The 110,148-nt window shown below is 49.5% G+C and overlaps 1 protein-coding gene across 1 annotated transcript; it reads right to left on the bottom strand.

The window, feature by feature from the left end:
• Window positions 12,505–64,526, bottom strand: KY (kyphoscoliosis peptidase). The gene is made up of 11 exons (XM_018050935.1): window positions 64,276–64,526; window positions 60,957–61,019; window positions 57,191–57,253; window positions 45,870–45,944; window positions 43,850–43,912; window positions 40,412–40,494; window positions 36,545–36,653; window positions 33,472–33,589; window positions 22,556–22,744; window positions 20,794–20,984; window positions 12,505–16,869 (listed from the first exon to the last, which is right to left on the bottom strand). Exons 1-11 carry the CDS (start codon window positions 64,409–64,411, stop codon window positions 15,974–15,976), a joined length of 1,986 nt encoding a protein of 661 aa, XP_017906424.1. The 5' UTR covers window positions 64,412–64,526; the 3' UTR covers window positions 12,505–15,973.

The following is a 110,148-nucleotide window of genomic DNA, read 5'->3' as shown; positions in this document are numbered from 1 at the left end:
AAGGTTAGAAAAAGAAACGTGTTGACTTGTTCTAGAAACAGATTGAAATAGTGTACAAAAATGCATCTAAAAGGAACAAATGGGGCCTGGGCCAGAGGACAAGTGAGGGCCGTAAATGCTGGTCACAGAGGAACAGCTAGTCCAGCCTGGTTGGTAGAGGCAGGCAGCAGCACTACCTCTGAGCTTCTTAAAGGCCAAAGCAGAAGAGAAAACATTATTATTTATTACTTAAGTACATAATTAAATTATTATTTATTAATTATTACAAAATTGAAACACACCATGGGTTCAAGAGAAGTACTCTATGTGTGTCTGAGCAGTGGGAGTGGGCCACAGCATTTTTGTAACTGAATAATAAGAGGATCAGTACAGCTTCCTTACAGGAGGCTTCAGTGCAGGCTGTTGGCATAATGCTGGAGTGCAACTGAGGAACCAGTTTTCAGAAGTCACCAACATGACAGCATGAAGCTCTTGTAGCCTGGCTTGATGAAAAGGGAAAATTTAGAGGCCTGATGGACTGCAATCATCTATAAAAGTAATCTCCTATAAAAAGCTATTTCTCCACTGTGCAGTTTTAATCATTTGAACAACAGTTCACTCTTTCTTTCTGTGGGAACCTAGAATTTGGGAAACTAACATTGCCCATTAAGGTCAAGTTCAAATGATTTGAAAACCCAATCAGAAGTAGGTTTATACTCTTCTTATGAAAAGAAACTAGTTAAGGCAAAGCTTGAATAGTGGAAGGTCCAGGAACTCCCTGATATTAAATGCAGGGAGAAGATCCATAATTCCTCCCAGACTCTCAGAGATATCTGTGAGCCAAAAAGAGATTAAGAACCACAATTTTAGGGGCTGGAATTCTCCCAGAATGGCGTTCTGTTTCCTGGGGAGAGATACAAAATTGGAGACGTCTAACCAATTCCTATTGGGGCTGAGTTTTAAAGTGCAGTTGAATAGTCATGAAAAATTCAAGCTTTTCAATAACAAAAAGACAACCCAATTTAAAAGTGGGCAAAGGATCTGAAGGACACTTCTCTAAAGACAATATACAAATGGCTAATAAGCACATGAAAGATGCTCTACATCATTAGTTGTCGGGGAAATGCAACTCAAAACACTTCACACACGCTTGTAATAAAAAGATAAAAAATAAGTGTTGATGAGGATATGGAGAAATTGGAACACTCATACATTGCTGATGGGAATGTGAAATGGTTCAGTTACTTTGGAAAACAATTTGGCAGTTCCTTAAAAAGTTACCCAGCAATATCAAGCCTAGGTATACACCCAAGCTCAGTGAAGACATGTCCACATAAAGAACTGTACATGAATGTTCATGGGATTATTCATAAGAGGCCTCCAAATGGAAAAAAACTAAAGGTCCTCTAAGTGATAGATGGATAAACAAAACATGGTATATCTATACAATGAAGTACTATTTGGGAATAAAAAGGAATGAAGTATGATTCTAAAATATGGATGAAACCTGAAAGTATTAAACAAAAGAAGCCAGTCACAAAAGACCACATATGTGTGGCTTCATTCATTTATATGAAAAATCTATGATAGGCAATCTATAGAGACAGTAGTTGGTGATTGCTGAGGGCTGGGGGGTGTGGAGGGGCCGGGGGTGAAGACAAAAGGGTACAAATTTCTTGGGAGCTAAGAAAATGTTCCAAAATTGATTGTGATGGCTGCACAATTCTGAATATAGCACAACTGAAAAGCACTGAATTGTACACTTTAAATGGGTAACTTAAATGGCACGTGAATTATATTTTAGTAAAGCTCTTACGGAAAAAAAACCCTCTGATGCACAGCAACACCTAAAAAAAGTCAAGTTTATATTCAGAAAACATCACAGCACATATAACACATGCTATTCTAAAATTTCATATTCTCCACTTTCACACTCGGGAGTAACAGTGGTGCCCCTCTTTAGGGGGTGGACATCCAGCTCTGCCTGAACAGTCGCTTATGGGGGGTGGGGCCGCAAGGTGGAGCCTCACTGAAGCTCCATGGGTACGGGCTTTGCCAGGAGCCAGGGCACCCAGGGCACCTCTCCTGGCAGTGGAGTGCGGGCTCATGCTGTCCACCATGGGGCTGGTTTCCAGGAGAGCTGAGGGCCCTGACCACAACGTCTGTGGTTCCTGACCACTGATGGGAAGTGTGGGAGTACGGGACTGTGCCCCAAGCAGGCCAGTCCCAGGGGCCTCTACAAGCGTGGTGGCCAGAGTAAGAAAAGCCAGCCACACAGCATACAGCCGCCCATATCTTCAGCTGTGGGAAGCAGATCAGGCAACACACAAGACTTTGCTCTTAGGGACTGGCCACGCTCTGGGAGGCAGCCGGTGTGGACGAGCTGGCCGCCAGCCCCCAGAGCTGTCCTTGTTGAGGAAGCCACGAGGGCTGCTCGCTGGACCATCTCTTTGATCTGTCTTGACCCTGATGTATAATATAAACAGCTCACCAGTCTGAATCTTTCTGTAGTCTAGGGCCTGCATTTCAGATCCTCAGCCTAAAAGTAAAAGCCATAAACACGGCAGCAAGTGTTTTCTACCAGTTAATCCCTTCAGCCATGGTTGAGCGCAGCCCTCACGCCCAGCAGGAGCGTGTGCTCAGCTGTGTAGGTCCCTGTGTGTCCTGACAGCAGTGGCTGGGGCAGGAGCCCTGTGGCTTCCCCGGTGATGCCCCTCTGGGGTGACAGGCCCCTCAACCCAGCGTGGAGACACGGCAGCAGCCCGTTCATATTAGGAAGTGTTGGACCGACAGCAAAGGGTGGAGAAAGTTCTAGATGGGTGATGTATTCAACTGCTGCCTCCTGCATGAGCTACCACTTGTGAACGAAGAAGGCATCACGGAGCTCTTTATTCCCAAAAGGTGTAACTCCAACACATGGTTTAACACCACCACTCAATTCCCGTGTGTTCCCACGTTAACTCATTCCTTAAATCCACATTTCTCCAGCTGTTTTCTAGAGATCTGAAAGTCCTCAAAGTGTTGATAAGTGTTCCTTAGACATGTACCAAAGCAGAACGGGAAAGGCTGCATAGCATCCGCTCAGTGCCGGGCTGGAGTGAGGGAGCGGCCTCTCTTCCTCCTGCTGGCTCTCCCATCCCTTGATGGCCCCCCTCTACTTCCCAGGCCACTGGGCCTTAGACACTTAAGGTCCTTAGCCTTTGTGTGCCAGGGACTTCTCTGGCAGAGTGATGAAGCCTATGGATCCCTCAAAATAGTGACCAAGTCCACAAAATAAAATATATAGTGTTAAAAAGAAAACCAATTACATTGACATTCAGTTCTCAAAATCTAATAAGAAATAAATTTGTGATAAGGTATGACATGCACCTCTTTATTAACTCATTAAATGACGAGACTGAGGTCAGGTCCATTGCCCACTAGGTTTCGAAGCAATGATGCATGAACACACTGTTCTGAGAGTCTGCAACAATTGCTGTAAGACGTGGACGTATCTTAATTTCTCTTGGAATAAAGCTGCAGGTACTGCTTACACTGCTGTAGTTTATTGCTAAGGTTCCTAATAGAATGGAAACTAAATTTCAATTAGAGCTTCCGTTGAGCATAAGGACGTCAAGTTTTCCCATCCAAGTTTATAGAAATTTAAATTCTCTCCTTGGATCCCTTGACAGGGAGTCCATGGACTCTGGGTTTAAGAATTTAGAGGCTTAGAGTTCACTCATGCTTCCCCTTGTCCCTGGTCAGTCTGGTTACCTGTGAACATTCACTTGTGTGGTGGTGGCAATATTTGTGCTTAGTGTCACCTGCGATTCTAAGAACTCAGTGCTTAAATGAATGAGATCACAAACTGACTTGTGCAAGGGGAGCCCTTTTTGGGAATCTTGGAGAGCTAGTGTCATCACTCAACAGGTCAGATCATTCCACCCGAGTTGTGGGGGACCCTGGACCCTTGGCTGCCCTCAGAATTTAGGACAGCCAGGTCAAGCCTGGGAGGGTCAGAGCTCCTGACCTGGGGCTACTTGGGGGAAAACTAGGCTTGGTCAAGCAGCCCGTGGTCCCTATAGGTGACAAGCCCAGTGGGAGATTGGGGAGAAGCTGGACCACTCAGATGTCTCCTCCAACAGAGCTGCAGAGGATGGACGAGGAGCCTAGACACACAGGGGAGCTGGGGCTCTGTGCATGCAAGGAGAATTGTGTGGCCCAAGTGCAGCCACCTGGGGACTGCGGGGCAGGGGACAAGGGGAGGGTAGTTGGTGCAGGTGAGACAGGCTGAGTGAGACACCTGGGACTCCTTGCTGCAGGGCTTGCACCTGGACAAGTCTCCTCAAACACCAAAATACAAGGAAACTGTAAAGGACTAAAAATAAGAGTGTGCAAGCTCAACTGGGGCAAATTACTAACAACAAAATACAAAAAGACCAAAACCCCACACAGCACCACCAAGGGGCAGGCAGACCACCTAAACCACCCATCTGGCCCTACCCTCACCCAGTATAAGGATGTAAGATCCAGCTGGCCCTAACCCCCACCCCTGGCACCCCTGCCCGCCCCAACAAGCAAGCGGACTTCTCGCTCCTCCCTCCTGCAGCAGGGGCCACAGTAAAGCCTTTCCTGAATGTCTCCTCTGGCCTCTGATCAATTTCTACTGATTAAGGAGGCCAAGAGCTCTGGTGGGTAACAGAAAAGCCAGTTGATGTTCCTGTGGATACCACTCTAGATGGCAGGCCTGAATCTGTCTTCACAAAATAATCCAGTTGTCTCTGAATCTCAAGACATTCATTTTGGACCCTTGGCCTAAAATTAAATCCTATAGACAAAGCAAACGTTTTAGCCAGCAATGGTCAGGTACTTGTACCTCTCTGTTGTGTCTGCTGCCTGTCATCCCAAGCCAGCAGCAAGATGACTGCTCCAACAAGAAACAGAAGTTCCCGAAATTAGTGTTTCTCATAATTTAACAGTTGCTCTAAAAACGTTTGATTGGATTCAAAATCTCTCCATAATATTACTAGAAACTTCAACAATAAATCTGTCAGTTAAAGAAGAGGAACTGCAGTTAGTTTTTAAATACATTTTGTAGTGTTGTAATCTTCAAATTAATGTTGTAAAGAAAATTATCACTACTTTATAGTGAAAATAAAAAGTTTCTCGTAAGTTTCTCATCAAAGTAGACTAGAAAGAGTTTAAAGACACTGTTAGCTAAAAACATCTTAGGAATTGTTTTTAACAAATTCCAGCATAAATCCTGATATAAAAAGTTAAGGTCATTAATCAACCAAAGCTTTTGCACAGCAAAGGAAACCATCAACCAACTGAAAAGTCGACCTACAAAAAGGGAGAAAATACTTTTAAATGATGTGTCCAACAAGGAGTTAACTTCCAAAATATACAAATAGCTCATACAGTTCAATATCAAAAAAACAAACAACTCAATCAAAACGTGGGCAAAGATCAAAAGAAACGTTTCTCTTAAGACATACAGATGGCCAGCAGGCATGTGAAAAGATGCTCAACATCGCCAATCATTAGAGAAATGAAAATCAAAACCACAACATCCCATTTTGGTCAGATGGCTATGATCGAAAAGAATACAAATAATAAATACTGAAGAGGGCGTGGAGAAAAGGGATTCCCTCATATACTGCTGGCGGGAATGCAAGCTGAGTTGACCACTGTGGAGAATGTCTGAAGGTTCCTTAAAAACTAAAATTAGAAGTACCGTATGTTCCAGCAGTCCTACTCTTGGGCACACACCTGGAAGAAACAAAAACTCTAGCTCCAAAAGACCAATGCACCCCAATGCTCATCGCAGCACTATTTACAATTGCCAGGACATGGAGGCAACCTAAGTGTCCATCGACAGAGGAATGGGTAAAGAAGAGGCAGTACGTACACGCAGTGGAGTGCTACTCAGCCGTTAAAAATGAAACATTGCCATTTGCAGTAACATGGATGGACCTGAGATTATCATACTAAGTGAAGCAAGTCAGACCGAGGGAGGCAAATATCATACAATATCACTTATATGTGGGATCTAAACAATGAATTTATCTACAAAACAGAAACAGACTCAAAGAGATAGAAAGCAAACTTATAGGAGGGATAAATTAAGAGTATAGAATTAACAGATACAAACTATTACCTGTAAAATAGATAAGAAACAAGAACTTACTGTGTAATACAGGGACCAGTATGCAATATTTTATATTAACATAATGAAACATAATCTGTAAAATTTATAACTGAATTACTTTGCTTACGCCTGTAACTATTACAATATTGTAAATCAACTATATTTCAATAAAAATGTTAAGATCATGAAAGAAAGCTCAGGGCTTTCATTAAAATTTTTGAAATGATCATATTAAAAGTTTTATATAAGTTCAATGTCTTTCCTAATACTTGCATTATATTTTTATCATCTTAATTACATATTGGAGAGAAAATCTAATGAGTTTTGTCTCAAACAGACACTCTTAAATCCTTTCCAGTTTACCCCAGAGGGTTGTGTACATATTATTGTCTATGCTTTTCCTGGAAAGTCCTCCCTTAAATGAGCAGAAAGGACCTCGGTGGTGAGGGAGGGTCTGGAGCTGGTTAGGCAACCCTCCCTTCCCTTCCTTTATGCCTGAGCTAAAATATTTCTGCAGCTAAAATGTGTTTTGATTAATGGCTAAATGTATGTGGGCTACTCAGATGACAGTTCATCCATTTATTAATTCATTCATCAAATATTTAATCAAGCAAACTTCTCATCTTTGCAGCGTGAGCTCCTGCAATTCCCTGAGGATGCTGGCGACACAGACCCCAGCTCCCTTCTTGCTCCCAGAACCTCTGACAAGTGTGCTCAGAGGGTCTAGTAACACACCTGCGCCCTTAGCAATTTGCATCATCAATGCGTAAAGACGGCCCCAGTGCCCAGGGCAATGGGCTGAGTGAAATGAGTCTGGGCGCGGAGAGGGAAGCCTCAAAGCCAGCTCTCCACTTAGCAGCTGTACACCCTTGGGCAGTTTCTTCATATGCAGAATGTAGACTCTGATACTCACTCAGCGAGGCTGTCGTGAGGCCAGGTGAGATGCTGAATAGGGAAGAGAATCAAAAAGCTGTAGATGGGACCTCACAGGTAATACCCACCACTGTAGAGGGCAGCTGTAGGAAAGCATCCATTCAGGGGTGGGTGGCCTTAGGGTCTGGGAGACAGTCAGAGGGAGAGGTGTGGGGCCATCTGGGCAGCTGGCCTGTCCAAAAGGGGATACTGCAGCTCTCTTCCTTGTGGAGGTTTTCACAGGCTTCTCGGGAAAGGTTGTCAATCAGATTTTGATAGAATTTTCACTTTTATTTATTTATTTAAAAATACTATCTTATTTGTAAATATTTATTTATTTGGCTGTGCTGAGTCTTAGCAGTGGGGGTCAGGATCTTTGCTGCAGCATGCAGGGTCTCTAGTTGCAGCATGTGGGATCTAGTTCCCTGACCAGGAATCAAACCTGGGTCCCTGCATTGGGAGCTCTGGACCACCAGAGAAGTCCTTTAAATGCTATTTTATTTTTTAAAATTTTAAAAGATTTTTTTTGCTGTGGACCATTTTAAAGTCTTTACTGACTTTTGTAACAATATTGCTTCTGTTTTATGTTTTGATTTTTTGGTCATGAGGCATGTGGGATCCTAGCTCCTTGACCAGGGATGGGTCTGGCACCCCCTGCAATGGAAAGTGAAGTCTTAACCACTGGACCCCCCCCAGGGAAGTCCATTGATTTTTAAATGTTCACATCAACTAACACTGTACAGGCTGATCAGTAAGATTTGCAAACTCTGCCCACACCAGTATGGGGGCGACAAGGCTGACCTGGGGCCAGGGTCCCTCACCACAGCCAAGGCCCCCAGGACAGGGGGTGGGTAGGACCACAGGAGGACTAGCCATCTTCCTTTGTCTGCAGGGCTCCAAGGGACACTGACGCTGCGGCAGCTGGCTGGCTGCCACATGCTCCTTCCATCCCCCTGAGAGAACAGAGATCATAGAACAGAGTGACTTCCATTAAGAGATGAAACCTCTAGAAGAAAACAGGAGAAAATCTTCATGATCTCAGTTTGGCAATGATTCTTTTTCTTAGATGGTGATATGGATGGTTCATTTCCCCCTGTATTTAACAAATGCCAGTATTTCATCATATATGCTTTAAAACTTACTTAGCATAACAGATTGCTGAAAACTTCTGTGGCCCTTCTAATTTCATGATGGTGTAATTTCACAACCGTATCTTTGTATTTGTACGCATCCACAAAGAACACACTGCATGATTTCAGGTGTTTCTATGCACTAGGGAAAAAAAGCAGAAAATGAACTTAAAAATTGATACCATTTACTGCATCATGAAAAATACATCCATGCATATCTAGAAATACATCTGATAAAAGATACTCAAGAGTCTACAAAAGTTGACTAAATGTTACTGAGAGGAAGTAAGAATTCCCACCCTTTTGTCTGAAGCAGGAGGTGGGGAAGGGCTAGTGGGGCTGGGTGCCTCAGATGGGTCTTGCGCTGGGGGCTCAGGGCTGCTGCCACACGGTGGCCCTGGAGTGTAACAGATATGTTCCCCAGCCAGTGTGCAGACTGGCTGACTGTTCTCAATTAAGGCTCCTTTCAAAGAGGTGCCAATAATGCAACAGTTGCCTAGCTGAACTCGTGGTCTCTGGAAGATTCTAGGAGAGGCAGGGTGGCCAACAGTTGGAGACAGGATTTCTTCTAATTAGGTCAGGGGCTGGTATGATTTTATGAGGGGCCTACGACCTTGAGATTATTCAGGGAACAACACGCACCGCGTCAATATCTTCGCACGGGCTGGGACAGACTGATGCGGTGGTGACTGCTGAGCCTCACTCAGCGCCCCCTAGTGCTTGGACTTTGTTTACTGCGCCCTTGTTCACTCATTCAAACCCCGTAAGAAGCTTCCATGGTGGGTGCTATGATTACCCCCATTTTACTGCTGAGGACACTGAGACGGGAGGCTCGCTAACTTGCCAACAGCAGCGGTAGGGGGCCGAGCAGGGATGGGAGCCCGGTGGCTGACTGCAGAGTTGGTGCCTTTAACTCTTGTACCATCCAGATGTCATCCAGGAGTTTGGGCTGCAGGCCTCCCCCAGCCTTGGGAGCTCTGCTGGAAGAGGTGTCTGGGGAGCCCCCAGTCAAGCCAGGGTTTACAGAGAGAAACAAAGATTTCAATCCTACATTTGTGGCTCTTGACCCCACATGACAGCTTTCAGTCATCAGCAACCGGCGGCTAAGAGGTCACCTTTCCAGGAAGAAGCCCATTGGCTTCTTTTTAAAATGGACTTTGAACACTATTGCTGAGCTCGACTGAGCGACTTCCCTTTCACTTTTCACTTTCATGCATTAGAGAAGGAAATGGCAACCCACTCCAGCGTTCTTGCCTGGAGAATCCCAGGGACGGGGGAGCCTGGTGGGCTGCCGTCTATGGGGTCACACAGAGTCAGATATGACTGAAGGGACTTAGCAGCAGCAGCTGAGGTCTAAAAACGTCAAGTGAAGCTTTAACAGAGGCGATTTCCTCATGGGATCAGGTTCTCTCTGTTGTTTCTCCTGGGAGGTGGGGAAGGGGTCTGGTGCGGATGCAACGGACATGAAAAGTTCACGGTATCCACATTCACCCCAGTCCTGAGGGTGGGATGACCACACAGGATGGAGTCGGACCTCCAAACACCTGCGGTATCTTGGCTACATTTAATTTTTTGTAATATGATGAAACGATCAATGTTAACTTTCAGATTCTGCTTGGTGTTCACATACACACTAATACATATATTAATACATGTTGGCAGAGTGTTCACTGGACGATTTGTCATCCTGCAGTCATTTCTTCCATATACAGTTTCTTCCTCCATCACCACTCTGTCCATATGGGAGCTGCCAGGGGCCCCTCACTGCTGACATCTGTTCTCCATTAATCACGTGCACCAGTTCCTCTTGGCCATTCACGGTGTGGCTGCCCCTCTGCCCTCATGGCACAAACCTCCCCACCATCCTCCCCACCAGTCTGCAATGGGATGTCCCTACCTGGTCCCCGCACAGCCAGGGTGAAATGATGGCTGATTCCTTGTGTCATGGAGGCAGTCAGCCATCCCCCTGATGGAAACAAAGCAATCCCAGTGCAAGCTGAGGGCGGCAGGCCCCCCAGGAAGCAGGGCACTCCTCAGATCAATCAGTTCCCTGATTGCTTCCTGGAGGTGAACACCAGGAGGGCACACAGCCAGGTGGCAATCTTTGTCTTCCTGTAAACCCACATTTCCCACAGAGGCAAAGGCGCTCACTGCGTATACTTTTTAGTTAGTTGGGAAAAAAATCTCTTGGGTCAACAATGCTGTAAATAAAGCCAATGGTCTAGAATTTTGTTTTTGAAAGAACAACTGATGTTCAGTTTGAATACATAGTGATTGTTTAGTCTAAATGTAAGGTACCATTTCATCATGAGATGAAAAAGTGCACAAGTTCAGGGTGCCTCATTCTTCCTGGAGTGCTATGCATTGGGTGCTCCATGCGGTGGGTTGGGTGGGCTCCTCTTGGAGCCCAGAGGCTGTCAGGATACCTCCAGAGCATCCTTGCGCCTATCGTGGGAGTTGACTGGTTGTCTGTCAGTGGGTGAGTTTGCTGGGAAGCCAGCACTCACCCACTGGTCTGAATAATCTCCTGTGTCATTTGATCTTAGCTTGGGTTTGCCTTCCTTTTAGTCAGACTCAGCAAATCCATGGCACACCTCACTCTTCGATCCAGTGTCTAAGGATCACCTGCTAATCACAGTCCTCTTTCCCACTGAGTCCACTGTGAGCTCAGAATCCTTAACCCGGTGCGCAGGTAGCAATGACCAAGCATCGGGAGAGCTGTTTTAAGCCCAGGTTTCCTTCTCATCCATTCTCAAAACCTCATGTCTCAGTTTTGCCACTGGATACACAAGGACCTTGAGGGCATTTTGTCTTTTTTATGTCTCATCCTGCAAGCACTTCTCTTGAGAGGATTAGCCTTGGGGACAATGATGCTTAAAGAACCAGGAGCTCTGATGTTCACTGGACCATTGTTTTCTGAGACATCAACCCTCCTGAAGGCAGCCCTGAAAATATTCAGACTTTTCCAGTAAAAGTGTTAATGCTTTTTGACATTACAGGAAGCAATCACATGTATCCCTGGGAGGTGAGGAGGGCCTGAACGATGACAAAGGCTTTGGAGAGAAGTGGACACGGAGTTGGAGGAGCAGGTCAAGAATGGAACACGGCGGCATGGAGCAGATTTCTCACTGAAAGGGATGCAGGAGTCAGTAGTGGCCCCCACAAGTCTGACTTTGGGCATGGGGATACATTTACTGTGTTGGCAGTCCAGGAGGAGGCAGAGGTAATCTGGGGGAGAGAAGTGACCTGGGTTCAGAGTCTTTTGACTCAGGGAGGCTGGCAGGACATCCAAGAGGGGGCATCCCAGTTGCTGCCTGACTTTTGGTTTTCTTTAGTTCTGTTCGCAAAATCAGAGAGAAGCAACATCCTGTCAGAGGCTGCGGCTTCCCCTTTGGTCCCTCTGCTGGGTTTTCTCCAGCCCCTTGCCCTCGGGCAAGAAAAGAGCCAGCAGCGCAGTCTGGTGGGGGCTGCAGGGCAGGCTCTTAACACAGCAGGGCCCTTCAGATGCTCCGCCACTGACAATCTCAGGCCTACCGCCTGCCAGCATCTGTTCACGGAGACACAGCATCACAAACTCTCCGGACTGGAAGGGACTTTAGAGGTCATCCACGGCAGCCTCAGGGCTGGCACTTTCAAACTGTTCTAACAATTTGAGAGTTCTTCCTTCTATTATTCAAAGACTGTTTCTTCGGACGTTCCTTTAACATGCTGTTAAAGATATGGGTCACTCGTGGAAGCCTTGGTAAGGAGAAGCATGCGCGGGCTCGTGTTTGTGGGTCTAGCAGTGAGGAGCGCAACAAGGCCAAATTTGGGAACACGAATTCTTTTTGTCCTTCACATGACAGCTACAAGAATGGTTTCCATGGTTACAGCAGCTTCTCAGAGGTGTCTAGATTTTCATTTGCTGTATTTCCCTAAATGTCTAATTTATGAATAATCTGTTTAGGTAACCTGCTGGAAAGTTTCTACAAGTATATGAATATCAAGGAATATATATTTATATATATTCACAACAACAGAAAGTAGGCTGATGGGCATTTTTGGAACTTTTTTTTTTCTCCCATTAAAAACAGAAATTAGGATCAACTTAAAAAATTTCAAGTTAAACAAGATTCACTGCCTTCATGTTCTTCAAAGGCATGTGAGCTGGAGAAGGGCTGGAGCTAACCTAATTATGTTTCCTTTAATGTGAAATAGCTATTTGCCTGACATTCTATTTGCATCTCACCATCACATCCAAATAGCTGGGACATTGATTTTTTTCCTAACGTTCCCTTTGAACATGAAAGTGTTTTTTTTTCCTCCTGCTTGTGAGAACAGTGATAAGAACGGATCGATAATTACATTGTTGGGTAAAAATGAATATAAATTTTATTGAAAAACAACACCAGCAACAATGAGGGGAAAGCATACCTAACAGCCAGTGGGCCCACACAACTCAATGCACACGTTATGAAAAGTAATCACCTCTTCAAAGCTCCAACTATGCTTCCAAATGAAAAGAAATGATCGACCTCAGATAAACTGACGGGGGACGCAGATGCTCACCACCTCTCACCTCTGAAAGCTTTGCCAACAGCAAATACCACGCTATTCGGTCCCCCGTTTGCTGTGGGTAATCCAGTGAATTTCAAGAATTAAACTGGTTTGGAAAGAACTGGTTAGCATGGCAGCAAAGACCCAAGACCACTGAGAAATTTTTTCTACTTTTCCAGTCCTTTGAGAAGAGGATTTCACAAACTTTCTTGGCAGCTTGTCCCTCCTGCTTAACAACAGGAAATACTTCCTTATGTCTAGCCCCAATCCTTCATGCTTCAGTTAATCTATTTATTTCCTCTTAATCTCAGCAGGCTGTCAGGGGTTTGTCCTGGTGGGACAATGTAACATATGGGGAACACACAATGATCACAATCAGATTGGAGGCAGAGTCCAGCTGCGCTGGTGGCGCTTCCAAAACAGGTTGAACAGAAGTTAATTGCAGTTGTGGTTTTCGCCCGTTTGCCTCGTCCCAATCTCCCACCCTACCCGACCCTCTATGCCCTTCTGTAGCTTCAGGGCTGCCATCCTAGGCCTTGCAGCAAAAGCTTTCTGAGTTCGGTCAGTTCCAGTTTTTCACTGACTTACTAATGAATGTGGTCAAACTGTCCCATCCACTTCTACCCGATTTCCGGGTAAAATATTCCCAAACCATTATCACGTTCTCGTCTTCGCACCATGCCAGGAAGTTCCTTGCCTCGCCTCACAGCTTGTGTGGGAAGGACGTGCTCCACGTATACGTGAGAAAACTCTGAGAAGCCACGAGAAGGCACTCAGTGAATTTAATATAAACATCCCGGCCGTATTTTTTCAAATGCTGCATAAAACCCCCAGCCTCACGGGAGTTTGCAGCACCTGCAGCTCTGCATATCGGACAGCAGGGGACGCCCGTGCCATTCCACTGGCCGCTAGAACGCCTCGATCGGGAAACAAAGATGGGGATTTGAATAAAAGACTTCAAAATACAACCCCGAATTCTACCCTGAGCAGCATGCGTGTAAAAATTCATGAAGATTGGATTTCATTTCATGTATTTTTACTTCAGTGGAAAGAAATGCAGGTGTTGTCTGTGCCTACAGCTGTCTTTACAAGGAGCGGGGGGCGGCTGGTTAAATGAGCAGGGAGGGGTTGCTGCTGCTCCCAGGCTCTTGGAGAGGCTGGGCCACCGTCTCCTGCTTGGGACAGCTCCTATTTTGCTGGGTGGCATCCTTTGTGTGCTCCAGAATGTATAGACTAATTATATTGTTTTGTAGAGGATGCAAGTTGTTCCCAGCAGGACTAGCAGCCAGCTCTGGGTCCAGTGAGTGACATGAGTCACAGAAGGCACTTATTATTTTGATGAAACACAGCGCATTTCTTTCAGCCCATAAAATCAAAGGGGTGAGAAAAGGCTGTTTCCAGGGTGTAAAAACTCCTCTTGTTTCCCTGTTGTGGTGCACAGCAGTTCCGCCTCTGCAGCCTTTGTGCATTTTCCAGGCGTGAGTGACACAGTGCTGAATGCCTGGGTGGCAGAGCCTGCCAGAGGACGCTGGACACAGGCCAGGGCAGCTCAGCCCACCGTGGTGTACTGCCCTCGTGTTCCAGGACTCTCGGCCTGGTGGAGGATGGGCCCCCTGAGACATTCCTCTGGACCGGGTTCATGCTGGGGGTGGTGGGGATCTTTGTGGGGTGGGACCTTAGGGAGAAGATGGACTGGAGTGTTGGGAGCCTGGAATTTGAAACTGGCTTGGGCAAGGGCAGCAGCTGCCACCCTTGCTCTGGGATGGCTGGGGCAGGGCTGCAGCCCCAGAACGAAGGATCACCTGATACAGTACCTGGTTAAGTGCTCCACGAACATTTGTTGAATACACAAATGTGAGGATGAAGGCAAGGATGCCGTGAGGATCCCCAGCAGCTTTGGCTGTAGCCAGCCCAGGGCATCCGGAGTGGCAGTGCAGGGAGGGGAGTACTGGGCAGAGCTGGCCCTTCCAGGCCCAGGCCCTGGCAGGCAGGGCTGCAGAGCCGAAGGAGTCAGGAGGGCAGGTGACCACCTCCAACCTCTCCATGTGCTGGGATGGTGCTGCAGCGGCCATGCAGGGCCTCGCAGGGCCTCTCCATCCTTCCCTCCTGCTGCCCTCACTGGAGCCAGTCTTTCTGCTGTTGCCATGGCAACACTGGCCTGAGGTGCTGCTAAGGGCCGGCTGGGCAGGCGAGACTTCTCAGGCCTGAGCAAACAAGGAGCTCTGGACGGTCCCTACAGAAGGTCGACCCTGGGGGTCTCTCTTGAGAGGAAGGAAGGGACATGGGATAGACTGCTCCCAGGGCAGGTCGAGGTCCCCCAGGTGTGACCTTGGTGGTAGAGATCTTGGGGCTGGTGGGACCCTGCTATTGTGGGGGCCCCCAGCACTGCAGTGTCCTTACTGCTTTACCTGAAGTCTTTATTGAGGGTTATTGCCAGGGGTCTCTAAGGGCCCAGAAGCCTCATGGGGTTCCCAGTGGGGGTTTCAGGTTGGGGCCTGAGGCACAGGCTCTGAGAGGGCTTGCAGGAGCTGAGTGAACTGCTAATAGACCAAGTAGATGGAATTAATGTCTCTGAGAGCAGAGTCAGGAGTCTTACATCCTGAGACTAGGGTGGCTGGACTGCCATACGTCCCTGCCTCTCTGGCCCCCACCCAGAAAAAGAGCAGGCACTGGCTGCTCTCGGCCCTGAAGTCTCCCATGACCTTTCTGGTGCCACATTTCAGACACATACAGGGATTGCGGAGGCCCTCAGGCCCTGGGCTAGTTGGGGGGCAGTTAGCTTCCTCTCTACACCTTCCTTCTCAGGACCTGGAAGAATAAGAAGCAGCATCGGGAATGCAGGAGATGGTCAGGTCTGGAAAGAAGATGACAGTCTGACCTCCCCTGGGGTCCGAGAGTTGGTGAGAAGCTCTGTACAGCTCCTGGGAAGGGGCTTGAGAATTCAGGATGACTCAGCCTCATGGATCATGCCCGCTTCTCTCTCCCCATCACGGGAAATGTGTTTGGCCCCGGGCAGCAGTCCTGCTTCCCCACACCAGCCTGAGAACAAGGACAGCGTTAGCATGAGAAGGTGGGTGTCTGGGCAGTGAATACAGTTACAATACCTTGGATTTACATAGCACCTTTGTCGTCTAAAGGGCCTTTGCCTCTGTCCCCTTGGCCACTGACATCGCAGCCTCTGGCAGAGCAGGAACACGAGGCAGAGGTCCAGAAGGGATTCCATGCAGACTCAGTGGTGTCCGGGCTCTGTGCGTGGCCCGGCAGGGGTGGGGGTGGCAGGTGACCCTCACTGGGCGTTGACCTGGTACTTGAGGATGTAGGAGTAGAAGCTGTGGTTGGCATTCTCCAGCACCATGACGTACACCTCCTGGCAGCCTGCGGTGCTGCAGCTGCCCTCCCAGTAGCCCTCGGGGCTCAGGGTCAGCGGCCACGTGTCCTGCCCCTTCACCAGGGCTTTGGCGACGCCGTGCAGCTTCAGTTTGAACGGGACATTGCGGTTGGCAGGCAGCACGCCCGACAGTGGCTCCAGCAGCTCATTGTCCACCCCCCAGTTGCCAAAGCTCTCGGGGAACACGGGCCAGTTCACCTTGGTGTTGGTACAGCAGATGAGGTAATTGAAGACAAAGAGGTAGTTGCCTGGTTCCTGCCTCTTCTTGACGAAGATCTTGAGTGCAAACTTGCCGGCGTGGGGCAGCTGCACCTTCAGCTCCGTCCGCTTCTCCCGGTGCAGCTGGAAGATGTAGCGTCGCTGGGTCTCCTCGGTGACGGGGCCATCGTCTCCGTGCAGCGAAGCCAGGACGCTGATGCCCTCCTCCACACCGAAGCTGACGGAGCAGCGCCCATCGCTGGTGTAAATGACGGGCTCGGGGTGGGACGGCTTGGTGATACCCATCTGCTCCGAGAACCAGCTGGGGCCCACGGGCTGGTGCAGCTCAGCCGGCAGCCGGACGTCCACGTCTGCACAGTGGCACTTGAGCGTGTACTCCAGCACGGAGCTGTAGATCTCCGAGTTGCCCTTGGCAAAGATCTGCAGCTTGTGGGTGCCCGCGGTCGGGGGGTACACATCCAGCTTCATCCCGTTCTTCCGGAGGCTCAGCAGCCCGTGCTCCTGCTTGCCATTGAGCATGAACATGAACAGCGTTGGAGCACAGCTCTCGATGGTGACCGTGGCCTTTCCATTCACTGTGGGGAGAGCCAGGATCAGGTGAGAGGAGCCTGACCTGTGCTGACATGCTGGTAACCGTGTAACAATAGGATCTCTGGGTGGGGAACCCTGACTTACAGCGTCTGCCCATTTCCCTGGTGGGAATACCTTCACCCAATAATTTTAAGCCACCAGCATGACCTCACTGAACATCATATAAGCCGGTGGCAGCACGCCTCTGGAGGGGTTCTCACCCCTCTGGGCGGTTCTCTTCGAGAACTGCAAGCTGGGGGTGGGGGTCTCAAGAAAAATCTGCCCCCAGTCATATGTGTTGCCTTGCTCATTTGATTCACATCAGGTGAATGTTGCCAGGGGGCTTAACCTGATTCCAGGGCAGGGGAGAGGGCTGAGGGGCACGGAGGGCCAAGACCCTGGTTGGAGAGCCATCTCTGACTCTGCCTCCAGTCTCAAGGCCTGCTTCACGCTGCTCCCTTCACAGCTGGCATGTCAACAATCACCTTAACAACTCGTTGGATGCTTCCCTCCTGGAGACTGGGCTCCAGGGACAGAACCGCTTCCTTGCGGGTCCTCCCCGCACCCCCACCTCCACCCTCCACTCCAGGCCGTGCTTCCTGAATGGAGTCGAGTGCACAAGAGGATCGTGTATCCCACACGCGCCTCGCCCCTTGCCCTCCGGTGCTGTCTTCCTCTGTCCTGGTCATTGCTGTGGGGTATGGTGGGGGTTAGTTCTCTGTCTTTACAGCCCACGGGCACTCCCCTCCCTGGTCCCTGCTGCTATGCAGGACCACAGGAAGGGGCAGGGCTTCTCTGAGAGCCTTGCCTTCCCCTCCCTCAGAAGCTGATCACCTGCCCCTCCTCCCAGCCACCTCCGACTAGTCTCATTCACACTCTCTAGTAGCCTCTCCCCCATCGGTGTCCAGAATTCCTGCTCTGGAGGCAGAAAGCCACGCTCAAGGATGCTGTAGGATAAGTATCTGTGAGACTTCCCATCTAATCAGCCACGAGGCCCAGCTCCAGGCTGCTCAGTTGCTGCATTCAATGCTACCTCCTACCTTGGGAGTGAGAATCCCCACACGGGGAAGGGGGCTCCACTGGCCTCCCCCACCTCCCCACCACCTTCTTTGTGGCTCCTCCAACCAGAAGACGTTCCCTGCCTTCTCAGGCGCTGCCAGCGCCTCACCTGCCTCTCCTCCCACGCCCCTCCCTCCTGCAGCTCCCTCCCACTCACTCAGCTCTCTGAAATCTGGCTTCGGCCCCATCCTCCAGGTCTTCAGTGACTTCCTTGGAGGATCTGGGCCGCGGATCATACATCCACCTTGCTGCTCGTCTTGCATCTGCCCCCCTCCCCAGCCCAGCCTCCCCACTGCCTCTGACTCCTTTCCTTTCTGTTACGCGAACGGTGGTATTCTTTGTGCTTTTGTGCTGTTTTCTTTGTGTATGCTCCTTCTCCATGGCTGTCAGCCACCATGAGACACAGTGACCTCCAGAGGAAAGCGACCAAGAACAGCAGATCACTGTCAACTTCTCCCAGTTGAATCCCTCTTCAGGGGCAGAAGCTGCCTCAACACTCATGGACCCTGTCCTGCTCCATGTCATGCCCCAGCTAGTGGTGAGGTCCCCGTGCAATTCAGCTTTGATGGATGGAGGGCTCCTGGCATCTCCATGTGGCAGCTCGAGGGCTCCTGAAAATATCTACCCAGTCACCCTGGGGCTCCCTTCCGTGTGTCACCATCAAATTGGAGGCCAGTGGAGAGGTCTGTCCCCTCCTGCCTTGCCCGAATCAGGCCCATCCTCAGGCCCACATGGTATTCCTGTACCTCCTCCACGGGGACACCCCTTCATATTCCAGGGCCCTCACATATGCTCAGTGTCCCCCAAACCTGGCTAAGACCTCAAGGCAGTGTTCTGACCACAGAGAAGGCTTTTCTGATGCCCTGAGGTAGGGCAGGCGGCTGAATGACCTGGAAGCTCCTCCCCGGCCCTCCCTCTCCTCTAGGGAACTTAGCAGCATAGTAATGTATCAGTGATGGGTAATGCAGATCCTCCCTGCTGGGTGTGGGCACCACAGGGAAGGGCCCACCTATCTCCTTTCTTGCCATGTCCTGGGCCTGGCTGGGGTGCCCACCTCAGGGGGTTCCTGGTGAAGGTGAGTTGAATGGCTGGGAAGGCTGGAAATAAAGGATCGGAGACCGCTGGGACTCTGTTAGAGCCTGTGACCTCCTCCTCCCCTCACCCCTCCGTCACCCTCTCACTATCCCCTCCTTGCTTTTAGCCTACGTGTTTCCCTCTCTGCTTTCTTTTCATCTCCACTCTTAACAAAACTAGCTCCGGCAAAGAACTATTCTTTAAATATGCTTCATGAATATGCAATCAAATTTTAGGTTTACTGTATATTCAGAAACCCAGTGTTTACATTTCTCTGTCTCTTAAAGAGGCGAGCTCCTTGGTGGCACTGTTTTGGCATCTGTGTGGCCTGGCGCACTCTTCCCTGTGGCCCCTGCTGGCTGGAGCAGCCCCTGTCTGACAAGCGTGCCGGGGGCACGGGCGCGCTCTCTGAGACAGCAGCCTCATGCTGTTATTTTAGCAGCAGGAGGCATTCATCGTTTTAAAAATTATCCCAGAGCTCGGCAGCCTGGTTATGGAGACCGTCGTGAGGTTGAAGGGAAGAATTGGCTGGGACTAACATGGGTGCCCCGTCACCTGAGTGTGGGCATGCGTTGGCCAAGCTGGGCCGGGTTCTGCATGCCAGTGGCCTAAGGAGCTAGTGGGGGAGCAGTGGGGGTCTCCCAGGAGAGAGTTCCGGGGGTTTTATAAGGAAGGTGGCTGCTGAGCAGCAGTGTTGGGAACTGGAGGAGAGCAGGCATTCACGGGAGACAGGGACGGACATGTTTCAGAAAGGACCCAGCAGGCCTCCCACATCTGAGCTCAGGTGCCCCAGATGAAGGCTGGGCTCCAGGGACGCAGCTCGGCCTCTGCGGGCTCCCCTCACCACCTGGATGACTGTTCATCTGCCTCCTTCCTGCCTGCAGGCAGAGCCAGCCTTTTCCAGGCAACTTCCCCTGGGCTGGGTGTACAGGACCCCTAGCTGTCCCCAAGGCTGGCCTGGACTGGCATTCGCTCCCCATCTCTCCACAGGGGCCACAGGCAGCTGGATGTGGACTGGGAGGCTTTGGGAGCCAGGTCCCAAGGCGGGGCAGCACCACAGTTAGGGCTCAGCCAAGCGGGGTTAGTGCACCCCCACACTCCCACCAAGGGCTGCCTGTGTGCTCCAGGAGAGAAGGCCCGAGCTCACCTGGGTCTGTTGGGAGGCCTTTGGAGCCTGTTGGGAGGAGTTTGGGGCCTCCTAAATGGCATTAGTAGTAAAGAACCCGCCTGCAATGGAGGAGACACGGGTTCCATCCCTGGGTCAGGAAGATCCCCTGGAGGAGGGCACAGTAACCACACCAATATTCTTGCCTGGAGAGCCCCATGGACAGAGAAGCCTGGAGGGCTACAGTCCACGGGGTCTCAGAGTCAGAAATGACTGAAACAACTTGGCATGCACACACCAGGAGTTGAGGAGCTTCTGTCGCGCACCTGAGCTGGCAGGCGGCGGAAGCCAGGCTGAAGCAGTCCTTTCCCTGCTGTGTGAGCTGAGAGAGGGTCTCCACTAGCCCTGGCTCCCCAGCATGCCTGGCCCAAAGCTCAGATCTCCAGAGCTGCACGCCCTTGTCTCCCCAGCATGCCTGGCCCAAAGCTCAGATCTCCAGAGCTGCACGCCCTGTCTTGGTTTATGCTGGTGGGAGGGGCTTCTGTCCTTGCAAATGTGACCTGCGGCTGCGTCTTGCCCTGATGGCCCAATGGCCTAGGCGGCCTCAGTCGCCCCTGCACAGCCCCCACATACCGCTCCCACTGAGCTGGGCACTGGCAGGGCAGCCCATGAACCCACCAGCGCCGGTTACCTGTTTTGATGATGGAAGTCTGCGGCTGGGCGCTCAGCATCCCCTTGTTGTAGAACTCACTCTTGTGATACATGTTGTTCTCAAACTGCCTCAGGGATTGAGGGGGTTTGAGCAGTTGCCAGTTCTTGTTGTCTGGGAAATGGTCCTCGATGAACAGTGCAGGGTGGGTGAGGAAGTAGAATTCGTTGTAGCTGGAGAGGGGACGGCTGGTCAGAAGCCATGCTGGAGGCACAGGCCCTAGCCGTGCAGAGGGGCAGGCGGGGCTCACAGAGGGTCTTTGGGGCCTTCTTGAAGGTAACACATGGCGGGGTCCTACCCACAACCCAAAGGGAAGAGGCAATCTCCAACCCTGACATGGGCTTGGCAGATGCCCCCTCAGTAACTGCTTCCAGAAATAGAAGACAAAGCAGGATCTGAGGGCCCCTTTTAAGAGAAGGCCACCGCCCTGGCAGTGTGTGTCCAGGCAGAGAATGGGTTCCCCCTGCTCTCAAAAACAAAGGGATCTGAAGGGAGCCAAAGCCAGGACCCAGGGACCAGGTGCCAGTGGCGTGGACGGAGGGCAGGCAGGGAGACTGAGGAGCCAGCTCCATGCACTCTGTGACCTGCTGTGGGCAGCTGTGCAGCGGGGAGGCCCTGATGTGGTCCCCGGGGCTGGCTAGACGCAGCTCTCTAGAGGTCAGTGATGGGAATCAGGAGAAGAAGGGGGGACCCCTCCGAGATGGGAGAGCCTTCACTCAGCCCAAGGCGGGCAGCACTCACAGCTGATGGAGCAAAGGCGGGTGTGACTGACACCTCCTCCCAGTACGGGCTGTGTACCCACCGCATCTGCCCTGCACGCAGAGCTGTCAGGATTTAAGCTGCACAAGCGGGGCGGCACTCTCATTTTTCTGGACGAAAAGGCATTTGAGCTGCTGATGGACATCAAGCTTTGCGCGAATGTCATGGCCTAGGCTAAGGCCAGCGCCTTGGAGGACAGATGTGCTCCAGACCTGCCTCCCAGCCACCCTGCCCCGCAGTACCCACAGGAATACTGAGCACCCTGACACCCCTTCCCACAAGCCAGACCCCCTCCCTCAGAGGTGGGATATGGCTGCATTTACACCAGAGAGGAGGAGGAGAAGCCCTGGTATCTGGGGAGAAGCAGCAGGAGAGAATTCTAGCATCTCAAATAATAACATAGTCAATGGCCAAAGGCCCGACTATGAGTCTCTGGTGGCTCAGAAGGTAAAGAATCTGCCTGCAATGGAGGAGACCCTGGTTTGATCCCTGGGTCGGGAAGATCCCCTGGAGAAGGAAATGGCAACCTACTCCGGTATTCTTGCCTGGAGAATTCTGCGGACAGAGGAGCCTGGCGGGCTACAGTCCGTGGGGTGGCAAAAAGTCGGATGCGACTGAGCGACTAGGCCTTTTTAAAAGCCTGATGGGAACCTCCAGACACTTAAAGGAGCTTCTCAGCCCTGCCTTTCTTGGCACTTGGCCTGTGGGCAGACACTGCGCTTTTAGCCCTTGTGTGGAAGAGGAGTGCTGGGGAGCCAGAGGGGGGACTGAGACAGTGAAGGGTGAGGTGACAGAAAGGTCTGGGCTCTTGTCACCAGCCTGGAGCTAGCTCACCCCTGAAGCCAGAGGAAGGGGGTGAGGGCCCGCAGCACACAGAGGCCCCCAGCTCTCCTTCCCCTTCCACCGGCCTTCTCCACTGCCGCCTCCTTCAGGCTCCTGCCTCCCGTCTCCACTGACCAGACCCCCGTAGAGCTGAAGTACTCACAGGAAGGTGAATTTGGACGTGGAGGAGTCCACCAGGCCACTGCCCCAGGTGCTGTCCACCAGGTGCCATCTCCCATCCAGGAACACGGCATTCCAGGCGTGGTCAAACTCCCCCGAGAAGCTCTGCCCCAGCTGGTAGCCAAAGCCCTTGGAGTAGCCAGGCACGGTCACGCACTGCACTCCAGCGATCCTGGGGCGGGACACGGCTCTGAGAGGCGGCTCCTGCCGGGGGTCCCTCTGCCCCGCGTGTGTGTCTGTCTGTGGCCCTGCCTCAGGCCTGTCTGCTGTCAGCCCCTCCATACCTCTCCTATTCCCTGCCTTTCACACAGTCACACACATACAGCCTGAGGGCTTTTATCTGCAGAGGTGGGGGCAGGAGGCGACATGGGCTGGCTGGTCCCTGCCACCTCCGGCACAGACAGACTGGCTGCAGGCTCCTCCAGCCTGCACACAGCCCTTGGGGCTGTCCCCTGAGTCGACCTGGGGGCTCTGCTGGCAGCTGCAGGACGCTGGTGCAACAGAGAGTTCTGCCCGGTGAACATGGAAACCAGGGGCAGGACAATGTGCTGGAAAAACCAGAGTGACTCTAGACACAGGGCTGGGGAGCTGGGCCTAGGTGACACCTAGGTGTCAGGGAGGGGTGCTGGATATGAGGGTGCAGGAGGAAGCTGAGCCCACCTCCCCTCCACGTCCAGCCCACAGACAGCTGTGGGAGGACCCCTGGGGCAGGCTAAGTGGGGTCCCTGCCCAGACCTGGAGAGGACTGGCTCACTGCCAGGACCACCATGGTGCATTAAGGCTATTTTCTGACTAAATGGCCTGGCCATGATTTCAGAGTTCCTGATGGCTGTCATTCCAGGAGTGGAAATGATGACCAGTCAGCCAAGCTTTTATCAAGACCCCTTTGACAATGCATTCCCCCAGTGCTCGCAACAAGCTGGCCTGGACAGTGGCGGGTGGGCGCTGGTCACCTCTGGAGACAACATGGGCAAATTATACATGCACTGGGTGCGTGTAGCTGAGACCCTGAGGCTCAGACCCGAGCTGGGGCATTGCCCCACGGCTATAGCAAGCTCCCTGAGAGTCCTGCCATGGGCAGCTGGCCCTGCCCGTCAGCAGCCCTGCCCCCGTCATGGCAGTCGAGGGGTGGGCTGCTCTTCTGACCCAGGGGACCCTCTGTGCTAGCCTTTCTGGGGCCTTTGTATGAGTTAGAACAAGGGACTCCTTTTTCAAGACCCCTTTCCTTTCACTGTGGAACCTTGGTGTAATCAACACCCAAATGGGTGATACCCAGGATGCTTGCACCAGCCCATCAGATGGGGCTCAGCACGAGCTGTCTGCCGACTCCGCCCTCCCCTCGCATGAATTGGGGCTGCGCTCCTAGTGTGGCTGGGCCTCTATCCGGGAAGTGCTTGGTGGGGGTCCCTCCAGGAGCAGGTCTACAGCCTCAGTTGCTCTAAACAAGAGGTCACGGAGCCTCAGGGTAATGGGGTGAAATGGCCATAGGATAGGCATGGGGACAGAAATTGGACATTATTCATATAAAAATGAATGTTTAACGAACAGTTAGCAGAATATTGGATTAACTATGACTTATTTGCATTTACATATCACTTGTTGAGAGTGGGGCAAGATGTGGAGCTTGCAAATCACCAGATTCCACCCTGCCAAGGGTGCCACTCATGTCCCCACATGGCCTGAGCTCCCGTCTTCTGCCCAGTGGCAGGCCTGCCCTGCCGAGGCTCCTTATGGGCTGGGAAGTTTCACAGCCACCCCATGCCCCCCACCTCCCCGTCCCTTCTGCCTGCCGCTTCACAAAAGGAGGTTCAGGTTCCCCAGACTGTCAAAGAAATCCCATGAGAACAGACCAGCTGGGCCCGTGGGAAGGATTTCGGAAGCACTTGGGAGTGCGAGCAGAGAGCAACAGACAGTAGATCCCATGTCAGGATTCTGCTGGCGCAAGCCAACACTGACTCCAGGAGCAGAAGGGCCCCCCAGAGGCAGGAGGCCCAGCAGGCGTAGGTCCAGAAGCCCGGAGCGGGGGCAGGGGGAAGAAGCAGGCATACCGGGACAGCCCCCTCCTCATAGCTACAACGGGACGTGAGGCCCAGGGGGTTTGTTCTCAGGAGGTGTGATCTGAATGAGTTTGCAGTCTTAGAGAAAAAAAGGCCTCTAATACTTAGAGGTCTTTTAGACCCTCCCCTTAGAGAGGGGAGAAAGCGAAAGAAAGTGAAAGTGCAGTGAAAGTGCAGTTGCTCAGCCACGTCCGACTCTTTGCGATCCTATGGACTGTAGCCAGCCATGTCCGACTCTTTGCGATGCTATGGACCATAGCCTCCTCCGTCCGTGGGATTTTCTAGGCAAGGATACTGGAGTGGGTTGCCATTTCTTTCTCCAGGGGATCTTCCAGACTCAGGGATTGAACTCCAGCCTCCAGCATTGCAGAGCCACCAGGGAATCCCTGAGAAGGGAGGGGTGCATGCAAGGCCAGAGGGGTGCAATGAAGATACTGGGATAGGCGGGGTGGAGGGAGGGTTCCACATACTCAGAGAGTGGATAAGAAGGAATGTGGTGAAAAATATTTAGCGAGATAAGAGATGCTCCTGACACATTTACTGTTAATTGACAACCTTCTACAAAACCCCATCATCAGCACAATCCCTGAGTGTGTGTGTGTGTGTGTGTGTGTGTGTGTGCGGGCACGTGCGTGTGCATGCGTGCGTGTGTGTGCATGGAGAACCAGAAACTGAGGGGAGGGCAGAGTGAGAGAGACAGCACAAAAGTCATCCGGTCTCTTAGTGATGGGATTTGGGATGATTTTAATTTTCTTCTTTAAACTTCTATTTTTAAAATGTTCAATGATGATTATGTGTTGCTTTTCGAATTGGAAGAAAAAATCATAAGTGCTACTTGAAAATGACACTTTTAGTGAGTTATTTTCCTTTCTTGGCCAGAATGTTGGTGCCCATGAATTTCTAGGACTGGAGGAGGGAGAAATGAGTGGCCGGCACGTGGAGGACGGGAAGGGGTCGCTTCGCAGGGAAGGGAAGGGAGCTATGGTCCTCAGGAGCACACTTGTCCTCCACTCAGAGCCACCCAACATCAGGGGAGGCAGGAGAGGCACTGAGTTCCCACGTGGCCTCCGGGTGCTATGATAAAGATGGGCTGGTGTTGGTGCGGGTAGAGGGCTGGCTTGAGCTAAGTGTCCTCCTGGGAGAAGCCGTGGTCCTGGGCAGAGGTATCCTCCCACCCAGGGCCAAACTGGAGGTCAGATTTGAGCACCAAGTCGGGGAATAAGCGTGAACACCCCACCCTGTGCCTGGGAAGGGCTGCAAGAGGGAGAAGGGAGTGTCTGGATGTCCTCCTGAGGGCTCGGGGCTGGAGGGGGTGAGACTGGCCTGGAGAACCCGTTCACTCCATTGTGACCTTGCCAGGCTCATCACGGGCAAAACGAAAGGTTGGTGTTAAATGATCTCTAGGGGTTGATTCTCCACTGACAGGCTGAGGAGAAGCTGGGAGGGCTGTGGGGAATGCCTGGGGCAGAATAAAGATGAAAAAATCCCCTCAGCAGTAAGCTTCTGCCATGCTTGACTATGATATGAGGATATTTTATTACCAGGCAGCAGTGTGCAAGATGAGTTGGACAAAGCAGTCATAATGTAGAGTATTATTGTTAATAATCCATAACTCTCATGCAAAATGTGGAACTAGTCATTCTAGCTGCTAGTTGCTGGTCAGGTGACCCACAAGCACCTCAGGCCTCCAAAGACTGCTGACTGCACACACTCTGCAAAGCACTGTACAGGGGATCATATCCCCTGTATGATATAATATCCTATATCATATCATTTAGAAATATAATAAATACTCTAACATAATAAATTATGATGCTCTAAAAATAAAGCTCACTGGCTACCCTGGATGTTCTCATAATAGGAAGAGAATGCATATGTGAACCATGACAAAAATGCTAGCGATAAGCATAGCTCTTGGGCTTCCCTGGTGGCTCAGACGGTAAAGAACCTGCCTGCAATGCGGGAGACCTGGGTTTGATCCCTGGGTTGGCAAGATCCCTTGGAGTAGGGCATGGCTACCCACTCCAGTATTCTTGCCTGGAGAATCCCCATGTACAGAGGAACCTGGCGGGCTACGTCCATGGGGTCGCAAAGAGCTGGACACAACTGAGCAACTAAGCATAGCTCTTTCAGGAAACCCAAAGGGGGAGGAATTTGCTGGAAAGATCTGAGAGAGCACTAAAGAACGAGCAGAGGATGAGAAACACTTCCATCTCTTAGAGAACCCTGACCAGCCATCCTAGAGCCCAAAATATCAGCCAAGGAGATGTGTCTAATAACCTCAGGCTGCAGAGTCTTGGTTTTTACTTTTGACAGCTTGGAAAACCTCAGCGCCAGGGGAAATACTGAGGAGACAATGGATCCAGACTGTGACTGTCACTTTAAACAGCAGGGTGCTCAGGGCTGGTGCACTGGGATGACCCTGAGGGATGGGATGGGAAGGTGGGGTGGGGGGGTTCAGGATGGGGAACACATGTACACCCATGGCTGATTCATGTGAATGTACGGCAAAAACCACTACAATATTGTAAAGTAATTAGCCTCCAATTAAAAACAAAACAAAAACCAGCGATGATCCGGGCCCCAGCAGCAGGATGGCTGAGTGGCCTGGGGTGGACGGTGCACCCCGCACACATCAGCCTCTGCCCACAGTGGGCTTCCTTAGCTCTGACCACTTCTCCCTGGATGTCGGGGCCACATGGGAAAGAAGGAGGGTGGAAAGGAGCTGTAGGAGAGGTAGCGAAGCATGCTGTTTTCCTGTCTTGAGGAAAACACTGCAATTTCTAATAGTAAAATTAGGAAACATGGTTTCAATACCTTTAAGCCCAATGTCCAGTTTAACCGGGAAAACACGTGCATTAGAATTTTTAGGGACTGTAGTTCCCAAAACGGTCCTCAAGAAGGTCACAGAAAACAAATTTATGGTTCCCAAAGGGGAGGCGGGGTAGGAGATCAAGTAGGACTTTGGGATTAAACATACACACTACTATATGTAAAATAGATAACCAACAAGGTCCTACCATATAGCACAGGGAATTATATTCGATATCTTAAAAAAATCTATAATGGAAGAGAATGTCAAAATAAATATATATATATATGTATAACTGAATCATTTTGCTGTACACCTGAAACTAACACCACATTGCAAACCAACTATATTTCAATAAAAACCAAGTATGTAGATAATTCCAAAACGAAAGTGAAAGCAAAAGTTGCTCAGTCGTGTCCGACTCTTTGCAACCCCATGGATTGTAGAGTCCATGGAATTCTCCAGGCCAGAATACTGGAGTGGGTAGCCTTTCCTTCTCCAGGGGATCATCCCAACCCAGGGACTGAATCTGGGTCTCCCGCATTGCAGGCGGCTTCTTTACCAACTGAGCCGCCAGGGAGCCCAGTTTGTGGTTTCTACATTGCAGCACGACATGCATAACCATGACTTATGTTTCACAGTTTATGTAGCTGATTTGTGATAAAGTTGGCAGTGTTTATATTTCTGTATATGGTCCTCTTCTCCTTTCCTTATGCCACTCCCCCGCTTACAGTGAGGTCAGTAACTGTAATCATGATAATAATTCTCACTCCACAGGCCTGTTAGAGCCTTTGGAGGTTGACTTCAGGGTCTCCTCTGTGATGAGTGAAGAGTCAGCAGTTCAGAGAGGGAAGCTGACTTGCCTGGGGACACACAGAGGGCTTGGGGGCAAGGCAGTGCCAGGACTCATGGGTCCCGATGCCCAGTTCAGGAGGATCTGCATTGCACCAGCCTTTTTGTACAGCAAGATTTGTTTCAATCCAAGGAAATGGCAACCCACTCCAGAGTTCTTGCCTGGAGAATCCCAGGGACGGGGGAGCCTGATAGGCTGCCATCTATGGGGTCACACAAAGTCAGACACGACTGAAGCGACTTAGCAGCAGCAGCAGCAGCAGCAGCATAAAGTTCCAGGTGGTATACAAAGCAAAAGTAAAGACTGGTTTGCTATAGTGATGCAATTCATCTTCATGAGCACTGTCCTTCGATGTATCTAAAAGGGTGGTGGGGTTTAGATGTTCCTTTCAGAGGCCATATAGGATGGAGATAATTTAAGGTTATCCTGTATATTCAGCCTTCGGGGCCTCTGGAACCAAGTGATGTTCTGGGATCGTCTGGGACATGATGCGGAGCGGCAGCACACCGCTGTGACAGCTGGAAGATGCATGGGAAACAGACTGACATCTGATTGGTGACAGCCAGTCTCCTCCGCATCAAAGCCTGAAACTGGTAATAAGCTCTTGGCTTTCTCAAAAGTCCCTGGAAAATCTGCTAGCTGGTGGTGTTAGCGCCGTGGTAACAGGGGAAGAAATTGCACTGGAGGCTGACTTGCTGGCAGAATTCCGGGGAATCAAGCATGACCCTTGCAAAGAAATGAAGCGGAATTCGTGAAGGCTGTCGGGGAACTGAGGCAAAAGGAGAGACGTGAATGCTGGACGAGAGAAAGTCAGAAAGAAACTGGACCAGCAGTTACAAGCAGCAGCGCTAACAAGAAAGGCACACTGGTTACTTGAGAAAGACGATGAGGAAATGAATGATGTTGCAAAAATATCTGAATTCCCCACCAAATTACTTTATTAAATCAGTCTTTAATGAGGCCATTGCAAGGAGGCAGACTGGACTGGTAGAAGTAATGCCAGCTATATGGACACAACTCTTGCTAAGAGGCCACTCTGACAACTAAGCAGGGATAAATCAGCAAGTGTGGATTACACGTCCTTGGTTATTAAGGGATCTGCTAATGAATTTACCAAACCTTCAGCAGTTATTTTAAAGAGAAGAGGATGTAGGAAAGACGCATGGCTGAGGTTACTGATCTTTAAAGCCAAAGTTAAAGGAATTCAGAGAACTGTGAGCTATTGTTAAATATCCCAGGCTATGTGGAGAGTATTTCACAGGGTAACTGCCAGGTGGGAACATAACTTTAAATGATGCAAAACGTTGGTCTTTTAATGATCAGCTTCAAGCCAGAAAACGGCCATTGTTAAGCCTCTGGACCAGGCCAAAGAGTTGCAGTTCCACTCAAGGCCAATGTCAATTTTCTGAGCCTATGTGAGTCTATGTGGTCTGTAGGAAAGTTCTACACAGCAAAGACACTGCAATACTGAGAGGACAGGGAGGGTTAAAAATAACAGCCCCCAAGTTCTCCTTTAGTCCTGCCAGTAGGCAATGGAGCCCTCAGTGTACAGATGAGAAAACCGAAGCTCCCAGAAGCTTCAGTTCAGTTCAGTTCAGTTCAGTCACTCAGTCGTGTCCGACTCTTTGGGACCCCATGAACTGCAGCACGCCAGGCCTCCCTGTCCATCACCAACTCCCAGAGTTCACTCAGACTCACGTCCATTGAGTCGGTGATGCCATCCAGCCATCTCCTCCTCTATTGTCCCCTTCTCCTCCTGCCCCCAATCCCTCCCAGCACCCAGAAGCTTAGTGCCTTCCAAAGGGAGCAAAACTAATGAGTGGGACGTTAAGGATTGGAAATCAAGGACTGGTAAACTAACTGAGGCCTGGAAGAGTCTTTCTGGCTGTGAATCTGGGACTCCTTCCATACCATGCTAGGAAGACTTCTACTGGATAAAAAAATATACTCTGTGACTGAAAACCCCAAGTGTTTTCAAATTTGCAAATTAAGATGAAAATAATTACGCTCTGAAAGATGCTAGGTTCAAATAGAGCTGAGCATAGATGGTTATTCCCTTATTTTAAAAGAGAAGGTCCAACTCATACAAGTCTGCGAGGAATATCTTGTCATTTCCTGTCACTGAGGGCCTACCTGTGTATAGGATTCTGAGATGGATATTCAAAGGGAAGGTGGGGGGAGACATGAAGACATGTAAAACCTATAAGAAGAAATGAGCACAGGCAAAGGCTATATGAGAGAACAAATTCCAGAAAGCAAAAGTGCTGGGAGCCAGTGTGAGGAATCCCGCCCGTGACAAGGTCATGAGGAAGGAAGCTGACATACGCAAGGCGTGCTCAGACTTCAGGGACCCCTCTGGAAATTCCTAAGCATGTACCCCAACAAAAATCTGCCGGCTTTTGTGCTCTGCTTTTCCACTCTTCTGACATTTTCTGGAAAAAGTCAATTCAGGGCTTTAGTCTTCTGCATTTGAAAGAGTGTTTCAATCCAAAAACCCCACCAATGGCTTTCTAGCCTGCCTGCAGGACTCTGCGCGTGTGATTGTTTGAGGCCTCCTGACCGCAGGAGGCACAGGAAGCTTAAAACATCCTAGGAATGTAGGAGCTTCCGAAGAGTCAAAATCTTTAGAATAGGACTGATTAAAGGTTTCATTTGTTGAGTCAATGCTTGCTGCCAAATTTTCATATCCTTTATTTTTAGATATAGTTGGTATATAGAAAAACAAGTAGTAGACCTGGTATTAGCAACATTAGATCTTTGAGTTAAGTACCTTCTTTGTTATATCCCACTGCACCTTTGTTCTATAGAGTTGTAACTTTAAATGCTTTAAGGAGATGCAGATTAAAGAAAAACACTTCAGGGGAAACAAAATTAACATTCATTAAGGAAGAGAGCCAAAAAGTGTTAACAAGCCTCTTGGCCAGAAGATAATATAAATCACCTGAGACCTTTTGTATACAAAATGATATATGGAAAGAATCTGGGTTGCGAATGCTACATAATTTTGTATTACCCATTGATCTCCGTGTTTTATCAAAAGTATAAAAGGCCTTCTGAACAATAAAGGATGGGGGCCAGGGGCCGGGGGCCAGTTTCTCGGGCCAGCTTCTCGAACTAGTCTCTCGGCCTGGTTTCTTGGGACTCTGGCTCCCCCCGTGTCTCTCTCTCTCCTCTTCTCTCCCCTTCCCTCTCTCTGCTCTTTACTTTAACTTCAGGCTGAATCTCCATCTGGGGCGCGGAGGCTCGCCAGGTCTACTTACTTGCCCCGGCTGTTAAGACCCGCACGAAAGGGAGCTTAAGGCGAGGCACCCTTAGATATTCAAGTGGGTGCCGGTGGCCCAACGTAGATGGTGCAAATTCCTTGTCTGGAATTTTATTGGCCTTCCGCGTAAACCAAGCTATTCAGCCCTCTTCCTCCACTTAACCTTCTTACTACATTAATCTTACATTAATCTAATCTTACATTAATAAACAAACAAGTCTTTCCACGCCAACGCCGTCCACCCTTCGAGTTCCCTGGATCCACCGGGGCTGGACCCCGGCACAAAAGGACACAATGTTAAGTGTTCTCTAACTGGTAGGATTCAGGGTAGCTTAATTTTCTTCTGTTTCTTCTATGCACTTTATAAATCACCTATAGTTAAGCTTTATTTTTAATTTAGAAAAGGGATTAAATAAAAGCCTAAGCAAGACCTGAGCTGGTGTGTAGGTATGTTGATGGCATCTGGAGAGGGAGAGGTGGGGCCTGAAGAGCACTGAGAGGCAAAGCAAGCAGATGGAGCAGGATTAGCCAAAGTGTGAAGTGCAGGCAGTGGCAGAGGGGGCAGGGCTGGAAGGGAGGCGAGGCTGCAGTTCGGAGGACGTCATGGGGGACAGTGTGAGCTTTTAGTCTTGTTAGGAACCTAGGGCCCGGGAGCCAGGGCAGGGGGCTGCTGAGGACCTGGGTTCCTGGAAGCCCTGAATGTATGAGGGGTGCCTGGGTCTGGGGTAGCGTGGGAATGTGTGTGTGGGGGGGGTGGGTGAGTTGCAGAGGGCTTGGCATCCTCTGCCCGCTGACCCTCGGGTCCCCTCTGGGGCTGTGGTCTCAGGGGTGGGCTTGGAGGTAGGGGATGGAAGAGCAGAGACAGAACGGAAGGGATGGAGCAGCGTGTCTGTGCTGGGTAGTGGTGATGCGGATGGCAGCCTGGAGGGCTGGGGGTCAGGCCCGGAGTGGGTGGCGTGTCCCCCTGGGAGCAGGACATCGTATGGCCGTGGTACAACACTGTCACTCCATTGCCTCCCGTGGACACTTTAGTTATCATCGTCTCTGCTCTTGGTTTGATAAATTGCCCCCTGCAGTTCTGGTCGGCTGACGTTTGGGAGCCTGAGAAGACTCGTTCCCAGAGGTCCACGCAGGCAGTGGGTGCAGTCTGTCTACCCCCCCGGGGAGGGGCTTTGCAGTGGCCCCCAGGGCTGGCTGATTGTTGCTGGGGGAACACAGCAGAACTTAGACAGTGGGCAGAGGAAACTGTGGGGTCAGCAGGGTTCCCCCAGCCTGGAGTCCGTCTCCAGGTCACACAGAACCGGCAGCGAGGTCTCCAAAGAGCAACACCTTCCCTACCAGCCTCGCGCCTGCTCTCACCACCTCTGCGTTGCCCCTCCTCCTCCCCCCACCCAGCCTCAGGCATCCTGGCCAGGTGCTCACTCCCAGAGCAACGGAAACAGACCCCAAAGGCTCCAAGAGAGGAGCTGCTGCCTAGTGATTCAGCTTTTCCAATGGACAAATTTTTTCCAGGTCGGGGGCTTTTGTTCCCCCAAGAGGCCCCTGCGCCAGCCCGGAGGACAGCCTTTCATAGTCCGCCTGGCGCCTGCAGCCATGGTCCTGGCATTCCCACATCTGCCGTTCTTCTAACCTTCAGCTGCACAGAGATGGGAGAAGGTGGAAAAAGGGCCTTTTATAACCAAATTATCTCTGTGCATTCATCTGCCATTATGTTAATGTATCGCGAAGCCCGGCAGATGGTACAAAGTCAATTATGCTGGTGTTAAAAAGGGAGAAATTGACCTTTTCAAGACTCACTTGGATTCAGAGTAGAGTTTGCAAACTCCCATTTCGGCCCAGAGCGTGGGTGAAGGCACAGGGCAGGTGGCAGGGGGAAGCGCTGGGTCAGGGTGGTCAGCCTGGGAGCCCTTTGTACCTGCACATTCTCTCAAAGAGCCCAGCATAGCCGTCACAGTTGGTCTTCTGGGTCTGCAGGATGGCGGTGGGTTTGAAGGCCTGGCGGTCCTTCTCCTGGGCAGCCTCAATGTCGTATTCTGGAGAGCAGAGGAGGAGGCTGTGAGGAACCAGGTCCTTGGAGATGAGCAGGCTGGTACAGAGGAGAGAGGGGTCCACCCCACTGCCCTCGCCCTCTGCTCTGCTTCCAGCATCACTTGGGGTGGCCTCCCTTGGGTCCAGGAGAGGCTGCTGTGGACTGAAGGGAACAGGGCCCCAGGCTGGGCGATATCTGGGAAATGTACCCTTGGGTGGTGGGAGAAAGAGCAAGGCATTGGCAGAAGGGGCCACCTGGCTCTTTAGGTCTCTGAGGAGGGGCTGGGAGGGGAGGGACCAACACATCACTCGGGCAGTTGGGAGCTCTGCCCACATGTCCCCACGAGCACGCAGCTCTGTAAGCAGAGCCAGTGAGGCTGCCCCCTGCTGCAGCCCCAAGGCCAAGGTCTCACACTACCCACATGGAGCATGCTGAGTTACTGTTAACACTAGTCCCCGAAAGTGAAGACAGGCCACTTTACTTGGCTAACGAGAGAGCCTAAGACCTGTGTGAGGCCTTGAGGCAGGTACTGTGGCCTGTGAGGGCACAAAGGGTGTATGTGTGCCCACGTGTGCCCACGGGGTGTGTGTGTGTGTGGGTGTGTGTGTGTGAAGGTATGTGTGAGGGTGTGTGTGTGTGTGTGAGGGTGTGAGGGTGTGTATGTGTGAGGGTGTGTGTGAGAGAGGGTGTGTGTGAGGGTGTGTGGAGGGTGTGTGTGTGTGAGGGTGTGTGTGTGAGGGTGTGTGTGTGTGTTTGGGTGTGAGGGTGTGTGTGAGGGTGCAAGGGTGTGTGTGTGTGAGGGTATGTGTGTGTGTGAGAGAGGGTGTGTGTGTGTGATGGTGTGTGGAGGGTATGTGTGAGGGTGTATGTGTGTGTGTGAGGGTGTGAGGGTGTTTGTGTGTGTGTGTGAGGATGTGAGTGTGTTTGTGTGTGTGAGGGTGAGCGTGTGTGTTTGTGAGAGTGAGTGTGTGTGTGTGTGTGAGGGTGTGAGGGTTTTTGTGTGTGTGTTTGTGTGTATGTGTGAGGGTGTGTGTGTAAGGGTGTGTGTGAGGGTGTGCATGTGTGAGGGTGTGTATGAGGGTGTGTGTGTGTGTGAGGGTGTGTGTGTGTGAGGGTGTGTGTGAGGGTGAGCGTGTGTGTTTGTGAGAGTGAGTGTGTGTGTGTGTGAGGGTGTGTGTGAGGGTGTGAGGGTTTTTGTGTGTGTTTGGGTGTGTGTGTGTGTGAGGGTGTGTGTCAGGGTGTGTGTGAGGGTGTGCATGTGTGAGGGTGTGTATGAGGGTGTGTGTGTGTGAGGGTGTGTATGAGGGTGTGTGTGTGTGTGAGGGTATGTGTGTAAGAGTGTGTGTGTGAGGATGTGTGTGTGAGGGTGTGTGTGTAAGGGTGTATGTGTGTAAGGGTGTGTGTGTGTAAGGGTGTGTGTGAGGGTGTGCATGTGTGAGGGTGTGTATGAGGGTGTGTGTGTGTGTGAGGGTGTGTGTGTGTGAGGGTGTGTGTGAGGGTGTGTGTGAGGGTGAGCGTGTGTGTTTGTGAGAGAGTGTGTGTGTGTGAGGGTGTGTGTGTGAGGGTGTGTGTGAGGGTGTGAGGGTTTTTGTGTGTGTGTTTGGGTGTGTGTGTGTGTGTGAGGGTGTGTGTCAGGGTGTGTGTGAGGGTGTGCATGTGTGAGGGTGTGTATGAGTGTGTGTGTGAGGGTGTGTGTGTGAGGGTGTGTATGAGGGTGTGTGTGTGTGAGGGTGTGTGTGTAAGGGTGTATGTGTGTAAGGGTGTGTGTGTGTAAGGGTGTGTGTCAAGGTGTGTGTGAGGGTGTGCATGTGTGAGGGTGTGTATGAGGGTGTGTGTGTGTGAGGGTGTGTGTGTAAGGGTGTGTGTGTGTGAGGATGTGTGTGTGAGGGTGTGTGTGAGGGTATATGTGTGTGTGTTTGTGTGTGTGTGTGTGTGTGAGGGTGTGTGTATAAGGGTGTGTGTGAGGATGTGTGTGTGTGAGGGTGTGTGTGTGTGAGGGTATGTGTGTGTTTGGGTGTGTGAGGGTGTGTGTGTATGTGTGTGTGAGGGTGGGGGCCACACACAATGTCATATCAGATGTTCCGATTCCCATCCTGCCCCCTTATTAGGCCCAGGCTGAACAGCTGAGGTTGACGTGGCAGAAGCTGGCCCTTCAGGTCCTGTGGCCAGATGGCCTACCTGAGTCAGGTGAGTTCATCCTCTAAGCTGCATCCCTAACTGCCGCTCTGGGAGGACAAAAGGAAAGCCCAGTGACAGCAGGTAGGGGATCTCCGCTGGTCACTATGTCGCAGGGAAGTCACTAGAAGTCCATCCTGCCACTTGGCTTCTCCATGGACTGTAGGAGGCAGCAGCCAGCTTCCCCTTAGCAACCTCCCGGGGCTTGGCCTGAGCTGGTCAGACAGCTGAGGGGGTCCTGTGCAGAGCTGGGGGCAGCTGCATGGCCCCTGGCTCTCAGAACTTGGAGACCAGGCTGAGTGGCAGCGAGGTCACTGGTGTGGGAGTAAGGAACAAGCAGAGGGGTGCCCACCCTTCCTGGCATGGATGCTTTGAGAAACCTCTGGTGCTGCAGTAACTTTTCAAACAACTTTGACTCGTCCCCAGCCACCTCCTTCCTGGTAACAACCTTCTGCTCTGGGTTCTCATCTCTGTGGAGCAGGTCGACCAGGAAGGCAGGACTGAGGGAAGGTTGTGGCTGGGTGAGGGGCCTCAGCTCTGGCTGTGGGCAAAGGGCCAGGTGGGATCCCTACCCCTGGTGCTTCACGGAGCGCACAGACTTGGGGGAGTAAACATGGGCAGCTGGTGCATATGAGTTAACCTTCCTTAGTCTGGTTACTGAACCCTGGGAGTCCTTCTCCTTCACCTTCCATCTTACTGCACACACACTGGTAATGGAATTAAGCCCAGAGATACTTCTCTGGGAACAGTGTCCCAGAGCCAGCGGCTCCGCAGGCAGGCCTACCTATGTGGTGGCAGATCCAGATCCAGATGGCACGGACAATCTCCAGGTCACTGTGGGCCTCCTGGAGCAGGTCGCTCACCAGCTCCTCGAGGCCACTCTTGACTGTTACCTGGGGAGTGGGAGGGGTGCGCTACATCAGGGCTTGAACAACTGGATATTCATATGCAAAAGAATGAAGCTGGACCCCTTACATCATACCATATAAAAAATTAACTCAAAAATAATCAGTGACCTAAATATAAGAACTTAAACCATAAAACTCCTAGAAGAAAACACAGGGGTAAATCACCATGACTTTGGGTTTGGCAATGGATTCTTAGATATGATGCTAAAATCATGGGATACAAAAGAAAAAATGGATTAATTGAGCTACATAAGAATAAAAACCTCTGTGCATCAAAGGACAATATTAAGACAGTGAAAAGATAACTTACAGATGGAAGAAAAAATTTGCAAATAATGTATCTGATAAAGGTTTAATATCCAGAATATACAAAGAACTCCTGTTATTCAACAACAAAAGCAAACCCAATTTTAAAATGGGCCAAGGATGTGAACGTACAGTTCTCCAAAAATTTAGATGGCCAATAAAAATATAAAAAGATGTTTATCATTAGACGCTTTAACCTCTGAGCCACCGGGGAAGTCTATCATTAGTCACTAGAGAAGTGCAAATCAAAACTACAGTGAGATACTACCTCACACCCACTAGGATGACTGTAGTTTAAAAAAAGGTAGGCAATCACACGCATACACACAAAGGCAAAAATGTGAAGAAATTAGAATCCCTGTAAATGTAAAGCGATGCAGCTGCTGTGGGAAAGTTTGGTAGTTCCTCAAAAATTTCAACATGGAATTACCATGTGACTCAGCAATTCTACTCCTAGGTATATACACCCCCAAAACAAGGACAGATCCTCAGATACTTGCTCACCAATCCTCCTAGGGGCAATATTCACAATAGCCAGAAGGCAGAAACAATGTAAGTGGCCATCAGAGATGAATGGATAACCAAGTATGGTTTAACCATGCAATGAAATATTACTCATCCATGGGAGTTGGTGATGGACAGGGAGGCCTGGCGTGCTGTGGTTCATGGGGTCGCAAAGAGTCGGACACGACTGAGCAACTGAACTGAACTGAACTGATGAAAAGGAATGAAGTTCTCTTACATGTTGCAACTTGGATGAACCTTGAAAACATGATGCTAAGTGAAACAAGTCAGACACAAAAAGACACAGTGTATGATTCCACTTACATGAAATACTAGATAAATTCATGGAGATAGTAGATAGGTTATCCATTCATTTCTGATGGCCACTTACATTGTTTCTACCTTATGGCTACTGTGAATATTGCCCCTACGAGGATTGGTGAACAAGTATCTGAGGATCAGTCTTTGTTTTGGGGGCCTATATTCCTAGGAACGGAATTAGAGGTTGCCAGGGGCTGGGAGGAGAGAGAATGGGGAGTCATTGGTTAATGGGTACAAAGTTCCTCTTTAGGCTGAATTTGGAAGAAGGCGATAGTGACGATCGTACAACACTGGCACTGTAACTAATGCACTGGATTGTACACTTAAAAATGACTCAAATGGCAGATTTTATGTCACATATATTTTACTATAATTTAGAAAAAAAGAACAAGTTAGGTTTTCCAGCAGGGGCCCTCAGGGTTGGCATTGCTGAAAGGCAGCCCTGATCACTCTTTCTAGAGAAGCAGGGGCACCTGGGGGCTTACTTCTGCAGTGGTTGTCCATACCTCGGTCAGCCCCCACTGAGATCCTCCTGACCTGTTCTCTCCTGGCATGTTTCCGAGGCTCTCCAGTATCCACCCTCTGACCACAGGGAGACCTCCAAGCCCCTCCCGTGTGCCCCCTTGGTCAGCTGCTCCAACCGCATGGTACTTGTTTTTGTCCCCTTCCTGGGTCTAGAACCACACCCAACACATCGTAGGCCCACATGATAGTCTGGCTGACTCTTGACTTAACCCATGGCTTCAGTTCTGCGGATTCTGGTCCTTTGGTCCCCATTCATGCACTGCTCTCTGGGCCTGTCCAGCAGTCTGTCTATCCCTTCTGGAGGCTGTGACAACTTACCCCACCCTGCTGACTTTGGATGGCCTCCCTTTCCTTCCCTAATTCGCAGAAGACCTGGCCTCAGACTCCGTAAGGCCCAGGCACGGCTTCCTTACCAATAAGACCTCCCTCCTGCTCAGCCAGCCTCTCTGTAGGCCTCTGGTCTGGGTCTCTGCCTCAGCAGAGCCTGCTCTTCCTTCCTCAAGCGGTGCCCTTGCTTGGCTGTGTTCTGACTTCTTCCTTCCTATCCTGGGCGTCCCATCCTCTCCTGTCTGCCGTGTCTCTTCAAAACACCTCCCAGTCTCTCTCACTGGACTGCCCACGTCTAGCCTTCCTTCCTTGCCAGGCTCCTGTGGGGTCTTCTCTCCACTCCCTCCTCCTTCACCCCCTCATTTGCCCCTCAGCCTGCTGGAGCCTAGCTGAGACTTCCAGCCTTCCTCTGAGCTGCCCCCTACCAAGAAGTAAGAAGGACTTCAATGTAGAAGAATGGAAAGGCCCCTGTGCTAGCCTTGCCTGGCCAGAGTGAACAGCCCATGCTGTTGACCATGCCTGTGCTTTCCAGAACACTGATCCTTCCAGATCTTGCCTGGCCTCAGGCAGATCCAGGCCCTTTGGATCCCCAGCCTGCCTTCCCCAAGATGATGCCCTCTCTAGGGCTTCAGCTCTTAACTGAATCTGACGGCTCCCAAGGCAGGGTTTCTGGCCCAAGGGTTTCTCTCCAGCCAGGATACGGGTCCAGGCTTGGCTATGCAGCTGCCCAGTGGTCATTTCCGCAGGCACCAGAGCTCACTGCATCCCAACAAACTCATCATCCCCTGACACACGCTCCTGCTTCTTCGCTCCCTGTGCCGAGCACCTGCCCTCCAGTCGTCCACTACCCGGCCCAGAGACGGGCAAGCCCCTCTCCCCATTTTCCCTTCACTGCACACACACTGGGGAGGGGCCCCCTCTCTGCCTCCAGCTCCTCTCTGTTCTCAATGTCCCCGCCTCATCCAGGGATGCCTCATCCTGCCTGGACAGCTGGATGTCCTCCTACTGACGTCCCTGCCTCGAATCGGACTCTCTTGATCCAAGCGCCTATCATCACTCATCAGTTCAACAAGCAAGGTTCCTGAGTACCCATCGTGGGCTCACCCCAGGGCGGTTTTTCTAGGGCAACAATGAGTTCCTGGCTTACTAGCCCAGGCGGCTCACTGTGACCTTAGCAATGGTCCAGCTCCTTGGCTCCTCCAATCAGACTCTCTGTGGCGAGGCTCCTGCCTGACTCCCAGGAGCCCGATGTGTCCTTGGTGCTTCAGCGCTTGTAGCTGCCCCACCCCCACCCCAGATGCACCCAGGCCCAGAGGTGTGGAAGTTCAGCTGCCCACGTGCTCCAGGGGTGAGGATGGCTGGAGTCACGTGGGTGCTGGCATTCGTGGTCCTCCCCTATCCTTTCGCTCCCTCCGTGCATGGGCTGGGGCTGACAGGGCTGGCAACAGCAATGCCCAAATGGGTAGGTGAGGACAGACAGGGCTAATCAGAGGAGTCTATCAAGGGGATGGGACAAGGTGTATGGCCCAGGATGAGAGCATCAGGACTGTAAGTGGGGTGGGGGGAATGAGGTGAGGTGGCCTGTGTCCTGGCCTTCTGTCCCCCATCCACACGCTGTGGAAAGGCACTCAGGACCACCCACCCGAGGGACTCAGGATACACTTATGAGGGTCGGGCAGAGACTTTGTCACCCTGGGTTAGGACACTCCAAGCTGTCTTGAGGTTGGGGGGCACACAGGCAGAGGGGCTGGCTCTCCTACCTGTGAGGCATAGGTGTCCAGCTTCTCAAACTGCCGCAGGTCCAGGGGCATGGACTTCAGGCTGGAGCGATCCCAGGGGTAGGCTGGAAACACAGAGGGGCTGGTCAGTGGCTGAGACTGGCCAGCAGGACTGCCTGGATCAGGCCTCCCTGTCTTTGTGAGGAGCCATGACTGCCTGACCTTCAGCATGACTCCTAGACTGAAACACTGCTCTCAAGAGCTAGATCTCCTAGAACAGTTCCTCTTTGGGAACTATCGCAACTCCTCTAGTCCTCTGGGAGATTCACAGGGACCCTAAGGAGACCCGGGAAGTCAGCAGTATAGAGACTGCACCTCAGTGAACTCAGCAGCCCCAGGCAGACTGCGATAGAATCCTTTCTCCCACCAGGTAGGTTTCTGCAGATTCTCTGCTAGCTTTTCCAGAAACAGTGCTCTGTGGGAAGGATCCAGGCAATGCTGCTGGCCCCTGATGCCCTGGCTATGGTGCCCCGGGTGGATGTGCTGCAGGGCACTCTGGGTGTTGGAGGAGGGCATGGTGGTTCTTGGCCACTTGGGCCTCCATGGGGTGAGGTGCATCTGGCACCCAGTCAGGCTTCTTCCCTTGCCTGTGATCAGCTGGAGACTGTATGCACCATGAGAAAGTTAAGAGTTCTGGCAACAGGTGCCTAAGGTAAGGTGGGGGGCCCCCAGGGGAGGCTGGGTCTCAGAATCCCTCACCTATGCCCAGACACAGGACAGACTCAGGTAGCTACTGCAGAACCAACTGATCAATGGTTAGAGCAACCCAAGGATGGACAGGCAGCAAACCCCTGCCCCAGCCCAGAGAAGAGCCTGGGCTTTGGCTGGGTCTTTCTTATTCAAGGCCCAGGCTGACCAAAGTCAGGCAACCTGGGTGGGAGGTCAGGAAGGGAGTGAGAGGAGGATGGAGCCAAAGGGGCACTGATCCCCCAACTCCACGGGGTCAACTCTCATTCTCCATGTCATGATGGAGGAGGGGTGAGTGAGGGGTGCTTTGGGGGCCACAGGACACGACAGCAAGTCTGGGAGGAGCAGAGGGATGGGGAAAGTGCCTGGTGGGACTACACACGGCCTGGAATGGCTGGCTGACGTCCCCCTCACTGGGAGTTGCTGAATCCAGTAGCCTGGCCTCAAGCATGTATCTGCGGGGTACCTTGGGGAGTGAATGAGATAGTGGATCACGTGGTAAGGTTAGAGGTGCTCTGCTCCCTGGAAGGGTGCAAAGAGGGGGTCCTTTGCAGGCAAGCACAGAACAGGGATATAAAACCTCTGCGCCCAGTGCGGAGCTGTTCCTGTGTGTAACCCACACATCCTCTGAGGACAGCCCCCTCTATTTTTAGTTTAAGCAGAAGAATAATTTATTAAATGTTTTTAAGTAAGTACACAAGCTACAGGAGGAGCAGAGCAGCAAGCACGGAGGCTGCACAGTCAGAACCAGGGCTGTAAGTCAGAGTGTAAAAGAGTTGGAGACAGTATTTTGGAGGCAGAGCTGCTGTTCCCACCGAGATGGATGCAGTGGCTTCCTTGATGGGGACAAGGTGTCACCACTAGCTCTGGCTTAAGCTGCTCTGCAACCCTCCCAGGGCTGGCACTGCATGTGAGGCACCGCCAGCTGGTTAGGGAGCTGGCCATTGTCCAGCCACAGAGGAGATCCCAGGCTCCAGTCAAGTTCAGCATCAGGAGCAGGCCACATGGACCCTTCTGCATGTCCCCACTAATGCAGGCCCCTTCCTGATAGGACCAAAGCCTTTTACTTCCTTCTCAAGCTCAGACTGGCTTTGGCCACCTCTGTCTGCTCCTTCAGTCCCTGCTGACCTGCTGCAGTAGTCCTCACATGGGGCAAGGTGGGGAGCCTCTGACACGCCAGGATCTGAGGCTATTCCTGTCCTAAGAGAAGGCAGGGTGTGCGATGGGTGGGCAAGCAGCGCACACTCTACTTGAGGCTGCAGCCTTGCTCAGCAACCCAGCTTCTTCTTCCTTCCTTTTCTGCTCCTCTACAAGGACCAAGGCCTTCCCTGGCTCCCCTCCTCCGATTGCCTCCAGCCTTCTGTCCTGCACAGTCTTACCCAGAGGCTCCCAGTGCCATCACGGCTCACTGGTCTCATGCCAGAGCTGGGATTTCTCCCCTCTGATCACTCAGATCACCTCAGAGCCATCCTGGGTGGTCCACCATGGGGCCCTCACCCAGCTGGGCTCTCAGAAGGGATGGGGATGCAGCGGCAGGCCCTGCTGAGCTCCCCCCTTCTCAGTGTCCTCTCCCCCCGTGGACTCTGGCTCCTGCACCTCTGACGAGGGCCATCACGGTGACCTGAGTGGATATGAAGTGACTTACACGTTTAACAAGCTTCAGCTCTGCAAATGAGGTCTCCCCTGCCCCCATTTCGAAGAAGGATGGCATTTCTAAAATGGGACTGAAAACCCTATTATTAGTTTTGCCCTTTCTTGGTTTCATTTTACAATATCTGAACATTAAAAATACCCATAATGATTTATGCCTCATTAAATTTACTTTTTGAGCAGATTATGTAAGATTTGAATATGATTTTGCATAAATACATTTAAAATACCAGTGGCATTAACTAAATTATTCTAATTTTAAAGCAAAACAATGGGAAGAAGTAACAAACTGTACTAAGCCTTAGATGCCATCTTGTCTACTGAGGGGGAAACTGAGGCCCAGGGAAGGTGTTGCTGCTATTGCTCTTGTGTCTGACTCTTTGTGACCCCATGGACTGAAGCGCACAAGGCTCCTCTGCCCTCCACCATCTCCCAAAGCTTGCTCAAATTCAAATGTCCACTGAGTCAGTAATGCCATCCAACTATCTCATCCTTGTTCACTTCCTTCTCCTCCTGCCCTCAATCTTTCCTTGCATCAGAGTCTTTTCCAGTATTGGAGCTTCAGCTTTAGTATCAGTCCTTCCAATAAACAATGACTGGTTTGATCTCTTCGTTGTCCAAGGGACTCTCAAGATGGTGCTCAGCCTTCTTTATGGGAAGGTGAGTGAGGAACAAAATTAAGATTCTAACACAGGCTGTCCATCACCCCTTCAGGATTTCTTCCCCTGTCTCACTCTGCTGATTCACATGCCTCCTACCTTACAGACACTTGCTTTAAAACTTAATTCAATTCCGAATTCTGTTCTAATGTTTCCCATAATGGGCTGCCTTGTTATTGGTGGGGTTTGTGCTTCAGCTTTGGGATCACATCTGGTGTGTAAGCTTTTCACTTCTCCACCTGTGTCCATAGCAGACATTGTCAGTCAATCATGATACTCTTGTCTCCTGAGCCCCGAGATGGCCCCAGACACCCAGCTCTAAGGAGCTGGACTGCTCCAGGGAGCCATTTCCAACTGACTGCAGATTGGCTCATGAGGCTAATCCAATCTCAGAAAACAACCCCAAGAAGGCTTTGCAACTTACCATGGGTATCTTTCCCTCCAGGCTGCCGGGGTCTTGTGTTTCCATTTTTATCAACTTGTAAACCTACAATATCCCAAAGGTCAGGAGTAGAGACACTTCAGAAGAAACAGAAAGGCAAGCACGGATGACTCTCTGTGTGGTGGTTCTGACCCCTCATCTTCACTCTCCATCTCACAGTATTCTTGCTGTCATCCCCACCCACCACCAAACTACTGCTAGGAATGTCCTGGGCTTTCTGGTGAGATATGGAGGACTGAGAGCCAATGGGGGATGACAAGAAAGAGTTCAGTCTGTGAGCAGAGAAAGAATTTTCTAGAACATCAAGGCTTGGGATTACTCAGCAGGCTGGCCTGGAGTCCCTGTTCCTGCCTCCACACTGGATGTTCCTGCCATCTTGGACCACAGCTGGAGATCCTGAGGGTGTCAGTCAATTCACACTGCCAGATGATCTCAGGAGAAGAGCTGCCCACGAGCAGACATGAAAGGGGAAAGAGGGGAAATATTCCTCAGGAAGGTTCAAGGGCAATCAAATCTATAAATGCAGGACGATTAAGGCAGTGTGTGCGTGTGTGTGTGCGTGTGTGTGTTAGTCGCTTAGTCATGTCCGACTCCTTGCGACCCCACAGACTGTAGCCCACCAGGCTCCTCTGTCCATGGAATTCTCCAGGCAAGAATACTGGAGTAGGTAGTGATACATTCCCTCCTCCAGGGGATCTTCATGACCCAGGGATTGAACCTGGGTCCCCTGCATTACAGGCAGATTCTTTACCATCTGAGCCACCAGGGAAGCCCAGTAAGGCAGAATGGTCACTAATTGTCGTTAGACTCCATAAACAACAGGAGATAATTTCTTGCTGATTTGAAACCAGGTCAGAAAGATGGGGGTCCCTGATGGAACCAGGAGGAGCTGGGGATAGGGGTGCCAAGGGAAGTTATTCTTTGCCCTTGAAGGTCATTGTTGGCTGTAAATAAAAAAATAGAAGGTTGCAAATGTACATAGGTCATTCTGAGAAACAGTGGGCCTTGTCTTTCTTACGTTCATATTTTGTTTCCATCCACATTCTTCGGTAGAGTGACAGGGGTTCAGAATAGTAGCCAGATTTTTTGTGTACTTACTATTGCCTGGCTTGTGCTTTATTGACTGTCTCACGTAACCTCACAGCAATCCTTTGAGGGACTTTGAATCATTTTCCTCCTTTTGTACATGAGGAAATTGAGTACAAAAGAGAGGTTAAGCTACTTGCCTGAGGTCTCACAGCTGAGATCTGAACCCGGCTGGCCGACTCCCAGGGCCTGCCCTCCCCATCTCCTGGCTGCTGAGGCTTGTAGGACCAGGCAGCTGTAGGGGACCTGCCCTGCAGCTCCCCACCCCCCAAGTGGACGTGCAGTGCCCCTCGGCCTGGGCTGTTCTGCAGCCTCTGTTCCTTGGCTGGAGTTTCCCCAGGCGCCTGTGTAGCCCCAAGATGGACAGATATAGGGTAAGGACCATGAAGGGAGCAGTGGAGACGTCGCAGGCCTGGGTCTGGGTCTGTGCGCAGAGCACGGAAGGCAGCCAAGCATGGTGGCTAAGGGCATGGGCTTCATTTGGACCAGGGTTCTGACCTGCTTCCTAACTGGGAGACAGGCAGTTATCTCACATTTCTGAGCCTTTGCTGATCTAAAAAGTAGGGCTAATATTGGTGTATAACAAAGAGTTAAAAACCAATTGAGTGTACAGTGCTTATGGACAGCGCATGCCACTTTTTAGGCAGGCAATACACGGCGTCTAAGAACAACAAAATTCTTGTGATGAAATTCGTGTTTAGCTAAATGCCTTGTGTGACCCAAGAACAGGGGTTATTGAGTGTGGAGAAGAGAGTGTCCCAGGGTGAAGCTGCCATGGCTCTGCTGGTTCCCTGTGTGTAGGCCCAGGTCACTCTTCCTTCTCCCAGAAGTTTCCCCGGGTTGGGCTCTGGCCCTTCCAGCTGCCCCAGCCCTCCGTGCCGCTCCTCCAAACACAACCAGCCCTGTATGCACGTACGTTTAGCTAAGGAGAACTTCTTGAACAGCTGGGGCATGGCATCCCGAGGGTGGACCTCCACAGTCAGCTGTGTTCCTGCAGAGGAATAGGAAGTGATATTCTCAGCCAGACGCTGCCAGAGAAGGGTGCAATGTCTCATGACATGTTTGAACAACAGCACACAATTGGTTGTAGACCTTTCTTTTGAATATGCAGATAATTTTGTTTACAAAACCCCAAAGCAAGAAATAAGCAGACAGTTTTCAAGTCTGGGCAAGATGGAGTAAACAACTTCCACCGTGTCTCTCCCACTCAGTGCACTGGAAAGAATGAATAGACCGACTATTTGAGGACACTTCAAAGCAAATGATAGAAGGCAAACTGGGGAAGAAGATTAGAATTTAAAGCATCATCAAATTGGCAGAGTTGACCATTCCCTTCCCCTGTGGCATTACCTAGACTGGACTCAAAGGCAGACCCAAATGCACAAGGGCACAGTGGTTGCAGAGAAAAAGTGCTCCAAGAGAAGCTCGCTCTTTTGGCTTGTGGAGTGAGAAAGGAGGACTCTGAGAGTCACAGTGGAGGAAACCCTCTTGTTTTTCCCCTTTTTTCTTTCATCTCCTGACTCAGCCCCAGGGAAATTCTGCTGGTATCAGTGCAGCCATGAGTTTGGTGGCCCAACAGACACCTAAGTCTTTGTAAGGGAGGTGGTTACCAGTGAAGCTATGATTCCCAAGAGTGTAGGGGAAAATACTCATTGATTTCTTTCCCTCTCTCTGTTCTCCACTGGTTGTTTCCAGATGCAGACACAGAGATGCACCCAGAAGAGTAGGAAAGCTAAAGTCCCAAGATTTGGGGCTGGAGGACTGGCAAGTGGGGTGTAAAGAGGAGGGAATCAAGAGAGCAATTCCATAAAGTTACGGATGAACTCCTGAGGTCACCTCTACGTGAATGGATCGCATTCACACTGTGCACGCGCTCATCCTAAACATTAGACCACAGTCTTTGCGAGCTGAACTACGGTATAAAGCAATGCCTCGATTGGCCGCTGCGCGGTGCGTGTGCGGGGCAGATCTGGCAAAGGCTAAAATCCTGTTACTCAGTATAGAGGGACCCTGGAAAATATCAACTTAAAAAGGAACAGAAAATAAACAGATGCTAACCCGATGGTGACACAGATTTTGGAATTATCAGCCAGAGATTTTAAAACAGCCATGGTAACCATGCTCTAAAAAGTGAGGTAAATTGTCTTGAAATAAATGAAAAGATGCAAAGTACTAGCAAAACTTGGAAGATAAAATGAAGAAACAAAAATTTGAGAACCGAAAAATACAATTATTTAAAAAATACCTGCATATACTCAGTAGCAAAATAGAGATGACCAAAAAAAAAAAAAAAAAAAGAGTCAGTGAACTTGAAGAGAGAGCAATAGAATTACTCAACAAGAACAACAGAAAGAAACAGTGAACAGAACCTGTGGGATGGTACCTGAAGATTTAACACTCAAGTTACTGAGACTCCAGAAATAGAGAAGAAATAGTGTGATGCAGAAAAATATTTGAAGAAATAATGACAGAATAATCAACACAACCAAGAGCTGGTTCATTGAAAAAAATCAGTAAAATTGATAAACCTCTAACTAGAGTGGCCAAATAAAAAGAGACAAGACACAAATCAGGAATCAAGACACCAATACAGGTGAGATGAGGGTTATCACTATAGATCCCATGTATACTAAAAGAATAATAAGGAATAGTATAAATAACTCTATACAGGTAATTTCTGCAACTGAAATGGACCATTTCCTTGAAAGCTATAAACTACCAAAACTCACTGAAGGAGTTATAACCTGAAATTTCCCATATGTATTTTTAAAACTAAGCTTGTAGTTCAAAATTTTTCAAAAACAAACAAACAAAAACCAAACCAAAACCAGGTCCAGAAGGTTTCACTGGCAAATTCTAACAAAACTGTCAGTAGTTTTAAAATTCAATTCTGCACAAGATCCTTCAGAAAATAGAAAAGCAGCAAATACTTCATATGTATTTTATGAGGTCATCATCAATCTGATTCCCAAACCAGACAAAAACAGTATAAGAAAAGAATACTATAGATCATATCCCTTGTAAACATAAACATAAAAATTCTCAAAAAATATTAGAAAATTAAATCCAGCAGTATAGTGAAAGAATAATATACCACTTTGGGAATGCAAGGTTAGTTCAATATTTAAAAAATCAGTGATTGTAATTCACCATATTAGCAGGCTAAAGAAGACCCACATGATCATATCAATTGATACAGAAAAAGCATTTGACAAAATTTAACATCCACTCAACAAACCTCTCAAGAAACTAGGAATAGAAGGAAGCTTCTTAATCTGGAAAAGGGCACCTTCCAAAAACCTAGAGCTAACTGAATATTTAATGGTGAAAAGTGGAAATCTTTCCCCCCAGGGATTTGGAACAAGGCATGGGTGGCCACTCTCACTGTTCCTAATGAACACTGTACTGAAGTTCTGCCCGGTGAAATAATAGAAATAAAAGAGAAAGAAAGAAAAGTCATATAGATTACAAATAAAGAAGTGAAACTCCTATTCACAGACATGTCTGTCTACATGGAAAAATCCCAAGTAATCTATACAAGAATTTCCTAGAACTAAAAAGTAAGTTTAAGAATGGTCACAGGATACAAGGTCAGCACCTCAAAATCAATTATATTTATGTTGACAATAAATATTAGAAATTGAATTTTAAAATTACTATCTCCCAAGGCTCCAAAAAATGATAGTTAAGTGTAAATCTTAATTAAAAAAAAGCAGGAATTTTATGCTGAAAACTAAAAATTATGATCAAACCAATTAAAGCGGACTTAAATTCATTGGAAAAGACCTTGGTGCTGGGAAAGATTGAAGGTAGGAGGAGAAGGGGATGTCAGAGGATGAGATGGTTGGATGGCATCACCGATCTGATGGACATGAGTTTGAGCAAGCTCCAGGAGTCGGTGATGGACAGGGAAGCCTGGCATGCTGCAGTCCATGGGGTTGCAAAGAGTCAGACCTTACTGAGGGACTGAACCGACTGACTAAATGCACAGGAAAATATGTTATGTTCATGAACTGGAAGACTCAATATTGTCAAGTTGGCTGCTGCTGCTACTGCTAAGTCACGTCAGTCGTGTCCGACTCTGTGTGACCCCATAGACGGCAGCCCACCAGGCTCCGCCGTCCCTGGGATTCTCCAGGCAAGAACACTGGAGTGAGTTGCCATTTCCTTCAAGTTGGCAAATCTCCCTAAATTCATCTATAGATTTCATGCGATTTCAATTAAACTCCTTGGAGGAATTTTGTAGATTGTAAATAGAGGCCAGATGATTCTCAAATTTAGGTAGAAAGATATTGCAACAAGAAAAATCAAGTTAATTTTGAGAAAAAGGAGAACACCAATGGATTTTAAGATGTTCTATAAAGCTACAGTAATCACACAGTGTGATATTGACAAAGTGATAGATATATAGCTCAATGGAACATAATAGAATTAAGAAATAGACCCACACAAATACGGCAAATTGATTTTTTACAAAAGTGCGAAGACAATCCAATTAGAAAATGGGTAAAATAATGGATATCTCACCAAATAAGAAATTAAGGATGTTCAACATGATTAACCATTAGGAAAATGCAAACTGAAAGCAGAATGAGATACTACATCTATTAGAAGAGCAATAATAAAAAATAATGATAATGCTATATACTGATGAGGTTGCAGAGAAACTAGATCCCTCCCAGATGCTGGTGAGACTGTAAAATGATGCAGCCATTCTGGAAAATAGTTTAGCAGTTTCTTAAAAAACAAACCAGGTACTTAACATATGACTCAACAAGTATACTTTTGTGCTTTTATCCCAGAGAAATGAAACTCTTTACATTCACACAAAAACATGTACACAAATGCTTATAGAAGCTCTATTCATAATTATCCCAAACTGGAAACATCTAAATGTCCTTCAGTGGGTGAATGGATAAACACCTTTCAGTACAGCCATATCAAGCGATACTTCTCAACAACACTCTTAGGAGTGATGGGAGGATGTGAATCTATACAGAGTCTGTACCAGGGAATTTTGGGGGTGACAGAACTGCTTTGTATTCTGATTGTGGTTGGTGATGTCATGAATCTGAGCATAAGTTAAAACACATAGAACTGCACATCAGGAAATCCAATACTTTATGCTAATTTAAATTAAAATAAAAATTTAAAAACACCAATCAAATGCAAAAGTAAAAGTAGAATTAAAACAGAACTTATGTGATACAGAACGATGTAAAATAGGTGACAAGGCAAAGCAGGATAATAATAAACATGTTTTTGTATCCTGTTTCTTCACTCGTCTTTACATGTTACTGAATATAGTCACAAGTCATTTGAAATGGCTGCATAGTACTCTAGTCTACAGATGGTTTATAATCATAAGAAGAAATTTCTTTTTGTTGGATATTTAAGATTTCCCAAATGGTCTGCTATTTAAACAATGATGTGATGAACATTCTGATGTTGTCTAGTTGCTAAGTTGTGTCTGATTCTTCTGTGACTCCACAGACTGCAGCCCACCAGGCTCCTCTGTCCAGGGGATTATCTCAGCAAGAATACTGGAGTGGGTTGCCATTTCCTCCTCCAGGGGATCTTCCTAACCCAGGAAATGAACCTGCATCTCCTGTGTTGGCAGGCAGATTCTTTACCATGGAGCCACCAGGGAAACCCAAACATTCTGACACACTGCTTTACACACTCTCCAAATCGGTTTCTTCAAATAAACTCTTAAACATGTATTGAAGGGTATGGAGATTTTTAAGGCTTTTGTTAGATATTGGCAAAATCTCCTGAATGATTTTATGATTCTCTCAACAGTATAAGAGAGTGTCTACTTTGCTCATTCTTTCTGTGTTTAGTGGCAAAATTGGTTATAATACTTTGTATTTCCTTCCAAAAAGAGGTCATTTATTCCTTCCCACATTTGGGCTGGCCTGATGATGTGGTCTGGCCAGTTAGCATGAAATGATGCTGTGCAGGCTTGGAACCTATGCCAAGCGACTCTGCTGCTTCCACTTCCATTCTTGGGATTCCAGCCACAGCTGCTGTGTAACTGCACCTAACCTAGCCTGCGGAGGGCAAGAGACCACAGGGAGCAGAACAGAGCCATCTCAGGTGAGGCCACCCCGGACCAGCTGATCTTCAGCCAGCCCTCCCACTGACCACACACAGTGGTGAGGCTAGCCAAGACCTGCAAGCAGCCAGGTGTGGCTTAGACAAGAACACCCAGACAACCCGTAAACTTGAGAGCTGTTAAATGTTTTAAGGAACTGAATTTTGGGGTGGTTTGTATTGCAAAAATTTGACACTTGATTGTCATTAATCCCTTAAGTTTTTTAAAAAAATGAATAGTGACATCTCACTGTTTTTGTGTATTTATTAAATTTTCAGTATAGTATTTTTCATATATTTGCCATTTTAAACTTACTTTGTGAATCGCTTATTTTCCTACTGATGTGGTATTTTTTTCCTTATTGATTTCATAAGAGCTCCATTTAGAATCCTTTGCCTGCTAAATGTGTTTTCACAGAATAACAATACTGACTTTCTTGTGTAGCTCATAACCTTGCTCTGCATGTTAAGGATAGTAACTCTTAAACAAGTTTAAAAGATACAAAGTGGCCTCCAAGGGATTACTTTGAAGGGGTTAACATTCATTTTGACTGTAGTTTCTAGCACATTCACTGGCAGAGAAAATCAACCTGTGACTTGACAATTAGGATGTTAAGTGTTTCAGAGTTCAAAGCGTCATTCAGCTGTGGTCAGAGGATATGCTACCATCGCCACGGCAGCAAATTACAGCTGTGCGTCTTCCCACAATGCCCCAGGGCATGGGTCTACTCACCGCTGCCTTTCCACTTTCTCCCCCTGAACACTCAGAGTTGGTCTTCAAAGTGGGTGCCAAGCTATACTTGCCCACTAGATGTTTTGTAACAAAAAGGATTTGAGAAAAATGTCCACTTCCTCCCCTTTTGTAGGTCGCATCACACAATGATCTGAGAAGTTCTGCAGAAGTCTACTTGACCCAGCATTATTTCATCAAACAAAATTTGGAAAATGCTGGGCTGCAACAGTCTCTGGAAGTACAGAGAAGCTGCAAAGCTGACCTGACTATTGGTTTGAAAGTGAAAACACTCAGTTGTGTTTGACTCTTTGCGACCCCATGGACTATACAGTCCATGGAATTCTCCAGGCCAGAATCCTGGAGTGAGTAGCTGTTCCCTTCTCCAGGGAATCTTCCAAACCCAGGGATCGAACTCAAGTCTCCTGCATTGCAGGAGGATTCTTTACCAGCTGAGCCACCAGGGAAGCCCAAGAATACTGGAATGGGTAGCCTATCCTTTCTCCAGGGGATCTTCCCGACCCAGGAATATGAACTGGGATCTCCTGCATTGTAGGTGGATTCTTTACCAGCTGAACTACCAGGGCTCAACAACAAACCTCTTTCCCAAACTTCTCCTAACGTCCAGGTACTTCCAACCACTCCTATCCAGCCATGTCGCTCTGTCAGAGAATGAGTGAGCTGAAAATCGAAACTCTATAAGCCCTTTCCGAGGTGGGTGCTGAGGTGGTCTCCCACTGGGCACTCGCCTGGCTGGAAGCTCCCCAGTCAGTCACCCCTTCACTCATCCGTCACCCTTTCTCACCTCTCCCTTCCTGCACTGCCTCACCTCTCCCTGGCACCCCTTCCTGGGATCTGACATTTTCCTGAGGCCCCCTCCTGGCTCTGCCCCAAGTGGTGCTGTTAATCGTCACTCCCTTGAAGAGAATAGCAAAGCTCCCGGCCTCCCTGATGGGTGTTATTCTCGCTCTCATTCATAGGTGTGCAAGGGCACTTCTGGGAGGCTTCTCTGCTCCAAATGGTCCTGGACCTGGGCACACTATCCCCAGTGAGCAGGGTTGCAGTACCACCCCGTGCTTCCTAAAGGTGTGAAGTGCTAAGAGTTTGCCAACTACAACATTCCTTACCAAATAAAACTCTTAATTTAAAGAAACATTAATTTGCCAATGATAAAAAGTGAAATATCATTTGGACAAACTTTAAAGTGAGATCCAGGCCCTAGGTACAGTCAGATACCATGACACTAATCTTAGTCACAAGTATACCCAAAGGAGGCCTTCCTGGGATTTCGGATCAGCTGCCCCAGACTTTCTCATGTTACCGCTTCCCAGTTCCACCAGCTATCACCCAAACAGCATTTTGTGAAGCTGAAACTTTGGCTGTCTTAGTAAAAGCATATTAGTGGTTATTTTCTGCTACACCTGAGAAGTGGTTGCCAGACCCTGTTCCCACCCCCAGAGAAGTGGCGACGCAGCAGGCAGGCCTAAGCATGTCCACGACCTGCGGCCCTGGGCCTGCCTTCTACCCCATCAGGAGAGTCCTCCCACCTGACAGCTTCTCTCCAGGTCTCTGTGGGTTTGAATCAGGCTTTGTCTGAAGACCTAATTTGCTCTGAACACCTAATACAGAGATGGCAAACAGATTTTGTGTTGTTCATTAACTCTGACTGATTGGAAGTGGCTGCCTGGAGCGCTTATCAATTAGCAAAGACTGTCAGGTGTGTGCATGTGTATATGAATGTGAGTGTGTGTATGCATACATGCGTGGGTGTATTCTTGTGTGTGTGCTGGAGGGGGGTGGTATGGCATTCATGTCAGATATTTGTCATCATTGACTTAAGATGCTCCTAACTCTCTTCATAACCGGCTGTCACCTTTACAACCTGGATTCTGTGCCTTCAAATTTTTCCTGCAGTAGATGAGTCAGAAAATCACAGCTAAAGTATTTCTAAAAAAGCCCAACTCTTAAACAGCCCTGGGCTGGATGTTGAGAGGTTTCTGCCCAGAGTGTGGTAGTCAGCATTAGTGCAGGAAGTGGAAGCTCTGACACCCTGGGAACAACAAGCTGGCTGATGATGGGGACAGTCCAGCTCTGCAGATCCTGCACCAGGTACAGTCTGACACAGGGTGGAAGCCCTGAGCAGTAGCTCTAGTTGTGGGGTGACTGTGAGTGTGCCAGAGCTCAGGGCCGAGGCCAGCGGGCACCAGCCAGAAGGTGTGATCAAGGCTGTCTCCTGCAGCCTGACTGACCCTGGCTTCCATGGGGCTCTTGAAAACCCAGGGCCACTCATGATTCTTTCTGCAGAATGGCGCTCAACAGGGATGTCCCAGGTCTGGAAACACGGCAGTTGGAGCCTAGTGCAGGTCTGATCAAAGAAGGCACAGACAGTCTGCCTGGAGATGAGGGTAGGTGACCTGGAAGGAGGCCTCAACAGAAATCTGATTTGTCAAGAATAACTTTTGGGGCCTGAGGTCACTGGGGCTCCTATAATCACTCCCCTCTCATTCAACGCACAGGCCTGTCACAGATGAATCTTGCAAAGACCTCTTCCGCGTGAAGATCCAAGATTCCCGTGATCATTCTGTCACCTGTTGCATAAAGTTACCACCCCCTCTGCTGGGAGCTCTTCCCCAGGGGCCGCGTGACCTGCTCCTTCATCACCTCCCTTACTCAAATGTCACCTCAGGGATGCCTTTCTCAACCACTCTATTTTAAATTGTTCCCTGTGGTAGCTGCATGATGGCCCTTAAAGATATCCATGTCCTAATTCGGGAACCTGTGAATGTTACCTTCTACGGCAAAGGGGACTCTGCAGATGCGGTTCAGTTCAGGATCTCGTGATAGAAAGGTGATCCTGATCATCTGGGTGGGCCCAATGCCATCATCAGGATTATTATAAAACAGAGCAGGATAGAACTACTTTACAGAGAGAATGCAATGTGATGATGGAAGCAGAGACTGGCGTGATGCAGCCACAAGTCCACAAGTGCCAGCAGCGTCAAGGAAAAGATTATCACCCAGAACCTCCAAAAGGAACCTGATGCTGACCAAGAGATTGATTGGCCCAGTGAGACTGGTATGGGATTTGTAGTCTCAGAACTGTTGAAGAGAATATTGTAGTTGCTAAGTCATGCCCGACTCTTTGTGACTCCCATGGACTGTAGCCTGCCAGGCTCCTCTGTCCGTGGGATTTCCCAGGCAAGAATACTGGAATGGATTGCCATTTCCTTCTCCAGGGGATCTTCCAGAACCAGGAATTGAACCCAGGTCTCCTGCATTACATGTGGATTCTTTACCACTGAGCCACCTGAGAAGCCCACTGAAGACAATAAGTACATTTGTGTTAAACCACTGAGTTTGAGATTATGTGTCACAGCAGCCACCAGAAATGAATACTCAGCTGCGTGACTTCCCCCTCCATGCCCCTTCCTGCTTTATTTTCTCCTCCAGCCTTATCTGACACCTTGCATTTTTCTAGTCAGGTTCATCAGTTTCCTTCACCAGGTGTCAGCTTAACAGGGAGGGAACCTTGTCTGTTGTGTTCTCTGATGGATCCCAAGTGCTATCATCCAGAGCTGCTTTTTGTGAAATGAATGAATCAGCATGAGTGGGCACTCTGCCTCAGCCCCAGAGCAGGGCAGCCTCTCCCTCACTGTGGTCCAGGCTTCCATAAGACCTGGAGGGTTCATTCCATCCCGATCTTCAGTGGACCTTATCCAAGGCCACCTCTGGAAGCCTTAGGTCCTGGGAGGAGGCATGTGAGTGGCCCACAAGAGCCAGGGTATGATGTACAGGTAAGGTCCTGGTAACTGGAAGGCCCCATTTCACTAGTCCTATCCTACAGGTCTGGCAGGAGCACCCTGGCTGGGGACCACAGCATCCTCAGCCTCAGCTTCCTCCTCTGTAGACAGGGATAATATCACGACCCCACCAGGGGGTATGGCCAGAACCAAGCAAGATAAATAGTTGCTAATTCACACTCAGTGCTGCAGTCCATCAGGTGGCAAAGAGTAGGACATGACTGAACTGAATCCACACTCACTTTAGTGAGGTGTCACTCACTCTCATTTGGGGTGAGCTGCTTGCTGCCAGTCCATTTCAGAGAAGTGGGGGGCCCAGGCTTGTCTTTGTAGTGCTCAGAGGGGTAATAGGTTGAGGTGGGTCCCCTGAGTGACCTTGGGTTTGCCCTGGGGCCATCGTCCCAGGAATCCTGCCCTAAATGGATACTGACCTAGACTGCAAGAAGAACTAGCCACTTCCTGCTGGGGACTCAAGCTGACAGGCCTTTCTTCACTATCTGCCAGCATCTTTCCTTGGGGATGTTGAGTTAGCTGGTGTTACAGAGCAATTCCCCGAGAACCTCTGAGTCCTCCAGGGCTTCCTCCTCACTGCCTTCTGGACATAACCTTACAAGTTAGGACATGAGCGCTGAGGGCACCAGCGGTGACATCTTAGGCCCAAGTCTATGAGAGCTCTAGGCACCAGGCCCTTCAATCCAGAGCAGAAAGCCACAGCTGCAGGGAGGGGAGGTGAGTGAGTGGGGGAGTGGACATTGGGTGGGGCTCTAACCTGGCCTCTCCTCCAGCTGTAGCTGTGAGCCACCCTGCCTCCACCCTGAAGTGCTCTCAGATCTAGTCCCTTGCAGAGTCAGCAGCAGACGCCCTCGCCTGCCCTCCCTTCTGGGAGGATCTGTCCAGCAAAGTGAGCATTCCTAAGGAAGGGCCCTCTCAATCCCCACTGCTGAGTTAAACTTGTCCCAGGGTGGAGGGCCCTGTCCGGGCAGGCTCCGTCTCTGGGGGAGAGGCCAGGGAACTGCCGTGACTCGGAAGGAGGGAGGGCCAGGCGGGGGGAGCCGGGTCCCAGGGTGGCTGTAGAAGCTGTGCTGTGAGAGGAGAGACAGCTGAGGTCTTGACGGTGGTTGGGGTGGTGTGGGGGCGGGGATGGTGCTGGGAACAGACTACTCCAGCTCTGACTCTTACTGGCCATGCAATCTTGGACAGAAGACCACCTTTCTAAGCCTTGGTTTACTCATCTGTAAAATGAGGACGATAAGAGTACCGATCAAATATGACTGTTGTGAGGCATAACTCACGTGAGAATGACCGTGTACGTGGTCTGGCAGGGTGCCTGGCGTGAGGTTAGCACTCAGAGAAAGTGATGACAACCAGGGTGATGATGATGACAGCAGCAGCTTCTGTGGCCCAAGGACTTTATTGCTCTATCCCAGGCACAGCCAGCCTCTCACTGTTTCCCATGGGATGTGGGGGAGGGAAGGGTGCTCCAGCATCTCCGGGGCAGAGAGGGCCCTGCTCTCCACAGTCTGAGCTCTGACCCCACTCTCTCTGGCCAGGACAGCAGATCTGGGCACACAGGAGCTGGGAGAGAGGGGACAGGTAGTGGCAGAACCTTACCTTGGTTGTCGTAGGAAGTGATGACCTGGGTCTGCTGGGCATGCTGCTTCTCCACCAGGTTTCCTGTTGAAGGAAGACAAGAGGGGCCTGCAGTGACCATGGGGCCCAGGGTAGGATGGAATTTTCCCTGGGCAGAGCAGAGAGTTGCCAGGCTGGGTATCAACACGAGTGAATCAGTAGAATCTTACATCTGAACACAGAGGCAAGTGCCTAGGAGCCCGCGTACACACAGCCTCTCACTCTCAGTGGGGGCTAGCAGAGGTTAGTTTCTCTTCCAAAAGCTGGGCCTGCCTCCCATGGGCCAAGTGACCACCGCTCCTGACTTTGGTGCAGGCAGGCCAGTTTCCATAGCACAGCGTGAGGCCTCCTTGATCTCCACACCTTTCTACGGAGCAGCCTGGAAGGCTCTTATCTCAATCATGGGCCCATGGCTTTGACTGGTTAACTTTTTGCCAAAGACCCCATGGCCAGGTGAGACCCCGGGCTTGAACCCAAGTCTCCTAAGTCTGAACTCAGCCTCCTACCTCTCTCTGAGAGGAATGGAGAGTACCCTGCTCCTCCTCTAGCCTCGGAGTTGGGGTGCTTGCAGTTTGGTTCAGGTTCACCAACATTTGCAGGGCACCTGCCATGCACTGGCGATATTCGTGTCCCTGGGACACAGAGCCATGCTCAGAGCCTAGTGGAGTCAGGCTGCTATGGAGACATGCCCAGCTCCTGCCATAGACCATGGCAGGGTGCCCCCTGCCCCTCCCGTGAGATGCACCACCTCCCCTCCATCTCTGCTGCACATGTATGGCTGCTGTGGTGGTCTGGTCTTGCCCTTGAACCTCTGCTTCAAAGGGGCAGGGATGAGACTAAGGAAGGGCCACTACCACCCCAACCTGCCATCTTCTCCCCTGGCCTCCTGCTGAGCTGCAAACAGGCTGTTGGGCCTGTCCCTGGAAGTGACCACTGGCACAGGTGCAAGCATGCCTCTGGAGCACTGGCCCGATTTGGCTCTGTTCATATGTCATCGCTTGTATACCTAACCAGAGCTGCCACTCAGCATTTCCATGCTGTGGGCCAGGCAGAAGCCGGTCATGGTGGGTGGGTGACTCACTGAGCTGGACTGGATTGCTATTCTCCTTGCGGGGGTGGGGTCTTGCCCGGGGAAGCCCACCCACTCTAGGCTTCTCTGTAGCAGGCCCAACCAGGTCAGTTAGCCCCATGAAGGCTGAGGTTGGTCAGTTGGGCAAGGGTCAGGACCACTGCGTGTGCCAACTCAGGGTGAAGCAGTATGTGCTAGGCTGGAGCTCCAGGCCAGACCCAGGCGAAGACAAAGAGGCCACCTCCTGTGGGCACAGCTGGCTGTAATCTCCGCTCGGCTGGAGGGTGGAAGAAACAGGATCTGGGAAGGGAATCCTCAAGAAGGATGATTGGCTGGCATTAGCTGCTGTAAGGGTATTTATAGTCATGGCTGCGCAACTGGTTTCCCTGTGGCTGTGGGGCATTAGTCCCTGTGCTGCTAGGCAGACTTCAGCCAGGATCAAGGAAAGCAGCCAATCACAGCAGGGGAAGCCCGTTGCTGGGCAAGCTGAAGGCTCAGCCCAAACACCTGCTGCTCGGAAAAGTTTGGAGCACTTGGGCTCCCCCCACCCTGCCAGCACCTCAGCCAGAGGAGTGCATGGGTAGCAAGAGGGGGGACCAACAGCATGTTCATCCACACTTGTGCACCCTCTACCAAGTACAAGCCAGCAGCTGCTTCCTTCTCAGGTGAAAGCTGTCCAGTTTCCAAGGCTGAGCACCATGCTGGTCACCAGGGCTGGGTGACCTGGGCACCAGCAAGGCAAGTATGTACCCAGGACCTCACCATCAGAAAACGCAGAAAGAAGCTGTAGTTTTAACTTCTGCTTGCATTCAAGCATGTCACTTGAAAAAATAAATAAAATTTTACTTGAAGTTAATTTTAAATTACATATGTTGGCGGAGTGGTGGAATCCTCTTTCCCAAGTTCAAGGCCTCTATGCAGTCTCTCTCCAGCCCTGCATTTACCTAAAACTCTTAGGTGATTTTGCAAGAACTACTTAAAGCATTCTCTTTCTTAGCTAGCACCTAGTACCCACTTCACATCTTTAAGAAGAGTCTTGTAATAGCTAACATATCTTTTTGTGTTTTGTTATGTTTTTCCACTAATCTTCCCCCAAACCGGGAACCCTGAAAGATGGTAAAAAGGGGATGAATTCAGTATACTTCAATCCTCTCCTAATGTAAGAACATGCCCAAGAAGCCATAAGATGAATTTCCAGCAACTCAGGTGAAGCAGGAGCTGTAGCAAACAAAGACGTGGTGTCCTTTTCCTCCTACACGACCCGCTTGCCCTCCACGCACCCGCACACTGGCGGGGCACGCCTGCTTGCATGGGCTGCTATGTGCTTCTGAGGCTGTCAGGTCTCTTGGAGGTCTGATTCTTTTTGTAATTCTCATGAACCCACAGCACAGTTTTGCTAACTTAGCTGTCGGTTTAGGTAGAGCCAGAACTGGTGTGTCTCCCATCTATCTGATGGTCCCACCCCATGGATAAGGAAGACATCGCATGCATGCATGCCCATCAGCCAGGACTCTGAGGATGGTCCCTGGTTGGGGGAGGGTGTCTTGAGGATGAGTTATCTGCATGCATAGCCCAGGGGACACAGGCAAGCTCTCCACCTCTAGGGTGCTGAGACTTGGCTGGGGTGAATGGCATTATGATGCAGTCATTCTAACGTGGCCCCAGGAGGGCAGGCGTTCCTGACTATTCCATTCACGGGTTCATCTCCAACAACTGGAACACTTCCCAGAACCAAGCAATCACTGTACACCTTTACTGAGGGAATGAATGAATGAATTCACTTTTAGAAGTTCGTCCTCTCCTTCTGTTACTGTCAGAAGGATGGCAGAACGTAGGTGCTCAGTCTTGTTCATTTGGGGTCTTGTTTCTCCATTTGTAGAAGGTCATGGGGGATGGGTCCTTCCCACTGGCATTTGATGAGTCAGTCATCTGATCCTGGGGCTCAGATAGCCGGGGTCTGACTAAGTCCCCTACTGGGGCTCTGGGAGTGGAGGTCTTATTCTTGCTAGAATTCTCACATGCCCCCAGTGCAGTTCCATAGTATTTGTCCATGGAGGCTGGGCTTACGAATCCAGAAGGGCCAGAATAAGGCCCAGTGGAATGGTCCATGCATGGCACTGCCAGAGAAATCCTGGGCTTGCAGGGTGACTGACGCCTGGCACCATACAGAAGTGGCTTTGGAAGCTGGGATTTCTCTCAGATCTTATTGTATTCTGGGTTCCAGGCCAGGAGCCAAAGAACCCTGGACTGGCATCTTTCCAGGCCTTGAGTAACACCACCCAAGGCAGGCCACTGTCTTCCCTGTTTAGAAATATTTTTAAAAGATGGATGCCCTGCATAACCTGGGAAGCCCCTCCCCTGGGGACACACCCAAATCCACTATCCCAAACGATGCCAAGGTTTTCTTTATAGCTCAGCCAGTGAACAAGTGGGTGCTCAAGTTGATAGCACTGCCCCCTCAACAGCCTCCAGGAAACTGGGGGACCTGATGCCAAGGGGAATCTTCCAGGGTCATGGTGGCCCCAGAGGCCTGGCTGAGTCACACAAGCAGCCACTGTCTGAGTGGTTAGACATCTAGGCCAGTCATCAAACAAGTGAAACCCAACATTCATAGACATTTTTCAATGTGTTGAATTCAAGAGATTGGAAAGAAAATATAATGAAGATGAGAGAATTTACCACATAGATCATTTCCTTCTAGTTTCTGCCATCTCCGGATTCCGTTCCCGACGCCTTGAAGTCCTGTGAAGTGACAAAGACCAGCATGAGGCCCTCTGTGGAAGGAAACTCAGACCAAGTGTACCAATTGGGAATGGATCTGAGCTAAAGGTGGAATGTAGCTCTTTAGGGATCTGAGAGAGGCTGCCCACAAATGAGAAGAGCTCAGAGGAATGAATGAAACCCTCTACATTTAAAACATTAAAGAAAACATTACCATGGTAGTTTTCAGGGCTGGTGGTTGGTTATCAGGATCATTCAGGGAGAATTTTCACAATGGAGATGCCTCTTTGTCACGCCCATGTTTCCACTGCATAAGTATGGAAGCATTATTGTGAAGACACCTGCTAGATTCTTCATCTGCTAGAAGACATTCATTTTGCCTGCCTATTTCTGTGTGTGGTGAACCTTCTTCCACTTTGAGAGTCCTAAGGTAGGGTGGGGAGTAGGCAAAGATGGAAAGTGATAGATCTTTATGGGAACTGAGAGTGACGGTTGCCTGCTCTCCCAGCCACTTGCAGCTAGAGCAAGGACCCTGAGTGGCCGAGGCATCCGCTGAGATGTATCTGTGTCTCACTCTGTCTCGGGACCTGGTGAGGCAACAGGGAAGGGAATGGAAGTGGTTCTCTCTCTCTCTTTCTGGCGGCGGCTGGAAGTGGTGGCCACAAGGTCAAGTTCCTGGCACAGAACTGTCATATATTCTGGCAGTGCAAGCAGCTGCAATAAAATCAAGTTGCTGGCTTGGAAGGAGCATCGAGGGCTCCTTGGTGGCAGCAGAGGCCTCCTCACCAGGCCAGTCCTGCTCTGCAGCCTATGGCCACGTTCCTGGAAGCTCAGCCTCCAATATGAATCTCCAGCCCTTTCCACCACTCTGAGTGTCCCCAATCCTTTCTTGATACCCTTCTCTTCTGCAGAGCCCTCCATAGTCAGCATCTGGGACCTACCACTCAGAACCCTCACTGACACCCAGGGAGTGGAAAGCACATGTCCCATTGACTCTGGGGAGAAATCCTGAGGTACTGAAGCTTTTTCAGACCTGGTGCAGGCAGCTTTAGGCTACCTCCTCTATGGAGAATATGCAACAGGAGTTGAGGGCTTTCAGGAGTGTTTCAGAGAAGCATGGCTCTAAGGAAATGGCTCGGAAAATGCTAGGGCCCTGCAGAAAAGGAAAAGGCATCTCTGCTACCTTGCAGCCCAATATCTGGTGCACACACTCCATGCCTCCTTGTCCCTCTTAATCTTTTCTGCCACAAGGACACTGCAGAAAGCCACCTGCTCACACCCTCAGTCGGTCCTCTGCCCATGAAAGTAACCAAGCTTCGCTCTCCTGACAGAGAGCACAGACCCTCCTTTGTAGAGCCGGGAGGATTCCCTGCCTGGCAGGCCCTGGAGCGGAGCAGACCAGAGGACATGACACACTTGGAAGAGGGGGAGGGGTGTGTTTTGGATTTTTGTGCACCAGCAGGAGGCCTTGGAACAAGCTGGTCTTGTTCAGCATTTCTCCTCCTTGGCTTGTCCCGAGGAGCGGGCCCATGTGCTGGCTTAGCTAGGGGTCTCCTTACATCACTACTGTCCAGCGGGCCTTGGAGACCATGTGCTCTCCCTCTGCTCCAGCTCATAACTGTCTGATTGTCAATAAATGACACGGTCTCTCTGCTTCTATAATGTTTGGAAGAAACTTCCATCAGGAAAATATTTGGAGCAACATATCAGCAGAGAAGGCTCAGGAAACAGGGGTTTTCTTTCTCTGAGTTGTGATCATGAGTGTGAAGTGCGTTGGTCTGGCGTCACGTAGGGTTTGTGCCCAGTGTTGGACGCTTCACTGAGCAGTCCGCATCACTGGTGTCTCAGGGCCTTCTCTATGTTCTCCACCCTCTTTCTAGTGTCAGAACCTTTTGGAGAAATGTGATCAGAGCAGGAGAGGGAGGTGGGGACTCATGGGCTGACCTGGAGCTATGCCTTGTGGGGGGCCTCTGGCCCTCTGGACCACAGTGCATGCAGTAGTGGGCAGCCACATTTCTGTCAAGGAAGGCCCGGTGGCCTCTGTCAATTTCCTCAGTACAAACACCCTAGGCAGGCCGTGTCCCCTTCTCCCAGGGGCAGCTCTGAGAACACCAGAACCAACGAACCAAACAACTGCTAGGCCTCAAATCCCTCTGGAGACTGGGTGCCTGTCGACATTCTCGGCTCTCCACCATCTCTTTTCTCTCCCCTGCCTGCCTCCCCTGGACATCACCAGGAGCTAAGGGGCAGCTGCAGCCTGCGTGGCCTGGGGTGGGAGTGGGGGGCAGAGCCATCCATGGCCCCGCTGCTACCGCAGGGTGGGTGGAAAGCACGTATTCAATGTGCACAGGGGCTGTGGGGACAGAAGAGTTGGGGACAGACTTCGAGGAACACTGGAGCTGGAAGGGAGACGGGAGGCAGAAGTTTTACCTTGAGGGCTGTGAAACTTCACTTCCAAAGAGCCAGGGCACAGTCCGTCTAGGGCACCGCACTCCAGGCTCCTCAAGAGCTCCTGAGGGCTTCCTCAGAGACAGGGACTGGGGGCTCCCAGATGTCTGAGGGGCCGATTTAACCTCTAATAATATCCTTTTCCACTCTTCTCACATTGTTTCCTGTTCTCTGGAGAGCACAGGGGCCAGGGTCCTGCTTTCCACAACCACTCTGGGAACAGTCGCTTTATTTCACCAGTATCTCCTTCCGCGGAAAGTCTACAGGACAATTAGAATCATAGCTAAGCCAAAGTGGGGAGAGCAGCCACCCCAGCCTGTGTGCCTTTCACACCTTGCACGCCTTCTACTGTTGGAAGCTGGGAGAGGGCTCAAGAAGTGAGGCCATGATTTGCGCAAGGACACCAAGGAGGGCCCCATCTCAGTTTCTGGCTCAGTACACGAATTCCCCGGGGTCCCCTGCGCCCTGCAATGTGGCCCGTGGGGAGCAGGCCTCGGGCACGCAGGATTCAGGCCTGAGGCTCTGGTCCTTTTCCTCCAGGGCATCTTCCAACCTGATCTGCACCCTTCAAAGAGTGACCAAGAGGAAACTGGCTCCCGGGGTGACGGAAGCACCGCAGGCATGCACGGGGAAGTCAACCCGGGGCAATCACGGGGCTACGCGTTGCCACAGGACGCCAGAGCCGCAGCGCGGAGGCGCAGCCAGCTTTGGGGAGCAGTTCGGCCTCGCTGACCTCGTCCCGGGGGCGCCTGGGGCGCCCCCCGGCGGGCAGGCCCTGGGGCGAGGAGGTCGAGGGACCGGGGGCCGGGGCGGCCCGAGCGCGGTTTACCTCCTCTGCGCTGCGGCGGCGCGCCCGGGTCCGCCGGCCGGTCAGAGTGCGCGCCCTGAGCGGCGCGCCGCTTCTCCGAGTGCACGATCAGCAGCATGTCGATGGACACAGCGTTGCTGTCCTTCTTCAGCTCCATGGTGCCCCCCGCTCCGGCCGGTGCGCGGCGGCCGCTCGCGAGCCTGCCTGCGCTGCAAATGGCCCGTGCGCGCCGCTGCCCTGCGCGGGAGACCGCGAGGGCGCGGGAGAGGGCGCTCCCCGCCGCCCGGCCGCGGCGCTGCGTTTCGCTGACTCTGCCAAACTCGCCATTAGGGCCCGCCCGGGAGGGCGCTACCCTTATGAAGCAGCTCTAAGTCACCTTTGAAAGGAAATCCCTGGCCGTCCGCGCTCCGGAGCCTCCCTCCCCGTGCCCCTTGCCTCCCGGCCACTGCCTCATCCCGCAGTCCCCGGGGCCTCCCCGAGATAGTCCGCAGAAGACCTCAGAAAGCCGCAGCAAACACAGAAACCGCACAGTGCTGTCAACGGGGAGAATGAGTGCAGTAAAAGAGAAACGGCAAGGGGGCTTCAGATTCCATTGCAAGATGCGGCGAAATTGGCCGAGTTTTGCCCTTGGCGCCACTCTTTCTCCGAGTGGGCTTGGAGGTCGACAGCTCCCTCCGTTAGAGGGAGATGTGTAGGATGTTGAGGTCAGGACCCCTGCCCCGTTATGGCCCCACAAGAACTTGGAACTTGCCCACTGGACATCAGCCTAACCGTCCTCTCTGGCCTGAAGTGAAAGTCTTAACATCTCTGTACCTTCTAGAAGCCTGGCTCTAGCCCTGTTGGCAGAGGGGAGGGGGAGAGGAGGAGGCTGGGTACAGGGAGCAGCCTGCTTGGGCCGCGGTCAGGGAGCTGGACCTGAAGGCCCGTCTATTTTTAGCGAGGCCGGGCCTGCCCAGCCAGTAGCACCGCAGGGCTTTGGCTCTGGGACTCAGGAGTGTTTACAGCGCATCTACTTGGTAGCCTTTGGCACTGTGGGCCTACCCGCCTGGGGCCAGACCCTAACTTGACTTTCCACCAGTAAGAAATACCATGCAGCTGGAGGCCTTTGCTCTGGGACCCTCTTTGCTGTGGAGTTGAGTGACCCCACCTTGCACCATGGCCCCTGGAAGCTCCCCCACCTCTTGGAGGCAGACTCGACAGCACAGGCCTGGGTTCTACACTTGCTGCCCCTGTTCCCTTGGAAAAGCCACTTCCCCTGCATTTGGTCACCTGTGCCATGGGCGTAATTCAGACCCTCACCAGGCTGCTGTGACAGTGATATGCAGGTGAAGTGCCCGATGCATCGTAAGTGGTCTTCAAGTGGTAGCTGTCATTCTTCCCTCATTCTAAGGATGAGGAAAGGGACAGGTGAAGCGGCAAGTCAGTAATAGAGCTGGGCTCACACAGCTGAACCTCAGACTCAGAAACTCTTTCCCTGTTGACTGTGGCTCACAATGCCGGCACCTCGTTGCATCACTGCCGCCCCCTTGCCCACTGGGCAGCCAATGAAAGGAGCAGTCTCTGGCTTCCAGCAGTACTGATTGGAGGCTTGAGAGGGCTCAGCATGGAACCAGTAAAGGTGGCGATTCCCAAGGCAGTTTCCTTATACAGGGAACCCTGTCCTTCCCTGTCCTGTCTGTATGTGTTCACGTTCACAGACACACACACACACACACACACACACACACACACACACACACACACACAGAGACACGGCTGGGAGGCTGGCTGAGTCAGACGACCAGGGAAGTAAGAACTATGGTTTATTCAGCGTCACTCCATCCTTGGGGCTAAGTCCTTTGAGGGTGCAGATCCCAGCAGAAGCTGACTGGCTGGGGAGGGCAGGGAGCTGAAGCCCCCTCACCAGACATTGCATTCTCATTCCCACACTCACTTGCCTGCTGGGAGTGTCACCTTTAGGAGCTCACTCACAGTGACTTGCCTTCCACCATAACTTGCCTTTATAGAAGGGGGTGATGACCTGGAGGTGAGTGGGGGAGTGGCCAGTCTGAGCTCCACGAAGACGGTGTGGGGCCCCCTGCTTCTCTACGTTACCTGAGAATAGATTCTTTGGGATAGGGCTTCTCCCCCTTGGTTCGATGCACATTTGGGGCAAGAGAACTCTTTGCTGTAGGGGGATGTCCTGTGCATTGTAGGGTATTTGGCAGCATCCCTGAGATTTACCTACTAGATGCCAGGAGCACCCACATCCCACTTGAGACACCCAGAACGTTTCTAGACATTGACGTATGTTTCTTAGGAAACAAAAATGCAGTGAAAACACTGGCACAAACCCGTAAAAATAGAGGCCACGTTGCCTTGACTGCTTTGGGAGATGCTGCTGCTCCTGGATCTTGATGCTGCCCAAACCCTGGACCTACTCTGCAGAGGCTCCCACACACAGCCCCCAGTCCAGCAGCTGGCTTTCTGAGGCCCACAGAACTACTTCCTTCCAGGAGCTGGAGCAGAAAGAAGAGGTGAGGTGGGGTGCCTTCCTCACCCCACCCTTCCCCTATCCCTGGTCTCTGGTGACCCATGCCTCTATCTAGAGCCTCATTAGTTTTGGGCCGAGAGGGAGACATCAAAGGGAAGATGGTGTGGATGAAGGCATTTGGATGTATCTTGAAAGGGGAAGGGAAAGCAGGAGTGAAGACTGAGGTCATGAGTTATCAGTCAGAGGGTCTATCTCTATGCTTAAAATCCCCCTCCAGTTGGTCCCACAACCAGAGGAACAAAGAACAGACACAGCCTGTGATTGATACCCTGGTCCAACCTCCTTCTGCAGACCCGTGCCTTCCTCCTCTCCTGCCAACCCATACATGCTGCAGCCACGACCATGTCACTGCTCCCCAAGCACATCTGGCTTGTCTGCTTCCTGGCTTTGCTCCACATTCTAGCCCCTCCATCCTGCCACCATCTTGAACAACATGGGATTCAAGGACCTCTGTATTTTGATCCAACTAATTAGTCTATACCCTTGTCTTAGGATCTGACAAGCCAGGGGATATCTCCATTCTAGGTCAGAACTTTAATTATTTGAATCACAATGAGTTGGAAATTTCAGGATTCCGAAAGTCAAAGAGCAGTCAAATGACTGCATTTTGCCTTTATCCTTGTCATGTTTAATACCCAGACACGTCCAGTTGTCACCTACACTGCTCTCACCCCTTTCTTGAAGGGAGACTTCATTAGCTGAATGGTTCTGAGCCTTGAGCTGATTTTGCAAGATGGTGGGGGATGGTGGATGGGAGGAGGCTTGCTCTTGCCAGAAGAGAATGTGCTCCAACTCATAATATTGTTTTTCCTCAGAAATAATAGTTCCCCAGGGACCACCTAACTCTTACCTCTCTAGGTATTCCAAGAGGCAAGTTTTCCCCTTTTCTATAGAGACCTAATAGGCAAGCCAACCCTTGAAAGGCTCTTAGCAGGCAATCTGTAGACACAACATGCCTTTCTCCATTGGTACAGTGGAGAAGGGGCACACAGAGTGGGATGACTCAGTGAAGAGCGGAGACCAGGTCCCCACCTCTTAACACTCTCTCTTCCCTGGAGATGGGCAAACCATTACATGGGGGATAAGGCGTCTTTCCCAGAAACTTTTTCTACAGCAGGTGTGAGTTTCTCCAGGAGTCTTGACCAGCCTGGCTTGGTTTGTTTTCATTTCTAGGTGTTTATTTTTGCTTTCACTTCTTCCTGAAAGACCTCTTTGGACCTCCCTGTCAAGTACAGTCTCGCCATCCTTCAAGGCCTGACACCAGCCTTCACCTCCACCAGGAAGCCTTCCTGGTCACTCTAGCTCCTGGAGCTCCTAAAGAATGGCAGCTCTCTGATGCTTCTCTTTGTGTCCATTCCAATGGTTAACGTAACTTGGAAGATTTCCCCAGCTCTGGTCCCATGCTCATCAAATTTAGAAAAGCTGTCAATTCCCACTGGAGCAGTTATGTCAGGAAAATGTATGTTTCCATACTACCTCCTAGCAAGGTGACCTTGGGCAACATACTTAACCTCTCTGATCTTCAGTTTTCCTCATCTGTCAAATGCATGAGGGTGTTGCTGGGATTAAATGAAATAAAATGCTTAGCAATAGCTTAATTAAACCTACAGCAGCTGCCTGCATTCTGGACAGACTCCAGTCTGGTTCCTGGTCTGAGGAGGTTCTTGTGGATGTGTTTCCACAGTTGGGAAGGGGAGGAGCAGAAGAAATTGGAGGCATCTTTGACCCTCTCAAGGAGCAGAAAGTTGCCTTCCCTCCTGTGTCACTGTTCTCGGTTGCTATTCTGCCATTGCAGAGAAACTCAGTGAGCCACAGAATCCATTTTTTGCAGAACTGACATCAGATCTGTGCAGCAGAGTGTGGTTCGACTCAACTCTCCTTCCTTCCCACCCCCTGTACTCTGTGAACACTCTGTGAATCCACTGGGAAGTGCCTCTGTATCATATCCATTTTATGGATGAGAAAACTGAGGCTTAGAGACCAAAGGAGCCCTATACAGGGTCCCACAATGTCTCATACATAACAATGATGCCCTAACCCTTGACACCCTACCCTGTATGACTCCAAAGCTCATGTGCTGAAACAACCCCCACCCCTGTGACCATCACATGTCTATGAGTTAAGACTGCCTACCATCCTAGAGAGGGGAAGCGCAGGGTCATCAGCCTGCAGGGGAGATGCTTTCAACTGTCTTGACGAAAACACCTTGAGCCAGGGGCCCAAGACATCTGTTGAGGCTCTTGGAAAAATTCTCTGAGCTCAAGCCCCTAGTTGGGCCTTTGGCTCTGTGGCATCTTAGGGGAGAACTGGTGGCGCTGGCAGTAGACAAAAGTTGGTGGTTGGGAGCATTCTGCAGCCTCCAGGAGCAGTGAAGGATGGAGAGGGAGGCAGAGGCAGGCCATCTGCAGAGTTGTTGAGGTATGCTGTGGCGAGGATAGTTAAACTGTAAAGAAGACTTTACATTTCTGCTGGGTTTGCCATGGGGATGCTGCCCAGCGCAGGCAGCATCTTGTTCTTGAGACCTACTATGTGAAATGCCATTATGATTAAGTGAAACAGTAAGCATATAGGGAGGGAGTACCAGTCCTCCTAGAGAAGAGGGTCCAGGAATGCTATGAGGTGAAGCTGACCTCAGAACATGGTTCTTGGGGGTGAATGAGTAGGCAGAGCCCCAGAAGAAGGACGAGGACTTTCCAGGCTGAGGAGCAGCCTGGGGGGGATGGGTCGAGGATGAGGGAAGGGCTGGAGGCGAAAGAAATGACACCTTTCTGGAAGTGAAACTTGGACGGTCTGGTTGAGGCTGTGGTACAGGGAAGAGGGGTCAGAGGGGAGCCCAAGAGCAGAAGGGATCAGAAAGGGGAGACCTGTGCTAGGTGAGGCTCCTGCTGCCCAGCTGAGCCATGAGGACCAATGTCAGCAGGGACAAGTGAACAAGGAGGGGGTGGGCTGATGGGTAGTGGGTGTCTGGAGAGGGTGCTAGGTAAGGGGATGACACTATGAGAAGATCACTGAGTCCCGCCCTTGGGCTGTGGGAGGAAAGCAGTATCTGGGAGTGTGATGCTGAGTGCCCAGGTAAGGTGCGCCTGGGCTCAGAGTGGGAGCACTAGCAGGGGCCAGACGCTGGTGGCTGAACCAGGGGCCTCCACTCCAGCTCACTCCCCACACACATGTGACTACTGCAGGTGAGCAGGGCCTCCTCTCCTGCAGAGCCCCATGGGGGTGTCAGTGAAACAAGCCATCTTTCTAAACTCTTCAGTTCAGTTCAGTTCAGTTTCTCAGTTGTGTCTGACTCTGTGACCCCATGGACTGCAGCACACCAGGCCTCCCTGTCCATCACCAGCTCCTGGAGTTTACCTAAACTCATATCCATTGAGTCAGTGATGCCAACCACACATCTAATCCTCTGTTGTCCCCTTCTCCTCCTGCCTTCAATCTTTCCCAACATCAAAGTCTTTTCAAATGAGTCACTTCTTTTGCATTAGGTGGCCAAAGTATTGGAGTTTCAGCTTCAGCATCAGTCCTTCCAATGAATATTCAGGACTGATTTCCTTTAGGATGGACTGGTTGGATCTCCTTGCAGTCCAAGGGGCTCTCTAAACTCTTGCTCATTATTAAAAATTTAGGAAATGCCAGCACTATATATAGAAGAAAATAAAACCACCCAATTCTATCATCTAGGGATAATTACTTTTAAACATTTTGTTATTTAGCATTTCTTTAGACTACAACATTTAATTATTATAACATATACAACAAACGCATGTGTATACCCATATATACACATACACATATAATGTGTGCGTGTGCATGTGTGTGTTGCTAAATTGCTTCAGTCGTGCCTGACTCTTTGCAACCCCACAGACTGTAGCCCGCCAGGCTCCTCTGTTCATGAGATTCTCCAGGCAAGAATACTAGAGTGGATTGCCATGCCCTCCTCCAGAATGTGTGTGTATACTTATTTGAAAAATAAAACTGGGATCACATCACATAAAGTTTGGTCTCATGATTTTTTTGGTCTCAACACCAAAAAATACATATTATTCACACGTAATATATAATTTACTAAAAAGTATTCAAAAACCCAATTTAAAAGGCTGCTTCATTACCCACTATACCTATGTGCCATAATCTACTTTTCTATTTTCTTGTTGTTCAACTTCTAGTTTGCTTTGCATCTTCGACTTTTATAAATAATATGTTGATAAATATCTTTGTGCTTATACCTTACACCTTTGACGACATTTCTGATTATTTCTTTAGAGTAGATTCTAGGTAGTGGAATTACTGAGTCAAAGGTTATGACTATTTTAAGGCTTGAGATAGATATATTGTCCAATCACTTTCCAGAGCAATCGTGCCTGTTTACAATGTCACTGGCTGTGTGTGTTCACCTTGCTGTAGACTGCGACAAGAGGTGAATACTGTCACTGAGTGAACCTTTGCCATGATATAATCTATGCGTGGTAACTAATTTTCATCTTTAAATTACCACTGGGATAGAACAATATTTTTTATATAAATGTATGTGTGTGTATGGGTGTTAAATCATTAAACCTCATGTGGTTTGTATTCTTAGTTTCTTTTTTCCTACTGAAATGGCACAAGCATTTAAATATTAGTTTGAGAAAAAAGAATAGTCTTCCAAACTACCAAAGTCTGGTGAAGTCATGGCCTCTGAGGGCCGGGTCATAGTCTTCCTCATTCCTGAGTCCCTCCTATGTGTCTTGCACACAGAAGGTGCTCAATAAATGTTTGTATCAGATGGGGCAGAGTGACTGCTCCCAGCCGGCAAGCCTTCTCCCTTTAGCCTGGAGGGTACCAGCCGTCCCAAGACGGTAGTTTGATCTTCTGTGCTTTCCTCAGACCTTCAGGGGATGGAGGAGGAGGTTAAACGAGGACAAGCAACACTAACGGCCCCTCCCCCGCTGCTGACCGAACCATCTGGAGCGCGGATCTGGGGAGAGCTGGGTTCCCACAGCGCTGTGCAGTCCCACGCAGCCGCCCCCACCCCACCCCACTCGGGAGCCAGAACTGTGACATTTCTGTTTCCATCCTCAAGCCTTCCCGTCTGTCTCTCCCCAGTGGCCCGTCAGCCATTCCCCGGGTCAGTATTTCTGTCCACGGCAGCCTCATCGCCTGTCCCTATTTTTCTGTGTGTGGCTCATTCCAACCCCCTCTTCTTGCGTATAATGATGTGCGCCTGTGGGAAGAACCACATCCAAGTTCTAGGTAGTTTAGATTTTGTAGTCTTCATACTCGCTGGCGTTCTTGGCCTTTTCCTGTGGATGGATATGATGAAAATCAATTTGTCTCTCACCACCACTTCCAAAATATCTCAGGCCATGCCAAGAGAGGTATCCAGTGGCACATGAAAGCCCATGGAGAGATTACCTCTTCAGCTTCACCAAGTGTTTATTGCCGAGCTATTGAAATGCCCCCTGCGTGTTCCTCGAGCCGCTTCTCTCTCTGATGGAAGGGAGGTGACCTCACACCTACTTCCAGCTTCAAAGTTCGTCCACCCGCGTCGCCTTCTTCCGTGCAGAATTCTGCATTTTAATTCTATGAACTCATGTCATCCTCGCTCTAGCCCAAGGCTGGGCTGACTCCTTTTTGCCGTTTTACTGACAAAGAAACAGAGAAGAAAGAAATCTGTTCATATGATTTCCCCAGTGCACCACTGCTGGCTTCTAGACGAGCCAGGGCTCACACCAAGCCTCCCACACTTCTCATTCTGTGCCTTTTAGCAGAAAAGGCACAGGTGTCTTTCCCAGCAGCAGGTTGGAACTTGGCCCCCCCACCCCCTCTATTGGGGCCCAGACTCTGTTCCCAGTGATACATGTCCCTGGGGAAGAGCCGGCATAGCTGGTGGTGGGAGGCTGTCTGATGGGGTGGCAGGGAGGTACCCAGAAAACGGCTTTGGAGTATCTGAACAAAAAGACATGGAAAGTCAGAACAGCCCTTTGATTATTACTGGAGACCCCTGGGCACTGTCGGGAGGAGGCTGTTGGCCATCTGCCCCAAGCAGGACAGGCCCAGTGGCCTGGATCCCAGGGGGCACAAGGGAGCCAGTTTTCAGTCTCAGCGTGGACTCCAGCCTTGCCTTTCCCTGGGGGCAGAGCCTCTAATAGGAGCCGTGGGTATTTTTAGTCTCACATGTGTGGGCCCAGAACAAGGGGAGCTGGAGGAGAAGAGCTAATAAGCCATGGTCCTTATTAAGTTGGGAAGGATGAAGTAAGGGGAGGGCCGGGAGCCTGGTGGAACTTTTGCACATGCCTCATTTTCAGAGTGCTCTCTTTCCATAATTCATGGAGAAAGATTGAGGTCAGGTTGATTATGCACACCTCTGGTTACAGAGGCCTGAAAGTGGGGCAGGCTCACCTCCTGCAGCCTGCTGGTCCCCTCCCCACTGGCCCGCTCTGCCCTCTGGGGAGCAGGTGGGATGGTTGTTCAACTTTGGGTCTTGGCTATTGAGGCTGTCATGGTGAGGGGTTTTCTAAAGGACCAGCTTAAAAGCTGATTCCCAGTATGATCGTCGCAACCTCAGGAAATAGTTGAATGGTTTCAGCTATTATCCTGATTTCTCAGGATTTGGAAATGAGGTTCAGAGAAGTACAGGCACTTGGGCAAGGCCACACGGTTGGGAAGTGGCAGAGCAGGGATTCAAACTCAGTGTCCTAGATCAAGGTTTATTGTAATTTTCTGATATTCCACTTTTCCCCAAAGGACAGTCAGTCGTGTAAGATTCATGATCCATCTGATTTAACCACAAGCCTTTTTTTTTTTTTTTTCCCTATGCCAACTCTGTGTCAGGAATTCACCTGCTCTTGAGAACTGTGGACTTGGTAAGGATAACATAACATGACTCTCATCTGGGTCTCAGGGAACCAGTATGCAAGCCTGCTCTGGAGAGGGGCAGCCTGGGAACTGAGGTCAGCAAGTTTCCAGACTCTGGTGTCCAGCACGAGGACAGTCAAAGCTCTGCTGATACAGTCAGTCCTTTCTCTAAAGCATCTTCTGAGGGTGAGACTGGGGACAACAGCTAGGGAGAGGAAAGTGTCTCCAGTCTTGGGTTGCTTGGAGTCTAGGACTTACAAAATGAGCACTTGGCATAACTGGAATGAAGGCCTACCTGTCCCCTGCTCCTGTCAGCCAGGCCCTTCCTCCCATTCCCCACATCTGTATGGTTTAAGAGCAGAAGGAGATGGTGAAAACATGGATTTGGGATGAGAGCTTTGCAAACACCTCCCTGCCTCAATCCAAAGGCAGCCGTGGCACAGGCCACTGTCCATCTGTTTACTCAGCCACCAATCTTTCCTTTTACATACTTTTTTGTGTCTAGCCATCACTCCATCTACCCACCCATCTGCTCGCACGCTCACCCATCCATCTCACGTAGCCATTTGTTCCCCTATCTTTCCATCTCTACCCAGACATCACTTCTCAATCCATCTGCTAACCCCATCCCTCCATCCATACTATGTAATGTGTACCACCCACCTCCTCATTCACCTACCCTTCCATCCCCATCCCATCACCGATTCCTTCATTCCGTTTGGAACCAGACGCTGTATTCCAGGCCGTGAGTCTGGTGTGGTGGGGACACAGAGATCAACGAGTCTCTCTCTGATAGTTGACGACCTAGTGTGCAGAACCACTTATGAAAGAAACAGTGGAATTTAAGAGGATTCTGCGAAAAGCAACCAAAAGAATACAGCTGCAGAATAAGAAGAGAAAGGTCTGGAGGAGGATCAACTAAGGTTTTTAGATTCTGCGCTAGGGGGAAGAAAAAAAGAAAAATGAAGGAAGGAAGGAAGAAAAAAGGGAGGATGAAAGAGGAGGGAATGTGTATTGACTATCCACTGCATTTGAGACCCTGTGTTAAGTGTTCCGTCAGTCTTAATTATTCCAACAACCTATGGAGTAGTTATGTGTGCTTTGGAGATGACAACTGGGGCTCAGACAGGGCATCTGTTCAACATGAATAAAACCCGAAGAGCAGGACTGGCTTGAATATGCTTGCTAACGCAGAGCATGAGAGTGAGAGCTCAGTCCAGGACAATTTGACAGCTCGCTTTGGGACTGTCTTGCCTCAAGTTGTGCACGTGGACAAGAACCACAGTCAGTTGGCTCCTGTGGTGCTCAGAAGGGGGTCACGGGGGCATGCACAGCTATTGGAGTTTGATTCCAGGTGGTACCACTCTGTTTGACGTGGAGTTGGAGTCTCCCTTGGTGGCTGCACCAGATTTAGGGTCCTCCTGGGAGATTCTTGGCTCTGGACTCTCTCTGCCAGGATATAGGCTCTGGCCAGACCTGCAGGCCTTTGTGCACCTCGGCTGGTTCGGTGTTCAGCTTTGCCTTACTTTTCTGGTCTAAGACTTTCTCCTGGGGGTGAAGACCCAGTAGAGGCCCAGGGAGGAGCCTTACCACATATTAGGGTTTCAGCCAGCTCCAGCCCCAGGCCCCTCTGTCACTCAGCATGTGCAGTTTTCTGCTGACACATCTCTACTGGCACTTTCTGGATCCGCAGCCAGTCCTCACTGTTTGATGTCACCCATGATTTCCTGACTGTTGTGATGAATCTCTAAGGACCACTGGTGGGCAATCTCTGTTCCCAGGCTGGAGTGTTCCCAAATAGTTCGTTCGGTAGGTGGTCCTAGCAACCGAGGGCTCTAGTGGCAAGTCAGGGTGAGGGGGCCCTGAGGTTTCCCAGGCAGATGCCTTCCAACAGCTGCAGAGCTGGAGGGTAGGGAACATCTCAGAGGCTGGGTGGGGATGGCAGTGCTAATTAGAGATTCTAAAATTACAGAGGTCTCATTTGGCTGAGCCCTGCTGCTTCCTGAAACCAGTAGGTCTTCTCCCTGGAGTCTATCTGTCTGTTGAGAAACTACTTGTTGGGCCTTTACCTACTTGCCCTGGAGAGCAGGTCTGTGTACAGGATGCAAGTGCCCGGGTATCAGTCCCGGGCCCAGTGGCTCGGGCCCAGCATGCAGGGCTGGGAAGGGGCGTGTGTAGGCAGAGTGGCTACTCAGAGCCCTTCCCCCACTAGCTCTCCCCTCTGCACCTGCCAGCTCAGCTGTCCTTGCTCACCACGAATCCGAGCCAGGAAGAGGGGGAAACATGAGCCGGGCCTGCTCCTACTGCATCCTGCCATCCTGTCCTCCCCCTACCCCCGGCCAAAAGGGACAGGAGGGGTGCTGGGGGCAGGAAGGGCAGGGTGCAGGCTCAGCTGCTTCTGGGCTGCAGCAGCGGGGGCTCCTGAATGCAGAAGAACCACAAAACCAAGGGCTTCCCTCTAGAGCCACCCACGGCAGGGCCTGCACTGGTCTCTGGTTCCTGGACATCTGCGGGGCCCATTCAGTGTAGAAGTCTCTCCTGCCTCCCCTTCATCTCCCTGGGTCTGGGGTGGGGGCCCCTGCCTGGTGCTTTCATGTTCATCCTAAAAAGTCCACTTGGGAGCTCAAGTCCCAGCATGGCCAGGCAAGTGGGAGCCTCTGTCTCCCCATCTGTACCTGGGCAGTGGTCACGTCTGCTGCCCCAGATGGAAGACAAGGTGACATGGTGCCGGCTGGGGCCCATCACATGCTGCCACGAGGGGTGTCTGTGCATAAGCCGTGCAGCCTGGCCCTGAACCTGGCCGTGACCACTTCCCGTGACCACTTCAGGGGCATCTCTGCAACCGGCACAGGGGAGCTCCTGCTGTGGGGGCCTCTGGATAGCAGGGTGGAGGCAGGTGCACTGCATTCGTGGAGGGCTCTGCTGTGGGGACGGGCCTTTGGTTCGTGTTTTCCAAGAGCAGCTGCTTCCTGCACAGAGTAGGGACCCCTTTTAGGCAGTTCTGAGCGTGTGCACATGTGTAACGAGGCCGTTTGGGTCCCCGCGGGTGCTGTGGGACCTTATAGGGGTCCTGCCCCTTCTCTGGGCTTGCGTTTCCTTGTCTGGACAATGGGGGTGCGGATTTCTGCCTGACTGTGCAGGAGTCGTGGCACCCCACCTCCCCTGCCAACATGGCACACTGGGTGAGGGGGCTGTGACACCCCTCCCCCCCATCCAGTGCACAGGTCTTCCTCAGTTGTCTTGAGGTCTGCTCCAGGGAAGAAGAGGGGACTGGAGAGGAGACACTGAATGGGCAACGGGGGTGTGGGGGCCCTGGCCTCTCACCAGACTCTGACGCTCTCTGGGGTCAGCAGCATAGGGTTGCTTCTGGCCCCCCTGCAGGTCTGGGAGAGATGGGGTAGGGGGCTATAGAGTGCACCACCCAGTCTGGCTTCTCCTTGTCTCCTGCTAAGGGAGGAGCCGGGGTGGAGGCCTTGACTACACCTCTCAGTGAGAGGTCAGCTGGCTGGCATCCATGGAGGACCCCAATCTCCCCGTGCTGCCCCTGGGAAGAGCTGGGAAAAGCCTCCTAGGTGCAAGCCCCTGCCCCTGCCCCCCTCCTTGAGGCTGGGCCTCTGGCCCCAGAGTGGCTGTTGCGCAAGCAGAGGCGGGAACTTGGCCTCGTGCAGGGTTAACCAAGGCAGGCTGAGCCTGGGCTGGGCCAGGCCTTGGATCTCAGTGGTGACAGAGACCTGTTTGTGGCAGGACACTTTGCACTCCCCAGGTGGTTGCTGAAAAGCTGCCATGGAGGGAGGAGCCTGCGTGATGACACGGGCCTCAGGCCAAAGCCTGACAGCCATCTGCTCCACCACCAGGCTGCAGGCCTCCAGGGAGGGACAGGGCAGGGGACAGGGAGGGACAGAGACCAGACATGGAGAGACAAAGAGGCAGACAGAGACACAGAGTCAGGGGAGATAAGAGACTCTTAGAGAAGGAGGGACAGAGAGAGGAAGAAAGAGCCACAGGACAGAGAGATACTTAGAGGAAAGGTATTCAGAGCGAGAGACACTCAGAGAGTCAGAGAAACAGGACAGAGACAGAGATGAGGGGAGAGAACTAGGACAGACAGAGGGACGGACAGACACAGACAGGGAACAAAACGGAGGAGCCAAGAGGGCAATCGAGAGAGAGGAGGGAGAGAAGACAGAGGCGGAGACATGGAGGAACGAGAGAGGCACAGGGAATCAGAGAGAGGAAGGAAGACGGGCACGAAGAGAGACAGAGAGAAAGGCCTGGACACGGATCAGGAGAGGGAGTGGGCTGGGGCAGCAGGGCCGAAGTCGGGGGACAGACAGATGCCTCTGGTCAGGCTCTGGTAGAAGGAGCGCCTTCAGGGGGAAGAAGTCACACTTGGCCAGCGGTCCCCAGGTCCAGGGGCCTGACGATGGTTCTCAGATGTCAGTAGGCTGCAGAATCACTGGGAGTGCATTCAAGTTCAGGTGCTGGGCCCATCCCCTGTCTGATTCACTGGCCATGGGGGACCTGGAATCTACCTCTTCAGCAGGCTTTCCAGGAGAGTCTGTTGTGGGGTCACACCAAGCAGTCAGAAGAAGCCAGGGGTGGGCACATCTCCCCCTCCTCCCCCCTCCCTCCTCCCTTGTCTCCTCACACCGAGGGGGTGGCCTGGGTGGGCTGAGCCAGGGCTGGGAGGACTCTGAGGGAACTGTCTGCTCAGAGCTGGGGGCTTCCTACATTTTTGTTTCAACAACCAGTGATCCCAGGAAGGGCTAGGAGCCTGTCTAGTCTTGGACGGCAGACTGGGAGGTACCTTAGAGGTCTTGAATCAGCCCCGGCCAGTCTGCTGTTGAGGAAGTTTCATGGCTAGGCCAAGGCAATGGAGATAAGAGGGACTGTTAATTTATCAAGCTCCTGCCCAGGCTGTATGCTGAACATTATTTTATTTCATCTTCTTAAACAGAGTAGGGTTCATCACTGACTTCACCTTAGAGGTAAAGAAATGAGGCCCAGAGATGACAAGCAACATGCCCAAGGTCACACAGCTAGTAAACAGCAGAGCTGGATGAGAACCCTTGTCTGTCTTACCCTAAAGCACATGCTCACTCCCGACTATTCTCCTGTTTCCAGTAATGGCTCTATTGCCTCTCAGGCTGAGATCCCAAACTCAGCTACCTTGGTTCCTTCCACCTTGTTCCCACCCATCCAGTGTCCAAGGCCTGCTGACGCCAGCCCCAAAATAGTCCTCTCATCATCACTGTCTTTTCCCACTAGAATGTCTCTTCCACATTCAGCCTTCGTTTCTCTTGCGTATCTACCTGGGCAGTATACTTCCAACTCAATTTCCCCCCTGAACTTGTGACCTATACCCCTGGAAGGGAGGGAGACGTTTTTAGGCAGCTGTCTTTCTAGGTACCCTGGGAAACAGAGCTGGAGGCAGATTCCTCTGCTGACACTTCTGAGAGGAGAAGGGTTGCGATCCCAGGCAGCCTGGTGAGGGGGAAGGGCCCGAGGCAATGAGCAGGGCAGGGTGATCAGGAGGGCGTGTGAGCGAGCAGCTCGAGGCCGGCCTCGGGAAGGAGAGCGTGTTTCCTCAGGCAAAGGGGTTCTTTCCAGAGAAGATTCATGGAACATTTTCCCTTCAAAGAGTGTGTGTGTGTGTGTGTGTGTGTGTGTGTGTGGTTGAAAGGGCAGAGAATTCACCTATCTGCTCCTTCTTGCCTTTTACTCCTCACTGGTGAGAGCTCACCTCAGAAGGCACTAATTAACTTCCCTGAACTTCCAGGCTGTTACCTGGCTCCTCCTGGGCAACTTGGGACACCCTGACTGAGCTTTGGAACCAGGTGTTGCAGCCCTCATGACGGAGCTGTGACAGACTGTGCCTAGCTCGGCCCTCCCCTTGCCCCCTGCCTCCAGGAAGGTGCCAGTGTTAGGAGACGGCATGAAGGCACCAGGGCCTGGGCTCTCCTCTGAACAGCTGTGGAGTAAGTTAAACAACAAAACATACACGGGTATGGTTAAGGTCACATTTTATTTAGAAATAGGTAGATGATGGGGAGGGAGGTGGGAGCGGGGTTCAGGATGGCGAACAGATGCACCCGCATGGCTGAGTCATGTCAATGTATGGCAAAAACCACTATAATATTGTAAAGTAATGATCCTCCAATTAAAATAAATAAATTAAAAAAAAGAACTAGGTAGATGTGTGTCTAGAAGCAGCTCACTGCGTCTTTTTTTTTTTTTTTTTTTTAGCTCACTGCGTCTTATTCCTCTCACACTACACCATATTCACAACACTCAAACCAACACCAGACGTGTGGGTTTTTTCACACTGAGCGGTCCTGACACTAACAGCCCGGAGCTAGTGTGGATAACGTGGATTAAGGGCTCAGGCCCATGAAACTGCCCCCTCTCCCACAAGACTACCTCCCACTCCAGACACCAATCAAAAGTCCAGGTCCCCAGGTTATCCACACTTCTGTCTGACTTGGCTGCAAATTGGAGGTTCCCATGATCCCTCCGCAGGTTTAATACTTTGCTAGAGGGGCTCACAGAACCCAGGAAAGCAGTTTACTTGCTACTGTAAGTTTATTACAGAGGGTAATATGTACAGACAAACAGCCAGATCAAGAGAACCACAGGACAAGGTCTGGAAGTGTCCCCAGCACAGCAGCTTGTATCCCCGTGGAGCTGGCGTGCATCACCCTCCTGGCTTTCTGAATCCCGTGCTTTTGGGATGTTTATGGAGGACTCATCACATAACCATGATAAATTGTTAACTCATTTTCCAGCCCTTCTCCTCTCTCTGGAGGATAAAAGGTGGGCCTGAAAGTTCCAAGCTTCTAATCGTGGCTTGGTCTTCCTGGTGGCCAGCCTCCATCCTGGAGCCCACCCAGAGTCACCTCACTGGCACCCCTATCTTCCTGTCACCCAGAATGTCACAATGGTTTAAGGAGTCTGTGTCAGGAACCAGCCTCAGAGATGAAATATTAGCGGGCACTGGGGGCAGAGACTAATATATACATAAATTATTTCACAACTTGACCATATGATAAACCCAGCGGAACACCCATCATCTGCTTCACAGATATATGTGCCTTGTGACACTTCCTGGAAAGGGACTCCCTGGATCAAATGTAGAGGTCAGCAAACTTCAAGCTCCAGTCACTGGGCAGGGGCTTATAGAGGGCCACCAACTGCACACCCCACTCCTGCCAGACCACAGCCTTTGTCTGACCCTCCTGATGGAAGGGCCAGGGACTGGAAGTGAGCTCCAGAGGTCCTGGGGCTGCACCATGAGGCTGCCCTGCAAGGAGGAGAATGGTGCCTGTTAAAACATGTACATCCAAGTTTGCACTTTGTGAAACGGGTGCTCTGACCCATCGCTTCTCATGCGCCAGTCACGGGAGCGAGGAAGCCATGAAGCCCATGACCGTGGCCTCCCTGTCTGCCCAGCAATCCACCTCAGTATCAGGAGGAAGCTGAGGACTGAGGAAGGCAGTCTAGGTATGAGCCAGCCAGGACGGGAGGTGCCAGGCAACACGTGGCCCCTGGAAGCTGGGCTGGCCCAAAGCTGGGAGCAGAAGTAAGAGGTGGCATTATGAGCTCACCATCCTTGACCTTCAAAGGCAAGCCAAGAACAGGTCCCGGAGCTGCCATTTTTAGCACACGGTCACTCAGGGTCTTCTGAATGGCTGTCTGATCTGAGTGGTGTCAGTTAACGCTCATGAGAAAATCACTTCTGTTTCTTCTCTTACCTGGAATCAATAGTTTTTCAGGTAGATGGTCACTTACATCACGTAGATCTCCTCACAAGTGGATGCACTGTCTGCTTTTCCCTTGGACTGGTTGCTCCTAAACAGTCAAGTGGAATGTTAGTCGCTCAGTCATGTCTGACTCTTTGCGACCTCATGGACTGTAGCTTACCTGGCTCCTCTGTCCATGGAATTCTCCAGACAAAAATACTGGAGTAGGTTGCCATTCACTTGTCCAGGGGTATCTTCCTGACCCAGGGATTGAACCCAGGTCTCCTGCATTGCAGGCAGATTCTTTATCATCTACTTCTAAATAAGGCACAACTTATTGCCACATTTCTATCAAGAGTCCACTGCCTGCACCTCCATTTTCTCCTCCACTTCCATCATCATCTCCACCCATACCACCCTCCACTATCTCCACCACCTCCATCACCTTCACTCTCACCTTCACCACCAAGACAGTTTGTCCTACACCTCAGAGACCCTCAATTTTTAAATTAGCAGACTTCCATCAGAGGTGCATACACCATAGGATCAGAACACCTGTCCTTTGTGAACTTTTCTTGGGGTCCCAGTTAGACATTGCACTGGGGTAATGTCCTGGCTTCCCCACTCATCTATCCCTGATGCTTGTGGCTCACATAATGCGTGTGTCTGGCAGTGCCATAATGACTGAAACTCTGTGGCCCTGCTTGCTCTTTAGCTGGTTTTCACCGTCTGGCTGTACCAGGCTGTTGACAGCTGCTATCTAATAGACTGATCATTTCCTATGTAGTATGAATCATTAAGTGTTTTTGCATAACACCAGTGCTGCCCAGGCTAACAGTGACTCAGTTCTTGTTACTTATTGATGAGGCTGAAGGTTATTTCAGTCATGATAAAGATCTTAAGTTTTTATTCCATAGTTTCTGAGGGACTAAAATGCCTAATTGGATCAAAGATCTTAGGTAGTAATAGGGTCTGTAAATGTTAAAAAGATGGAATCTGTGGGGCTGGCAAATAATTTCTGAGCACAAGTAAGGGTTTTCAACTGTCTCCAATCAGATAATCCAAGTAAATATGAATTTTGAGGCTCTCTGAGCTATGTTAGATAGCAGTTATGCAAGTGTTTTGCCTCCAATGTGAACATACTCCTTCCAATCCACACACAGCCCATCTGAACCTAAAATTTAAATTTGGGTAAAAAATCAGTTCTAATGTGGGGATATCTGATTTGATAGAAGCACTTGGGAAATGCTCTGGAGGATCTTAGATGGCCATAATGTAAGTTGAAGGTAACAGTGAGGACCAATGGGGAAAGTGAGGCAGTGGTTCATCATTGTAAAATAGTTCCTTAAACAGTCATCCATGGAAAAGGGATGGTGTTGCTGAGAACAGCAGTTAATTCCCTCTTTCACATTAGAGAACAGCGTGGTAGGCAACACCATGGTTTGTTCTAGGTAAATTCACTGCTCATAGCTGATTGGTGGGAATCTAAACTGTTATAAAACATTTACAGAGCAATTTGGTAATACCTAATAATGTTGAAATACATATGCACCATGACTCAGCTCAGATCATGTGGAAGTTGTTTATTATAGTAGTGTTTGCATAACTTATGAACTGGAAAGTATCCGTCGTAAGGATGGTTGTATAAATCATGATATCCTCCTGCATTGGAAGTCTACATGACAATTACCATGGATGAATTAGATCTTCATGGAACTGTATGTGTAAATATCTATAATACAAAATTGACTGAATGAACTAAAGTTGGAATATTATAGTGTAATATAGCTTAGATATAGTTTTAAAACAGTCAAAACAATATGTATTGTCCACAGATATATACTTCTGTGGTAAAGTTTAAAAAATGAGTAGAATGTGCTGTTTTTTGTGGATAATGATTCCTCTGTGGAGAGAGAGAATTGGAGAGGATGTCATATATACCATTACTATAATAGTTTATCTTCTTAAAAAAATAATCTGAAGCAAATATAGAAAAATGTTAACCTTTATTCACTCCCAGTGGTGAGCACATGGGTAGCTGTTATGATATGGGTATCAACAGTGCTTTTCTGTTTTCAAAATATTTTATAATGAAAATAATAGAAAAATGAAAAGGAAAACCAGGAGTCCAGTGTTTGTGGAAGCATTTAAACAGAGGTTGTACAAGTGTTTGCTGTGTACGGTAAACAAATGCTTCCTGCAGGAGGGTGCTGGGGGCTGCAGGAATGCTTTAACATCAGAAAAGGGTTTGAACATGACTTGTGGGATGTCACAAGTGGTGGGATCACCCATATCTCTGAGCCAGGTTCTTCATCTAAGAAATGGGTGCTGTGAGCTGTGGGAGACTGTGGTGGATGCAGGTGGGGAGCATGGAGTCACGCACAGTGTTATGACTTGGGCTGGCCAGAGGTCTCCCTTGGGAACCTTCAGTGACAGCTTAAACAATGTGTAGCATGGAACTTTTAAACAGATTTTGAAAGTGGTATTCCTGTCTCTTCAAGAACCACATAACCCGTGCTGTATTGAAAAGAGGCGCACAAACTCTGTTACTAAAAATCCAGAAATAAATCCATACACCTATGATCAATTGATTTTTGACATGGATCTTGGGACAGTTTGATGGGGAAAGAATAATACTCAACAAACCATCCTGGGACAAGTGGATGTCTATATGCAAAAGAATGAAGTTGGATACCTGCCTCACATCGTAAATGAAAGTTACCTTAAGAGGTATCATAGATTTAAATGTAGGAGCTAAAACTATAAAATTCTTAGAAGAAAGCAGGTGTATATCTTTATGACTTTGGGTTTAATTTCTTAGATATGACACCAAAGCCCTGACCAATCAAAGAAAAAAATAGAGATGAATTGGACTTCCTGAAAATCAAGAATGCTTGTGTTGTCAAAGACACTATCAAGAAAGCTTTTTACAACCCACAAAATAGGAGAAAATATTTTCAAATCATATGTCTCATAAGGGACGTATATCTTGAATATATAAAGAATTCTTATAACTCACTCTGGTAATAACAAGGACAACCCAATTAAATAACAGGAAAATAATTTGAATATATACTTTTCCAAAAAAGATATATGATGATCCATAAGCATCTGAAAAGATGCTCAACATTATTTGTCATTAGGGAAATGGAAACTAAAATTACAATGAGAATGTTAGGATGGCAATTAACAAAGATAGATACTAAGTATTGGCGAGTATGTGGAGAAGTTGGAATACGTTGCCAGTAGAATTTAAAATGGTGCAGCTGAAAGCAATTAGTTCCCTAAAAAGTTAAACACAGAGTTATTATGAAAGTGAAAGTCACTCAGTTGTGTCTGACTCTTTGCAACCCATGAACTGTATAATCCATAGAATTCTCTAGGCCAGGATACTGGAGTGGGTAGCCTTTCCTTTCTCCAGGGTATCTTCCCAACCCAGGGATCACACCAGGTCTTCTGCATTGCAGGTGGATTCTTTATCAGCTGAGCCATGAGGGAAGCCCAAGAATACTGGAGTAGGTAGCCTATCCCCTCTGCAAGGGATCTTCCCGACCCAGGAATTGAACCAGGTTCTCCTGCATTGCAGGGGGATTCTTTACCGGCTGTTTGCTACCCCATGGACTATACAGTCCTTGGAATTCTGTAGGCCAGAACAAGTGGGTAGCCTTTCCCTTCTCCAGGGGATCTTCCCAATCCAGGGAGAGTTATCATATCATGCAGAAATTTTACTCATAGGTACACAACACAAGAGATTCAAAACTATTGTTCATAAGTTTCAGGAAGGGAGATTAGCCAATATAGTGGAATAGAAAGATCCTTAGAAAGTTCACCTCTTCTCATGGGCACACCAAAATTGCAATTATTGGCAGGTTAACCATTGGTGAAAAATACATAAAGAAGAAACCACAATGAGATGGGCAAGAGGAATCGAGATATAGTCAAGTCCCACATCCCCAGATAGGCGACCCACAAACAGGAGAATACTTAGAATTGCAGAGGTTCTCCCAAGGGAGTGAGAGGTCTGAGGTCCACATCAGTACTCTTGTTCAGTCCAACGGTCCCTGTACCAGGAAGGTGAGCTTCCTCTGAGGCATTGAAGGCTAGATGATCAAAGAACTTAGGAGAAGAATAGACATACAGAGGTAGAAGTTAAAAGATTTAAACAAAGAGTTAGAAAATGTAAAGAACAACCAAACAGACGCTGGTAAGGCTCACTTTTGGAAATCCCACAGGGATAAGGGAAATAGAGACTCTGCCCTAAAAGGGCATGCACAAAATCTCACATGCTTTATGACCCAAGGCAGAAACAGTAATTTGGAAGGGTCAGACCTACCTGCTGACCTTGGACAACCTCCCAGAGAGGCAGAAACTTCAGCTCATCATGGGGACATAGACGCTGGTGACTGCCATTAGGGGAGCTCATTCTGTCATATGGACACTGATGCTGGAAAGCACTGTTTTGGAATCCTCCCTTCAGCTTATTAGCCCCAGGACCCAGCCCTGCTCTGGCCAACAGTCTATAGCCACCAGCTCTGGGATGCCTCAGGCTGAGCAATTAATTGGGCATAGACATGGTCCCACTCACCAGCAATCAGGCTGCCTGAAGATCCTATGAGCCTATAGTTGCCCCTGGACATAGCCCTGCTCACCAGAGGGCCCAGGACCCAGCCACATACACTAATATCAAAGCACTACACCCAGGACCCCCAGGGCCCTGCAGCCTGAGACCCTGGGACCCTGTTCCCCCCATTAGTGGGAAGGTGAGTGTGTGTTAAGTCTCTCTAGATGTACCTGATCCTTTGAGACCCTTTGAGACCCTGTGAACTATAGTCCACCAGGCTCTTCTGTCCATGGGGTTCTCCAGGCAATAATACCGGAGTGGGTTGCCATGCCCTCCTCTAGGGGATCTTGCAAACCCAGGGATTGAAACTGCATCTCTTATTTGTCCTTCATTGGCAGGTGGGTTCTTGACCACTAATGTCACCTAGAAAGCTCAAGCGAGAAAGTATCAGCCCCCCAAACCTCTGGGCCCCAGTCCCACTCTATCCTTAGAATCAGCTTTACCCACCAGTGGATGGACACCAGCCTCAAGACAACAGCAGCGCTGTATCTGGCAAACCTGGTCCACCCATCAATAGGCCGGATCCTGTCCTGAGGCTGGCTGTGCCCTGGACCTGCCCACCAGCACGCCAAAACAAGATTTAGGACACCCTGGACCCCGCAGCCAACTGTGTCAGGAACTGCTATCTGACACCAACTCTGAGACCCCTGGGCCCTGCAATCAGACCCCAGGACCTGGCTCTGCCTGCCTGTAGGCTGTCACTAGCCTCAGGATCTGGTTTTACCCACAAGTAGATGGGCAACAGCCCTGGGGTCTCTTAGACCCTGAATCTACCCACCACTGAACCAGCGCTAGCTCTGGGGCCCACTGGTGTTTTGCAGGCAGCCACCTCATGATCTGGACCCACCAACCAATGGTAGGCAGGCTCCACACAAGGCAGGACTTGTTAACCAACTGGACTGGGGACCAATAAAGCCTACCAGACAGCCCACAGTAATCACCTCATCATAACAGAAGTACTCACACAGCCCAACACAGGTCACCCCTAGAGCATATAGCTCTGCTGACAAGAAGAGAGTGTGCTGCTGGGATACATTGGATGTCTCCTACAAAAGGTCACCTTCTCCAAGGCTGAGAAATGTAACAAACCTACCAGACACATAAAAATAAAAACAGCAACTTAGGTAAAATGAGGTGACAGAGGAATGTGTTTCAAATGAAGGAACAACATAAAACCTCCTATAGAATAACTAAGTGAGATGGAGATAGGCAAATTTATCCAGGAAATAGTCCAAAGTATTGTTGTAAACATGATCAAAGAGCTTAGAAGAATAGATGTACAGAGCTAGAAGTCAGAAGTTTTTAACAAAGAGTTAGACAATATAAAGGACAATTAAACAGAGATGAGGAATACAATAACTGAGATGAGAGAACATGCTAGAAAGACTCTAAATAACAGACTAAATGATTTAGGGCAATGCATGAGTGAGTTGGGAGACATAGTGAAAATCACTGATGCTGAGCAGAAAAAAGGAAAAAGAAATGAGGGCAGTTTAAGAGAACTCTGAGATAACATCAAGCATATTAATACCTGAAGAAGGAAAAAGGAACAAAAAAGACTTATAAAAACAACCCCCAAACAATGAACAAAATGATAAGAACATACATATTAATAATTACTTTAAATGTAAATGGGCTAAATGCTAAAACAATACTTGTATATATGCCCTTATAAGAGACTCACTTCAGATCTAAAGACACACACAGACTGAAATTGAGGTGACGGAAAAAGGTATTCCATGCAAATGGAAATCAAAAGAAAGCCAAGGTAACCACACCTATAACAGACAAGATAGAGTTTTAAACAAAGACTGTTTTAAGAGATGAAGAAGGACATTACATAATGATCAAGAGATCAATCCGAGGAGATACAACAATTATAAACATATATGCACCCAACATAGGAACACCTAAATACATAAAGCAAATATTAATAGACATAAAGGGAGAAGTTGACAGTAACACAATAATAGTAGGGGCCTTAATACTCTGCTTACATCAATGGACAGGTCATCCAGACAGAAAGTCAGAGGAACACTGGCCTTAAAATAATACATTATACCAATGTACATTATACTAATCTATTAGTATACTAATATACTAATATATATATAGAACATTTTATCCCAAAGCAGCAAAATACATTCTTTTCAAGTGCACATGGAACATTCTCCAGGACAGATTACATACTAGGCCACAAAATACTTGGTGGAAATGTAAATTGGTGCAGCCACTGCGGAAAACAGTATGGAGATTTTCCCCCAAACTAAAAACAAACTAGCATACTATCCAACAATTCCACTCCTGGGTATATATCTGAAAAAAAATACAAAGACTAATTCAAAAAAGTATCAGTTCAGTTCAGTTCAGTCACTCAGTCGTGTCTGACTCTTTGCAACCCCATGAATTGTAGCATGCCAGGCCTCCCTGTCCATCACCAACTCCTGGAGTTCACTCAGACTCATGTCTATTGAGTCAGTGATGCCATCCAGCCATCTCATCCTCTGTCGTCCCCTTCTCCTCCTGCCCCCAATCCCTCCCAGCATCAGAGTTTTTTCCAATGAGTAAACTCTTTGCATGAGGTGGCCAAAATATTGGAGTTTCAGCTTTAGCATCAGTCCTTCCAATGAACACCCAGGATTGATCTCCTTTAGGATGGACTGGTTGGATCTCCTTGCAGTCCCAGGGACTCGCAAGAATCTTCTCCAACACCACAGTTCAAAAGCATCAATTCTTCGGTGCTCAGCTTTCTTCACAGTCCAACTTTCACATCCGTACATGACCAATTGAAAAACCATAACCTTGACTAGACAGACCTTTGTTGGCAAAGTAATGTCTCTGCTTTTGAATATGCTGTCTAGGTTGGTCATAACTTTCCTTCCAAGGAGTAAGCATCTTTTAATTTCATGACTGCAATCACCATCTGCAGTGATTTTGGAGCCTCCCATAATAAAGTCTGACACTGTTTCCACTGTTTCCCCATCTATTTGCCATGAAGTGATGGACCAGATGCCATGATCTTCGTTTTCTGAATGTTGAGCTTTAAACCAACTTTTTCACTCTCCTCTTTCACTTTCATCAGGAGGCTTTTTAGTTCCTCTTCACTTTCTGCCATAAGGGTGGTGTCATCTGCATATCTGAGGTTATTGATATTTCTCCCAGCAATCTTGATTCCAACTTGTGCTTCATCCAGCCCAGAGTTTCTCATGATGTACCCTGCATAGAAGTTCAATAAGCAAGATGATAATATACAAACTTGACATACTCCTTTTCCTATTTGGAACCAGTCTGTTGTTCCATGTCCAGTTCTAACTGTTGCTTCCTGACCTGCATATAGGTTTCTCAAGAGGCAGGTTAGGTGGTCTGGTATTCTCATCTCTTTCAGAATTTCCCACAGTTTATTGTGATCCGCACAGCCAAAGGCTTTGGCATAGTCAATAAGGCAGACATAGATGTTTTTTGAAATTCTCTTGCTTTTTTCATGATCCAGCAGATGTTGGCAATTTGATCTCTGGTTCCTCTGCCTTTTCTAAAACCAGCCTGAACCAGGAAGTTCAAGGTTCACATATTGCTGAAGCCTGGCTTGGAGAATTTTGAGCATTACTTTACTAGTGTGTGAGATGAGTGCAATTGCGCGGTAGTTTGAGCATTTTTTGCCATTGCCTTTCTTTGGGATTGGAATGAAACTGACCTTTTCCAGTCTTGTGGCCACTGCTGAGTTTTCCAAATTTGCTGGCATATTGAGTGCAGCACTTTCACAGCATCATCTTCCAGGATTTGAAATAGCTCAACTGGAATTCCATCACCTCCACTAGCTTTGTTCATAGTGATGCCTTCTAATGCCCACTTGACTGTATATGGACCCAATATTCATACCAGCATTGTTTACAGTAGCCAAGATATTGAAGCAACAAAAGTGTCCACGAACAGATGAATGGATAAAGGTGTTATATGTATATACATAAAAAATAATAGAATTTTTCCATTTATGACTAAATAGGTGGGTTTGAAGGGTATTATGCTTAGTGAAATAAGTCAGAGAAGGACAAATACTGTACGATGTCACTTATATGTGGAATTTAAAAAATAAAGCAAGCTATTAAATATTACAAAAAGCAAATAGACTCACAGAAATAGAGAACAAACTAGTGGTTACTAGTTAGGGGAAGGAAGAAGGGGCAAGATAGAGGTAGAGAATTAAGAGGGTCAAACTACTATGCATAAAACAAATAAAGTACAGGGTGTCCTGCACAGCACAGGGAATATAACTGGAGTCTAATTTATAAAAATATTGAAACACTATCTGAAACTTACATAATATTATACATCAAATTTACCTCAATTAAAAGATTTCAAAACAAAGACAAAGTTCATGTGAAAACGTATACTTGGATGGTCACAGTAGTTTTACTCATGGCAGTCAAAAAGTGGGAACAACTCAAATATTCACTAACTGATGAATGGATAAACAAGCTGGGGTATATTCATTACAGTGGAATATTATTTAGGCATCAAAAGAAATAGAGTATTGATACATACAACATGGGTGAAAAAATTATGATAAGTGAAAGAAGCCAGAGATATAAGTCCACATATTCTATAATTTCATTTATATGCAATGATCACAATGGGCAAATATATAGAGAAAGAGAGTAGAGTGCTTGCCAGAGGCTGAGGGTAGGGAGAAATGGGAAGAGAATGCTAGTTGGGACAGGTTTTTGGTGAGGGGTGAGGAAAACAAGAGTCCTGGAATTAGACAGTGGTGAGCATTGCACAACCTTGTGAATGTTGTTAAAATAGTTTTACAGTGTAATTGTACACTTTCAAAGGGTGAATTATATAGGTGAATCACATCCCCTATAGCATAGAATATACAGAATAGAGTTATATGGGGACTTGTATCCCCTATAGAATTATATCCCCTATAGAATAGAATATTATATTCTATTCATTAAAAAATAGAATAAGAAAGTGAGTCTGTTTGAGGATGGGGTGGACTGTGAGAAATCAGGGACGGGAGCTGGAGGGGGAGAAACCAGATCCTGTGATACTGCTTGAATCCCCATATCCGGTTGTGCCAGAAGGCAGACTACCATGGAATGTTTCAGTTACATGAGCCGACAAATTCTCTGCTTCTTAGGTCAGGGTAGCTCAGGGTTTCTGTCACTTACCCCCAGGGTGCCCAGGCTGGCACACATGCCCTCTGACCTTCTGGGAGCTGGACCCCTCCAGCAGCACTCTTTTTTTGGTTTCTTCTCTGTTAACTCGGGCATCATGCTTCTTTCACTTCACAGCTTTCTCTCTCCCCCATTTCCCTCAAGTTCCCCTAAGAGTGACCCGCATCTGCTATTCTCTCTCCTTGAAGCCCTTTCCCCTCAGCCTGGGGCCCCTGCCCCACATTCCCCAGCTGCTCTACTGCCCCCCTGTGGCCATTCTCCTGCACATCCTGCCCTCCATCGTCCTGGTCCTCCCCACTTCCATCCAAGAGGGCTCTGGGCTCTTCGGGTGGCCCTCTGACCTCTGCTCCTGGCTTCCTGGTGGCCCCCAGCTGGTCTACTCACCCCTGGACACCTGCGCCTCCCCTGACTCCGGGCAAGGCCTTCACTCTGCTCCTTCTTCCTGGGCAACTGCCTCCACGCTGCAGCCTCACAGCTCGATTCCTCACAACTGGACTCCCTGTCACCTGGCCACCTCTCCCTGCTTCCTGCAGTTGCCAGCCATGCGGTGCTAGTTCCCCCCGAGTGTTCCCGGTGTCCCTGCTCTCTCTGAACCGCCATCACTACGGCTCCCAGGTCGGCTGGCTCCCAGGGGGTCTTTGCCTCTAGTGTTCTCTCCTCCAGTTTCACCTTTTACTGCAATCACGCTTAAAACGCACATCTGGGTATGTCACTCCCTGCTCAAACCCACATGAGGTCAAGTCCTAGCGTTCGGCCTGGCACTGGGCCCTGGGCACCGGCCCCTATCTGCTTCTCAGACCTGTTTCTTGTCATCCCTGTTTATACTTAAGCTCCTCCTACCCAGAACTGCCCTGGATTGCAGTGGGGACCACACTACCCTATGTCACTCTACACACTATGTCCTCCACCCCCTCATCCCCTTCCCGAAACATTCTTGCTCTTTATGATTGGACCAGATGACATGTTTTTAGAGATTTTTTTTTTTTTTTTTTTGGACACTGCATCTCTCCACCCTTACTCAGGCCAGGTCACAGGCTCTTCCTAGTTTCTATAACTTATTGGGATTTATCTATCTCTGTGAGGCTATTTGCAACACTGTTCAAATGGTTTTTACATTTATGCATCTGTGTGCTACTGGAAGGCAAGGCCAGAGCCTCGCATAGGCTTTGCATCGACCAGATGCTCAGTCAGGGTTTAATGAAAAAACAGATTGAACTAGAATGGCTATTGCTCTGTGTTAGCCACTACATGCCAGGCACCCCTCTAAGGACTCTTAATGTATGAATTCATCTAAACTCCACAACAACCTTATGTAGTGGGCATCACAACTGCCCCCATTTTACAGATGAGGACACTGAGGCACAAATGCGGCTACATAACTTGCCCAAAGTTGGCACAGCTGGATTCAAGCCTAACTTTAGGGACTGGCCTGTACTCACCACAGTGTGCTGTTCCTTCAGCCCAGCTGTCATCCATCCCTGACTTCCACCCCACATCTCCTATGCTGGGAATGCCAGTGCCCCATCACCTGTTCCACCTTACTCGGGACCCAGCTAAGACCCTAGCTTTGCACGTGCTCAGCCCACCCTGAGCTCCCTGGCCTGACAATGAAATTGCCTTTGACACATGCTGTTCATTGGAACAAAGCTTTGCATCCCCAGAGCTCATTCGGGGCCCAGAACAAGTTGCCTTGCAACCCCTCAAAATGAATTGGTGACCTACAGCTCCACCCGACAGAGGCCGTTAAGAAATTCCACCATCAACAGTCATGCCTTCGGAAATGCAATCTTTTTTTTGTGGGGAATCTGTTCGCTTACTCGAAAGGAAAAAGAGACCTACATTTTAATGACTTTCGTTTATTTGGTATGATTATAGTTCTTATTGTGCTGCTACTTCTTAGCTGTATCTTATTTGATCTCCCTGCTTCCCTGGACAGAGTTAAGGACAGGTTGGCCCCAATTCACTGAAGAGACAACTGAACATCAGCTGCACTGGGAATGCTGAGGCCCTCCCCAGCTCACTGGGACCTGTTTGCTGGCTCTAAGTTTCCACTCATTCCCGATGATTCTAACACTCTCTGGCCACAAACCAACCTCAGCTGAGAAAGCCCTGCTTGTAGGTATCAGTACAGCCCAGGGGCCTGTCCCTGGGGTTAGGACTTGAATATATGAGTTTGCAGGGCACAATTTGGTTCACAACTGTATGTATGCTTTTTAAAAGTATTTATTTATTTATTTTTGGCTCCACCGGGTCTTCGTCGCAGGACGCAGGATATTGGTTGCTGCACTCAGGATCTCTCATTGTGCTGTCCAGGCTTTTCTTGTGGCACGAAGGCTTCTCTGTAGTTGGAGAGTTCACGCTTACTTGCCCTGAGGCATGCGGGATTTTAGCTCCCTGACCAGGGATTGAACCCTTGTCCCCTGCATTGGAAGGCAGATTCTTAACCACTGGAACACCAGGGATGTTTTTAAAAGAGAAAACTGCCTTGGTAATTACAAGCACAGTGGGAAGCCTCAGGGAAAGTGCTACTCAGATGTGACTGGATGTAGAGATGGAGTCTTAAAGAGGTGCTGAGATAGAATGAGGTGATTCTGGTGAGTCCTGATGTGACTGAGTGTAGAGATGAAGTCTTAAGGAATGTTGGGATAGGATGAGGCTGTTCTGGTGGGTCCTGATGTGACTGGATGTAGAGATGGAGTCTTTAAAGAGGTAGCTGAGATCGAATGAGGCCATTCTGGTGGGTCCTGATCTGATAGGACCAATGCCCTCACAAGAGAGGAAGCAATACCAGTGATGTACTTACATGGGGGAAAGGCCATATGAGGACCCAGCAGGGAGGTGGCCACCTGCAACCCACAGAGATTGGCCTCAGGAGCAATAGACCTTGCCAACACTCTGATGGTGGACTTTAGCTTCCAGAACTGTGAGAAAATAAATTTTTGTGGTTTACACCCCCCACCCCTGCCCCCAGTTTCTGGCATTTTTTCCTGGCAGCCCTAGGAAACCAATTATATTTATTGTTTAGTTGCTCAATTGTGTCCAGCTCTTTGCAACCGCCTGGACTGTAGCCCGCCAGGCTTCCCTGTCCATGGAATTTCCCAGGCAAGAATACTGGAGTGGGTTGCCACTGCCTTCTCCAGGGGATCCTTCTACCCCAGGAATCAAAACCAGGTCTCCTGCATTGGCAGGCAGATTCTTTATCACTGAGCCACCAGGGAAGCCCAGCCGTTTTGTTACAGTTGCTGAATGTGCTTCTCTTCTCGGGATGAGGTGACTGGGTGGCAGAGAGGTCAGAGACCAACAACCTAGTGGTGGGAAGGACCCCAGCCTATGAATCAGTCTCACTGATTATCACTTGACTAGCTGTGTAACCAGAAGCCAGTTACTTAATCTGTCTAAACCTCAGTTTCCTCCTTTATGAATAATATACACATTATTTTAAAGCTCTGCTGAATCCTGTGACCATATATTTACATTCAGTTTTTCAATAGTCCTAGTTTTGTCGACACTGTTAAGCTTGCCCAAACGCTGGCCATTGAGAAACAGGCTCCATAACTCATGCTGAAGTCACCCTTTGAGGGGCTGTGCACTGTCCCACATACTGATGAGGCAAGAGCTCTGGGCAATGTCCAGTCTGGGGTAACAAGCAGACATGACTGAGCCTCAGTTTCCTCATCTGCGAGATGAGTCTGTGAAGACATAGGACTGTTTCCTTCCCGCCCACTAAATGCCATCAATTCCCAATGGGAGAGGGTAGATTTCTGGCTCAGTGATGCTATGATATTCATGTTTCAGACCGAGAGGGTCTGCAGCCCCCTACCCATCTCCTTCTGTTGAAAAGCTTAAATACAAACGCCTGTTTGGTTCCTTTGCAGGACCGGGGCTGGTGGCTCGACAAGGAGATTGCTCAAAGAGATCCAAAAGAGGCTGGAACTGCCAGCTCACAGGAGAGGTGGCAGGAGTTTTACAAGGACTTGAGCGAGTGCCTTTGAAACTTTCTGCTATTCAAGTCTGTTTAAAGCTCGCTTCTGAAGCCTGATAGCTTTCAACTCGGGTGTCTTCATTCTTCTCTCCTGCCCCGGGGGCTGAGCCCAGAAGAGCTTTGCAGGACAGCGGCACTTGTGAGTGAGGCCCCAGGACAGGTGGCGCTTGGGACAGGAGCCTGGGAACACGCGGGGGCGGGCCTCGGAGAAGGAGGAGGTTCAAGGATGGGGAGAGCTGGTAGGGGGAAGGGCAGGGAGGTAGACCCTCTGGGGCCCAGGTCCTGTACGAGGCCCTCTGGTTTTGAAGGCAGAACAGGAAAGGACATCTTTTGAGGCAGATACCATGAAAAGGGGGCTGAAGAGGGGGTGGAATTAGTCTCCTGTGGCTGTACAAATAACATGTCCTGCGCTCTGTGGCACCTTGTAAACTGTGAAGTGAGGGATAGTTACCCTGCCCCTTTGGAGATGACTCGCAAACACGTGGCCAACAGGAACGCTGGCCAAGCACAGACGGGAAGGCCAGAGGCTGCTGCAGGTCAATTAAGGAGGAGACTTTCATTTCGGGGTACATGTGGCCCTGGGAGGCCTGTTGGGGGGGCTTCCTGGAGTCTGAGTCACACGCAAAAGCATGGTCATTTTGACAGGGATAAGGACCACAGCTTTCATTAGATCCTGAAATAAATATGACCCTCAGAAGGTTCAGAAGCTCTAATTTGGGGTGAAATACAGTGAATATTAAGCTAAGACCTGCTCAAATGCTTTTCAGTGGGAGGGTGGTCATGATGTTAAGGCAGGAGAAGGTGGGCTCTGGGAAACTGGAGTTTATCCATCACTCCTAGGGGACAGTGCTCCATGGACCAGGGGCTGATGCTGGCTCTGGGCCAGAAATACCCCCAAGAGAAGGCAGGACACACACAACAGTAGTCTTGGACCACCTGTTGGTGAGACAGGCATTTGATATGTATGGTCTCGGTCAGTTCCTTACCCTGGGCCGAGTGCCACAGCCTTACTTTAAAACCGAAGAAACAGGCTCAGAGAAGTTAGAGATTTGCCCAAAGTCACCCAGCTCGCAAGCAAATCTTGCTAGAGTACCCACCCAGCCCTACTGGGCCCCTCAGCCCTCTCTCAAGCCTCTTGTAGGGGTGGTAATCAGCCGACCCAGCCAGCCAGTAGCCTTTCGGGGGCCCAGGGTGACATCTTTTGGGAAGGAATTCTGTGAGTCATGCCTGATCCTGGGGCTCTGATCTAATCTAATCTAACTCCGATTATGCTGAATAAATGGCCTTTCTGAGTCATCAGTTGGTTTCATTTAAGAACAGTTTAAGAGAATTGGTTCCCAAATCCTTTTATTTCTGAGTGCCCATGGAGGATTGAGTTCTGGGGTCAACTGGTCACTCTGGGTATCTCTTTGCTAAAACAGATGTAATGGGGAGTGTGGCTGCACTTGTATTGGAAATAGTTCATATTAGACACTCAGAGGAGCAAATTTGCACTAAGAGCTGAAAAATCATCATTAACTAGACATTCTGATTCTGGAAGTCAACAGCAAAAGCTCTGAAAAGAAGGGTTTTGTAGGGGGCTCAAGAGTGGGTGGGAACAGCAGAGAGGGGAGCAAGCTGTGTGATTTGTCCCTTCTGAATTGCTACTTTTATATCTCTAGAATACCATCATTACTATGTATTTACTAATAACTGACACAATATGAAATATTTTTGATCCTTCACACTTTAACCCATTTGTTCATCCAGCCATCCATCTGGCACCAAGGAGTCCATCCAGAAGAATGATGATGAAGATGAGAGTGAACGTTTATACTGTGCCAACTATATGTGGCTTTCCAGGTGGTACAGGGTAAAGAATCTGCTTGTCAATCCAGGAGACGCAAGAGACTCAAGTTTGATCCCTGGGCCAGGAAGATCCTCTGGAGTAGGAAATGGCAGCCCACTCCAATATTCTTGCCTGGAAAATTCTATGGACAGAGGAGCCTGGAGGGCAGTCCATGGCATCTCAAAGAGCTGGAGACGACTGAGGACTCACGCATGCACTGCGGAGCGGGGCCCTGTTCACTCACTCAGTCTTTATGACAGCACTTGGAAAGAGGTGCTACTATTAATCCCCATTTTACAGAAGGGGAAACTGAGGGCGGAGAGATTAAGTGATACATCTAGGATGCTCAAGTAGGCAGGAGTGGGAGGAAGGATGGGAACTGGTGGGTAGGTGTCTGACTTGGCATTTGGGGTGGCAGAGAGTCACCTAAGGGCTTTGCATGGGGTACCTCGAGTTTACAGATAAAGTGACTACAGTTCTGTTTTTAAACCTCTGAAGATTGTTAAACTGTTACATCTCTTCCACCTCTGGCAGGTTTCACGGATTAAAAGGCTAAGTGGTACTCGTTAGAAGCGGGGAAGGGAGTAGAAGTTTCCTGGCACCGGAAACTAGCGGATGACACGTATCCACCATGATTGTGGTTCTATATTTTGCTAAAGCAAAGAGACCATGTGTGGTTTTCCTTACCTGAAATTTGATTAAACTTTTGAAAGTGTTATTTTAACGTTTCGATCCATACTCTTGAAGAAAATAGTTTTGTATCTAAGTCTGAGTATGAAGGTAGAATTGTATACTAGTAAAAGTGTACAATTTCAGGGTGGGAAAGGACCTGGGTGACGGGGTCCCATGCCCTGTTTTCATGAGGACACATGGATAGGACTTGTTCAAAGTCAGACAGCAAGAATTTGACATACATCAATGGCACCCCACTCCAGTACTCTTGCCTGAGAATCCCAGGGATGCGGGAGCCTGACAGGCTGCTGTCTATGGGGTTGCACAGAGTCAGACACGACTGAAGCGACGCAGCAGCAGCAGCAGAAACAACCTAGGTTTTTTATGTAAGGAAAAGTGTTAAATAAAAGAGAAGGGAAATCATTCTTTTTTAAAATTGGGGTATATTATCAACCCAAACTCCATCAGTTATAAGTGATACAAAAACCAACTCAAGTGAGCAAACAAAAATAGAGAATATATCCTTTGCTTATGTAAATAAGAAGTCCTGGACTCTGGTTTTAGACATGGGGGTCAAATGATATCATCAGGACTCAGTCTGGCTCTCATCTTGCTTTCCTCTTTCTATGTTCACTTCATTTTCAGGCAGGTTCTTCTCACAAGTCACTAAAATGGTCCCAGCACCTCCATGATGGCTCATAGCTTTATAGGCTTAGCATATAAGGAACCTGCTTCCCACTTCCCACCATCAACTGCTCCATCACATTCACTTAGATTGCCTGGGTTGGGGTCACCTACTCTCGCTTGACTTACCACCAGCAGGGAGTGCAGTGCTCTCTTTGGCTGGCATGCTCGCACTGACATTCGGGATGGACTCAGACCCACTGCAAACCACACTGCCTCAGGGCCGCGGGGTTAGCAGGCCCGGAAGAAATGAGTGCAAGGCAGGCGAAACAGCAGATGTGCGCTACAAGTTTTCATGAGAGCAAACTACTCTAAGACAGCTTTCATTCTCACTTGGCTTTTGCCATGGAAGGAAACGTAGTATTAACTGAGGCCATGAGAAGAGTTAAGAACATCTTTTGGACTGAGAGAAAAGTAAAAAGCACACTCTCGTGGAGATCAGGGGCTGGAAGCTAGCCCCAAGCAGATGATAAGGCTGCTGGGAAGAGCTTTAGGTGCAAAGTTGCTTAGAGCCCCTAGCAGTGTGCCCATGTCCCGGGAACGTGAACTCAGTGCTGACTTGTGACTGTGGGCAGCTGATTGCACATCCCCTCAGGGCCACTCCTATGTGGCTCTCCTTGCCCCCACTCCTCTTCCCTGAATAACTGGGGACCATGCTGTTCTTGGCTGCTTGGACATTCCAACTACAGAGAAATTTCTCCATTTTAGCCATTCTTCTCCCTCGGGGGTTGGGGCCCAAGTCTTCCTTTTCATCTCTTCCTATGACTCTTTTGTCAAATAATCTATGCGGGAAGTATCTTTACTGCTTAAGCACAGATTCCTTCATTAAGCCCTCATTTTCTTCCACTATCTATTTCCACTTTTGCCTCATTATCTCAAGAGAGTCCCTCCCTTTTCATTTATCTCTAGCCATACCTCCTGCTTGCACGAAGATGCTTTACCACTTCAAAGAATAGAAAAGTCCCTCTAATTCAATGCAATTTCTGCAAAACAGTAAGTCCAGAGGCAGGGCTGCGGTGGCAGCCTGAAGTCCAGGCCTGGTGTCCCTGGGTTCTCTGGCCCTGGGCTCCTCTGTTGCTTCTCTCTGCTTCTCTACAGTCTTGTGTGCACTGGCACGGTGGCTGCCAACAGCAACCTGGACACATGCTGTGTGTTCATGTTCAGCAAGAGAGCTGGGACGCTTCATCCACAGGAAGGAAGAATGTTCCTTCGGTTCACCTGAGCCAGCTTAGGTCTCCCCTCCTCCCCTGGGCCCATGACAGTCACCAGAGGGGTCCCAAGTGCTGACTGGATGCCTGCACACAAGAGACATGACTATCATGCTGGCTCCACTAATCAGGACCCTCTCTGGAGCTAGAGCTGATTCAGGGGCTGGATCACTTCAGATTCTGGCCAAATGGACTTCGCTGTCCTTATACTTAACGAAGGGACACTGTTTCAATAATATGTCTGGCTGCTGTACACTGAGGGCTTACTCCATGCGAGGCTCTGGGTTCCCAAGTTTCCCTACTTCACCTCATCTAATTCCAATTGTAGCAGGCAGGTATTATCATCCATATTTTACTGATGAAAAAACTGAGGCTGCCGGAAGGTTAACTGCCTTGCTCGAGGTCAAGATACTGGGGCTCAAGCCTGGTCGGTCTGTAGCACCTCTGTTCCTATAACTCACTCCCGCACGGGCTATAGACATGCACAAACAGGAAAGAGCACAGAAAGACGGGGGTCCAGGGTCTGTGTCCATCCCTGGGGTGTTTGCAGATGGGGCCGGTGCTACCGCCGCTGTTGTTGTTATGAAAACTCAAGGTCCTGGACAACCCCCAACCTGACAGCCAGCCCTACAGAAGCCTGAGCTGGGCATGGTCTCCCTGAAAACTTGTTTATTGCCCATGTGGTTGTCTGAAGAAAGAGTTGTCTGTCCTCTCTCAATCTTTCAGGCCCTCAGAAGGTAGGCTCGAATTACCGAGCACATCCACCTGTTGTCCCGGGCCGGGAGGGGCTGGAGAGCTCAGGTGACCCAGCACACGCCTGACCTGGGCTGGGGTCAGCAGTGTCCTTGGCAGGCTGAGGGGCTGGCCAGCAGGGAGCCTTACAGTCAGGGGTGCCGGTGGGCTCCCATGGCCAGAGTCCCGACGGGGGGCAGTGGGGATGGCTCTGGGCCCTTGTGTCCTCCTGGCCCCCACCACCCACCCAAGACAGAGCACAGGCTCCTCCCTGAGATGGCTGGACCCCAGCAGCGGCGAGGGCAGCTCCCAGCACTGGGAAAGGTCAGACCAATGCATGGAACAGCAGCTACAAAAGCTGCCAACGCAGGTGAGGACTTCTTAGGTACCAGGATCCCTACTCAGGGCTCCCTCTTCACTGTCTCTGGTGACTTTCCAACACACTGAGTGAGTGAAGCACTGTCATGCACGTCATTTTAGGGTTGGAAAAAACCGAAGTGACTCGACAATCTGCACACAGCTGGCACAGCATGTCTTGCTTGCTACATCTAGCAGGAAGTTCATTTTCTCAGTCATGACACTGAAGTGCCTCCCCCAAAGTAAAGGATTGGGGCAAGTCTGTTTTATTTCACTTCCCTTCAGTAAACAATGGCACAACACCAATGTTGGGGAAAGTGTCAGCCACATGCAACCTACTGGATACTATTCTGGTGCTCTCCTCATGACCAAATCTTACAACAGTCCTGCAGACCACAGCTCAGAGAGATCAGGTGACTCACCCCAGGTCACACAGCTCTCTGTGCTTTCACAGAACCAACTTTGGTCACCCAGGAGAAGTTCTCAAGGAGCATGAAGACTCATTTTCTGACACCCTCCGTCTTTGCCAAATTTCTCGAAAATTTGGCCTTTCTCAAAAGCTACTGACCCTTCTCACCACTTACTGTGATTCTCTGAAGATGCTCTGACTTTGGTTCAGCTGAGCCTGTGGCAGGTTCAGTAAAATGAGCCTGAAGGAATGGGCTTTGTCTCCTAGGTGCCCGGAGAGCTGGGAGGCGGCACTATCACTGAAGGAATTCCCAGGGTTCCTTACACCAAAAACACATCCTGACTTCCTTGCGCTTGTTGGGCTTATTCCAATAGGCAATGTAGCTCCAACCGGGGTCAGGGATGGTGCACCATGGGAAGTATGCAATTCAGATAGGTGATGTTGCAAGTGACAGAACCCCATGAACTCTAATAAGTTTTTTTTTTTACCATTTTATTGAAAAGACTTGAAGGTAATACACAGATCCACAAAGAGAGCAGAATAATCATGCCTCAAGAATGACAGGAACCAGGATGTCTGGAATCTGCTGCAGGATGAGGGGAAGCTTTCCTGGTGTGCTGCCCAGGATGGGTCAGCCACAGCTGTAGCCTGCCCTCATTTCTTGTGGCTCAAGTTTCAAATTCCAAACCCACAAATGCCTATAATGAAAAAGGCAGAAAACAGCAAGTGTTGGCAAGAATGTGGAGCAACTGGAACTCTCCTACATTGTTAGTGGGAATGTAAAGTGAAACAGTTACTTCAGAAAACAATTTGATACTTTCTTAAAAAGCTAAGCATAAATTTACCATATGACCCAGAAATTCCAGATGTACAAGTTGGATTTAGAAAAGGCAAAAGAACCAGAGATTAAATTGCCAACATCTGTTGGATCATAGAAAAAGTACAGGAATTAAAAAAAAAATCTACTTCTGCTTCATTGACTACACTAAAGCCTTGGACTGTGTGGATCATAACAGATTATGGAAAATTCCTAAAGAGATAGGAATACCAGACCACTTTACCTGTCTCTTGAGAACCTGTATGCAGGACAAGAAGCAACAGTTAGAACTGGACATGATACAATGGACTGGTTCAAAATTGGGAAAGAAGTAGATCAAGTCTATATGTTGTCATGCTGCTTATTTAAATTATTTGCAGAGAACATCATGTGAACTACCAGGCTGGAAGAAACACAAGCTGGAATCAAGATTGTTGGGAGAAATATCAACAACCTCAGATGTGCAGATGTGCACTCTAATAGCAGAAGTGAAGATGAACTAAAGAACCTCTTGATGAGGGTAAAAAAGAAGAGTGAAAAAGCTGGCTTAAAACTCAACATTCGAAAAACTAAGATCATGGCATCTGGTCCCATCACTTCATGGCAAATAGATGGGGGAAAAAGTGGAAACAGAGACAGATTTTATTTTCTTGGGCTCCAAAATCACTACAGTTGGTGATTGCAGCCATGAAATTAAAAGAGGCTTGCTCCTGGAAAGAAAAGCTATGACAAACCTAGACAGCATATTAAAAAGCAGAGACATCACTTTGCCGACAAAGGTCCATCTAGTCAAAGCTATGGTTTTTCCAGTAATCAGGTATGGATGCGAGAGTTGGACCATAAAGAAAGCTGAGCTCCAAAGAACTGATGCTTTCGAATTGTGTTGCTGGAGAAGACTCTTGAGAGTGATTTGGAAAGCAAGAAGATCAAAGTCAATGCTAAAGGAAATTAACCCTAAATATTCACTGGAAGGACTGATGCTGGAAGCTGAAGCTCCAGCTCCAATACTTGGGCCACCTGATGTGAAGAGCTGACTCATTCAAAAAGAACATGATGCTGTCAAAGACTGAGGGCAGGAGGAGAAGGGGACAACAAAGGATGAGATGGTTGGATGGCATCACAGACTCAATGGACATGAGTTTGAGCAAACTCTGAGAGATGGTGAAGGACAGGGAAGCCTGGAGTGCTGCAGTTCATGGGATTGCAGAGTCGGACATGATTTAGTAACTAAACAACAATGTATTCACTATTGAATTCACCATAGAATGAAATGAAAGTCACCATAGAAATGAAAACATAAATCCATCCAAAGACTTGTACACAAGAGTTCCTAGTGACGCTAATAGCCAAGAGGTGGAAACAACCAAATGGCCGTTAACTGGTGGATGGATAAACAGAATGTGACGTATGCACACAATGGGATACAATTTAGCTATAAAGGATTAAAGTACTGTTACATGCTGTGAAGGATGAAACTCAAAAACATTATATGCATTGTACGATTCCATATATATGAAATGTCCAGAAACAGCAAAACTATAGACAGAAAGTAGAGCAGTGGTTGTGTCGAGCATAGGAAGTGCCTGCAAATGGGCACAGGGTTACTTCTTGGGCTCAAGGAAAGGTTTCAGAATTGGATTGTGTTGATGGTAGCACAACTCCATACATTTTCTGAAAGTTACTGAATTGTATACTTAAAATAACTGAATTTTGTGGTATGTAAACGATGATTCAATGAAACTGTTAAAAGAAAAAGATTTGGATTTCCAGCAAAGAGTGTACCTCACTCATGCGCTGCCCCTTGCGTACTACACTCAACAGGCCCACCAAGAAGATGACAAGGAACTGGAGACACTCAGGCTGCTGCTCCACAGGCAGCTAAAGTGGGAAGAAGGCTACTTACAGGAACCTCAGACACACTGTTCTGCCTTCAGGGTGGCAGGTGGCTAGGACCATCATTTTGGCTTCCTCAAGTGTCAGAGTCATTGGGCACTGAACTCCACTCCTCCGCAGCTGAGGTCGGGCTTATGACACTTTCTGCCAGCATCCGGATCCTCTTGACAAAGGCTTTCTTCTGCCAGGGACTTAGCAACGTAGGCTGGGATTGGGTGCTGGCATGGAGAGGGGATGGCTTCCCTGGACAAGCAGTAAGCCAGGAGCTCACAGAGTGTGGTTTTGCTCACAAAACCAAAATAGGTGTGGCTTTGATCAGGAATAGTGACTGGTGGGCAAAGCAAAAGCAAAGGACTTGCTCAGTCATGTCCGACTCTTTGCGACCCCGTGGACTGTATGTAGCCTACCAGGCTCCTCCATCTGTGGGATTCTCCAGGCAAGAGTACTGGAGTGGGTTGCCATTTCCTTCTCCAGGCGATCTTCCCAACCCAGGGATCCAACCCGGGTCTCCCGCGTTGCAGGCAGACACTTCAACTGGTGGGCAGGACACAGTTATTTTCAGCCATACATACACAAAAGTAAACATGGGCTGATCCCCCTGGCCCATCTCTTCAACCTCCTGTTGGTCTCACTCACTCTCTCTCTCTCTCCGTCTCCCTCAGCCCCCTTTATACCTCACAAACAAGATAACGAGGAAGCCTAAACTGGAAAGAATGGCTATAAGCCAGAAAAAGTAGACAGAGGAGAGGGCACAGCGGGCAGGACGAGAATGGTGACTGAGTCACATCCGCGGTGGAGTCCAAGAGCAAAGCTCAGAAAACCCTGTGGTTTGTGAATACTGTGAAGAACCGTATTACTTTCTTATGAACACTAATTAATAATTCTATGTAACTCACTAATGAGGATACCAGTGAGATGCTACAACAAGTTCAAATGGGAATCCAAAGAACAGACATAATTACATTTTAGGACTATAACAACGAATGTGTAGCCTAAATTGTCAGCCACAGTCAGGGAGGAAGCCAGTGGCATAAGAGGAGTTTTTTGTATCTATAGGCAGCAATTATTTCATGTTGCTATTAGTTATTTACAGCTTATAAAATTGTAAAATTGCTCAGTGAATGTCTAGAATCAGGCAGGACAAGTGTGCTTTCAACAATGTACAGTTTGCCCTTGAAGTACAAAATTTACTATGGAACACTTTGTCCCCCTCTTTGCTTGGGTAAGCAATATTAATCCTTTAAGATTCATCTCAGGTATGAAAGGGCCATATTTTGAAAATTTCCAATGCATTATGGAAAATTTTATGAAGTATGGTAAAAATAAATTGCTAGGAAAAGAAAATGAAAGTGAGAAGACATGAAAAATACAAGCCCAGCTTTTCTTATTATTAGTTTCAACAGACATAAAGTTACTCTGTTAAGTTGCTAAGGAAGTTTCTAGAAGCTTCTCTTGATTTCTGTACTGAGTTCAACAGTGACTAGTGGGGAATATTTCTCAGTCTGGCCTTATTCCTGGAGCGCATTCTGAGCAGCTCTGCTCTGGGACATTTATTCACACCCATAGCTGCCTTCTGATGCCAGGCCACGAGGTCCAGCCTCCATCCTGTTCCCATGGTTTAATTCCTAGAAGACTCTCCACACTTATTGGTCTAGTCTAGGACAGCAATGGCAACCCTCTCCAGTACTCTTGCCTGGAAAATCCCATGGGCAGAGGAGCCTGGTAGGCTGCAGTCCACGGGGTTTCGAAGAATCGGACACGACTGAGCGACTTCACTTTCACTTTTCACTTTCAGGCATTGGAGAAGGCAATGGCAACCCACTCCAGTGTTCTTGCCTGGAGAATCCCAGGGATGGGGGAGCCTGGTGGCCTGCCGTCTCTGGGGTCGCACAGAGTCGGACACGATTGCAGCGACTTAGCAGCAGCAGCAGCAGCAGGACAGCACATCTCCAACTCTTCCTAGACTAGTAAGTGTGGAGAGTCTCCTGGGAATTAAATCACGGGAACAGGATGGAGGCTGGACCTCGTGGCCTGGCGTCAGAAGGCAGCTGTGGGTGTGAATAAATGTCCCAGAGCAGAGCCACTCAGAATTTCCTTTCTCTAACAGAATAGAAGACAGCTGGATCCTCCTATCTGCTTTTGTACCCAATCAGATGCAGTGTCACACGTTGCATAACCTCTGGAAAACTCCTTTGTATACCTGTCAGAGAAGAGAGTGAAACAGGCAAACACTTTAGTCTACTGGAAAAATAGCCTGAACTCACAGTTCCCCTAGAAGGTCTTGGGGGTCTCCAGGTGTCCTTGGACAACACCTTAAGGAGCACTGGCCTGGGATCTCTAGTCGAACAATACCTGGCTCACACACAAACACTTGTGCACATTTACGTTGACCAACTGCCCCTGTTTGCCTGGGACTGTCCTGATTTTAACACTGAAAGTCTCACAAATTGCAGCTATTCCCACTCTAACACACACGGATACACACTTGGACACTGGCTCTGGGCTCTGGTTGTGGGCTCCGCTCCTCTCCCTCTCTCTTCCTCCTCTTTCTAATCCAGTTCCCAGACTCTTCAGTGAACTGGCTGAGAAAAGGACAGATACCGAGCTGTGTGGCAGAAACTACCAGATGCCCACTCCATGGCCTTTCTCCCCGTCCCTCCTTATTATCAGAAATCCCATTTTGTTGGTATAGCAATGTGCCCAGGAAAGAAATCCCAGCCTGCCTTGCAGATGGACTGTTTACATGATACAGTTCTGGCCTATGAGATATTCAAGAAAATTGTCAGGTGGAGCTTCTAGAAAAAAGTCATTTAAAACAGAGTAGCTTCATAGCACATATGTCTTGCCCTTGCCCTTTTTCATCTCCCTGCCTGGAACTCAGCTGGTATGGCTTGAGCTCTAGACTCAGCTTGCAGATACGAGGACCAGGAGGTTGTAAGGCTGAAGGCCAGGAGACTGGGTCCCTAACTGGCTTCATGGAACTGCTGTAAAAGGCTGGGTTTCCTTATTCCCAGAGTCCTGTTGTAAGCAAGACTAACTAACTAACTAAAACCCCAATTGTGTTTAAGTCACGGTTTCCCAGATTTCTGTTGCCAAATACAATTCTTAGAGTGCAAGGGATTGTTTTCTTTACTGGTTAGGCAGGAAGCAGGAAAAATGGGCTAATTTACTGCTGGTTTACAGCTGCACTTGGGACTCAGACATTCCCAGGAGGCGAGAGTCTCCGCGGAAAAAATGTCCTTCATCTCTGAGCTAGATTCATTGGCTGTGGATCTCTGCCCTCTGTCACCGGACTCCCGGAAGCTTCACCACTAAAGACCTGAGGGACACAGCCGGTGGAGGGGTCGCGGAGAGAGGGCTCCCGTCCTGAGGCTCTCTGCAGGTGCCGTCACCTCACCTGCAGATGCCGGCCTGGTTCCCAGGGGCTGATGCTGAGTTCAGAGTCCTTGTGCTCCCGGAAGTGGGTCAGAAACACCGCCCCCTCTCCCCCGCTGATGGCCACTGGCTGCCGCACCCTGGAGGCAGAAGCTCAGGCTCAGGGCCGTGGGAGGAAGGCAAGGGCATCCTGCAGGAATGTTGGCAGCCGCCCCGCGGACACGTGGGGAGCGCTCGTCTCCCAGGCCCGGATGCTAACCTTCTCCATCTGTCCACTGGCTTCTGGCCCCCACCCTGAAGCCAATCCTCCATTCCTGAGCATGGCCGTCATGTGCTAGGGAGGGCAGGGGATTCTCGATGTTTCCCCCGTGCGGCTGGGGTCGGGGTGGGCTCCACGCAGATGGCAGGGCAGTGCAGTCACCGTGCACCCTGTTGCATCCGCCCAATCGCCCTCCTGGTGTATTGGCAGGCCCGTGAGAGCTGCGCGGTTGGTGCCCACCCCTCCAGGCCTCAGACCAGCTTTCTCCTCGGTCGGGAGACCACCCTGCTCCTTTGTTTCCATCCTGCTCAGCTGACACAGTTGCTCTGCAGACCCTGCCCCAAGTTAGGGAAAGTAGCTTTCAGCCCCTGAGCAGAAGCTGTCTCCCTGCTCCCCTTCTTTCTTCCTTCCTTCCATCATCAACAAACATTTCCTGGGCGCCTCTTTATGTCCGGACATGTGCTCAGTGTGAGGGATGCCGAGATGCGTGGCTGCCCCCAGGGCTCCCAGCTATCTGAGGATAGAACCACAAGCCCAGTGTGACGCGCCTGCTGCCTCCGCGGCACTATTTCTCACGGAGTCTTCCTCAAGAACTCCTTGAGTGTGGTCTCAATTTGCTCTTCTTTTGTGTTTCCAAGCCCTGTCTATTTCTTTCACTGGAGGTCCCCTGGGTTTTGGTACCCTGCGGTCTAGACAATGAACAATTTTTTTTCCTGATTGCCGTGTATGACAATTCATACTGCTCGGAGATGGTTTATCTTAGGCAGAGAAGGAAGGATGCGCTGTGTGTGTGCACACGTCTGTGTATGTGTGTGTGCACACGTCTGTGTATGTGTGTGTGCACGTGTGTGCCTGTGTCCCATCACACTGTGGTGTGAAAGAAGGCTGGCCCAGAGCTTGGGCTTGTGGGACAATGGTGTGAGGCGGGACAGTGGCGCAGGTTCCTGCAGAGCCAGTTAGCTGGGATCTCCTGCGCAGACAGCATAGGCCTCTGTGGTCCCAGGACGCTCCAGGGATAGCCGGCCAGGCATTGTCTGAGCTGTGGGGGTGGGAGAGGCTGGGCGTTCTGTGCTCTAGGTGTCCCTGCAAAGTCAAGAGCCACTAATGGAAATAACCACCCTGGCATGATTTTTCAAGCCCTGATTCCAATCACAGACCTGTCATCCAAGAAGAATATTGGAGGGGAAATTCCATTTCTTTGTAAACCAAACGTTCCTCACAGAAGCCAAAGGCTTGTGGAAACAGTTCTGATTGGAAAGAGTTGAGCATACATTGTTCTGGCTTCTCGAGCTCGAGGAGGCAACACTCATTGTTTACTGAGTGATGAGTTTACAGCACAGAGAGATCCTGTCCACACATGGCAATGCCCTTTCTTGCTTCCATGGACAAGACACTCAGCTCACAGGAGGAGGCTGGGATCCATCTGGTTTGTGCAAACAGACAGATGTGAGTCCTGGCAGGTGGCGAAGCGGGGCATGACTTACTACAGGGGGGAGGGGTCCCAGAGGGCAAGAAGGGGCTCCAGACCCCTCCCAGAGAACAGCGCAGAGGCGGATGATCCACACGCCCTCCTGCTGCTGCAGCCAGTCCACACACTGGAAACATTAAAGGATGGAGAAAGCGAGAGGGCGGCAGACCCGCTGGGCTGAGCACTCAGCACAGGGTCAGGCAGCCCAGGTCTTGACCTCCCTGGTCAGCTACATGTGCCTGTGACAACTGGCCCCTGGTAGTTTCTCTTCTAAGCACTTCTAAGTGATAAACTCAGTGAATCTTCACGACCATGAGGGGACAGAGTCCTAGTACTGTATCTGTTTTATATTGGTAGAAGCTGAGGCTCAGGGCAGTTAGGTAACTCACCCAAGGTCACACAGCTAGCAAGTGCCACTGGGATTTTTGCCATCTCACTGCACTCCTCCCTGGCCCTCCTGCTGTTGCTCTCTGCCTTGTTCATATAGTAAGATGGTGACCAGACAACTCTTCCGTGGTTTACCCTAGCATACTTTTCTCTAAAGTGGATGATTCTATGCTCTAATGAGGCTACACCTCATAGGAGAAGGAAGGTTCAGGACCCTCACCACCTATGGAGGCTCAGCAGGCTTGCTTGGAGGTCTGGCCAGTGGGCTTGGGGCCAGAATTCAGACTTGGGCGGGTGGGCTGTTTTATCTGAAGGGACCCTGAGCAAGAAGAAGCATGGGGGTGTGAGTCCCACTGGGTAAAAACACTTGTCCTGATCACTGCTTTGTTCACCGTGCCTAGCACCATTCCTGGTCTTAGGAGCTTCAGAAACAATTGTTAAGAGAATGACCTGAGAACAGCTATCTGGCAAAGCTTGGAAAGCAGGCTACTGCATCCTAGAATATCAGGTTCTCGGGGCTTTGGGGGGAGACCAGCTGCATGTGCTACTGTGTTGAAGCTGGGGCTTGGACCCAGCCAGGTGCCACAGCATGAGTTCTAATTCTGAATAACTATTTTTTAAAACAGTTTTGTGTCATTTTGAAGTTGTGTGTCTACCACATAACTTTAGAGCTTCCTTGTGTTTCCTTTTAAGATGGAAGGATTTAATGAAAAATTGTTGATTTTGAAAATAGAAAGTAGACAATAGAGAGGAAGCACATGGATGTGGCAATGGTGAGGATTGCATGTCAATGACAGACACTGGGAATTCATGGATGAGGAAGAAAGGGGCAGAGTTTTGAATCTGAAGACCTTGACTAGGGTCCCAGAACCTGGCTCTGTGCCAACTGTAAACACAGAACCAGGCAAGTACCCCAACT

Source organism: Capra hircus, chromosome 1 (assembly GCF_001704415.2).
Source record: "Capra hircus breed San Clemente chromosome 1, ASM170441v1, whole genome shotgun sequence".
Classification (NCBI taxonomy): Eukaryota; Metazoa; Chordata; class Mammalia; order Artiodactyla; family Bovidae; genus Capra; species Capra hircus.
This window is presented reverse-complemented; position numbering and strand designations above follow the sequence as displayed.

What these genes read in the sequence shown, in the direction of transcription:
- KY (XM_018050935.1), bottom strand. Translation starts at nt 64,411, where the DNA reads ATGGAGCTGAAGAAGGACAGCAACGCTGTGTCCATCGACATGCTGCTG. An exon ending in TGGAGGGAAAGATACCCATG is followed by an intron (nt 40,495 to 43,849) that starts GTAAGTTGCAAA and finishes CTGTGTTTCCAG; the next exon opens with CCTACCCCTGGGATCGCTCC. An exon ending in ACGTCCAAATTCACCTTCCT is followed by an intron (nt 20,985 to 22,555) that starts GTGAGTACTTCA and finishes TCCCCTCTCCAG; the next exon opens with CTACAACGAATTCTACTTCC.